At 40.0% G+C, this 144179-nt stretch overlaps 2 protein-coding genes across 8 annotated transcripts in view; one reads left to right on the top strand and one right to left on the bottom strand.

The window, feature by feature from the left end:
* Nucleotides 1-40979: 40979 nt before the first annotated feature.
* Nucleotides 40980-139791, bottom strand: Pikfyve (phosphoinositide kinase, FYVE-type zinc finger containing). 7 transcript variants are annotated; one of them, XM_029476064.2, is made up of 43 exons: nt 139636-139791; nt 136592-136772; nt 134814-134963; nt 134542-134577; nt 131339-131457; nt 130056-130227; nt 124013-124220; nt 120838-120927; nt 103436-103574; nt 99020-99177; nt 96400-96511; nt 94972-95119; nt 94294-94461; nt 88549-88608; nt 85537-85666; nt 84963-85143; nt 84313-84387; nt 80624-80731; nt 74727-74867; nt 73438-73564; nt 72066-73222; nt 68928-69028; nt 67529-67600; nt 66590-66761; nt 65640-65818; nt 63995-64108; nt 63519-63627; nt 63059-63213; nt 62507-62597; nt 61164-61224; nt 60210-60347; nt 59056-59176; nt 56226-56321; nt 54773-54856; nt 53859-53956; nt 53293-53457; nt 51436-51495; nt 50418-50594; nt 49323-49426; nt 47913-48041; nt 46619-46880; nt 46221-46295; nt 40981-45701 (listed from the first exon to the last, which is right to left on the bottom strand). In XM_029476064.2, the coding sequence occupies exons 2-43, from the start codon at nt 136761-136763 to the stop codon at nt 45586-45588; spliced, it is 6330 nt and encodes a 2109-aa protein (XP_029331924.1). In that variant the 5' UTR covers nt 136764-136772; nt 139636-139791; the 3' UTR covers nt 40981-45585. The 7 variants fall into 7 exon arrangements, with proteins under 7 accessions (XP_029331946.1, XP_029331924.1, XP_029331933.1 ...); XM_029476073.2 differs by having other exon boundaries at nt 134542-134574; XM_029476067.2 differs by having other exon boundaries at nt 139691-139762.
* A 3942-nt stretch (nt 139792-143733) lies between these two features.
* Nucleotides 143734-144179, top strand: part of Idh1 (isocitrate dehydrogenase (NADP(+)) 1) — a 21660-nt gene continuing 21214 nt past the window's right edge. Inside the window, exon 1 of the mRNA XM_085837970.1 lies at nt 143734-143786. The gene's annotated coding sequence lies outside the window, so the exon portion shown is untranslated. The remainder of the gene's footprint in view (nt 143787-144179) is intronic.

Below are 144179 nucleotides of genomic sequence, written 5' to 3'. Positions count from 1 at the left end.
TTAGAAAGGCGTGCTCAAAATGAAAGCTTATAGCAAATACTCCAAACCACTAGCTTCTTGCTAAACCCTCTTCCTGTCCTCTCACGTGCTTTGATAGTAATTTTGTTCCGCAGAGTTGATGGTCAGAACATGGTCTGCCTGCCCCTTCTTCTCACTGTACCCTCCCATGGCAGAAACTGTGAAGGCATCTCTCTGGGATCCCTCATCAAGGTATTGCTACTATTTATTGGACCCTTAGACTGCAAGCATATGAATTCTGGGAGAACATAAGCGCTGTGTCCAGTTGTACACTCAAAACTTTTTGGGAAAGTTGAGTAAGATGCAGCGCCCTCTAAGGGAGATGCTCAGTAAGTGTATATATTATAGTTACTATTGATGATGGTGATGATGGTGGTGGTGGTGATAGTGGTGATGATAATGATTGTGGTTGTGACAACTCAATCTATGAATGGGCAAAGGACTGTGTTGAATAGAAGAATATCGTCTGTACTGGCAATATTCTGTATAACCGCTGCTATGGCTGTACACCTTTATTCTCACCTTAACTTCTAATACTTTAATCAATGTCAAGGGCTTTTTTTTTTTCCTTTTTAATGTATCTAAATCTACCAGTGTTTTGTTTTGCAATGCTATGGATCAAATCAGGGCCTCCTGATACAAGGTAAGGTCTACCACTGAGCTAGCTCATTTTTTTATTTTATGCCAAAAATTGAATACTTGCTTTTTTTTTTATAAACTGGAAAATGTAGAATCTTTTCATCAAAATTGTTTCTCATTCTTTTGTACCATTCATAATTTTTTAATTAGTTTGTTTAACGTATTCAATTTAATAGGAATTTAACAGGTTCTCTAAGTACCAAGTATCCATGTAAGACTCCTACTGTCCTACATTGGACGCCAAAAATTTTTCTACATAAAAAAAGTAACATTTTTAAAATAACAAAATAGCTTCTCATTGACCAAAATACAAGTGATCCCCCTTCCCCCAGATTAAACTCAAGGATGTGGAAACATGTTTCTTCAAAGGATTCCTTCCTCTTCGAGATTTTTTTTCTTAAGTCATAAAATAAAGTAGGTCTCCAAGTAGTCAGACTACAAAGGGGCAGGAAGGCTTCCAGAAGATTCTGATATTGTCTTCAGTAAAGTGGGGAGATTTTCTGTAAGATTAAGGTGCCAACATCTTTCAGGCTCTAAGGGCACTGGGAGCCAGTAGTCCATGAAGCCTATTTTCATCTTGTCACAACAAATGCTAGTGCAGACACGTGGGCTAATGCACACAGCTCTGGCTTCTTGATCTACAGTTCCTCTCTTTACAAGTCAGGATTTTCCAAGCAGCAAAATGCAAATAATCTGGAGGCTTTTAAGAATAAAAATGGCTGAGATAGATAGATAGATATCAGACTAATGAATAAATATACCATTATTTATTAAAGAGTCTATTTATATATATATGTGTGTGTGTGTGTGCATATTCATTTATGTGGGGATGCCTCCTTCCATCATGTGTGTGTGTGTGTGTCTGTGTGTGTGTGTGTGTGTCTGTGTGTGTGTCTGTGTGATTTTTTTTCATGTTTTATTTTGTTTGAAACAAAGTCTCTTATTTGCCTGGAACTCACCAAGAAGGCCAAGCTGGCTGGGCAACCCATCCTAAGGACATACCTGTCTTTCATCTCCCAAGCACTGGGGTTTCAAGCATGTACCATCCCTTCCAGACCTTTCCACGTGAGCTCTGGAGACCAAACCCCAATCATTATGCTTACTTTTGCCGGCTGAGCTGTCTTCTCAGCCGAAGAATCTATCTTTTTAATGGGGAAGATCTTTTGAAGACTAAAAGTTTGATAGCATTCTCTAAAATCCCAACTGCAGCTCCCGAGAAGGGTTAAGGAATAAGTGGGGAGTTGCAGCTGAGTGAGCAGAGCCTCTTGCCATTTACCCAGAGAGGAATCCCATTCATCAACCCCAGATGTCAAGGACCTCTGGCAAATAACTTTCCAGTTCCCTCAGCTGTAATATCTGAGCCTCTATCCTGGAGGTCCTCTGCCTGGAGCTCTGGAAAAAGACAGCAGCAACAAAGAACAGGGAGAATCCTGGGCACTTACAGGGAGGAATGGTCCAGGTACATCTATCTGTAAGGAAAGAGGGCCCCACAAGGGCAGTGCTTCTGTCTAGAGACCATGCTGATGTGCATAGCTCACCATGCTTATGTGAGAACTGAGATAACACGACCAGGCCAACAAAACTCCTATCATCCACTCTACAGAGTTACATAAATGACAGCAGGCTTGGTATCTGTCAATACCTTCATAAAGCCTATCAAATTCAATTTATAATTAACAATGTACAAAGCCTATTATGAGATACTCAGAAATTAATTTGTAGCTTTAGAAAACATAATGAAAAGTAAGCCATAGCAAAATTTAAAGTTGCTCTATTGGGGATTATAGGACATAACTAATGAACACAGGGCCCACCTCAGCCAAGATAAAGCCTGAAGAAAATTAAAAAGTTAGACAATTGTGCATTTGGCAGTCCTCCCTTCAATCCATATTTGCCCTAACTTGTGAAATAACAAAAGCCTTGTGTTTGTTTCTTGAATAATTATATAAGAAATCTCTTGTTACCTTACTGGCTAACAAGCCACCTGACACCTCCAGCTTGCTCCCCACAGACAGCCTTCTTCTACCTGCTGTTTCCTCTTCATTCTCTATCTGTAGTTTTCAAATATGTCCTCCAAATCTTCTGACAGACCACCAGCTCTCAGGGGAAAGTGTATGAGTCTCCTCCCTACCTGAGCTCTTAGATGCTCAGGCTTGAAACTACAGTAGAATTTGGCCCAGCCATACAAAATCATCAGCTTCCAACTTTAACCGCCAGGATTCATTTTCATGATGGAACTTTCAAGACCACGTTACAAGTAAGTTTGGAGGCTCTATGTTAGACAGCAGTGATGACTAGATGCTACCAACCACCAAACTCCTGTCCTCAAGGTGTGAAGAGCTTATCTGTCTCCTAACGTAGACCATAAGAATAATGTTTCTCCTAATCGTTATGCCAGCTGCAACCAGGTGAGTCCTGTCCAGTGTTGGCTGGACAGAAAGCTCACTCTGGGCACCCTTTCAACTCCATGTTTTCTTTCTAAAATCATATGGCTTTCTCAGAGGTGACTCATTCTTTCTTCAGAATTTCTGAGCATCATAGATCCATCCCCCAACACACACACATACACACACACACACTGGATCTTGGAATATTGGTGCTTGAAAAAGTCCCTCAACTTCCAAGATTTCAATCATTCCTACACATTTCCCACCATACTTCTTGCCATAAAAATACCTTTAATGATAAGAATCATCCCCCAAGAAATGAAGTTTACATGAAAAAATATGTTTGAATGAGCCATCATCAGAGGTTAAATGGCTAACCAAAATAATACCTCATACTTTCTAGTTTTATTCTTTTAGAAATTTCTTTTATGAGCATAAAGTTTGGAAAACATCAAGATAACTTTATCCTCATTCCCCTCTGCCCCCCCCCCAAAAAACCTAAAATATATGTAAACCAAGGTTCCGCTTTAGTGGTGATAGCCATTTACACAGGAAAGCCCATTGACATGGAGGCAGAACACAGCAGGTGTGGAGACCTCAGCCCTGACAACCACTTTGACTTCCTACCCCCTGCTGCCCTTAACATTTGTCTGGAATTTCACAGAGGTGGGGAATGCCCCCCCCCCTGTTCAAATTTTCATTCCCCCACAGAGATAACCTGCCACTCAAATCCCCCCTTAGAAAGAGATTCTTATTCAACTGAAGTATTTGTCACATTTCAGCACAAGTAAGCATATGCTCCCAATATTGTACCCAGTAACACTGAGACGATAAATTAACCTAAATTACAAAAGTAACAGCCCTTGAATGTGAAAACGGATGAAGAAAGAACACTAGACAACCTACTTGTTTATCATACATTAAAAGAATGTTCAGGAAGCCTTGAAAAGGATAATTTGATTATGATCTTTAAAACTTAAGGAGCCAAGCAATTTATACTAGGTACTTTGTAGACACAAAAGCTCACTATAAGAAACAAACAGGTATAAACAACAAAATGTAATGGTTCTTCTATAAAGAATGGATTATCAACATGAAGAAAGTAACGTACCTTAGAAACACAGCCGTGTGGCACAGAAGGAAGACGGGTTAGTTTGCAGTTTCCGTGCTGGTTTGAGTAAGAATGGCCCCATGAGCTCATAGATTTGATTGTCACTTGGGAGTGGCAAGGCTTGAAAGGACTAAGAGGTATGTCCTTCAATCAATGATTGGTTTAACTTGAGACCCATGCCAAGAGAGGGAGCCCACCCTTGTCATTGCCTGGAGGGCCAAGACCCAGAGACTGGATAGGCCACAAACCTAGGATAAAGCCAAACATTACTGACAAAAAGAAAAAAAGGAAAAAAGAAAAAAGTTAATGAAATGATTCCTAATGATATTCTGCTATATTCATAGATTGGTGCCTAGCCCAATTATCATCAGAGAGACTTCATCCAGCAACTGATGGAAACAGATGCAGAGACCCACAGCCAAACATTAGGTGGAGCTTAGGGGAAATCCTGCAGAAAGGGGGGTGGGGAGAAGAACTATAGGAGCCAGAGGGGTCAAGAACACTCGCAGAATCAACTAACTTGGGCCCATATGGGCTCAAAGAGACTGAACCTCCAACCAGGGAGCCTGCACAGGACTGACCTAGGCCCTCTACACATATGTAACAGTTATGTAGCTGAGCTTCTGGTGGGACTCCTAACAGTAGGAACAGGGGCTGTCTCTGACTCAGTAGACTGCTTTTGGGATCCTTTCCAAACCCAGCCTCAAGAGGAGAAGAGATGACTAGTCTTACTACAACTTGATATGCAATGGCTGGTTGATACCCATGGAAGAGAGGCCTGCCCTCTTCTGAAGAGAAATGGAAGAGTGGGGGAAGGAGAGGGAGGGGAAGTTGATAGGGAGGGACTGGGAGGAGAGGAAGGAAGGGAAATTGTGGCCAGGAGAAGGAAGGAAGGAAGGAAGGAAGGAAGGAAGGAAGGAAGGAAGGAAGGAAGGAAGGAAAGAAGGAAGGAAGGAAGGAAGGAAAAGGGGAAAGGGCAAAGGGGAAAGGAAAAAGGAAAAAAAGGACAAAGGACAAAGGACAAAAAGGACAAAGGGAAGGGAAGGGAAGGGAAGGGAAAGGGAAGGGAAAGGGAAGGGAAAGGGAAGGGAAAGGGAAGGGAAAGGGAAGGGAAAGGGAAGGGAAAGGGAAGGGAAAGGGAAGGGAAAGGGAAGGGAAAGGGAAGGGAAAGGGAAGGGAAAGGGAAGGGAAAGGGAAGGGAAAGGGAAAGGGAAGGGAAAGGGAAGGGAAAGGGAAGGGAAAGGGAAGGGAAAGGGAAGGGAAAGGGAAGGGAAAGGGAAGGGAAAGGGAAGGGAAAGGGAAGGGAAAGGGAAGGGAAAGGGAAGGGAAAGGGAAGGGAAAGGGAAGGGAAAGGGAAGGGAAAGGGAAGGGAAGGGAAGGGAAAGGGAAAGGGAAGGGGAAGGGGAAGGGGAAGGGAAGGGAAGGGAAGGGAAGGGAAGGGAAGGGAAGGGAAGGGAAGGGAAGGGAAGGGAAGGGAAGGAAAGGAAAGGAAAGGAAAGGAAAGGAAAGGAAAGGAAAGGAAAGGAAAGGAAAGGAAAGGAAAGGAAAGGAAAGGAAAGGAAAGGAAAGGAAAGGAAAGGAAAGGAAAGGAAAGGAAAGGAAAGGAAAGGAAAGGAGGGAGGAAAGAGGGGTGTGGTCTTGTTGGAGGAAATGTGTCACTGCTGGTGGACTTTGAAGTTTCAAAAGCCCATGCCATGTATCTCTATCTCTGCCTGAGGTTCAGGGTACTACTGCTCAGCTCTCAGTCTGGTACCATGAATGCACTAATAGACAAGCCAGCCCCAATTAAATATTTTCTTTATTAGAGTTGCCTTGGTAGTGGTGTTTCTTCACAGCAGTAGAACAGCGACTAAGACATTTTCCAAGAGGAAATGGAGATGATTTTAAAAGTGTCTCAGATGGTATGCTAAAGGAGAGCATTTCCCAAAGAGCATGAGTTCAGCACTGAGCCTAGTGTGATGTACACAGTGTAAAAACAGGAAGACAAGTTCCATGTCAGGAAGAACAAGAGGAAAAGTAGAAAGTGCTGGAGGTCCCTCATTGTCTAAGAAGGAATTCCCCTTTGTAAGAAAGCCTGTTCTCTTTGCTCTTGCATACCAGATCCCAGTGGAGCAGAAGCAGGTATCCAAAAGAAGAAATTGTAATCATACACATAACACACCAGGATCTATGCTGAATGCCAACAAGGAGAAGGTGTCTGTTCTATCCCAGTATGCCTGCAAGAAAGGTCCTTGGAAATGGTAGATGTCCTATTGCCCTGTGTAAGAGAGAGAAATTTCAGGAGAAATATCAGAACTGAGTGTAGACAGTGGCTGTGGGGGGTGAGTCAGTGTATCCTTAAGAGACCTTCAAGATGAAGGGAAGAGCATTTGCAAATGGAGAACTTGGGGGAGGGAATGTGGTGGATTCTGTCATATCATTTGGTTCAGAGGAGGAAAGGCAGGCGTAAACCCTGAGGATGAAAGTAAGTGGGGAAAGACAGGAAAGGATGTGGAAGAAAATGCTAAAAGGACTGGTCTGGCAGGCCTTGGAGGTCAGATGATGACAGAATCTTTAGAAAACAAGACGATACTTTAAGCTCCTTGTCAGTCTTGATAGTCTGAGTTAGTTTTCTGATGCTTGACCATGACCAAAAGAAACTTGGTGGAAAAAAAAAAAAAAAAAGGATGATTTTGCTTATGCTTCCATATCCCAGTCACTAAATGAAATCAGAGCAAGAACTGAATGATCCCAGTGAGCTGGGCACTCCCACATCAACTATCAATCAAGATGCCCTACGGGCTCTCCCAAAGGCCAGTCTGTGAGGTTGGGTGAGGGCATTTTCTCAGTGAAGGTTCTCTTTTCCCAAATGACTCTAGCTCATGCCAGATGGACATAAAGCTATCCAGCACAGACATGCTAGTGATAATCATATACTAGTGATGTCAGCTATATTAAGGTAGGTACCACTGCAGGAAAAACCACTGTGTGGTTTTTATAGGGCACAAGCTCTACTTCACTCCCCTCCATCAAACACACCGGTGCCAAGCTGAAGAGGACTTGAAGACTAAAGAGACTGCAAAATTGAAGACTGGGGCTCAATAAAGATTTTGGAATTGATCACGAGACCTTAAATAAGCCCAGTAAATGAAAGAATACGGGTGATTTCCCCCCATAGAATATATATACACATACATCTAAAAATCTCATACTATAGCATGTTCTAGAGTGTATAGCCCCTAAGTGCTTGTTTGGAGTTCAATGAACTAGATTATAATGTTTATGAATCAGGTCTCCTGACTATATTGAATCCAATTGATTTCTACTCTCAAACTATGAGGTTAACTCCTGTCAAATATCTGTTGAGATCTGCTATGAAATTTGTTTTTATTTTCTTCACAAATAAAGCTTTTCCATTTGTAGAGAAACATTTAAAATGTATAAGTTCCATAATACCAAATCTCCCGACAAAATAATATCTTGACTAGCTGATAAGAATGTACATAAATTGTATCTCCAGAAAAAATAGAAATATCGTTTAGAAGTAAAAGAAATGATGCCTAGCAATTATAGATTGGATTCTTACTGACATAACCGTGAAATATTTTGATTAAATGAGTGATTTTCAGCTATGGATAGGAGCAGTCTCCCTGGGAATCTGAAGAAGAGACAAAGTGAATTCCAGACCAACCGGAACTACACAGGACCCTCCAGGCCAATTTAAGCTGTATAGCAAGACCCTGTTTCCAAAAAAGAAAGCAAAATAAATAAATAAACTTATGGTTGGTTTTTTTTTTTTTTACATTTCTAAAATTTCTCTGAATGAAGCAATGAAAGCTGCTTTAAGGGTCATAGGCAATATTAAAAAAAAAAAAAAAAAAGCCAGACCAAAGTAACCAGAAATACAATCTATTTTAACACATCCCTTAGTGATCTGAGTAGCACAATTTTTACTAGATGACCTGGTTAAGATAGACATCTAAATAGGTATCCTAAAGAGCAATGCAAATAGTTCCTGCTATGCCCCAAGCATAAGCACACAGCACTGACGAGTAGGCAGACACACGCTTTCAGTGTACAGAGTCCCAAAGAGAGGCACAGATGACTAATTTAATAACTGTGCAATGTTTCAGTATTTCTCAGGACATTATGGCAACATATTGCAAAAGCGCAATGTCTGTAACAACCAACTCCAGGTGACATTTGAGGGATGGAAGCATCACTGTTTAGAATTCACATTTCCTTCTGTTCTCAAAGGCAGAAGTGAGTTGCTAGTCTCTGGATGTATTAACCATGATATATGCTTATATTATTGTTCCATATTTCAGCATGATCTGCAAAACCACAGATCACCCAATATGTTGAGTTTTAGGAAGAGTTTAACTTTTTTTTTTCAGGTGATAAACCTACTGAAATTTGTTATTTGCTTCAGGACAATTAAGGTAGGTTTAAGGCTCCCCTGAAGAGAGGCTTAAGCAAACATGAGGAGCTGGGGGCAGGGGGTATTAGCAGAGACATTTGTAGTTCCACTTTCTATCGAGGAAAAGGCTCTTATAAGGGAATGGGATAGGGAGTGAGCTCAAAGTCATCGCTCTATAAACATTGAATACTGGGAAGGCCCAGGATCATCACTTGCAGGCTGGAGGATGAGAACCCCCATGGAGTCCGACACAGCTCATTACAGTGAAAGGTGTAGATTAAACGCAACATGGGGATCTACTTGCCTCTGCCTCCTAAGTGCTGGGATTAACTCAGCCAAAACTCACATTTCTAATGGGACACCTAAGATAGTGAACATAGTCTTATGCATGATTTATGTGGCTTAAAGAACATTCAGAATCAAAGGCCCAATTAATTCCTGCAAGAGGATGTTTTCTAGGCTGGATGAGTAAACTGCTCTCTAGTAATGCGTGGAATGCATCACCCCTCTCGTTTTACATAAGTGTCCTCTGACATATGATATTTGGAGACCCAGAAAAGTATGGATTCTCTGCCGTAGGTAATACTAATAACAAACCATTCACCTTTCCAACAAACACCTGTTATGACAGATTCTTGGCTAGGATGTAACCAAACAGTAATTAACAAAATATGTAGAGCTGCTCAGTCAGTTAATTTGAGGCTACCACACAAGCATAAGGACCTGAATTCAGATCCCTACCAGCTATTTTTAAAGCTGATGACAGTATGCATCTTTACTAGCACTGGAGGGTGTGGGAAGTCAATGACAGACAGGTCCCTGCAGCTACTGCTGAACAGCTAGCAAAGACAAGACCATGAGTTCCAGGTTCAGTGAGGGACTCTGTTTCAAAAAATAAAGAATTATCAAGGAAGAGACTCAATGTCGCCTCTGGCCTACACACAAGACATATAGACACAGACATTCATTCTCTCTCTCTCTCTCTCTCTCTCTCTCTCTCTCTCTCTCTCTCTCTCTCTCTCTCTCTCTCCCTCTCTCTCAGTGGAAACATCTTCCTTCAAAGACCTTAAAATGTCTCTCATTAATGGCTTATGATAAAACATCTCACACTTGGTACCCGTGTAGAACCTTAGCCATGATTCACTGCTTTCCCTGGAGTGCCACAAATGGACACAGCAGGAGAAAGGCACTATTCCAGAGTGTGCGCATGGATGAAAACCTTCCAACGCAAGCTAAATTCAATTTATAGGCTAGAAATTAAAAGGTGCATTTAATTATCAGTCCTCCAGCACTTCTATTATCTTTTGGCATTTTTGAAGATTAATGAAGTGCTATGTTTCTGCAAATATAACTGGCAGTAATCCACAATTGATCGAGCTAATTAAGCGTAACAATTGTCAAGAGCTAAAAATAATGAGAAGGGAGATTTTTAGTGAAATGATGAGTAACACCAGAGAGCTGTATCAAGAAATAGGGAAAATCTGGAGACATTCCTCAAATAGACTGCGGGTACATGTGTGTGCTCTTGAATGTGTGTGTGCATTCATGTATGTGTGTGTGTGTGTGTGTGTACATGTGTGTATGTGTGTGCATGTGACTTTGCTTTTAATATATTTTAAGGTATGGAATACTTCTAATGCTCTTGAGCAACAGAAAACAAGCTGTGAGAAATGTATTCCACTAACTCAAAGAATACTCTAATACTTAAAACTCAGATATAATAAAGATGTTCTCACAATGGGAACACACAATTATTATTCATCAGAATCTCTCACTTCTGAGAGGGGAACAGAGATTTGAGTAACAAAGTCACTTATTCAAGTCAATATAGTCACGAAAAATTTAAATAATCTTCCATTGCTTTCTAATACACGTGATCCAAAGCCTGTGGGGCACTTGCTGCTTACATTGTTCTTAATGAGCATCAGACAGAGTGAGTATTCACTCCCCTGGTATTTTGCTAGTTAAAATTGCCTGTGAAGACTGAGGCACAGGGTCTGCACAGCTCTACACCAGATAGGGCCCTAGAGCTAAAGGAAGAAATGGACACATGCCCCACCTCTAGCCCAGAAACAATCTCCAATTGATAACCACTTGCACATGAGAAAATTAGCTTCTCCAAAGGAGTCTCACTGGGGAAACAAACTACTCTTAAGCGTAGGCTTCACGCCCAGAAAAAAAAAAATAATTCAATAGCATCTGGGCAGCTAACCTTGCAGGTCCTTTGCAAATATATACTATCTTCCAGTTTTATGTTTTTATGGGAAACATATGTGCAAACTTGTGTTTCTTGTACCTTTTTTTGTTTGTTTGTTTGTTTTTTCTTGTCCTCTTCTGATTGGTTTGTTTTTGTTTTATCATATTATGTTTTATTGTATTTTATCCCTTAGAAGTCTGTTTATTTTCTAATGAGAGACAGAAAGAGGTGGATCCAAAAGTGGAGGGAAGGAACTGGGAGGAGTGGGGGAGAGGGCGTAATTATGCAGGGCAAGTGGACCATGCTACCACACAGAAGAACTGGTAAGGTTGAGTGAACCCAAACCCAATGGAACTCAGAATTGAGTACAGAGTAGGCATGGGGCCAACTCCCTGCCAAACTATCTGCTCTGGAACACGTAACCATGACACCCCACTGAAAGGACCATGACTATCAGTCAAGTAGGGAAAACACCTGAAGTCCTCGCCATGCTAATAGAGCATCATTAGCATCTGGAACTGAACCAATGGGAAGCATCTGCTCCTGGATCCCACCCTACCCCTCAATGTTTATCAACTCCCTATCCACATGGACTAACGTGCACAAGTTATTTCACTGAGAATCATCTGAGAATGGCTGTTTTACTGGGCTATAAGTTTTGTCTCTCGAAGCATTCATCACTGGACCTCAGACTCAACTGGTGGGATGGGCTCTTGTCTTTGCCATCCCTGCCACTGCCGCCACCACTCACCATCTGCCTGCTACTACCTTCTACAACCACTGCCACTGCCACCCCTGCCACTAGCATTGGCACTGCCATGGTAGCAGGGGAGATCTGGGACCCCACCCAACACAGGCTTCCCTTCTGACAGCTGTAACACTTTGGCCTTTTCCAGCTGGACCAGAGACCCACAGAACCCCTGGTTCCTTGGAAGACAACATAATTAGAATATATTGCATGAAAAACAATTTTCAGGGCTGCAGAGATGGCTCAGCGGTTAAGAGCACTAACTGCTCTTCCAGAGGTCCTGAGTTCAAATCCCAGCAACCACATGGTGGCTCACAACCATCTGTAATGAGATCTGATGCCCTCTTCTGGTGTGTCTGAAGATAGCTACAGTGTACTTACATATAGTAAATAAATAAATCTTTTTTTAAAAAAAAAGAAAAAAACAATTTTCAGTTAAAAAAATAAAATAATAGAAATTATAAAATTACTCGTGAAGGTCCTGGGTGTAGCATTATAACCAAATATCAGGAGAAATGCAAAAACTGGGAATTAGGCAATGAGCCAGTGCATCTGGTGTCCTGATAGCCAAGTACTTTGACAGACTTCCTCCTTAAGTTGTACTCACTTGTTCACTTCTATTTGCCTTATATTGGTTCTTATCTCAGCATCTTTTCCATAGTAATTTCTAAGAATATAAATCTACGAAGATGTATTTAATGCAAACAGAGGATTTCAGGAATTACACTAATTCTGTACCAAGACAAAGTTGGTCAAGAGGGAGGTGAATATGACCTAGCAAGTTATTGCCAAGTCTTTTTTTCTCATTAATTTATTTATTAATTAATTTACATCCTATTCACAGCTCCTTCTCTTGACTCCCTCTCACACAGCCCCTCTCCTACTCCTACCCCTCCTCCTCTTATTAGGTGTAGGTCCTCTCTGGGTATCACCCCATCAAATTACTGCAGGAATAGGTGTATCCTCTCCCACTGAGGCCAGACAAGGTGGCCCAGATGAGGAAACAAGATCCATGGGCAAGCATTTAATGACAGCATCCACCCCCCCCACCCTATTCCAATTGTTGGAAGACCCACATGAAGACCAAGCTGCATATCTGCTACATATTAGGGGACAGTGAGGGTTAGTTCCAGCCTATGTATGTTCTTGAGTTGGTGATTCAGTCTCTGGGAGCCCCCAAGGGTCCAGGTCAGTTGACTCTATTGGTCTTTCTGTGGAGTTCCTATCCCCTCTGGGTACCTAAATCTTTCCCCCAATTCTTCCCCAAGACTCCCCGCACTCCATCCAAAGTTTGGCTGTGGGTCTCTGGATCTGTTTCAGTCAGCTGCTGAAGGGAGCCTCTCAGAGGACTCCTATCTAGGTTCTTGTCTGCAAGCTTAGCAGAGCATCATTAATAGTGTCAGAGATTGACTCTTGACCATGGGATGGGTCTCAAGTTGGACCAGTCATTGATTAGCAAGTCCATCTGTCTCTCTCTGATCCATCCACAACAAATTTTGGGTTGAAAAGATACCCTTCAACCAAAGAATGGATAAAGAAAATATGGTTCGTTTATAAAATGGAATACTATTCAGTTATTAAAAGCAAGGACATCATGAAATTTGCAGGCAAAGGGATGGAACTAAAAAATATCCTGAGTGAGGTAACCCAGACCCAAAAGGACATGCATGGCATGGACCCACAAGTAGATATTAACCACAAAGTACAGGACATCCATGCTACAAGCCACAGGCCCAGTGAGGAAGCGCCAATCAAGGATGCTTGAATCTTATTCAGAAGGGGAAATAAACTATCTGCAAGTCTTGAACACTAGCAGTAAATATACTAGAAGAGATCGCATTGTAACGTCTGGGGGGTGGTGTGGTATACCATTTGAGATGAAACCTCTGGAATATGAGACTAATGTAAATGGACAGTGGAGTCCAAAACCACTGTTAATTCACTCCCAGCTCTAACCACATCTCCGAGAAGCATGGTGTACCCTCTCTACGGAAGCATGGTGCAGTATTTGTGGACTTCAATAGCTTTGCATGGCAGGGTGCTATATCCAAACTAATCTCTCGCTGCCAGGACCTTCTGTGGTTCTGAAATAAGATACTTAACTCAAGAACACCAATTTCCTGCTCCTTTTAAAGAAGAAAGGGGAGGGCAAAAGAAGGGGGCTAGAGAGACTGCTCAGCAGTGACGAGTACCAGCTGCTCTTCCAAAGGACCCTGGTTCAATTCCTAGCACCCACATGGCAGCTCACAGCTATCTGTAATCCCAGTTCCAGGGCCTATGGCACCCTCACATAGATATACATGCGATCAAAATGCCAATGTACATACAAATAAATCTCTTTTAAAAAATAAAAAAAACTGAGGGTGTGCCTGTATTGGAGTTACCTATGATGATGTAATCTAGCTTCAGGCAGATGTGATCTTTACCCTTTAGGGATTAAAGGGTCAGCACCTTGATTTAAAGATTGCAGCATCTGTAACACTGTAACACTGTAGTAGGGAAATACTGTAACACTATAATACAGAAACACCGTAACACTGTAATAACACAAGGTGATTCTGCTTCAATCACTTTCTCAATGGGCAGTGATCATCTGATTGTAAAAACAGGGCCACTGTTAAGAGAAGGGTTAAATTTCCGTGAAGTTAAGAGGTTTTCCTTTCAGGATTTTTCTCTCAAGAAATCACAGTTAACAGATCAGGCAAGTACACAGCACGAAGAAAACGGAATGGCAGAAATTGGGCCAAGCACATCATTGGTTGAGTATGGTATTGTGAGTGAGCTGCCTGCTGGATCGTTGTGATGCCCTTGGGTGAGGATGCCTGAATGTGCAGTGCAGTCTGATCACTTAGCACTTAGTACTTAGCACTACTGTCTTCTAGACATAAATTATCAGTCCCTGGAGCTTATCTATAAAATAAATTATTCATAAAAGGTGTTTTGAAAATTCAAATCCAGTATTGCATATAAAACTGTTTTTAAAATGTGAAATCTTATCTCAGAAACAAGCTACTAGGATACCCATGATGCAATAGGGCAATGGAGGGGAAAAAATACTAAAATAGATTTTTTTTTAAGATTTAAAACAGAAAATATAAAATACAGTTAAATTTAAATTTTTGCTATTAATAAGCTCTCCTACACAAAGCAAATCCCTGAGAGTTCAGACTTGCACTTGTGTAAATGACTGCATGTGTGTCCCCACGAAATTCACTTTGAAGCCTTCATCCTCGGTGCGATGGACTTTTGACATTGTACTTTCTAGAGATAAGTCATAAAATCCTCTCATGGTGGGATTGGTGTCTATGAGAAACATATTTTGCTTACACACAACATGTCCTGCCCTTCGCTTTGCACTCATTGGCGGCAGGATTTGCAAACTGAAGACCGAGAACATAATCTGCTACATTTGACCTTGGATTTCCATAAGTGTCTTTGTTCAAGTCATCCAGGCTATGGTATTTTCCAACACACCCCAAAGAGCTCTTTTCCCACTCCCTGCTGATTCTCAACAGTGTGCCAGGAGTGCTGAAAGTTTCATGTGCTTTTACTTATTTGTGCCCACAATGCAAATATTGATATAAGTACAGTCCAGGTATATATATATATATATATATATATATATATATATATATATATATATATATATATATCAAACGTGATTATAGCAGAACACTGTAACTACATCAGTGTTCTATATGCAGCCATCTGCATCATGTGTGTGTATGAATGTGTGCTTCAATGTACCTATCACAACTCAAACATGATATGACACATATGTGCACAGAGCAATGTGAGATATGCAACTATATCGTAGGTCTTAACATGACAACATGTTAACATCAGCAACATAGGTACAATGAGAAGCTAAAGTGGAAGTCTGACTTTCTTCAACATAAGGATGTTGGCAATACTTTCTTAAGCAGATAAATGGAGCTAATTAAAATTTGATGATTCAAATATCTTCTGGAGTTTTTAGTGTCTATAGAAGAATAGTAAAATCAAGAGCAGAGAATAGTAAGACAAGGGTTAAATTTCCGTGCAGTTAAGAGGTTTTTCTTTCAGGATTTTTCTCTAAAGAAATCACAGTTAACAGGCAAGTATATAGCACAAAGAAAACGGAATGGCAGAAATTGGGTAAAGCTCGCTTTACAATATTTCCCATTGAGGTAGCAATGGCTCAGGGAGTAAAAGTACTTGCTGCCAGGCCTGAGGACCTGGACTCAGTGCCCAGAACCACAGAATGAAGGGAGAGAACTCATTCCCATAAGTTCTCCTCTCACTGGCAGACTTGCAAATGCAACATGCAGTGGGTACATGGACACACAAACACACATTAAATATGTAGTACATAGATTAGATAGATACAGAGATATTGAGATGATAGATAGATATTCAGATGATTAATAGATAGATATCCAGATGATAGATAGATGATTGATAGATAGATATTCAGATGATTAATAGATAATACATAGATAGACAGATATCCAGATAATTGATTGATTGATTGATAGATAGATAGATAGATAGATAGATAGATAGATGACAGAAGACAGCACAGTTTCTTCCTATGTGTCTCAGTTGCCATTACCCATTCATTTAATATAAAATATTTAAAAGTTTTTCCTCAGTTGCCCTATCAGTGATTTGGGCAGTAAACTCTGTTGGGGCATCTGAATCTTCTGTGTTTTATTCTGTGTCTCCAACTTTAGACATATACTTATTATCAACAAGTTGGAAGAAGTCCCACCAAGTCTGAAAGCCTGACTGCGCTGCCAACCTTAAGCTCTGCTAATACATCTTACTCAGGAAGTTGACTGACTGTATTTGGTTAGAATCTGGAGAATGGAGACTACAGAACTGTGTGACAGTGCTCTCCTGGAATCCTAGCCCTCGGTGGAGACAGGAGGATCAGGAGTCTAAAGCTAGTCTTTGGGCTACATGAGACCCAGTCCCAGAAAACAGAAACCAAACTAAATAAAAAGATTGCAGCTAAAAACAGGCTTGCGGCACCTCCCTTACTGTGCCTTGCTCCAATACCTCAGCCTCAGTGTAGATCAAGTTTTCAGTGTAGATCAAGAGTGACAATAGGTCTTCATGCAGCGAGGGCTCAGAAAGGCCCATTGTGCACTGTAGACACATCAGAATACTTCAGAGCTTCTGTTATGAACATCGGAAGCCCAGAATGGTGAGCTGGTTTGCAGTCCTACCCACAGCTCTTCCATTTTAAAGTCTTCGTTTGGAAGGCAAAAGTTAATCTCATTATTTGAACTTACATTTCTTTGAAGTGAAGGAAGCTTAAATGTACTTATTAACCACTTTCACTGACTGCTTTTTAAGTGACCTGCTCATACCTGTTAATCAAATGTTCATTTTAAAAGTAATCACAACATGGGTACTTAATTGAATTTAAGGACACAGTTTCTGGGAAGGGCCCTTTCCTAGTATATTGGAAGGAAAGTACCAGGTAAAAGTAATAAAACTATCCAGTAGTGAATGTAGCGTGGAAACCCACAAGTATAAATCAAATTCTGCCGCTGTTTAAAGCACAGACTTTTGTCTGTCCTAAGCAAGGAATAGTGGAAGGAAGATAATTCTTAAGTGTTTGTACTATGTTTGCCTATGAATTTTTATTCCATTTCTAAGCATTGGAGACAGATTTAGTGTGTGATCCATGCATGACAACCATCTCTCTTTGAGGAGTAACTACATTATGTTTCAGTTTTATGGGGCTATATTATTTCTAAACTATTTAACAGTTCACCTAAGAAAATCTTCCAGGGCGGAGGGGAAATGTGGAAAGGGGATAAAATTTGAAATTTAAATAAAGAAAATATCTAATAAAGTATGAAAAAAAATCTTCCAGGGATGGGGAACAGGCTCAGGGGGTCAGGACTTGTTATGTATGCAAGAAGACAACAAGCCTAGTAGGCTTCGGGTTCAATGTGCTCTGTTTCAAAAAAAATAAGTTGGAGGACAATAGGAAAGCACCTTTTGTGACCTCCACATTCAAATTCATACATCACACACACAAAGATAAAATTATTTCAAAAAGAAAAATTCCCAATATAAAATATGTGTATTTAGAGAAAGCAGTATATAATAGTAGCAATGAATTAATATTTTTGTACTAAATTGATATTGAGGGACTTATTCTGAGGGAGTAGAGACTGAAGTCTAGAATGCTTTGTACAAAAGCTGCGAAATTAACATATGAAAGAAAACAGTTGGCAAAAAGAGAGGATGAGCCCCTCCCCCAGCCACAGGCAGAGCACAGGTGCAGAGACATTGCAGAGTCTGAAGGTGACCTAGGACTCATCATAATGCCAAAATACACACCTGAGTGGAGGTTCAAGATTCTAATGAAGCATTCGATGCCTGAAGATGTGTATATTACACACACACACACACACACAGCTTGGTATAAAAATTGAGACATTAGCACGCATGGATAAACACACAAAGGAACCTTAATGAAGATATGGAATAGGCCTAGATATTCACCAACAGATAAACAGATGATGAAAACGTCATATAATATACACAATGGGGTTTTATCTGGCCGTAAAGAAGAAATGAAATTACATGTTTTTCAGAAAGATGAATAAAACTGGCTATCATTTAGCAAATTAAGTCAGACTCAAAAAAACAAATATTGCACAGTCTCTCGAATGTTTAATTTTTTTAAAAAAATCTATCTCAATATTGGTGAGATGGCTCAGTGGATGACGGTACTTACTGAATAAGCCTGATAACCTGAGCTTCATGCCCAGAACCTGTGTAAAGATGGAAAGAGAAAACTGACTCCATAAAGTGTCTTCTAACTTCCAGACTCTTGCCAGGGAAGGCATATACTTTCTCTCTCTCTCTCTCTCTCTCTCTCTCTCTCTCTCTCTCTCTCTCTCTCACACACACACACACACACACACACACACACACAAACACACACATGAGTGTGAGACTTCTGGGGGAGGAAGACAGGGAAGGCAGGAAGAAGAGGAGGATGCACAGGAACCGAGTTTATGGCATTCATATCATAAGGAACCCATTATTTTATGTTAATTTTTTGTTAAAAAAAAAAACTAAAAGGAGATTGAGGGGATGGGTCCGGAGAACTGCCCACCCAGGTAATAAAGGAAGAGGGAATGTGCCAATGCACAGGTGTCATTATTAGGAGAGATTGTGAAAACAATAACTTAGTCAGCATGAGAGACCAAGCCTGGGCTTCAGAGTCGTGCCAGTGCAGAGGGCCTGGCTTTATGAAGCAGGGCACAGTAACAGCATGAAGTGAACCCTGGAAAACAGTGCAGAGTGCGGGTCAGTGCTCGGCTGACAAACCCCCAAATTGAGTGGGCAACTGGGGTGACACACACTGCTGCCCATGGGCATAGGGTCACACCAATAAATCCTGGAATAATTTGAATCCTTCTAGTCTCTATAGACCCATCACTAAGTAAGAAGAGGGACCAGCAGAAGCATTGGCTGCTAATCTAGCTCTGAGTAAAACAGAAGACCAAGCCCTGAAGTAAGGTAGGATGAGAAAGGGAAGCAGAAGTTTCCAGCGTGGCTGCCTCATCCACACCTTCCCTGCTTTCACCTACCAACCCCACACTGACATTCTGAGGAGCTAGGATACATCTCTGAGAGTATCAATACACAGCACCAAAAGAGTTAACAGCCCCTTTTTGTTAAAAGGAAAAAAAAAAGCCTGAATGAACCATTTTGGAAAACAAATTGACAATTTCATCATGCTGCAGCTAGACTTACCTTTGCGCTGTAGCAGTTCCCCTCCTATGTGTTTCCCCAGGAGAAATGAAAACCTGAGGCTTCACAGAGATGTATGGGAATGTTTTACAGAAAGATTATTCAAAACAGCTAAAACAGGAATAACTACATATCTGTGAGTACATAGGAATAAGTCCACTGGGTAGACTCTGGCAATAGAACACAACAAAAAGCAAAACAGATGCACACAGCAGCGCAGATGTCATACAAGAGCATTGTGCTGATTAGACATCAAATCTGCTGGGATTGGTGGTTCACTCCTGTAATCACAGCATTTGGAAAACTGAAGCAGGAGGACTGTAAATTCTAGGCCAGCCTGGGCTACATAGTGAGACTCTATCTCCTTGCTGTGTGTACCTCTTCTCTGAATCTGCTTTAGTGATGGGACAGAGACACTGAATACACCTTTGTTTCATGTCTGTGCTCTAGCAAATTCCTATCCATGATCCAAGAGTCAACCTACATATGCTCCTGAGTGAGGTGACCCAGTCCCCCAAAACATGCATGGTATATACTCACTTATAAGTAGACATCTACCACAAAACACAGCATGCTATACGCCACAGACTCAAAGAAGCTAAACCAGGACTGGAAATGAGGAAGCTTGAATCTCACTTAGAATAGGGAGTAAAATAGTCATAAGAGGTAGATGGAGGAAGGGGCTGGGGAGGGGAATGGGGGATTCAGGATCAGGTATAGGGAAGGACAGGAGAGGTGGCTGGCTGGCCAGAAAAATGAATAGAAATCTGCAACTGACAGGGATGAGGTGGTGGGAGGCAGCTCCAGGACAAGACAGAAACCTAAGATAAGGGAGACACCCAAGAATCAATGGGGGTGACATTAGCTGTGACTCACAATATTGGAGTTATGAAACCTAAAGAGGCCATCTCCTATAGCCAGGCTCCACCCAGTAGAGGGATAGAGACACCACCTCACCCAAAACACTTTCAGCCCATAATTTATCCTGTCTACAAGAAATGCAGGCATGGAGGATAGAGATGAGATGTTCTCAGAGACCGAGGGAATGGCCAACCAATAACCATCCCAACTTGAGGCCCATTTCATGGTCAAGCACCGATCCCAGACACTACTAATGATACTCGGTTATGCTTGCAGACAGGAGTATGAGCCTCTGAGAGGCCCCACCCAGCAGCTGACTCAGACAGATACACATGCCCACAGCCAAAAGAGTGGATAGAGCTTGGGAACTCTTATGGAAGAATAGGATTATAGGCCCTCTCACACGCGCTATTGTCTCGCCAGCAAGAACACATGCGTGAGAAGCCAGATCCTTCTGCAGCAACTTTATTACACCAGTTTCAACATGAAGAGGAAGACCCCAAGCACCAAAAAGGTGCTGCTTATATACACCTTAGTGTGACGTGTCCACACCTGATTGGCTGCTCTCCCAGAACCTCATCACCACGCCCCAGGATGGGCCGTGACTTGGCACGAAAACACTCTTGCACATGCGCACATTGCTTGTTTACCAATTAGGCCACGCAGGCACAGCAGAAACCACTTCCCACATCTCCCCCTTTTTGTTTTATTAAAATGAGGCTGGTCTAGGCCTCTGCAGTTACACCCATCTGCTGTGGCCCCTGTTTTAGGTCGTTCCTCTAATGTCACAGTCTTACCTATACACCTGCACAGCTCTTATGTTCGTTGTGGCTTATTTTTTGGCAGAGAGAATGTCTGTCTTAGATTGCCCCCTGCAGCAATGCCCCTTACCCGTCCTTGGGAGACAAACAGCATTGGTTTGATCCCTGTCTTAGGTTGGTGACATGCCCAGGGAGTCTTATCTGTCACTGACTACTTCTCTATCATGCCAAGCCACACTTGGAGAGACTGTCCTGTCTGCATGCGGCAGGTGCATCAAAAGGCAAGGATGTTGATTAATCTATGGCCAGATTTTGATTGCTGCAAACAAGCCTCATGGGTGAAGGTAGAGGTCTGATCCCCAGTGTGCAAGCATAGGGGACCTACACAAAACCATCCCTTGGGCTGGTCTTGGCCAGCTCCCGTGTCGTTTTTCCTGGGGGAAGGAAACTAGGACACTGAACCTTCATGCAATCAGACGTGCCTTCCACAGGATGCCAACAGCAAGCTATCCTCTGTGCAGTGCTTAGCCTCGCAACCCATGACATAACACAGCATTATAGGTTGGTCTGTGCACGAGAAAAGTTGCCCGTCTCTGGATACCACAGTGCTGTGTGACAATAACTGCTAGGTGGCCTAGGGTAAATGCTACGAGCAAGGCCAGCCAGGTTTTAAAGAAAAATTTTAGTGGAGAAATCATGATCACCCTGTCACATACAATGAGGAAACCTCAGCGATGTGCAAGGGCTGATCAATGATCATTGAGTCTCTCTCATCCCAGTGCAATGGATCTGCCAAACCAAACTTTAGGGGAGGCCCCTTATTCAATGGCCACAAGTGCTTGAGTGATAATGACCTTGTCACATTTCTGTTGAGATCTGAGTTTGCAAACCAACCATAGCATAAACACTATCCCACAACATAAGGCTGCGCCAAACAATATAGCCCCCACCCACTCCTTAAAATAATAAATTACAGAGACAAGCCAAGAGGTAAAATCTTCAAGAGTCACTGGTTCCACTCTGGTCCCACTGAGGTTCAGGATCTGTATCTGCAGCCGCATCTGCAACCTTTCCAGCTCCTGCGACCAGTTCCCCTTCAGGTGATTCAATAGGTCTGTACTCCCTAGTCTCAATCATCAGGAGCAAGAGGATCATCTTGGGGTTCATCTTGCTCTTCCACGGTCCTTGTCAGTCGCGTCGGGACCTGCAGCTGTTGTCGATAATCCTGAGGAAACACAAACAGACCCTCTCTCCCAAACCAATTGAGAGCGCTCCTCTCTTACCTGATTCAGTGCCTCATTGTCTCTCTGGAGTTCTGCAACACTGTCAACACCGGTGGACAATGATTTCCATGCCCTTATGGCAGCAGCTGAAACCTGAGCGTATGCTCCCCAATTATAATTTGTCTGATTGGCTGCATATGGTCCCTGATCTGTCAGCAGATCAAACGTCCAATTTCTCTGATCACCTTCAGCTGCGGCATTAGCCCTTGCTTGCGTTTGAGAGGTGTCATATCATAAGGCTTTCCATTCTAAATACTGCCCCATATTAGTGAGTACAGCCTTTGCCACCATTTGCCAGTCTCCTGGAGTCATGGCCAAAGTAGCAAGTCTTTCGACTTGAGATAAAGTAAAATTGCCACTAACTCCATAATTACGGACCGACTCAGCAAGTTCTTTGATCTGTATGTGCTCCACAGACATGTGAAGGCGTCCTCCATCTGCTGCCTCAAAGATAGGAAACATCTGTTGTAATTTTTGCCGCTCGTCTCGAGGGATAAAAGAATCTGAGCAAAAATTTTCTGCATAAGGTGGAGGGGCACTAGGGCTCGGAGACCGAACCATGCCCTGACTTAAACCACCATTTCCTTTTAACTTCCTCCTTGGCTCACTATTTATACCCTCATCAGGGTGGTATCTTTCTTCCCCATAGTGGGCTGCTTCTTCCTCTAAGTCTTCTTCCTCCGAGGGACTAAGTTCTTCACTTGAGCTTGAGCTATCAAGTCCTAAACCCTCAAGTTCTTTTAATGAATAAAGGTTCTTCCTCTTGGGGGACTCCTTCCCCTTCTCTTTTCTCTTCTCCTTTTTATCTTTCCTCCTCTTTCTCTCTCCCTTCTTCTTTTTCTCTCCCAGGGCGTCCTTTTCCTTTTCTCTCTCTTCCTCGGATCCAGAATCCTTGGAAGGGCCTTGTTTCTTAGGTATACGTTTTTTTCTTTGAGCTCTCAATCTTTTACCCCGCTCTGTTTCTGACATGCTGTCTTAAACCTCCTCCAGCACTCCCTGTCCTGCTTTCACTATAAGGAAAAGGATAAGTGCTGCAAAAACAATTACAAAGGCTTCCATTGCCCCTTCTAATTGTAGAGAAAGACCAGAACCAAACATGCCTCTCAGAACCTTAAAAAACCAACCTGGCCGGGCGTGGTGGCGCACGCCTTTAATCCCAGCACTCGGGAGGCAGAGGCAGGCAGATTTCTGAGTTCGAGGCCAGCCTGGTCTACAAAGTGAGTGCCAGGACTGTTGCCCGCGCTTTTGTGTGTCCCCCTGGTAAGAACACGCTCAGGGCAACAAAAATCTTCTGCAGTACAAACTTTATTGCTTACCCCATCAGGAGCCAGTGGAGAAAGGAGCCAGAGAGAGAGCCCGAGATGGTGGAGCCCCCTCCCTTTTATGGAGGACTGTCCTCCGCCTCGGAGTGTCACTCCCTGATTGGCTGCAGCCCCTCAGCCAGAGTTGTCATCACGGGAAAGGCAGAGCACATGGGGTGGGAAACTACCCCAGCGCATGTGCAGATGGTTTGTTTACTACTTAGAACACAGGTGTCAGTGCCATCTTATAATGGCGAATGTGAGGACGGCTCCTTACATCTCCCCCTTTTCTTTTATTTAAGAGCAATAGGCCACCCATAATAATGAGAGTGGAGATAGAGGTCAAATCCCCAGTGTGCAGGTAAAGGAGCCGTACACAAAACCTCCTCCCAGGCTCATCACCCGGAGGGGTCCTGGTCTGGTCCCGTGTCGTTTTTCCTGGGGGAAGGACACTTGGACACTCAACCTTCTTGAAAGATGACATGTCTCCCTAGAATAGGCTCATAAATGCCACAGAGCCCTTCTACTGCAGTGCTTAGCCGTGCAACTCTCTCGGGCTGCTGAAGCACACTCACTCTATCCCGTGCAATGAGACTAGCCTCGTGGGGTGCAAGAGCTGAGTGGCCAGCGACCTATTGATTAAGCATAGATAACCATATATCAGGGGAAGCACCATGTTCTAGTGCTGCAAGCGCCTGGGAAATAACCACCATGTCTCTCCTAATTTGGGCCTTAAGCTTACAGACCAATCAAAGAAGCAACACTAATCCACAGCAAAGAACAGCTCCAAATAATTCCACCCCCACCCATTCTTTAAAGAAGGAAAATGTTGAAAAGATAGTCCTTAGGTCAGGGACAGGTCCAAGTGCATGGGGCAAGTCTCAATTTTCAAAGGGTCTGTTCAAATTTAGCCGTCCAATTCTGTATCTCCCAACGCTGCTTTCCCTTTGTTGTCGTTGCACTGGACATCACCAAGACGAGGGACATCAGTATTCCCTTGGTCAGTCTGGATTTTTCGGGTGAGTCTTTCTGGTATCCAGAATGGGTTGTCTTCATTCTGTGGAAAAACACAAACAGCTCCCCTGGATCTTATCAAAATAGGATCCGGGCCTTTCCATTTGTTATTTAAAACATCTTTCCATTTAACCATCTCTTTGGGCCTATCTGGCTCTGAACAATGTCGTTCAGCCGCGGTATGGCCATGAGAATCAAGATTTAAAAAATTGAGTGTAAAGAGTGCTGTGGACACAGACACTCTTGGTACTCGGGGTAGAGCCTCCTCGACTCCCCCTTTCTGTTTTATTAGATAGGATTTGAGGGTGCGGTGCGCCCGCTCAATAATACCCTGTCCTTGGGGGTTGTATGGAAGTCCAGTCAGGTGGGTTACGTCCATCTGACGGCAGAACTGTTGGAATTTTTGAGATGTATAAGCTGGTCCATTATCAGTCTTAAGGAGTTTGGGTTTTCCCCAAGCACTCCATGCCTCAAGACAATGTTGAATCACATGTGAGGCCTTTTCTCCGGTTAAAGGAGAGGCAAACATGATGCCAGAGCATGTGTCAATGGACACATGGAGATATTGAAGTTTTCCAAAGGAAGAAACATGTGTAACATCCATTTGCCAGACCTGTAGAGGTCGAATACCGCGTGGGTTAATTCCCACATGAGGAACTGGCAAGAACTCACAGCAGCTTTGACATTGAGTAACAATGTCACGGGCTTCTTTTCTCGTCAAGGAGAAACGGCGGCGTAATGTTTCAGCCGTCACATGAAAATTGTTATGAAAATTTCTTGCAGCCTCTATCGGGGATGTTAGGGCAGCAGCCACCACTTTAGTGGCTTTATCTGCCAGATCATTCCCCAGAGCCATGGGGCCAGGTAGGCCTGAATGGGCTCTAACATGAGTAATATAAACAGGAAATCTTCTAGATAACAAAACTAATTGTATCTGCTGAAAAATATTGGCAACTTTACTGGAAGGCTTAATCACTCCAGCCACTTCTAAAAGATTTACAGCATTAACCATATAACAGGAATCTGACACAATATTAAGGGGTTCTAAAAAGGTTTTTAAAACTTCTAAAACCACTAAACACTCTACCACTTGAGGTGAATTTTCATTATATTGTTTGGATACTACTTTACCATTAGCCACATAGGCACCTATGCCAGTTTTTGATCCATCAGTATATACCACAACCCCATTTTTAAGTGGGTTTCTTACTGTTATTTGTGGAAACACAACAGATTGATTTTGGGCGAACTGTAAAATTGGATGTTTTGGATAATGGTTATCTATTTGTCCTGAAAAGGAGGTAACTAAAACTGCCCAATCATTAGATGTGGCTGCCAAGGTCTGAACCTGTGCAGCGGTATAAGGTACAATTAAAAGATAAGGATTTCGTCCAAAATGGGTAATCGCTGCTTTTAGGCCTTTAAGGGCGAGCTGTGCAATTGCATCAGGATACCAATTTATTATTTTAGCTGGAGATACATTTGGATGGATCCACAACAATGGCCCATTCTGCCACAAAACTGCGGTTGGCAATTGTGCTGTCTTAAAGACACATAAACTAAAAGGCTGCGAATCCTCAATACGTTGTAATTGTGCATTCTGTAATGCATCTTCCACCTTTTGTAAGGCCTGGCTAGCAGCTAGAGTAAGAGCCCTAGGGGAGGAGATATGAGAATCTCCTTCTAAAATATCAAACAAAGGCCTTAACTCAGCGGAAGGAATCTTCAAAAAAGGTCTGAGCCAGTTAATATCCCCTAACAGCTTCTGAAAGTCATTTAAGGTATGGAGGTGATCTCTTCTTATCTCTACCTTTTGGGGCACAATTTTATTTGGGGACACCACAGAGCCCAAAAATTGTCCTGTATCAGAAATTTGGACCTTTTCTGTGGCTATCTGTAAACCCCACTGACTTAAAGTCTTAAGTAGAAAAGGATATGCCTTTTGTAGTATGGTAAGGTTTTTATGGCATAGAAGGATGTCATCCATGTAAAGAAGCAAAATTAAAGAGGGGAATTGTTCCCTCACTGGCAAAAGAGCTTCCTGCACATAAAGTTGGCACATTGTAGGACTATTGGACATTCCCTGTGGTAAGACCTTCCATTGATACCTCTTATCAGGTTCCATGTGATTAATAGAGGGGATGGTAAAGGCAAATCTGGGCCTATCCCTTGGACACAAAGGTATAGAAAAGAAACAATCTTTAATATCTATAATAATTAAATTCCAGCCACGTGGTAAGGCGGAAAGTACAGGGAGACCTCTCTGTACGGGGCCAAATAAGTTCATTTGCTCATTAATGGCTCTGAGGTCATGGAGCAGTCTCCACTTTCCTGACTTTTTCTTAATTACAAAAATTGGAGTATTCCAAGGTGAGGTAGATGGTTCAATATGGCCCAGTTCTAATTGTTCATTTACCAGTTGAGTCACAGCTTCCAGTTTTTCAGAGGATAGGGGCCACTGAGGAACCCATATTGGATCCCCTGCTTTCCATGGTATGGGTCGTGCTGCCCCAATGGCTCCTAGAAAAAACCCAGACCCTGTCTATCTTGGTTTCCAGTGGGTGAGATGGGCTCTGTCCTTCCTTGCTCTTGACGTCCTAACCCTTTTCCCTCTTTATAACCCATCTTTGCCATGATATTTCTTACTTTAACCGAACACCCTCCCGACGGGGCATTCTCATTGGACAAAACAAGGCCCAAATGCTGCATAATATCCCTCCCCCAGAGGTTAACCGGGAGTGGGAGCACATAAGGTATGAATTTCCCTCGCTGCCCCTCGGAGGATTCCCATGTCAAGGCAACAGAGCTTATAGTGGGACATGATTGATATCCTAGGCCCTGTAATGAATGAAATGACTCTGTGGTGGGCCATGCTTTGGGCCACCAATGTGTAGAGATTATACTTTTATCTGCTCCGGTATCAAGGATGCCTTCAAACTCTTTTCCGCTGATCTTAAGGCGGAGCTTAGGTCTATCATTCAAAGATACAACCAAATAGGCAGAATCATTTCCAGGGGAGCCCATTTTCTTTGTCTCAGGTCCTGCAGATTTCTCCCTGGTATTATCAGGGAGGAGCAGCAGCTGAGCTATCCTATCTCCTTTACTAATAGAAAAAACGCCCTTAGGGCTTGAACACAGGACCTGTATTTCAGGGGAATGTTGACAATCCATAACTCCAGGGTGGACTACTAAGCCCTGCAAGGTGAGTGAACCCCGGCCGAGAATAAGGCCCATGGTTCCAGGGGGCAAAGATGGTATAGGCTCCACCGGCACCGGCTGAATACTCATTTGAGGCATCAGTAGGAAATCGGAGGTGGCGCGCAGGTCCACCCTTGTGGGTCTTCCTGGGTCGCCTCTCTGACTGCTTCCTGGGTCCTGACAAACCGGTTCCCATATCTTTGAGGGCCCTGGGACCGAGGGCCCGATAGCCCGTTTTTTGACACATCAGCTGATTGGCTATCAGGTGGGGGAAGGAGTCTGCCCTTTATATCCCTCACAGAGCAACACTGGTCGGCTCTATGATAGCCCTTGCCACACTTAGAGCAAAGAGTGAGGGTCCCCCCCTTTTTATCTGGAGCTCTACAATCTTTCTTAAAATGCCCAGGCCTCCCACAGTTAAAACATGTCCTCCAATCATTTCTGCCTATGAAGCGTTTTTGGGATTGGAGGATGGCAGCCGCTAAGCCTGCATTGGTGAGAGGTCCCCCGAGCTCTCGACAAACCCTGAGCCAATCCTGTAAGCCTTTATTCTTTCTTGGGGCTATGGCCGTTCGACACTCCTGTGTGGCTTGCTCATAAATGAGCTGTTCTATCAGAGGTGCGGCTTGCTCTGAATCTCCAAAAATACGCTCTGCTGCCTCTGTCATTCTGGCCACAAAGTCTGAGAAGGACTCCTGGGGTCCCTGGATGATCTTGGTTAATTGTCCAGTGGCTTCACCTGTTCGGGAGAGCGCCTTCCAGGCCTTAATAGCCGCGGAGGAAATTTGGGCATAAGCTCCCCAGTGATAATTTGTTTGATCAGCGGTATAAGCTCCCTGACCCGTTAACAGGTCAAAGGTCCAATCTCTCTGCTCTGGAGTCAAAGCGGCAGCATTTGCTCGGGCCTGAGTTTGTGCAGCCTCTTGCCATAGTGCTCTCCATTCCATATATTTGCCCATACTGGGGAGAGCGGCTTTTGCAATCATTTGCCAGTCGGCAGGAGTTAGTGCCATGCCAGCAAGCCTGTCTAACTGCACCAAGGTAAAATTAGCATTGGTTCCATATTTGCGGACCGATTCAGCAAGCTCTTTAATCTGTGTATAATCTACCGGAGCGTGAACACGCCCACCCTCGGCTCCTTCAAAGACCGGAAATGCCTGTTGCATCTTCCTTTGTTCCTCTCTTGGAATGAACGAGTCTGCGCACTGCCTCTCTGCGCAGGGCTGACGCACTACGCAGGGCGGGGGCTCCGCATAGGGCGGAGGTGCACTATGACCCTGAAGCTGACTGCCCTGGGGCCAAGCAGCAAGCTGGCCTTTGCCAGTCGCTTTTAGCTTTTTTCTTGACCTATAAGCTCGCATTTCTCTCTCATAACAAGCTGCTTCCTCCTCCAAGTCTGTTTCCTCAGAAGGGCTAATTTCTTCATCTGATTCACAGCTATTAAGAACTGGCTCCTTAAACTCATCTCTTTTCTCCTCTTTCCTTCCAATCTCTCCCCAGGTATTCTTCCCTGACATTAACTTTTCCTCGGGTTCAAGACCCGTGGAAAGGCCTGTATACTTATTTGGCGCACCATGTTTCCTCTTTTTTTCTGCTCTCTCTCCCCGCTTTACTTCTGATAGACTGTCTTGAATTTCGTTCAGAATTCTCCACCCCATCTTAACTACTTGTTGACATATGAAAAGAAACAAAAAGGCTTTTAACACTAGAGAAAGTTCAAGACCAGACATACCTTGTAAAGCTGTAACACGCCGTCCCACAGCTGAAGAGTTCTGAACCTACACCGGGTCCTTCTCAACAGTCTGTTTCCGGGAACACTTCATTAACCGCTCCTTCTCCGTGATGCAGTAGCTCGCGGGTTCCGGCACCATTTGTTGCCCGCGCTTTTGTGTGTCCCCCTGGTAAGAACACGCTCAGGGCAACAAGAATCTTCTGCAGTACAAACTTTATTGCTTACCCCATCAGGAGCCAGTGGAGAAAGGAGCCAGAGAGAGAGCCCGAGATGGTGGAGCCCCCTCCCTTTTATGGAGGACTGTCCTCCGCCTCGGAGTGTCACTCCCTGATTGGCTGCAGCCCCTCAGCCAGAGTTGTCATCACGGGAAAGGCAGAGCACATGGGGTGGGAAACTACCCCAGCGCATGTGCAGATGGTTTGTTTACTACTTAGAACACAGGTGTCAGTGCCATCTTATAATGGCGAATGTGAGGACGGCTCCTTACACAGGACAGCCAGGGCTACACAGAGAAACCCTGTCTCGAAAAACCAAAAAAAAAAAAAAAAAAAAAAAAAACCCAACCTGACTGCAGTTCTGAATCCGCCCCATGAACGGAGGGTCTCCTCAGCGCTGGTGATGGTAAGGCAATTCACACGCCCTATTGTCTTGCCAGCAAGAACACATGCGTGAGAAGCCAGATCCTTCTGCAGCAACTTTATTACACCAGTTTCAACATGAAGAGGAAGACCCCAAGCACCAAAAAGGTGCTGCTTATATACACTTTAGTGTGACGTGTCCACACCTGATTGGCTGCTCTCCCAGAGCCTCATCACCACGCCCCGGGATGGGCCGTGACTTGGCACAAAAACACTCTTGCACATGCACACATTGCTTGTTTACCAATTAGGCCACGCAGGCACAGCAGAAACCGCTTCCCACAAGGCCCCAAATGGCATAGGAACTCCACAGGAAAACAAACAGAGTCAACTAACCTGAACCCTTGGACGCTCTCAGAGTCTGAACCACCAACCAAAGAACATGCACAGGCTGGGCCTAAGTGTTTCTGCAGATCTGTAGCAAATACAGCTTGGTGTTCATGTGCATCCCAAATAGCTGGAATGGAGGCTATCCCAAAAGCTGCTGCCTGTATCCCTTCTAGCTGGGCTGCCTTATGTAGCCTCAGTGGGAGAAGAAGTGCCTAGCCTGGAAGAGACTTGAAGTGCCAGGGTAGGATACCCAGAGGAGAAGGGGAGGTGGGTGGAGGAAGGATTGTGGGTGGAGGTGACCAGCAATGGGAGAGTGAGCAGGTTGTAAAGTAACTACATTTAAAAAGTTAAATTAAATTAGAAAAAAAAAAAAAAAAAAAAAGAATCCCTATTACAGCCACTTGGCATTTTTGTCAACTAGAATTAAAAGCTAACTAACTGAAACTAATTAAATTATTTATAACAACAACAACAACAAAAAAGACTACATTACCACCACATTTTGTTTGAACAACTTGAGTCCCAGTTTTCTTGTTAATATTCAATGAATTGGGTTGAGGGATTGCTTGGTTGCTTGCTTTTGGGGCGCTGCATTTTTTCCAAGACAAGGTTTTTATGTGTACCCCTGGCTCTTTTAGAACTCACACTGTAGACCAAACCAGCCTCAAACTCAGAGATTCACCAGTCTCCACCTCCTAAGTACTAGTATTAAAGCCTTGAGCTATTATACCCAGCTAAAATCCATTAGTTCTAATCAGGATGATTCCCCTTTGATTGCCAACTGATAAGGACAGATCACCCAAGAGGAGGGCATTGGCAGAAATGGGGTATGAGCCTTTAGGAGTCATCTTAGAATTTCACCTTCACAAACTATTCTTTAAAAGGCTTCCATCCCTTTGCTGTGTTTACAGACATGATAGTATATTGATTCTCAAGTGTGATTTAAAATTTAAGGGAAGACCATGTTTATTATAAAAATTTTAAAAATCAATAAAAGTATATACTTGGTTGTTAACCATTATTAAAAGAGATGTCAGTTTCTAGTAAATACAAAAAATGGAAAATGATGAGCATGTAGCGTGGTGGTTTGAATACACTTGGTCCATGGGAAGGAAGCACTATTAGAAGGTATGGCCTTGTCAAAAGAAGTGTTTCACTGTATAGGTGAGCTTTGAGATCTTCTAGTGTTCACGATGCACTCAGTGTGAAAGAGAGCCTCCTCCTGGCTGCACGCCAAAGACAGCCTCCTCCTAACTGCCCTCGGATTGAGAGGTCGAACTCTTGGCTCCTCAAGCACTGTCTCCCTGCGTGATGCCATGCTTCCCACCATGATGATAATGAACTGAACCTCTGAATCTATAAGCCAAGCCCAATTAAATGTTGTCCTTATAAGAGTTGCCTTCATCAGGATGTCTCTTCACAGCAACGAAACCCTAAACTAAGACATGTAACAACAACTGCAAGGTTCAAATAGACTTTATTCATGATTGCAGTTATCCTGGCTGTCATATGGTATTAACTATACAGTACAGATGAGGAGACCTGGGGACATATATCTGGTATGCAGTAATAAAAGCTTTCAAATAGCATGTGTGAATGAAAAGCAAGGTAAATAGATTATGTTATATACTTCAGAAAACACAAGGCTGTGTCTGAAGATTTGAGTTTCCTAAGTACAGATGTTTCTCACCATGTGTACAGCTCAAGAACACAAGGAACATCCTTGTTTTCTCTCTCCAAAATGCAGATCCAATAAAGACATGTTCATCAGACAAAAGTCAGGACCTGTACTAGTGATGAAGCCAATACTGGCATGGGGGCTGAGGTACACACCAGCCAACTGTGCCTAGTGGATGGATGAGTTTAGGCACTGGGTGAGGCTACACATGGGAAAGCTCATTCTACAGATGATCCAAGCACCAGGTAAAAAGAAGAGAAGACAAATTTGTGTGCGTTCATCACAGAGTCCTACCAATTAAAAAACTTGATTTATGAATATAGAAACCAATTCAGCCACTCGATTCAGTTCTAAAGACAACAAAGGGGTCAAGAAAAGAGAAGCAAGAGGCTAGGGGTGTATAGAGGAAGTGTATTTGTTTAAGTAGAAGAAGTAATGATAATTCAGATAGGACAATATGTGTATGATGCTTGCAGAATGTATTGAGCTTATTTACAATAGCATGTGAAGTATTACCCTTGCAAGCATGAGAAAAAAGCTCATTACCCAACTTACTGATAGAGATTTTATAAAGTCCAAACCAAGAAAACAGCATGCCTAAACATTAAAGAGCACGGCCACCGTTGGCACGTAAGCATCTTATGAACAGTGGAAAGCTTACACCATCATGGACCACATCTTCTGCTATGTATCTTACTGAGGTCTCCTTCAAACCATACATTCTCATGCTGAGTGAGAACTTGTTAAAGGAAGTGCCATTTACTAGGAAATCATCCTATGCTAGAGATGAACTCATTTAGCCCACATGACTGTCCTGTAAAGAAAGAATAAAAGATTCTCTGGTCACATAATTTACACGTGCTCACAGAGCAGTACACAGCTGGAAAATTCTAATGGTGCCAGGAAATTGGATTGGTTGAATTTTTCCAGTGTTAGAAACTGAGGGTCTAGTAGGCTTTGTATAGAACTTTGTATAGAATTCCTTGAATCTCTTTGTGTGAAATTTAAGGGTTATTTTGATTACTAAAACCACAAATGTGTTCAATTCACCAACTTATCCCTTTGACAATATTCTTTCTAATGAGCAGAAATAAACTGTGTTTTAATAACTGCATTTATTACCTACAAAAGAACAAAGGATGAATTATCCACTGAGTCCAGAAGCCTTTAATAAGCTGTAAAGCTTTGCCCTGCCTCACCCAGACTGAGAAGATAACTTAGTTGAGAAAGCACTTTCTGTGCAAGCAAGAGAACCTGAGTTCCATGTCCAGAAGCCATGTAGAAGTAAGCCAAGCATGGTCATAAGACATGACTTTATAGCACAGTGGGTATAACCAGGTAAGATGAAGTCTTGAATTTGGATCCTTAGAACACACATAAAGCCTGGTGCGGTGGTATGCATCTCAAATCCCAGTATTCCTTCAGCAAGGTGGAAAATGGAGACAAAAGAATGCCCTGTAGCTCACAGGCCAGCTAGTGTAGCACATGCATAAAGAGCAATAAGGCCTTGTTTCAAACAAGGTGGAAGGGGAAAACCAATTCTAAGCTGGTCTCTGACCTCCTTTGACACACATGCATCCGCACTCACATGTACTAATGTATACGTACTTGCATATGTATCACACACAGAAACACAGACAGACAGACACAAAGAGACAGAGGGAGATACACAGAGAAGGAGGGGGAGGGGGAGGGGGGAGGGGGAGGGGGGAGGGAGAGGGAGAGAACTTGAAGAATAACTGTTTCTCCCAATTCTGGAGGCCTAAGAAGTCCAAAATCAAGTTGTGGGCTGACCTGGGTGTCTGGTGAGGTCTACTTCTGGGCTCATCTATGCCTTCTCACATAGCAGAAAGGGTAGTGCACTCTCTGGGATCCTTTTCATAGGGACGTTAATGCCATGTATGGGTACTCCCTTACGACTCATCTTCTGAAGCACTCTCTTCCTAATGCCACCATCATGCTGAAGGTGAAGACTTCAATATAAGGCTTTGGTACTGGGTGGAGGCTTCTGCTGAAGCCAGTAACTGTGAGGATTTCTGTAGATGCAGAAGAGGATCTACCTTGATAGTGGGATAAGAGTAAGAGCACGTGATAAGAGAAGCTGGAAGAGGGACAGACTGATGTGGCAGAAGTAGCACTTATGGTTCATGGAACAGGCTTCCCAAGATGCATCACATCTAAATGATATTCCCGAGGAAGGTGACAACTGTCAGATTCTGGGGAGCTGGAACTGCCAGGTGGTTTCTCTGAGATGAAGTGGCATGTTCACAACAGAGAAACTGATCAAGTTCTAATTGAAAAAAACATCTAAATATACCTACCAACCTTTGCTAAAGGCCATCTGATTATGTGTGAACATTCTTGGAAATGGAAGTTCAATAGTACATTTTCTCTAATTATGTTATGGTTGATTCTGATTTGTTGCTGAAAATGGCACTTCAATTAGAAGAAACTAGATTCTTTAAAGCTTGACTTTAAAATGGTCACAAATAAAGAACTATTGCTTCACCAGAGAAAACATCAAATATTCAAAAGTACATTTAAATATAAGCTTTTATAAAATCTCATTCCCAAATGGGCATTTGTGTCTGGTTAAGACATTAACAGAGTAATGGGAACCAGAGTGATCGTGGGTATCACCCAGGAAAGGATGGGAACCAGAGTGATTGTGGGTATCACTCAGGAAAGGATGGGAACCTTGAAGCATAAGAAGTGTAACTGTCCCCAACCATATTTCACAGAGGAGAGGAATTAGAGGAATTCTTTGTACTTCCTGGGCACAGAGACTGAGCCAAGAGATTGGGCAGTGCAAGTTCATGAGACAGGCCTCTCCAGTGACAGCCAGAGATCTGTTAGGAACTGACCCTGTAAGAAGTGTCTAGCTTTTATATCACTGTGACAATTATCTAAGGAAACAGTTTCAAAAAAGGAGAGGTCTTATATTTTGTGTATTTGAGATTTGTAAATATTCCCTTGTATGGCCCCCGTACGTCCCCACCCCACTTTCAGTGCTGGGGACCAAACCCACAAACGCAGGCTTTGCACATGGTAGGGAAGCACTCTATCACCAAATCACAGCCCCAAAGGTTTATTTGGGCTCTGTTTCACAGGATCAGCTGGCTATGTTGCTTCAGGCCCCAGACAAGACAGAAACATCATGAGAGCAAGAGAATCTGGCAAAAGCTTCCCACATCGTGACTGCTGGGAGGCAAAATGCAGTGGAGGAAAGGACAAGGGACCCTTTAAAGGCATACCCCAGTCAATTCCTTCTTCCAGCCAAGACCCCCATCTCCAAAAGTTTCCACCACATCAAAAAACAGTGCCACCAGCAAGGGACCAACCCTTCAACATGTGAACCTGCAGGATCAATCTATATACAAATCACAAGAGTGAAGAAACTAGTCAAAGATAGATTAAACAACAACAACAAAATAACCGATGCCAGGTACCAGTTGGTGGTGGCCCATGCCTTTAATCCCAGCTCTTGGGAGGCAGAGGCAGGCAAATCTGTGAGTTCAAGGACAGCCTGGTCTACAGAACAAATTCCAGGACAGCCAGGGCTACACAGAGAAACCCTGTCAAAAAGAAAGAAGGAAAGGAAAGGAAAGGAAAGGAAAGGAAAGGAAAGGAAAGGAAAGGAAAGGAAAGGAAAGGAAAGGAAAGGAAAGGAAAGGAAAGGAGAATCTGCAATGGCAGTGGGTGCTTGTGTACAGATTCCACATCTGAGGATTCAGACTCCACAACCAAGGATTCAACCCACCACAGATCACACACATTAAAAAGGATCTGTGTTTGCACTAAATACATTCTGATTCTTTTTCTCTGCTATTTATTACAAGGAAATAACCTATTTCGACAGCAGTCACTTTGCTTCAGATATGAGTACCCTGTGAGCACTCTGCCATGAAGAATTAGGGCCCTGAAGAAACTGCTACCTTTTGGGGTAGCGGGTCTTGGAAACAACCTCCAAGATCACCAAGAGACAACTGTAGATGATCCTTAATTCACATGTCTTACTGTAGCTTCATAACAGCCAGTCCTTTAAACTGGGAAGGGGAGAGCATTTTAGTATGATAGCAAGTGTAATGGCTAATACATGGTCCTGCTAATGAACATCAACACTTGAAGGCTTTAGCTATTGCTGTCACAATACAGTCCACTCATTCTCACACACAGCATCGGATCTACTATTTCAATGCTACAGTGACAGCAAATATAAAAATTACATTATACTTTAGAGTTTAAAAAAAATAAAACCTTCAGGGCAACTTTCTAGGACATGGCTACACTTTTTTTTTTTAATACAACAGTTAAACTAGCACCTGGGTTTACACCTCAATATAAAAACGGAAATTTGTGAGAACAAATTTTTAAAGAATAAGGACTGGGCTCAAGTGGATTTGGGGGGACAGGCTCGTGCCCCCATGGTCTATTGGGTTTCCTTTGCTCTGAGGCGCAAATGAGCAAATACTAGAATAAAGTGCTTTAGTGCCCTCTAATGGCCACTGTCCAGCCCTACAACCTCGTTTTGTTGCTGTCTCTCCCATACTCCTACCCTCTGAGCAGGGACAATTTTTACAGCAATCCACACTTATGACATGTAAGAGTAGATAATGCTCTAAAGGTAAAAGCTATCAAGTTGATATTTTCCTGGCAAAACTAGAGTTTTTCCAATGTAATAAGCAGCAGATAGCAGCTAGGAAAATAAGAGACTACAGTAAAATTACTATCACATTTTTATTTCTAGATTTTAACGAATTAAGAATATTGATTTACATGGGGGAAAGGTGGGGTGTCTTTCAATAGATGAAGGCTTTGAAAACAGGGAAGTGACTGTTGACATGCTTCTGTCTGTGGCTTGTCAGTTCCCTTCCCTTGGGTCTCCATCTCACCCTACAGCTGCCATTTTAGCCTAAGGTACCAAGATTTATCTATGGCAAAGAACCTGTTCTACTGCCTATAAGCCTTGAGTCTGAGCCTTTCTTTTATGAATGTATAATGGTCACACAAAGCCCAGTAACTGTTAACTAAAATGTCAGTTTGCCCTGAATTTCACACTGTGTTTTTGGGTGATAGCAATATAACTATCCTTCCATTTGTGCTTGTTTTGCTTTTCAAGTAATACACTATTAGTTAAAGTCATAGACCGTCTTCTGTTGCTATAACTGGAATAATGCACACTGAACAATTTAAAGGTTCACTGAAAAATAATGCATACTGAAAAAACAAAGGTTTACTCACTTCACAGTTCCAAAGGTAGGAGATTCAAGGACAAGGGGCTGCCTCTGGTAAAGAGCTTCATGCTGCTTAGACTCCTCAGAGTACACGCAAACTGGCATAGTCAGTTATTCCAGGACACTCATTTAATCTATTAATGGGTCAACCCATTCATGAGACCTGTGCCTTTGTGACCTAATTATCTCCTAAATCCTCTCCCGTGCCATCTCTTAATACCTCACAATGGGATTAAATCCAAAATGAGTTTTGATGAATCATCCAAACCACAATACTTAACATTTTTTTACTGCATTCATTTATTGTGTGTGGATAAGCATATGTTCGTGTGTCTATGTATGTGTGCCACACTGCACATGTGGAAGTGAGAGAACACGGATGGCACTTTCTTCCTTCCTTCCATCATGAGTCGCAGGATCAAGCTCAGGTTGTAGGCTTAGCGATAAACACTTCTACCTTCTGAACAGTCTCAGCAGTCCAAGAAATTAACATTTCTAAAAATCTGGACATTTTAATTGTTTACTCCAAACCTGATCATACTTAAAGAATATTACTACAAAGTATTCTGAAGACAAATATTTATATGCGCAGTAGGCACTTACAACCACCCTCCGTCTTTTACGGTGGTTGGAACTTAACACATGATCTCCCTTCTTGTGATTCTGCAGCGTAAGTGGAAACACACAGGGAGAAATGGAAACACACAGGGAGAATACCGAAGCAAAGCTGTTGTCTCAGCCTCTTCCCACTCCCAGGACGTCAACTGAACAGAGTGAGGGGAAGAAACATAAAGCTTTGCAAGCAGAGATAAGCCAGGAAGTCTCTCTATCCCATTCAAGTCTCCCAATAAGTGACACTTCTGATAGTTCCTGCAAGTGAGTACAGGCCTAGTAATTAAACACAACGTTGTAGTCCCAACTTCTGCAGAAAATACTAACAGTTTTACCAGACAATCAGCCTGGTCATGTTCGAAAAATAACTTTTCCTCTTCCAACTTGGGTTTGAGCGCTCTCGGGGCTGCAAATTGGCATAAGAGAGCAGCTCACGACCAGGGAGGGAGTGAGTGGGAGCAGTGAGTGGCTCCTTGAAGGGCTTGCAGGTTTTATATACCAGCTAAGGCCTTAGAGGGCAAATAGGGACATTTCTGATCTGGCTCATTTTCAAACCCTTTAGAATCTAAGTGTTAATCAGCCAGTCGTTTCCCTGTGTGGAGATCTCTGAGGGGTTTGTGAGAACAGAACTTATACAGCTCTGCTTTGAGTCAGACAAGGCTTTCGACTATGGTTGCTTCACGGATTTGCAGTTTAAGGTAATTTCATGACATTCTGGTGTGTGGTTGATCCCTTTGTTTCCTCTATTTAAAATACCACACAAAGCTCTTCACAGAGCTGGGTTGCTTACTATGAAGAAAAAACTTGAGCTAGAAGTCCGGAGAGAAGAAACCAGCACAAATCAAAAGGAAAGGCTTAAACGTACTGCAAGCCAATCCAAATTATTTTTTTCCTTTAAAAGAGTTGCCATGGTGATAGTGCCTCTTCATAGCAATAAAACCTAAGACAGAAGTCTAGCAGATATTTGTACTGGGAGAATGTCGCTAGATCAGGTTCGACTCGAAATTAGTTAAGACAGCCAGGGTTTGGAATGTTGAAACAACAGATATTTGGGTTGTGCTAGAATTGTGGGGTTTGGTGTAGCTGAGGCAAACCTCCTTTGTGAAGGTGAGACCACCACATAAGAACAGAGGAAGAATAAAATAGGATAAGACAGTAATATTCAGCCCTTCTTTCTACAAATGAAAAGGGAAGATTTTTGTTAAAATTTCTAGGTTAAAGAATTTTTCGGGCGGGGGGGTAGGTGAAGAAGTTATAAAGAAAGAAAGATGGAGAAAAGGCTGTATAGACTTGTGATCTGGACAAAGTTGCCTAGTTCTTGATGGCCAAGGTGAATCCAAAGGGCCCATATTTTAGTAACAGTGCGTATCTTCTTCTAAAAGCTCTGATGTATCCTAGTCTGCTGGTCAAAAGGCACGAGAGACTTTTGTCAGATGGTGAAAGCCTTGTCCTTTACACCTGCACATGAATGACACTTGTCAGTTTCCATATATACCTGAATGCATTAAATAATTTACTCAAATCTCCATAATATTCACTATCTAATACAGAAACAAAGAGCTTAGAAATGCCAGCAGGCATAAGGCAGTCAAAATTATTTCAAAGGGGTCTGTGTTAGTAAAGAGTTCTCTGACCTGTGGGACGCCCGACTCGCCAGCAAGAACGACGCAGCAACAGGATCCTTCTGCACACGTTTATTGGGCTGCGCACTGACTGTGTAGGCGAAAGACCCCGAGCCCTGGGCCTCTCACTCTTATATACTATCAGTTCCCATCCACTCACAGCAGGCCACATCACCTTACCAGGTACGCAGCTTCAGCTAATCAGGGCAGCAGGGGAATATCTCCACCAAAATGGCTTTGCCAGTTACCTGGTACACCTGCGCAGCTCTCACGATGTTTGTGGTTTATATGAGGAAGTCAGGTGCAAGTCATACGACTTAGCTGCAGTCCCTGGCGTCTTTGGGACTGCCGCCACACCCACTGCCCACACTGACCAAACCAAAAAAGATATTGCTCTAGATGTTATGAATATATAATTTGAGAGGCTTACTGGTAGTGGTCATGCTAACCAACAATGGCAGTCTACCAATGGAAACCCTAAGAATCTAGTAGGCAGAGTTCAGTCCACAGGGCTGATGTCTCTGCTGGTCTTCACAATGCATCAGAATCCCCAAGAAGCAGGCTCTACTGACAGTGGAGTAATGGACTTGCCAGCCAGAGTGAGAGCAAGCAGGCAAAGAGAGCTTCCTTCTTCCATGTCATTAATATAGGCTGTCACCAGGTGTAGCCCAGATTAAAGCTGGATCTTCCCACCTCAAAAGATCCAAATTAAAAGTGGACCATTCCATTTCAAATGATTTAATTAAGAAAATAAAATCTCTCACAGGTGCCCCAGCTGCTTGTATTTAATTCCAGATACAGCCTAGTTGAGAATCAGGAATCACGGGGTCAACCCATGTCTCCTATTTGGGGTATTTAGATATTTACAAGAGGCTACATAATTCCTGCAATTTAAGTTCAGAGTTCTTTTCTATGCATGCAATGAGATCAGAGAAAATCCTGCAGGAGTGGGGTTCTCGTCTTCCACTATGGTGTGTGTGTGTGTGTGTGTGTGTGTGTGTGTGTGTGTGATGTGAAATTCAAGTCTTTCAGGTTTGGCAGCAAGCACTATTACCCCTGAGCTATCTACTGGCACACACTTGCATTTCATGTCAAAGGAGGCCTTAACTGGCCTAAGGAGAATTTCTTCTTCACTCTTTGCTAGCCGGGAAAGGTTCCCTGGCCAAACTAACCCTCCTTATACTACTGAGGTATTCTTGAGTCAAAGGTCTAAATATTCTGTCAAAAACAAGTTCAAAACAGACTTAGGAGCCCACTGGAAGAGGGAGAATCCGTTTCCTCTGTGAGCTAGCTGGTCCATGAGAGGCTGCTTGTACTCCAGGTGATGATCCCATACCCATGCAGGCAGCACTGAGTAGACACAGTAGGTTTAAATACAGAACACATGAACCTGGGAATAAAGATGTAGGGAGGGGAATGAGGAAAGATTGAAGGGAAGGAGAAAGGGAGATAGATTTGATCAAAGCATGTTATATGCATGTATGAAATTCCCAATAAAAAACAGACACATTAGAAATAAAGAGAACAAGACTGTAGCACTGATTTATTATACCTTGTCTTCAAATGCTGGAAATCTAAACTTTCAGTACTTAAAAATTACATCACTTTGGAAACAGACTCCCAACATCAAAAACAAAATCCCCCAAAGCATTAGCTACGAAGTCAACTCCACGTCCCCCAGGTGGGGTCTGACAGTTGTATAACATCCAACCAGTGTGTGGAGTGCACAGAACAAGCTCCTATCCCATCTCCCAGCTCCAAAATTCCTTTTAATATAGTATTTTGAATAGAGGATGTATCAAATATTAAGCAGGTAACACTTGTCATAACATAAAATATGTAAGTGAAACAGGAGAGTCACAAAATCATTTATATGAGGTAACTTGGATAATCACATTCTTACAAATCAGATGGTAGTTACCTGGGATTTGGAAGATAAGAGTGTGCTTCACACCACTGAATTTTAACTTAAAAATTTTAGATGGTAAATTTTGCTCTATGTATCTGACTACAGCATATAACTGCTAAAATAAAATTTTAAATTCCTTAATTTCCTTAAGCATTGACTTAGGAATTTTCTAACTTCTAGAACACTGGGTTACTGAAGAGTGGAAAACCTACTGTGTTTCTCTTCCTACCATTCACTTCTTCCATCCTACAAGAGCAAAGGTGCCCATCTTTAAGTCTGTGACCTCCCTACTTCCCCATACAACCTAGCCATAGCCATCTCTGGGGCACACTCAGTGTGTGGCTGTGGGTATGGGGGCAGGGGGGAGAGAGCCCGCCTCCAGCCAGAGTTCCTGTGCTCTGGGCAGGCGAATGCGGGAAGACAGGAACTCTGCCAGACGCTTTCCACTTGGCCCCAGGTGGGCATCTGTCTGTATGGAGCTACTGACCCCACATTGCGGAGGGTGGACAAGGGGCAGCCCCCGGTCCAGGGTCCCCGGGTGACACTCTTGGCCAGGAGATACAAGAAGAGAGGGCAGAGGGAGAGAGGTTCCCATGCAGGCGAGAGTCCTTAGTCCGGTCTGTGCTGGAGCACAGGAAGGCCTTCTGACAGGAGATGGGAGATTAGGCACAGTCTGTTAGAAGAAAGCCTATCTATCATCCAAGCACAGTGGGCCTTGATGAACAGAGAGAGTCTATGGTTTTAGAGCTTTATTGTAGAAAGGCGGGAGAAAGGAGAGAAGGTGGAAAGAGAGAGAGGGAGAGACTGGCCATGACCAAGAGGAGAGAAGGGGAAAAGGAGAGCGAGAGGAAAGGCTAGAGAGTAAGAGGTTAGAGTAAGAGGTAAGAGAGTAAGGGGAGTAAGAGAGCAAGGAGGGGCCAAGCAGCCCCTCATAGTGGGCTAACAAGTTTTATCTTGTTGTTGCTAGGTAACTGGGAGGAGTCTAGCCTGAAAGTCAGAAGCTTGGGACAATGTCTACAAACCTTTCCACCTAGCTTCTCTTTCTCCTCTCTCCCCTCTTCCCTCTCCCCTCTCTTCTTTCCCCTCTCTCTCTTCTCTCCCCTCTCTCTCTCTCTCTCAGCTTTGCCCTCATGAATCTAAGGGAAAGTGGGCCTCGTGGCCTAGAGACCACAACCATGAGTACCACCAAGATGGTTTCAGTTTCAGCCAGTACAGTATTTGTCTTCAAGTTGATAGGAGAAAATAATGAATGATGGTGTACCATCCACCCACACAATCTGATTATTTTGTACAGAAAAGGGATTCACTTCCCTGAATGCTTTATCAAGAAAACTAAACATTGGAAGGCCCATACAGCGATGGGCATTACTAGTCATTCAAGGCTAAGGGCCGGGCGGTGGTGACACATGCCTTTAATCCCAGTACTCATAGGGGAAGGTGCTTTTCTGTGAGTTTGAAGCCAGCCTGGTCAACAGAGTTGAGTTCAACTTTCTCTCACTTTGTTAATTTCCTCAAACAGATCTGAAATCTAGTAGAGTAAGTAAATTCCAGTTTATTGAAGGTCCTCTTTATTTACAGTACAAGTCTCTAAGAAGCTATGGTAGTTATCTTTAAATAACATGTCAATCATATAAAACAGCTGGAAACAAAGTTAGAGAAATATACACATTATAATACATTAAGTACTTTTACTATTAAATCAGGCTACTGTGATTTACAATGTTATTTCCTCTAGTCTAAAACCTGTTGAAAGACATTATGTACATTTTCTTTTACAAAACTGACAAAGCAGCATTAAACAAAACTGCTTGTGATTGTAGTTTCCTTTTTTTTTCCTATAATACACTGAACCTGTTACAAAAACAACCCAAAAAAGGCATTGCACAGAAGGTTTGAATACTGCATAAGTCACTTTAGAAACTGGGTGTCCTAGGAAGACTCGGTCCCAGGCTCACAATAGTTTTCACACTTGAAACTTAGATGACTTGCCACAGGCAGATAACCTCCTTGGCACTTCTACAGAAGCCCAGTGCCAATGGCTAACATGCCAAGAAGCCATCCACCACAAAGTCACCTCAAGCCAATGCTCACGAGTGACCCCATTACATACATAGATGTCAAAGCTAGAAAACCCCTGCTCTGTCCTTCCGTAGGAAATCTTGAGACTCTGTAAGTACTCAATAGACTACAAAAGGGCTCTCCAGCTTATTTCAGCTTTCTTTTCTCAGGCAGACAGGAAAAATTCAAACTCTATTCTTTAAACAAAATTTTACGTCATCAAAATTTTTCATATTTATAAACAAGATTTTTATACACAGCAACACATAGGCATAATTTTCTCATGTTACTATCAGCTACTTTGGAATTCATATTTTGAGCATGAGATTTCTTCCTTATTCACAGCTTTTCAGCATTAATATTCTCTAGGCCATGAAAGGGAGTCAAGGAGGACAACAGCCATTCGATTCAAAGCACTGAGAACACTATATATACACACACATATACACAGCAGTTGCTAAACACAAGCAGCCAGGAGTCACACATTTGTACCACGCAAAACAGTTCAATTATGTGTTTCCCCTTCATTAACACCAGCCAGACATTAATTTAAAAAAAACAAAAAACAAATCAAGCTATCAAAGCAGAAACTCTTGCTTCAGAAAGTCACCAAAATACCTCAATATTTACTTACTTTAAACAATACTTTAAAAAGCAAAGTTGCTCTTCAATCAGGGACAAGAGAAGATGGACACGCCATGTTACTGTCAGGAGTTACTCCCCTGGAGCTCAGCTCAGATACACACTGGACTGAAACTAAAGAGAAAACCAGAAACAACACAACCCCAGCAATCTTCAAATCTATACATTCCTTTACTGATCTTTAACATCACAGCTGGACTCTTCAGTGTTCGGTGCATCTTTCCAAGGCACTGAAGAGGCCGAGGCCTAACATCAGGCAGACATAAGCCTTGTTTAGCCACACACTCAACAAGTAACCAATAGCCAGCTACTGCTTCACTGTCTACAGCAAACCTGCCACACTGTGCTGACTCGGGTGCAGACTGTCCTCTGTAGCAGCGTCCATCCAGCCCTTTGCGAATATTAACATGCTATTAGATAAAAAGTCTGAATAAAATGGAATTCTTACAACTTTATAAATGTCCAAATATCCTTGTTACAGAAAAGGCAAGAGAAACACTCGCATATTATGGGGTGAAAGCATCTCCTCACAGTTCAGGGTTTCTGGTCATGTTTTAGGTGAGACTGCTGACTAGTAAACTACTCCTTAAGTAGGAGTAACTTTACCTCTCAGCATTTCTCAGAAGCACTGGTCAGTGTGATGGAAACTTAAAATTTTACAAATCCCACCTAACTGCTAGTAGTGTTAAAAGATACTTTACAAATACATATACCCACATTTTTGATTCTCACTTAGTTTCTCTTTGCCGTTAAAAAAAAAGCTTTCCTTATTAATTCTTCACTCAGGGCTTCAGTGACTACAATTTCATTTCCTGCTTATTTTGCTTGCCCCAAATGAGAGGTAAATCTAGACTATGAACACACGTGCAGATTAAGTGCTGTTTGGCACATTACACAAATGTTTTAAACAAGCTCCTTAAAATGTTCTAAGAAAGGCTCTCAAGCTAAGGACTAAAGGCTGTTGTCACCTGCATAGAAGGTAGAATGTGAAAGCATCAAAACAGTTGGAGAATATAGATTATGGCAGGATTCCTAATTTAAGTCAAATTCCTAATAAAGCAAGCACCAATCTGTTTAACTGGCCATTAATGGAATAAATCAGATTTTTCCTAAATGTTTCAGATATTATAAGAACAAACATAAAGTCACTACACAGGAAACATATACCAAACCAAGAAGGTCTGCAAGTGCCTTCTCATGGAAAAAAATAACAAATGTGATGCCAGACAGTCATAGTCTACTAGACAGTCACAGTCTACTAGACAGTCTACCTGTCTAGTACCCTGCAGTCATGGACAGTCTAAAGCCAATCTATAGACACTCACAGAACTGAAAGGTCTTTGTGTTCAGTGGTATATATGACAGAGAAACAAAACATCATAGAGTTTGGGTTTCTTCTTCAGATCCACTTTCGTTCACAGTCTTTTTCAAATCATCTGTGTGATTTCAGCAATTCAGATCCAACCCTGTCCAGTGGTCTGGCACCATCAAGAAATACTTGTCCATTGCTTCACAAAATCTAGTCCTATACAACTCTGGAGAGACCACAGTTGGCATTTTACCTAAGACAGTGAAAGACAAAGGGAGGAATAAAGCTGTTTTAATTCAGTTGGGCAACTGACTTCACCAAACATGCACTGCCACAAGCACTCTGAAGCAGGCAGAGTGCTTCTGAAGATGAGTTCTCTTGAGGGGTGGGACATCTAAACTCAGAAATGAACTACAGAATCAAGTGTTCATCAAAGACAATCTTTTATTCAAAATCTCTGGCTTTTTAAAAACTTATTTTGAAAACCTCTGGCATGTAAATTCAGTATTTCCCCATTTATAAACTTCTTTATATTAAAGTCATTTTAGAAATGGCAAAATCAGAGACAGCCACATTGAGTTTGTTTTGTGTATAGAGAGAAGAGTCTTATGTACGCAAAGCTAGCCTTGAATTCAAGATACTCCTACCTTAGACTCCTAAGCATTGAGATTGCAATACACCACTATGCCTGGCTACCATGCTTTAAAGTCTTAAATATTCAAGGAATATATGAGAACAGTGTTAAAAATAAACAAACCAGCATTTTTCTCACCTTGTCCTCCTAAAATTCCTGTTGACTTCACAACCATCTCAAGTTTTTTGTCCCATGTAAATGTTCGAATGTAATCTACAGATAGAAAGAAGGCAGCATAAACAGAAACATTGTTGTAAGACATAAACTGCATCTTTACAGTGCTCCAAGGACTGTTCCCACATTACTCTGTTTAATTCTCACAACTGTGACACAATGTCTCTTTTTAAAGTAATTATTATTACCTTTTAATTGATATATTTTTAGAAATGAAGAAACTGAACAGAAAAGACTAGAATGAAAACTTGTTAACTTGAAATTACAAATGAAAGCCTCCAAAGTACTCAGTGATTGTAATATTGAACCAATTCAACAGAACCTCTGAGATTCTACTCCAGTGTTAACCCTGGCTGACTTACCTATGATGCCAACCACAAGCTCATTGCTAGTGTCATCTCGCCCAACCAGCAGAGAATAGTCTATAATGAGGTGGCTGGAAAGGAAATGGGCGTCGCTGTGGATGGAGGTTCTCAGCACAGATTTGGAATGGGAACGAATATAGAGAGGGTTGTCTCGAACCATCTTTAGGAGGTTTTCATCCAACAGAACCACATCACAGCTCTCTTTCCCAGTGTCAGTTTTTACATTTCGATTCCTAAGTGAACCCTTCAAATCAAAAACCTAGCAAAACAAAAATACTGTATTATTTGTACAAATTTGCCACAATGGTTAACTGGTGCAATTAAAAGGCAAAAAGATCCCTTGTAGTTACTGCCACAATATATATTTTTAAATTTTATTTCAAATTTTAACTTTTCTAATTTAAATCATAAATATACAACAATATAACTATATAACACATAAAATACATAGTATATGATACATTAAATTCATGATGATACAATGGTATCATTCGAAATAATACATAGGTACTCAGTTATTAAAACAGTTCAGAAATAATCTGTCAATTTAATCAATTTTAAAGTATAGTAACAAGTTTATCACTGGATCATCCGACAGTATGAAGGAAAACACAAACACTCTTAGGAAACTGAGAATACTAATACAACTCTATACAACCACTCAAGGCAATATAAAGGGAGAACACAAACTTCAGACTATCTGGAGGGTAAGAAATGTCAAAAAAGCTTGATGACCAGGACCAGCCCATCCTCAAACCAATGCTAGCCAGCTAGTCCTGGCTCATGAAAATGTTATAGCTACTGGCACAACGTAAAGGCAATAACCACACAGTGTAGCTCAGCCAGTGCTCGCATACAAAGGCATTCTCAGTGACAAACTACTATGCCTTATTAGATGTAAGCACAGGCTTATGTTGGAGAGGCGCTTTGAAAGCACTGTTTAAAGTTTGGGTGGAGTGCCTTGTTATCTGCAGTAGCTAGCAATGCCATTCTCACAACTTCTAGACCAACATGGACTCTAAAAGCAAACAAATGACTGACAGGTCACTGAGACTACAGGTCTCAGCTAATTCAATTTTAAAAACCATCACTCTTCTTAGCCCACCAACAACCTGATTCTAGAACACTGGATATGTTCAATTTTAAGACGAGTTACAGACTACTTTTTCTTTCTTCCAAAATAAGGGAAATGTGCACTCCTGACTAACACATTCCTCAAATTTACTACATTCAAGAACCAAAGGACAAAAGTCCTCACAGCCGAATGCCTCACAAAGTCCAGGGTCCTCACCTGTGCCATCTTTCTCCCATAGAAAAGATTTTCCATAACAAGGAGATCTAACTTCTTCTCAGTGTTGTTCTGAGAGTTCTTATAGCCAATTCTGTAAACTCCAAGAATTTTAGCCAAGGCGGTGGGCCTCTAATCGAGAAAAGATCAAAATAAACTATTACCAAAATAAAATTATCTGTAGGTGATATAATACCTGATTTCTCCACATAATATCCAGGGATAATTTTCTGTTGATATACCAGGAAAAGGCCTTTGAACCTCTTCAGTGTCAGAAATTGCAGTTGAATAAAATGCATGCAAGTAACAATAGTAGATCCTTAAGTTGTACAGTACAATATCCCTGCACAGCTGTTCAAATTCAAAAACTGTATCATCATATGGACATTCCCCTCAAATAATGTGCAACGATTACTTGACAACAGTTAGCCTCCATTCATGGCTCAGTGACAAGTGGACAAACATGAGCTACTCACTGGTTTCTTTTCTAGCTTAGCAAGCTCCCACTTATCAACATATGTTTCATATTTCTGTCTCAAAAAAATGTTAGTAAATGGGTACCTAATTTCATCTGGTCTTAATATTTTATAGTAACTTATATATGTATATAGGAATGTATATACCAATCAAAAGTTAATTGTTCAAGGTTACATGGTTTCTCAATGGCTGAGGTAGGAAAAATATCTAAAAACTATGCACTTCATCCCAACCCAATAGAGTAAGAGAGAGCCCGGTCCATGTGACCTGCTCTTACCAGAGACAACTTCTTCTTTTTTTTTTTTTTTTTAATTTTTTTATTAGATATTTTCTTCATTTACATTTCAAATGCTATCCCAAAAGTCCCCTATACCCTCCCCCTGCCCTGCTCCCCTACCAACTCACTCCCACTTCTTGGCTCTGGAGTTCCCCTGTACTGGGACACAGAAAGTTTGCTAGACCAAGGGGCCTCTCTTCCCAATGATGGCCGACTAGGCCATCTTCTGTTACATATGCAGCTAGAGACACGAGCTCTGGGGGTACTGGTTAGTTCATATTAGTGTTCCACCTATAGGGTTGCAGACCCCTTCAGCTCCTTGGGTACTTTCTCTAGCTCCTCTATTGGGGGCACTGTGTTCCATCTAATAGATGACTGTAGCCTCCACTTCTGTGTTTGCCAGGCACTGGTATAGCCTCACAGAGACAGCTATATCAGGGTCCTTTCAGCAAAATCTTGCTGGCATATGCAATAATGTCTGGGTTTGGAGGCTGATTACGGGATGGCCCCCCCGGGTGGGGCAGTCTCTGGATGGTCCATCCTTTTGTTTTAGCTCCAAACTTTGTCTCTGCAACTCCTTCCATGGATAAATCAGGACAAACTGAGAATATAGAAAACCCAATGCACTGTAACCACAAACCACAATTTAGGATTTCTACCTTTTGTTGAACAGCATTTGTGATATAATTGAAGTAGTGTGGTGCAAAGTCAAGGAAAGACTGGACTTCCAAACGAGGCATTTGCTTCAGAATGAATCTATCATCTACAAGGAAGAAATCCCGCATTATTTATCACAGTATATATTGTCCATGAAAGTGAAATCATTCCAGACTCCAAATCGTCTGTTTATTTCCTGTTTCAAGGTGTTCTTTTAAACCACACAGTGAAAATTTTGATCAAAAAGCAATTCTCAAGTGACTAAAATGCTAGGAGCCCTGAAGATACATGAACAAAAATGCCTATAACTCCATTTATATTCAATGACTCTTGAAGTTATTAAAGTTTTTATCATGCAATTAATGTATATTTTCTTGCATTCATTATACATTTGCAAAGTATACAAATTTAGCATTCAATAGGTATGCAAAGCAGAATATTAAACATATAAAGTGTCACACTGTTTACTATTGGGTAAGCCTGTGTAGGAAAGAAGTCGGTCTTTCTATATTCTGGCCAAGCACTGTTCCCTTTCTCTCATCAGTTCTGTGGCACCCAACTGAGTTTCCTATAAGATGTCTGCTACGGTTTAAATTTGAAATGTCCCCCACAGGCCATGCTAGCAAGCTTGTTCAGCCTGGTGATACTATTGTGGAAAGGTATGGAAGTGGGTGCCAGTTGCTGAACAGAGAATATTATACTCACCCCATTCCAGCCTCACTCTCTGCTTCCTATCTGTCATGACGTGAATGGCTACCTACCAAAACATGCTCCCACTGCCAACCAGTCGGGTTGAGACATGAGCCAAAACCCGCTTAGGCTGTCTCTGACAGGCATTTTGGTCACAGAGACATAAAAGTAACTAATATAGTTTCTGCATGCATTTGGAAAACTCAGAACCAGAAAGAGTGCAGGCAGTATCTGACCAACGTCTGAGCTTGTGTAGTCCTTTAAGATTTTATTCTTCCTCTCAGGAACAGAAAGAAACTAGAGCACTTTGTTTGCCAATAGCTAATATGTAATGCCACTTCAAGTGCTTTGTGAACTGTCTCAAGGCAAAGGACAAGTGCTCTGCACCACTGAGTAAGAAGAATTACCTTCGGTGGCATAGAAAGCAGCTCCTGACTTGCCTCCCCGGGCCTGCCAGGGAGATGAGTGAGAAAGGGAGCGAATGAAATCCTCCTCGCTGCTGCCCAGAATCACTTCACGCATCTTATGGAACTCTCCCGCGTAGTACAGCCGACAGTAAAACTTGGCATTAGCATCAGAAAATTCTACAAAGAGATAAAGAGGAGGACGAGGACAAGGAGGGTGAGGAGGAGGAGGAGGTACATAAAGCAGAAAATCTCTCCTTTCCTCTCCAAGCAGCAAACATAACCCTTTAGGATTCTCAGTGATGACATCTTTCCTAATGAAGTAAAAGTCCTGGTCTATGTCAACTGTGTTATGGCGAGCTTCACAGTATCAGGGAATCTCACCTAACCATTCTTACTTATCTTCTAAGACCTCAATATAAAACTCTGTTCTAAGCCAGGCAGTGGTGGCGAGCGCCTTTAATCCCAGCTCTTGGGAGGCAGAGGCAGGCAGATTTCTGAGTTCAAGGCCACCCTGGTCTACAGATCGAGTTCCAGGACAGCCAGGACTACAGAGAAACCCTGTCTCAAAAAAACAAAAACAAACAAACAAACAAAACAGACAAAAAAACCCCTGTGTTCTACTACACTGGACAGTGTATTTTCTTCATTCTACTTTAAAGCAGTTGTTCTCACATTGCCTTTTGTAAGTATGTGGTAGAAGGACTGAGCCCAGGGTCAAAGCTGCTTGGCAGGTGAGCGAGCGCTTCATCCTCAGCCCTAAGCCAGCATCGTAATGCTTGCCGAGCTCTGCACCTCTCAATTACATACAAGAAAATATGACATTTAAAACTAAAGTATATTTTAATAAATTATCATTTAAATGATGAAAATAAAGAATACAAATTTTATGTATTGAATTATAAATTAAGTAAAACTCAAACAATACCTAATACTCAGTTAAAAAAAAACAACATTTATCTAGAATGAAGTTATTTATCTTTTAGTCCCTATCCTTAGACAAATGTCATTGCATACTTACGAAGTTCCACATGAGGATTTGTGAGTTGTTTCTTCTGTGTATCTCCTCCGTCTACTTCATCTAAAGGTTTAATATCATTAGTAAAAGCAAAGCATTAGTTATAAGTTCATTTTGTCTTTTTTCCTAATATAGCAACAGAAGTTAGCAAGTCAGTAATAAAAATATCCTAATCAAATTTTTATAAAGCACACATTAGGCAGACAAATTGTGCAAATGACTTCAGTAAAAAATGTATGTTTGTTCCTGGGATTTCAACATTTCAGGCTGGATCATTTTCTTATATGCAAGTGACTTCTGTGACAGCAATAGAGTAAACTCAGCTTTTACACCAAGAATTCCCATGGTTTCCCTATCCATATTTATGATACTTTTTTCTAGGTACAAAAAAAAATGCTTTTTCGATATATTACAGTCTTAGTAGGCATCCTAAGATGTAGAAGAACAAACTATTCCTAATTTCTACATTTCAAAATCACTTGCTAAGCATCATAGCCCTTCATATCCCTCCAAGGGACACATTAAAGATACCTATAGTCCAATGGGAGCATACAGATATTAAACAAATATTTTAATTAATAGTAAAAAGTTTTTCAGCTGCTATTTGTTTTGTTTTGCTTTGTTTTGAAGCAAGGTGTTACCATATGACCTAAATTAGCCAGGAACTCACAATCCTCCTGCCTCAACCCCTTTGAGTGCTAGGATATAGCAGTGTACCACCAAGCCAATCGGAGGGTTTTGGTGTTTATATACATACATATTATATACACACACACACACACAATGTATGTTCATCATATTCTTTCCCCTCCCTCAATTCCTACAAGCTCCTCCCCAACTCCCTATCCACCCAACTTCATGCTTTTGTGTCCTCTCCTTCTTTCTCAAAAAAACAAAAAACAAAAAAAAAAATAAACAAAACATGAAAATCGAGAACAAAACAAAATCTAAAAACATGCACACATACCAAAAAAAAAAAAAAAAAAAGAAAGAAAGAAAGGCATAGAGTCTGTTTTATGCTGGCAAATTATTCCTGGGCATGGGCCTGCCCTGGAGTGTGGTTGATAGGCCCAGTGACTCCACTGGAGAGAACTGATGCTCCTTGCCCAGCAAGACTCAATTTCTTGCTAACAGATTCTTAGTTAGGAGTAGGGCTTTTCAAGCCAGACAAAATTCCTACATGAAAAAGGAAGTGCAATTGCTATTTTTAAAACTTCCCTCCCATGATTTAACTTATAAGTCACCAAACAATTCCTCTAAAGAATTGAACAGTAAACAGTTCACTAAGCTACAACTTCTCAACTGGCCAATTTGATGCGAAGCAATCAGACAACAGGGAATAAATGCACATGGCCCTATTCTGATAAAATTTTATTTTTAATCAGGTAGTAGAGTTGGTCAAATTTGCCAAATCTAAACATAATTAGGTAAACATAGTTTTTAAGGATCAAAATAAAGGTGCATATATATAACCACAATTTTACAGGGACTTGAAAAGGAGGAAAACATCTGCAGGGGTAATAGGGGACTGAAAACTGAGTACATATCATGAGTTATATTTACATATATACAAATGCCATTTAGCCCTTAAAAGACATTGCTTTTGTCTTATAGATATGGACAGAGAGGCTTTCTGACTCTAACACATGCAGGCATGTGTTAACATTCTAACAGTGCAGACATCTGAAGCCAGGCAGACTCCAAGTATCATGCTGTTTCTGGTCTATTACACTAAAGAGTTAAAACAGAGTGGATGCTCTGGCTTCAGCAAAGAATTATTTACTTAAACTTATTAAAAAATACACAAAGCTAAAGAAATAAATTAAAGCGCAAAATAAGCACCTATAGTTGAGAACGCACCTTGAGGCTCCAGGCCTTGACTCTCCAACCCCTCCTTGCCAGCCTGCCCAACCTGGTAGTAAGCACTGTCTGCCCCACGTAAGGTCTCCCTCTTCTGAGAAGACAGGTCAGGACTCTTCCCTGCTGTTCCTCTGAAGAAGGACAACATGCCTGAAGCTTTTTTGGCTTAAAAACAAAAGGTGCCACATTAATGTAAGTACAGGTCACTAAAACTAAAAACTCCAAGTTTTCAACCTTTATTGGCAATAACCAGTGTGTGATGTTACTGAATCTGCCTTATACAGATATTCTCATTTACAAATTGCAATTCCCCATGTTGCTGCTGTTTCTAAGTCCTTTCCCCATTTGCCCTCATCAGAGCCAGTGGTGGCTCAGTGGTAATGGGCACCTGCCTCTGAGCTCAAGAACCTGAGAAGGCTCACCGAGACCCACACTGTGGGACCAAAAACCTTCCACAAGTTGTCTTCTGCTTTCCACATTCACGCTAACACACACACACACACACACAAATAATAATGAATGAATGAATGAATGAATGAACATAACAGAAGCCTTGAGAATCTTACTTGGCTGAGGTTCTGCTTCTCCTGTGCGGTTTGTCTGTCCTCCACTGATTTCAGGTACTCTAATAGGGCTGCTACTCTTAGGTCTGTTATCTAAAGCACTACCATGAAAAAGAAAGAAAAGAAAGAATTTGAAGATAGTCAGATAAAAAAACAAAAAACAAGAATTCTAGTTCCTAAAATACTGTATTCCTTACCTACATCACCTGCAATATCAGAAATTTGATTCATAATTTTGAAAAACAGAAGTTACAAAAAATTCTGAAACACCTACTAGGTTTTAAAAAATGAAGTAAAAAGTATAGAAAACTAGAAAAGTATATAAAAATGTAAAAAAAAAAAACCTTTAATAAAATTTTCCCATACTCAGAACTATAAGTCAATTACCAAAATATACCAATATAATTTTTCTTACTTTAGTTACAAAGATAATTGAGACTAAATCTTATCAGGTCAGTAAAACAGGAGAATTTATTTCAGTAAGGATAAGCCTATGCCAATTTCTTTCTATAACACAGAACATGCTAAGTAGACTGATTTGAGTATTTATTTTCTAAATATTAGGATTTTTAGTACTATAGAAAGTTTACAAACACTTAAAATTATAAAGCCAAGCAATAGCACAAACTTTCCCGGTTTTTAAATAAAACAGCCACTTCTCTTTATCATTAAAAAATATGCAAGTTTTAACCTGCAGTGCACAGTGAAACATCACAGCAAGGTAAGAAACTATACGCTAAGGTCTGTGTAAGGTCTTTTACAAGACTTGATTTTGCTGCTCCAACAGTTAGCTGAGGGAATTATGTGAATCCTAGGAGATTCTGTACTAGTAAATGCTATCATAGAACTAAAGTACGAGGATATATAAAACAATGACGTAGCTCAATTTTAAAAGAGTTTACTCAATCATGAATCACCTATTGGCTGGAAGCCCTTCTTCAGCACTGTTCCACAGAGTCGCTTTGGACAATTCCTCTAAGGCATTTCGGTATTCTTTACAACTTAGGGCAGAAATAGGTTAGAAATGTTAAACATTAAGTTCTTCTTTAACAATAAGAAGTTTAAAATAACTTTTACACTATAAAAGCAAAATCACTATATGTGCCCGTAGTTAAACAAACACATCATTAGGAATTAACAAAAGTAATCAAGCTTTATGAATAAGATTAATGTCTTCACAAGGAACTAACAATCACCAAATGAACCATATCTCATAATCTTAAGAATGATCCAAAAACAGTGTAAAGGGGTAGGATACAGCTCAGTGGGAGAGCTCTTGCTTAGCATCTAAAGGCCCTGGGTTTAAGAGCCATCAGCAACCCCTACACAACCCTCAAGAAAAGATAGGAATTTGAAAGTGACTTTCTATTGAAGGAACTAAACCTATTTTTTGTTTTTTAAATAACATTCCAAAAGTTTAAAACTGATTCTTCAACTATCAGCCTAAAATACTAAGATCCATTTCTTTTCTAAAATACTGAAAGATATACTCTGGTAGAACATTTGCTTCCTATTACTATAAAGAATGATTATATTTTTGTGACTTTAATATCTATGGACTGTGATTAATCAATAAAGGAAGACGTACATATCATCTTCATAATGCTAAAGCACAAAGGAAAAAAATCACTATATAGGCTCTTGTAAGAAAAGAATTCTTATCTAATATAAACTCTAAAGTTCATAAAGGTAGAATCAGATACAACCATACTATTTACTCTGGTATATGCAATATCTACATGCCACATTTTGCTTAAAATCAAATATTTTACAATAAATGGGATACTTTATAATCAATACATAAACATTTTTTTTATTTTTATACTTTAGTTAAGCACCTCAGATGCTGTTTAAACTAAATTCACCATTATCATGATAGCTGTATGAAGGAGATGCTGAGGATTTTAGACATTAGATATAAATATTTTAAAGGTGCAATGCTTCTTTAAGATCATGGTAATTACTAAGCTAAACATACAAATGTATCTTTGGAACAAGATATAGAAACAGCATTCTCCAGGTAGAAAATTTCAGCCAGTATGTGTGCAAAGTAGGAAGAAAGTGATATCAGATATTGTGAAATGGGTTCACTGCTGCATTAACAACTAAACCACACAGTAAGAGTTACCAGGGATAAATTAGACAGTGGTCAGCATATTCAAGGTTTAGCAAATGCTATGCCAGGTCACATTAGTAACTACTTGCTTAAAAGCCATGCATCATCCCATTGTTATAGCTTTTCAAATACAAAAAAGACTCTCATGCTTAACAAACATACATTTTGGCTTCTATCTAAAGAGCCCCAAACAAGATAACTAACAGACAGACTTAAAAAGACACAGATGTAACCACAGGAAAGGCTCATAATACCTGAGTGCAAAAGCAATGATGGAGCTGGGCTCTTTCTCACAGACAGCAATGGGCACCCGTTCATGTTCATACATTAAGTAGTGTTTATCTGGATCACTGCCCAATAAATAAGAACACACTTTGAAGTAAATCTAATACAAAATTGATTAACCCAGTACAATCAAATCTCTGGACAATTTAAGATAACTAAATATTGAGCAATGTGACCATAATTAAGAAAGCCAAAAATAAGCAAATGCTGAGAAACTAAATGAAATAAACAAGAAAAGTTTATAAAGCAACTGGAAAATTGTCAGAAATAGGATTGAGGTTTGGAGAGATGGCTGGCTCAGCAGTAAAGAGCACAAGGACAAAGTTGGGATTCCTAGCAGCCACGAGGCAGCTTGTAACTGACTGTTACTTTTATTCAGGAGGAATCCAATGCTCTCTTCTGGTCTTCCAGGCTCCAGGCACAAACCTGGTACACAGACATACATGCAAGCAAAACACCCATATACATAAAATAAACATTAAAAAAATAGTTTTCAAATCTGAAGGTTTCAAAATAGTTATTCCAAAACTTTATATACTGTCAAGACCTTGGCCAAAAAGGAGTATGCAATAGTCTAGAATGTTCTTTTCTAACCCTCAGAGAGTGCCTCCCAGTAATTATGCAGAAACTGTTTGATATTTCCAGAGCTATTAGTAACACAACAAAACTACTCTACTGTCATCACATGGAACCTGAGTGCTTACGTAGTCTACCTGAACCCAAATTTTGCTCCCTGAGTTCTGCTTCAACTCCTCTGGAAACCATTAGGTAGGGTCACTGACTTTACCTTAGATGCCGTTTACTGACTATCCAATGTGGGAGAAAAACAGTATTGAGAAAAACTCCTATTTCAGTACTTTCCATATTTGTACATGGTTAACAATACACTGGTGAGAACAAAACAGGTTGTTTGTAGTACACAACGGTAAAGAAACAATTCTGCAAATAAATACAACCACTCTCTGTGATAAATGCAGTAGAGAATTGTTGCAGGTGAGTGTTTGACTCCCATTCCCCAAATCCTAAGTTGGAACCCTAGCCCCAGTGTAATGATGTTAGGAGACACTGCCTTACGGATAAAGACATCCTAAATGGAAGGAGTGTCCCAGACAAGAGGGACAAGTGAGCTCTCTTTCCACCATGTGAGGATGGCCTGGACAAGGACCCTCAGAATCTACCCTGCAGACATGAACTTGATCCTCCAGCCTCCAGAACTGTGAGAAATAGATTTTTATCATTTATAAGCAAACCAAGATATGGAAACTCATTATAGCAACCTAAACTAAGATAAAAATTCTAATAAAACATAGAGGCTTAATCTGGTTAGCACTGGAACATAGAAGAACCATCTAGTAAAGTTGTCTTCAGAAAAGAACTCACCTTCCTGATTAAGAAAGATGGTGAGAACACAAAGGCCATTAATAGGAAGGAACAAATGATATTGAAGAAACAGACACCCAGACCTGAAGTTGGGAGGACGAGCCTTTATATATGACTACCATGTAATGTATCCTAAAGTGTCTGTGAGACTCTTCTTATCTCCTTCTTCAAAACTACACGCTCATAAGAGCAATGCTCCCCACCTGAGGGGTGGTAAATAGTCACTATATAAAAACCTAATTACTACTGAATAAAAACAAAGATTCTTATTAACAAATGAATTCGATACACTGGTACCACCAAAACAAAGGCAGCATTTGATAGTCAGACAGACAGACAGATCAACCAATAGAAAAACAAGCTTTTACAACATTATGTATCTTTCCAGTCTGAGTGAATATAGCATAAAAAAATAAGAAAACATGCATGGGCCATTTGCTCCTATCAGTATCCTGTTACAATGAATGCACTCATACACCCAGCATATTGTCTTTTAAAGATAAATGAATGTGGACTGAGAGATGGCTCAAATCACTAGCACCCATATAAAAGGCCAGGTATGACCATACATGTCCCCAGTACTAAGGGAAACACAAACAAGAGAATCCCTAGAGTTTGCTGGGCATCAGCCTAGCTATGGGTTCAGTGACAATATGAACCAACCAGTACCCCCAGAGCTCCGAGGAACTAAACCCCAACCAAAGAGTACACATGCAGGGACCCATGGCTCCAGCCACATATGTAGCAGAGGATGGCCTTGTCAGACATCACTGGGAGGAGAGGCCCTTGGTCCTGTGAAGGCTCAGTGCCCCAGTACAGGGGAATGCCAGGGCAGGGAGGAGGGAGGGAGTAGGTTGGTAAGCAGGGGGAGGGGGGGATGGGATGGGGGGTTTGTAGGGGAAACAAGGAAGGGGCATAACCTTTAAAATGTAAATAAAGAAAATATCTAATAAAAAAGAAAGAGAGAGAGAAGAGAGTAATATGACTGAACACCTAGCGTCTTTCTGTGGGCTCTGTACATAGGTACTTACTTGCATATACATACACAAGTAACACCACACACACACACACACACACACACACACACACACAGCACTAAGACACACACAAGCAAAATTTAAAAACTTACACAAGTAAGTTTTTAAAAAGATCAATGAATATTAGCACTTACCTTTACATAGATACATATATGTTGTGTATCTGTTTTCATAACTAGTGCCTTTACACACTAAACAACATTAATGTTCTCTTCTTCCATTCTCTGATATAATGATAAAACATTCTAAAAATTATACACCAAAAGCTTTCTCTTGTACTAGGACGATGTAAATTTAGACAAAAAAACAAATTTGCAGATAAACTGATCTAAGTAAGTAGAGAATAAGTAGCAAGAATGCCACTTGGTTCTGAAATACTTACAAAGGAAATGGAATGGGATTGTAGCTGTTTCCTGGAAGCAAATTAGCAAAGATGGCTTTCATGGTTGACTTTTCCTTCACCTGGCTGTCTGTGGATCCCAGCAAATGACCATCAAATACATCTAGGATAAAACATATTCTACTTATACATTAACACTCAAGAAAAACAAAGAGTAGAAGTGACTGTTTTATTTCATTTTCTCTTCAGAATATAGACAGAAATAAACTATGACTTCCATTTTCTGGTCTAAGAAAGCGGCTCTGAGGACATGAAATGGCAAGAGTAAAATCTATTCGACACTGATTCAGAGAGACCTGAAACTGAGACCATCCTGGGTCAGTGCTCTTCCCATCACAGGATCCATGAGGGAACTACTGTCTGACCATGTCACATTACTGTCACATCACTGTTACTCCTACTGAGGAACTGCCCACTGCCCACTGCCCACTACACCGGTAGCAATGGTAAAGTGATCCGAAGTTTAAAGTAGTTATTGCTTAACAAAAACAAAAACAAAAAAAAACCAAGGGACGAGAGAAGGTATAGGATTTATAATGTAAATGTTCGTTAAAAAAAAAAAAAAAAACTGGCAGAAATTTCTTTTACCTTTCAAAACAATAATAAATTTTATATACCTTAAGAAAGACACCCCCCAAAAGGTAGATACCATTAAATAATGTTGTCTTACTAGAACATTTACATACACAAAGTGATGCCCATCAAGTAGTACTACTAATAGAAGGAGGAGCGAATGAAAGGCTTTGTTTAAGAAGGCCCTTTAAATACTTTATCATTCATATGCACGAGTGTTTTGCCTGCATGTGAACCACATGCTTCACTGGGATCCAAGGAGAGGCATCAGAAGAGCAAGGAAAGAATTCTCTGAGCAGGAATTACACACAGTTGTGAGCTAACGTGGATTCTGGGAACCAGTACCAATCCTCTGGAAGAGCAGCATGTGCTCAAAACCACTGCGACATCTCTTCAGCCCCTTAAAAATGTACTTTCAACAAAAATGAACTAATTCTAACAACTAAGAAAGCATTATGTCAAAGAATTAGCCATGTTCTTCTTTTTCAGAGACACACATAAAGCAAGGAATAATCTCAGTCTTAGATTCAATGAAGTTGAGTAAACCTTGGCCCACACCTTACCTTCAGAACCACTGGCTGAATCCAGATCAGTCGGCCCTCCCACTACCTGCTCGGCCAGGGCCTCGGGAGGAGTGGGCAGCTGGAGGTGGGTGGAGCTCGTAGAGCTCTGGCTGGACAGGGTTGTCAAGAAGCGATCCTCTAAAGAAACACACAATCTTAAATGAGTCATTGAAACAAAAAGTCCACTTCACCTAATTAATACTCATAATATTTCTTAACTGTAAAATCATTTATTTCTACTTGTTAAAACAGAAATTGTACCTTTTCAAAAATTATCTAGGTCATATAACTCATGGCATAAAAATTGACACAGAAATCTAGATTGTATGACTTAACCACAACCAAATCTTGGTGACAAAACTATGTCAACCAATTCTGACCTCTACCCAACAATGCTACAATGTCTACCTAAATATTTCTCGGCTTAACAGAGAATGGAATTAGAACACTATGGGGAAACTTACATGCTCATCCTAAGAGAGAAAAAACATTGTTATCATTATTATAGAAAAATATTTTTTAAAATGGTAATTTCTTTGTAGTAGTCAGCCTATATAAATTTCCCCAGTTCCAAGATGACACCAAGTTACTGAAGAAAGAAATCTTAAATCTAAAAAATAATTTAATGATGTAAAATATAAATTAAGCATGCTAAGAGAGATTCTTGCAAATAGAATAGGAAGGCTGACTAGCACAAGCAAAAGAGAAAGTTAATGTCAGGTTTTGTTCTTCTCCTTCTGGCAGCCCTCAATACACTGTGCACATTTCTTACATCCTAGTTTATGTTCTTATAGCATACTGTATGACAGTCTCAGACCAGTAAGCATTATAAATGGTCTCTAAAGAGGAAAAGGACAATGGACAAGGGTATTAGAGAATAATGCTCATGTTAGCAGTTAGAAGCAAAAACCTCCTTAAAGGCAAGAGCAAGAGGTCACCATACTGAGGACCAACCTTTTTCTCCATTGTGAAGTCCTGGAGAAATATTCCTTGGAGATGTGTCCATTGCATTTATCTATAGAGAAATAAATACACTATTCTTAAGGATACATTTTTTTTAATCCTATTTTAAAAGTAGTCTAATCCTATGTATCTTGAAATGGCATCTACTGGTTCACTTAAAGTAACCCTATTTATATAAACATATATATATATATATATATATATAAACTACCTGAAGAGTAAAGCAATTTTCCAAAATTAAAAAAACAAGCACTAATGAAGACTATCACTATTTTACATTTTCAGAAATATCTTCGATGTCTGGCTAACTATAATACAGTTAGATTCTGTATTTATTCTACTGAGACATATTATCGCAACACCAATCCTGGCTTTAAACAGATATGCAGTTTATAAAGAGAAAACCAGCAGGCATGGACCATACTTTGAAATATTGCTGTAAATAGTAGCTCACATCTTGGCACAGATATATCTAGGAACACTTGTGTTTGTCAAGTAAGCCTACTCATCTCTTATAATCCATCCACTGAACCTTCTTAGGTCCAATCACCCATGGACAACATATAACAGAAGTACTGCAAGACCCACAAAAAATTTAGTTAGGGGTCATTTAAAGATGACCATACCACAGAGATCTTTATTTGTATCTTACATAAAATAATCCACCACTATTACCCACTGTATCACCAAAATTCTATTTTCTTCTAGGGTTTTCTACAATTAGTTTCTTTTTAACCAGGCAAATGTTTCACGAGGTAGTAACTATAGCCTGTTCACAAATGCATGCCATGTAACCTAGAAAAATGCCTAAACCGAAAAAAGCTCTCAAAATAATTTATCAAAAGGCCATGCAACAAAATTTCAAGTCAATTTTCTACTTCCCCAAAGCAGACCACCTACTGGATGATAATGTATTTTCAAGTGTATGCCTACAGACTATACTCAAAAAGGTCTCACACTAGGCACATACAAGGTGCACGTACACATGTAGGCAAAAGCACTCGCACTCATGAAAGTAAACAACTACATTTTTTTAAAAAGAAAATTAAAGACTGCGAACTCTACTCTAACTCTGAGGACCCAGAGCACTTCCTCTGTTATATCTTCTACACTGTCTCAGGTACAGTCGCCTTTTTACAAATACTCAAATAAATATATTATAACATATTATTTTAATTGGCATTAAAATATAAAAGTAATCCAGATCATATATCCCTGAAAATTCACACATGACAGAAAACTTTATGCATTAAATTACTACTCCTAATTGTTAGAAGTGGAATTAACTATATTTCTATCGATGAAACAACAAAGACAACGCTACACATTATTACCTTGCTTTCTTCACCTTGTCTCAGTCTCCCAGGACTGGGAGGAACTGAAGGCCTCTTTCTACCTTTTTCCTGCTGGAAGAGGTCCTGCAACCTATAGCCACAGGCAAAAAGGACATGGTTTTGTTTTCAGTACTTTAAATTCTACTTATAAACTTTTTCTTGTTATAAACTTTAAAGTTGTACCTAGCCACTACTGAATTATTATGATAGTCAAAGATGATTCACAGTCTCACTCAGTAGCACACACACTTGAAACAGCAATGAGGGCTATTTCCTCTTATCTTAACAAACTATGTAAAGGCTGCAATATGTTTTAAAGAATGAACACAACAAAGGGAAAAAAAAAACCTTTATAACTAAGAAAATGGAGCATCTATAATCAATGAGGATATTTAATTTTAAAAACTGGGATTAGGGATTTAGCTAAGTAACAAAGTACTGCCTAACAAACACATTGCCTTGGTTTGGTCCCCAGAAACAGAAAATAACTTTTGGAATACTATGGTAGAACAAATTTGGCAATGCTATGGACAAAGCCCAACAAAGCCATACCTGCTGTTCCACGCCTGGAGCACCTCACAGAGGCTTTGCTTCTTGGCAATCAGTGACTCAAAAATGGACTGCAGTTGCTGAGGGGTATCCACAGAGGAAGACATGAGCCTTGCTTGCATCTTCTCTGTCCAGTTCTTAAACTCACCCTCTTCCATCTGGAAAGCAATAGAAACAAGTTTGGTCAGCTTAGACACCAGAGAGACAGAGGAATTTCTAGGAAACAACAGCTTCTAGATTTTCTTTCTTTTTTTTTAAGATTTATTTATTATTATATATAAGTACTCCATAGCTATCTTCAGACACACCAGAAGAGGGCTTCAGATCTCATTACGGATGGTTATGAGTCACCATGTAGTTGCTGGGATTTGAACTCAGGACCTTCAGAAGAGCAGTCAGTGCTCTTAACCACTGAGCCATCTCTCCAGCCTGCTTCTAGATTTTTTATAGAAGAAACAATTACCTCCTTTTGTGCAAAGATATCTTCCATCTTTTCCTCTCTGGTTTTGCTAAATGTATCCGTTTTCAAGGATGCAAGTCTCTCATCAACAGCTAGGTACACCTGTGAAACCCTAAAAGTGATGAAAGAGCACCACATGTCAGAGGACTTGAAATCAAACTATTCCACAGAAACTAGGGGAAAGGCAGTTTATATAAAACCATAGCTAAAGTGAATTCTCATCAAAAATCATGTGGAATTTTACAAAGCAAAACAAGGTATCAAAGGATTTACTTCAAAGTTATAAGTTGTCAGTTATTACAACATTATTTGAACTTTTCTTTTTCCCACTGAGCACACACTATCTATTATATTATATAGATATAATCAGAAGATGAAAGTTACTCATATTTCAAAAGAAGAGTTAAACTGACAATAAATCACCATGGACTACAAACATGACCAAGCAAAAATGGATGACCAAAGTAACTAAAACCTACTTCTGAAAAAAGTCCTTGAGGTCCTGAAGAAGAGATACCTTCAGTGGGGCTTGACGCTTAATGAATATTTTTGGTAGTGGAACACATACTTCAAGAAGCCGAATAGGAGAGTAACTGAGGAAAGAAACAGTAACAGGAGAAAATGAATACTACTTTAATGATTTATACACAGCATATACATATGTATGCAAATGTTTAATTAAATTCTATTGAACATAAGAGAAAATAATGTTTTCTATAAAAACTAAGTTTCATAAAGACAAAAAATAACTTTCAACCCCCAGAAGTATCTTTGCTAGTATTGAGAGGATTCTGTTTATCCTTGCACTGTGGTGCTGTTATTTACCCCTCTGAAGGGCCATCTGCTATAAAAATAGCAATGACTTTAGTGCAAACTTTTGCTATGGCTCTCAAGGACCTTTATAAAGTTAAAAAAAAAAGTACTTATTAACTCCCAGCTCTTGAGGGTTCTTCATGCATCTTTACTTCCTTTCCACCAGAGGTACAGACTAGTAAATGCATACATCCTACATCCTATATTTATGGTTAAAAGCCTTTGCTTTAAAAAGAAAATTCTATTTAATAAATATTTCATGAGTATACTATGTCAGATATGGTTTTAAATACCTAGAATACAGCATCAAAATTCATGCCCTCATGACTTAGGAATAATGAAATGTGGCTAATAAACAAAATGTAAATATTTAAGTATCTTTATCAGAGCTCTATGGAAAAATAATAATGAGCAAAGAATGAAGCATGAAGATCTAAAGAGAGAGCGCTGGTAAGGAAGGAAACAGGTAGGTATCTGAGGGACAAGCAGCTGAGAGAAGGAAGGATAAGTACAAGGCTCCCAGGTAGGCACCTACCTGGCACAGCAGAAGGCAGGCCAGAGCCAGAGAGACCTCAGCAGAGTGACTGTGAGCAGTAGGAGGTGAGAACACAGGCCCTGAGCAACCAGAGTATGTAAGAGTATGTAAGGGTTTGGAAGCCAGAAACTGGATTCTGGCCTCTACTTGCAATACTTTTGGAATTTCTACAGCAGCATAAGGAACAGCTGATTTTCCTGGAACAGGCTCACATTTTTGACTGCTGAACAGAGCTAAGAGCTGGCTACAGGAATAAGACTAAGGGAGTCTGTCCAGAGTTACTATGGTAACATCCTGCTAAAACAAAAGAACGGCATGCCTAGAGCAGTGAAGTAGTAGTATTAGTAGTTTCTGAGGACAGCGCTTAAGGTGTTCTCACATTTGATACTGCAACGGTGAGTATTTATTCCTTGAACTTGGAATTTTAGCTTTGTTAGAAGTATCTTAGGATCTTCATGGTAATTTCTCAACAAAAATCTCAGATTTGCAGATGCCAAAACAATGGTCAAGAGTGAGTCAGGAAGCAGAAAAATCAATCACCTGACTGCTCCATGGGTGAAATATACAAGATTATTATCCTTGCTTATAATAGAACAATAATACTACCTAGTTCTTGGGATAAAGGGTAACTAACACTAAAAGCTCTTAAAGTATAGCCCTCTGCATTTGTAGGTTTAGAGACAGGGGAGGACATCTATGCCCAAATTCAATCCAATAGTGGAAGTGTTCTATCTATAAGGAATGTGATAATACACACGATCCTTTTGCCTTCTTACCTGAAAGATGCCACCATCTGGTTATAAGAGAAATACTGGTGATAATCATGGTGGATAGAGTGACCGCAGGGCTCAGCGTTGGCTCTGCGTGTGTACTGGTGGCCATAAAATCGAAGTTCAAGGTACTTTGCAAATGACATAGACCAGGATTCATTTGAAAGAGCAACAACTGGTGTTACCTGAAGTTCAGGGGGGAAAAGTAATAACTTACAGACTAAGAATCTCACTTTTGAAAGATGTATTCTATGTTTCAAGACGAACAACATACTCTGACACATAAGATTACATAAATATATAAATAAATAAAATTATATAAATAAATAAATCATAACCTAAACTTATGCTATTTCTCCTAAGATGGATTGAACCCATTTAATAAAAAATAAGCAATTAAAAAAAATCACAATACTGACATCAAATATTTTTTCAGAGTTAGAAGAGATAGTTCAAAGAAATTAAATACATGTCCATGTCATTTTTTTAAGATTAATATAAAAACCAATACAGAGCATTTTCAACAAAGCCCCATCTACATTTTTTCAGAATACTTGTTGATACAGACTCAGATTTGTTAGGTAAATATTTTAATACACTGTAGTTACTGCTTTATAAGTCTATTTCCTCCTCTACAAGCCATTCCTTATTCTCTTTCTATTCTATTCCTAAGGTGCAAAATCGTACCTAAAACACAGAAAGGATTGTCTGCTAAATTAACATATATAAGTTATCAAAATATAATTTCAATATATTTCTTGAACAAGGTATACATATTTTATGTAATGACATATATTCTTTCAATGAAGTGTAAAAGCATATTAGGTTAAGCATATAGCACAAGAAAGTTATGTGAAGATCACAACAACAAATAACAAAGTTCAAAATCTACATCCCCCCAAAACTATACAAACAGAAGGAAATGTTATAGGAAATATGTCAGTAGCAGCACATACTTGTTTGCAGATTCTGCACCAGGAGTATGTGAGAATTGTATGTTGATATCCAGGCACTGGAGAATCCAACTCCTTCAGAATTATCTGTACACAGCCTTGGCCATGAACAAAGCGTCGAATGTGATGAACCATGGGGGTGTCACAGAACATGCTCGGACACTGGTAAGAAGACCTGGGACAAACAAGAGAATCTTTCTCACATTAAATTTGAAACAGTCCACATAGCAAGTACCGAGTGATCACAGCCACAACCAAGAAAGTACGGCAGCAGCTCTAGAATAATGACAGACAGTGCACAATCTAAACAGGTTGCACACTGCTCTGAGCTGTCTTAAACTGAAGCATGGTAGAAGTTCTCATTTGCCATAACACTTTCTAATGTCCAATTTCAAACAACAGTAAAACCCAGACATTTCTAAGGACTTTTCCCAGTAAAAGAAGGTGGTAACATTAACTCGCTCATGCCATGCTGTGACGCTTAACTGGAAACACCAATGAAACGTAAAATGATGTCGAGCTGCCCCAAGCCTGCTTCTCACTTCAATCACTATAAACATAGACATACTAAAAAAGTCTTGGAATGTAAGAATGTAAGAATGTAAGAAGAAAGACTGGAAAGTATATCATAAAGATATACTCTGACATGTGATGTAAAAATAAGAACCATCAACAATACTTGATATTCAACTCAAAATGTTTAGCTTGAAATTCTGGACTTCAAAACTGCTTAATAATTAATCCAGCACTTGGGAGGCAGATCTATGTGAGTTCCAGACCAGCCTAGTCTACAGAGTCAGTTCCAGGCCAGCCAAGGCTATATAGAGAGACATTTTCTCAAAAATAAATAAATAGATAAATAAATAAATAAATAAATAAATAAATAAATAAATAAATAAATAGCAAAGCATAATAAATCATAAGGAAGATATCGACTTTTACCTGAAACAGTATCTTTCTAAAAATATTCCCAGTGTAAGGTCATTCTTTCCATAAAACTCCATTGTTACAATCCTAAAAGAGATGATTTCTTAGAAATATGGCAACATTACCACAAAAACCATATTCTAATTATTAACTATGCTTATGATGAAGTACTAAAGAAAAACATATCTAATGATGCTGTGGAACAGGTTTACCTCATCCTGTCAAACAAGTGTAGACTAGCCACACTATAGCATCGTTTCCACTCCTACTTCGTTAGTATCTTTAAAAAATTATTAAATGAGAATGCACAAACTGTAAAATAAATGGAATAAAACTGACTTGCATTAGGAAGAGGTAAAACTGTCTTTCAGTTTCAATCCCAATCAATATTGGGGAGAAAAAAAAAGACAGTGCCCTTCTGCCCTCTAGTCACTGAATATGGAAAACAGCTCCTAACTTTACCTAACACAACTAACCAAAATTAGAGACTTTGCATGTATGCTTGTTAAAATCTGTATCCTTAGTATTACCTAAGGAGTCCATTAATTTCTAAGGGAAAAAAACCCTACACACTTTCAGAAAATCATGCTTAAAGTTGTCCTGGAACTACACAAGCTTCAAGAAAAAAAAATTTTGTTGGAAATAAATGTTTTATTATGGAAGCAGCACTACCAAAAACAAACAAACAACGAATAACAATGAGAAAGGGAGTGAGGCTGAGCACAGCATCCGTGCATGCATTCGATGCTCTCCCCTGAACGCTGGCTTCCTATCATCAGTTACTTCAAGCACTAGCTTCTGTGACTTTCCCTGTCATGAAGGACTGTATCCTTCAACTATGAACCAAATAACCCTTTCTCCTTTAGGATGCTTTTGACAGATAATTTTTTAACCTAACAACAAAAACCTAACAGGCATGTAAGGTCTTTATGGCTATGACTAGAAATATAACAACATTATAAAATGTGTTTGTCTCTATAAATTTATTTAAGACATTTGCAAGAAGAACACACTAATGAGATAAAAGGTTGGTCTGGTAGTATAACTCAGTGATAGAACTACAAACAGTAAGATAAAGGGCTGACTCTTTTATAAAACTATGCAAAGGGAAACCTACCTAAATTGTACATGCTTATAATCAAAATGTAAACTTCTGGTTTCAAAAACCAGCTTTTGTGGATCAACTTTGTAAGTTCTATAATACAAACATTTCTCTTTCCTCTCTCTGAATTTTTTCATTCTTACTTAAGGTACAATTATTTATTCATGAACAAAAACCCTTCACAGTTACTTCATAAGTTTAAATATTCTATCAGTTCACATGTGACCATCAATGTATCATAACTAAAAGCAGGCATTATTTATGTTATTGGAATTCCACTACTAGGTGCACTAGTGCACACAAGCATCCTACCAAGGACTGACACAAGCACTGGGAGCATTGCTGGACTGGGCAGAAGAGCTGCTGAAGAGCACACAGAGCCTCTGGTGGTTAGCAGGATTCAGACAGTCCACCTGAAGAACAAGGAACAGATGAGCACCTAAGTCAGAACACAGCTCCTAACCAATTCACTGACGCAGAACCTGTTGCACTCAGTTAATAGTCTTCTGTTATCACTACTGGATGCTTGTGAAGACTTACAAAAGGCTAACTATAAGAGCAGCCTAGTTTTGAACACAGACTATTTCAGAACTCTAAGGTAAACTTAAGTGTAAAGTAACTGGGGTTGGAGTGTAACATAAATGAGGTCCTGGTTATACCCAAAGCTAACCTGAAAGGGGAAGAGAACTAACAAGTTTGATTCTTAACATAAACATTCCATTTTCTCAAAATTGCATTATATTCTGGAAGAACTAATTAGTTAAAATATATTCCTATGAAACAATATGACCTGACAGATAGACATGGTATCAATCCATGGTGCCTAGAGATCTAAATGCTGAGATATTTTTTCACCTGTGCTTTTTCCTGTTCCCTGTTAAAATTCAATAGTAAAGTCCTTCCTCCTTAGATGTCATCCCACCTATCACACTATGTAGTCTGCACAACTAAAGAGCAACTCACACCAACATGGTGGCACATGCATAAAATGCCAGCACTTGGGAGGTACAGTCTAGAGGATCACGAGTTTAATGTCTTCCTCAACTAGATTTTGATGCCAGCCTACAAGAAACAAACCAACAAGCACTAAAAGAAAAACTATTCTTTTTTGTTTATTCACACTATTCAAATAAACATACATGCACAATCATACATGTTCATATACACATACATATACAAAGGTGATTTTGTTTTCACTGAAGTGAGATATGCTACAAAAATGAATTAATATAACTTGTTTTGAGGACATGCTAAACTATATCCATCCATAATGTTTTATTCCAATATAGCATAACTTTAAAGTTGTATTTTTAAAAAATCATACATGGAATTAATTCCATGACAAGCTTTTTAGTAGTTCAGAAGTTATCATGGGTTTTATACAGATCATATAGGGACCAACCTACCCTTTGATATGGGTTGAATATGAATGATGCCCATGCCCAAGAATCCTGTATTTAAAGTTTTCCTCAACTGGGATGCTATGTTAGACATACTAGAAACTATAATGTGGGGCCTACATGGAAGTAGATCACTGAGGGAGTCTCCCTGAAGCCTGTATCTTATCCCAGGCCCTTCGACTTCTCTCTGCTTATCTGCTGTGAAGTGAATAACCTCTGCCAGACTCTAACTACTGTGAATAATGGAGTCAAGGAGTATGGACTGAAGCCTATGACTCATGAGCTAAAATAAACTCCCTTAAATTGTTTAATGTCACGTATTTGTTATATCTGCAAAACATAATGCAATCCTTTTAACTACAAAAAAATGGATATAATAAAGTGCTTCAACAAACATTCTTGTACATATATTCTTACAAGCAAGCATCCTCACATAGATATATTTAAATCATTCAAGAATAGAGAAGTTGGAATCCTGAGTCAAAGGTGTATAAAACTACATGTAAAATAAGACAGTACATGTAAATATCCTCAGCACCTTCTATAAATTTATACAAAAGCATTCAAAATTTCTTGACTCTCACTATAGTTCTGTGTGAGTCTCACAAACAATTGTTTAGCACCACCATTTAATATTTCCTTGACTAACAGTGAAGCTAGATTATTTTTTGTTTTAACGAACTGCATTTAATCTAATGAAAGATTTCTTCATAAGTTTCAATTTAAGTCATGTACACATCGACAAGTAGATCTTCCTTAAACATCTTTAATTTCTATATCTAAACAGATGTAGTTAAATAACGATATATAATTTTTACTCTTAGATAGATGTGTGTGTGTGTGTGTGTGTGTGTGTGTGTGTGTATACTCCTAGCATTAAGGAGGTACAGGCAAGATTATAAACTCAAGATCAGCCAGGATCACATAATGAGACCTATGAAGATTAGCATTGTTACCTTAACATAACTTAGAATCAACTAGGAAGAGAGTCTCAATAAAGGATTCTCTACACTGGTTTGGAAGATGGGCTTATCTGAGTGATTGTCTTAAGTTAAAATGTGAGAAGACCCACTATAGGTGGCACCATTCCCTAGCAAAAGGTCCTGAACTGTTTAAGTACTGAGAAATAGAACTGAGCACAAGCAAGCAGACAGCATATACATATTTCTTTCGCTTTGTTCCTAAATCTGGTGGTATCTTAAATTACTTCAAGTTCCTTAAAGTAACCTTTATTTGCCCTTATTGATGGGCTGTAAACCCAGAATTATAAGCTAAATAAACTCTTCCATAAGCTGTCTTTTTGTCAGAGTATGTGACCACAGAAAGAAAGAAAGAGATAGAGGGAGGAAGAAGAGGGAGGGAGGAAGAAGAGGGAGAGGGAGAGGGAGAGGGAGAGGGAGAGGGAGAGGGAGAGGGAGAGGGAGAGGGAGAGGGAGAGGGAGAGGGAGAGGGAGAGGGAGAGGGAGAGGGAGAGGGAGAGGGAGAGGGAGAGGGAGAGGGAGAGGGAGAGGGAGAGGGAGAGGGAGGAGAGGGAGGAGAGGGAGAGGGAGAGGGAGAGGGAGAGGGAGAGGGAGAGGGAGAGGGAGAGGGAGAGGGAGAGGGAGAGGGAGAGGGAGAGGGAGAGGGAGAGGGAGAGGGAGAGGGAGAGGGAGAGGGAGAGGGAGAGGGAGAGGGAGAGGGAGGAGAGAGGAAAAGAAACTAAAACAAAAACAAGACCTATCTTAAAGCACTGAAAAAGTCAAGAGCTACATCATCACACTTAAGCAATACAGACAGAAACTTAAAACAACTACACACTTTCCCTTAGTTCAAGCCCTTCCTACTACAAGTGCATATTAAAATCCAAAATCCCAGTTTTGTTGCCTTATGAATCTACTTTTCTACTTCATATATAAGCCACCAGACTCAAGAAGAAGAAAGGAAATAAACAAGAGTAAATATTTTAAAAGTCTGCATGTAATTTGTCATATTGTTTTTTTTAAATCTTGCCTCAGTAATTTTTCAACAGACAAAACATTCTAATCTTACCCAGTCAAGAGTGACGTCCTACCTTTGCTGGCCATATTACATCACTTGGGATCAATCCCCTCTCTTCATCACTCTCAGTTTTGTTTCCTGGTTTTCCACCTGAAGTACATGATGCATCTTTTGAATGGACAAAAGGGTCCAAATGTTTTGACTGAATTCTTCCTCCTCTAGCTCGATAATCAGCTAGCATTCTACCCAAGGTCTGGCTGTCACCCAGATGTTCAGCAATCCTGGTGCTCACTAGTTCATGTGAGGGTAAGACTTGAATAGACTTGGCCTGAACACTGCCATTCATGCCCTGAAGTCCAGAGAGATCCCTGAGCAGCTGTTTCTTCCTCCTGCTCTCCATTTCCATCACCTCTTTGTTGAGAAGAGGAGACCAGTAAATCTGCTCTGGAAAATAATCTCGAGTTGAGCATCTCATCCCCTTTTCAGTTAAAAGGAAAGGTTCACGGAATGTAATAACTGGAGAGATACAGAGGATTACGTCTTTTAATTCCTGTTTAAATGTCAAGGCATAAGTCTTTCGTTGATCTTCAGAGGAGGTGACTTCCTCAGTAACATACATTCCGGTGTCATCCTGTAGAGGGTCTCTAAAAGCTTTCATCTGGCTTTTGGGATCCTGTTGCTCATCTGTTTGTTGTGATGTCTCTGGTTGTTCATTTCCTACAGCATCCTGTTGATCCATATGGAGAGGCAACAATGACTCTGGTACCAATGCAAAGAGAGCACAGGGGATACCTGCTGGGCAAGTGGGGGTGGTATAATCTTGATGCTTCAAAGAGGCAACAGCTTGTGGAATACTTTTATTGTCTAGTTCACCCTTCTCTAGCACAGTCCTTGATTCCAACAAAGTGCTATCGTCAGAAGACAGGGCCTCACGAGGGCACTCAGGATCCTGAGGAAGGGAGCTGCCACTGACCTGCTCCTGAGAGGCTCCCTCTTCACCCCGTCCCTCCGTCAGAAGATGGAACGAAGGGCTTTGCATTAACGTTGGAGGCATAGCGAACTCATCCATGAGAAAAGAGATTTCTAGCTGAGAATGATAAGCTACACAGATCATAAATATTAGGATCTCCTTAACTCGAGCCAGCTCATAATCAGAGCCTCCTCTGAGCTTGATTGTGCAGCCTAGGTGCTGTGGACAGCCTTCAAAAAACATCAGTGTTTTGGTTTGTTCTACAAATAAATAAATAAATAAATAAAATGAAGAGACTTAGATGACCAAACAATTTACTACCCACAAAAAAGAAAAACCATATATGAATAAAGCCACCTTAAACATCTCCCTCTTAACCAGTGCTAACAGATATTAACACTTTCTGAACAAACAATGACATAGTTAACTCGGAGATGATTCACTTCTCCTTGAATATATGCTTAAGATGACTCACCATTAGGCAGCTGAAATATCTGCATATAAAATTTGTGGCAAGTGCCCAAGTGGGGTTTGGTGAGCAGCTGGTCCATGGACACCACTAAATCACCTTGGGTCATTCGACTGATTCTTTCTAAAACTTGCTACAAAACAGAAAAACACTGTGTTACAAAATTAAATCAGCTATGAATAAAAATCTCAATAACCTGGAAAAGTACATTAAGTATTAAACAAAATAATGTTCACAATCAACTTCTTTAATTTTAATAAATCACTTGACAACTTGTTTATTCTACACTTGGCCAAATTTACTTGCTAAATAATCAATGTGTAGCCCCAAAAAGAAACCATGGTCATGGTACTCTTATTAAAACATGGGTGTGGCATGGTGGTTCACTTGTATAACTCTAGCACTTAGGAAGCAGAGGCAGGAGGATCAGTGCAAGTTTGAGGTCAGCCTGGTTTGACAACTGAGTTCCAGACCTGCCAGAAATACAATGTGAAACTACATTATTTTTATTCTTACTTTATTTTGTTATTGTCTTTTGTTAAAAGAGCATTTGGATAGCATGTCTTAGCTATGACATGATGTTACGATGGGAAAACAAACAAAAATCAGTTTCCTTAAAAGTGGCCTCTGTTTTACAGAATGAAGCACAAATGCTGATGGGTCATGTCCATTCCACCTTTGGTCTCATAAACACCCAAAAGAATAGCTACCTGCTCCTAGATATATGCCACTACCCTTGCATGACAGCCCCCACTGAATACATCCTTTTAGAATTTTACATTTTGATGATTTATAATGATGTTACCTGTTCTATTTGTGATTCACTAAATATATAGTTTCAGAGTTGTAATGCCTGGATGATTTTTGTGCTTTACTGTGCCAAATGATTTTTGTTGGTATCTGTGATAGACTCACTGGATATAGTTTCTAAGAGATGTAATGTTTGGTTTTTTAATGTGTAAAATCCCCTGCTTGAGAGCTGTAAAATACACTCAGATTCAAACTGCCTCTGCGTTTGTTTCTGTTTGTCACCACCAAATCCTTACCCACGTAGCTTCAAGGATCCCCCATTCCAGGGACCCACATACCCGACTGGGGTGGTCTATGGCAGTTAAGTTACACTGTCTTCTGTCTTCCAGTGTGAGTCCACAGTTGTAATAATGTAGCTACTACACCTGGGTCCCACTTCAACGTAAGTGCTACATCAAATAAAAATATTGCTGCATACCTACCATACATGCATATTAATTTAAAAGCCATGATTTTATAAATGAGTAAAAACAACGAACACTCACTGACTTTACATTAATGACCAGAGTAATGCCATGTTCCAGTAACATGTCCTGAGCAATCCGAGACACGGTTTTCTCAACAAGAACCAATGTGGGTCGAACATCAACTATTCGTTGAACATAATTCTTCAAGAATTCCCTTTCCTAAGTAAGATAAACCAGAAATACAAAACCTGGTATAATTCAAGTTCTGACATATTAAAGTATCATGACAGCCTGACTATTAATATCAATATTCAGTCTATAGTTCTTCATTCACAAATAAGTCTGTAACAAATTCAAATGCAACACAAAATTTTAATTATAGTTCTCAAGTATACATTTTACTTAAAAGTTTTAGGAAAAGTTTCACCCTCTAATAAATTTTATTTTGAAAGATTTTCAGGCCCTAACAATCTACAGCCTGCTGTAGACACTTGGTGAGGGAGAAATAGCAACTATACATTCTCAATTTCTCCCTTTATTTTTCTTGAAGTACATTAATTTCCTAATCTGCTTACTAAAATTTAATTTAAGGACATCTGTAATTATTTTCTTTGTGCAGCTCCAATAAAACAGAATTATTCTGAAACCAAACGTGGTTAAGTCATACCTATACAAGTCCAGGGCAGCCCAGGCTATATAAGGTTTTATGTCTGTCTGTCTGTCTGTCTGTCTGTCTCTCTCTCTCTCTCTCTCTCTCTCTCACACACACACACACACACACACACACACACACACACACACAGTCTGCTTCTGGTACAATTTTGACAAATAAACTTCCTCCCAGTCTGGTTCTTGCTCATCCAAGAAAGACCATCAAGTTCCACTTAGAGAACTACAGACCAATAATATGGAGTATAAATGACATCACAACCTAATTATATCCTGTCCCTTGCTTCTCATCCTTTTTCTGACTACATTTGTTTCTTCCCTGATTATTTTATACTTGGTCATGGTAGGAAAGACAGAAGAAGCAGATGGGAAAGGGGAAAGAGAAAAAGAAATAACAAATTAGCTGATATTTTTCTTTCAAGCTAAGAAATTTAACAGAACTGGCATTAATGGTTTTAAAAAAAAAGTTTGAAAACACAGATGAACAAAATGTCTCATATTATCAGTATTAAATCATGTTGTTAACTACAGATGTGCCCAAACCATGACTCATATAAAAACAAGTTTGATAACCAGATTCAGAAAATTGTGAATAATTGTGATATTGGAATATGTATAGATTTCAAATACCATGGTTCATGAAATCCAACAAGGCACAATTTTATACAATTTAACAACTCTACAACCAAGTAACATCTTATACTCAATATGATCTAATTCTATGAAAGTATGCTAATATCATCTATAAAACCACAAGATCAGGGATGATATACACAGAACAGTGTAAGCCTGAGGAGCAATAGTAACTATGTTTCCCCTTGTTCCTCTTAGGTTCTTCACTGAAAACCATACTCCATCATATCCAGAAATGCTGACCTAAATCTAAACAAGATCTTCCATTTTTAATGATAATAGCAGAAAGCATAAGAGAACAAGAACTCCAGGAAATAAATTCATTAACTAATGCAGAAAATTTGAAAAAGCATTTTGTCTTAGACTACAACTGTGTTTTGTTAGCTCCTATCTATGGAATGAAATACAAAGTGATTGCTTCTATCCTGCTGGAAAAAATATGACTACGAATATAAAAAGTATGTTTTCCTAAGTATTTCTGGTAGCGTGTTTCCATGTATATGCTACTTATATTCCTAAATACCATATATTTTGAATGATCACAAACTATAATACCATTCATAGGAGGAAAAAAGCCATTGCAAATTAAGACAAACAAAAACACTAACACCTGAAAGTGATGCAAATTCAGATCTAAGGCCATTCTTCCCACGGCAACAAGTAGGCTGAGGGCAGACTCACACCTCTCCAACTACTCCTGAGACCCTATCCCCCTAGTCTTATCCCCAACTCTGTAGCTGGAAAGCTGCTGTGGTCTCCCTTTCCTCTTTGACCCAGTCTCTGAAGGATCACAAAAACCCTTTCCCTCAACCTTATTTCCCCCAACTCAACCCAGTAACCCAGCCTCCACTACCAGCAACCACTCTCTGTGAACACACCAACTGAACAGACCAGTAAAACAGGCAAAACATGGCTATCAATCACTCTCCAAAAAATCCTCCAAAGAAACAGAAACCAAGGAACAAAACATCTACCCAACAAAGACAAACGCAGAAATCAGAACCTAGACCTATATAATCATCCCAAGCCCAGATGCCTAGATGACAGTATAAAAACACAGTAACAGCTAGGGCAATATGTCTCCACTAGAACCTTCCAGAGCAGGCTCTGAATATTCCTACATAACAGAAGCACAAGAAAGCCATCAAAACCAACTACATGAAGATGGTAAGAGATCTTTAAAGAGGAAATGAATAAATTCCTTAAAGAAATCCAAGAAAATGCAAACAGTTGAAGGTCAGAATAGAAGCAATAAAGGAAACACAAACTGAGGGAACTTTGGAAACTAAAAATTTAGGAATATTAACATTAACTACAGAGGCAAGCTTCCTCAACAGAATACAAGAAATGGAAGAGAGAATCTCTCTCAGGCACCAAAGATACACTGGAGAAAGAAAATGTTAAATCTAAAATAACCCTGATACAAATTATCCAGGAAATCTGGGAACTATGAAAAGACCAAACCAAAGAATAATAGGAATAAAGGACGGAAAGAAATACCAGTTCAAAGACCCAGAAAATATTTTCAACAAGATCAGAGAAGAATATGAAAATAAAATTATAGAAGAAATATATGCCAACAAACACATTGCAACATTATGAGTAGACATTTCAGGACTGGAGAGATGACTCAGCGGTTAAGAGCACTGACTGCTTTTTCGAAGGCCCTGAGTTCAAATTCCAGCAACCACATGGCTCACAACCATCCGTAATGAGATCTGATGCCCTCTTCTGGGATGTCTGAAGACAGTTAAGTGTACCTACATATAACAATAAATAAACTTTAAAAAAAAAAAAAAAGGAGTAGACATTTCCTCAGGTAAAGGGATGGTACAAAAGATATTCCAACATCGATGATTGTGGAAGATCTTTCCGTCTTCTGAAATCGTCTTCTATTTCTTTCTTCAAAGATTTGAAGTTTTCATCATGCAGGTCTTACTTGCTTGTTTAGTTACCACGTGATATTTTATATTATTTGTGGCTATTGTAAGTGTTGTCTCTCTGATTTCTTTTAAATTTTTTTAATTACTTTTATTTTTTTACAGTCCAGTCTTTGCCCCACTTCCGGTCTGCCCTCCCACAGTTCCTTATCTTATTCCTCCTCGTCACCCTCCCCACATCTCCAAGAGGATGTTCTCCCCCTACCCTGATCCCCACAAAGCCTCCCCACTCCCTGAGGCCTCAAGTCTCTAAAGGGTTAGGCACATCTTCTCTCTCTGAGGCCAGACCAGGCTATGTGTCGGGAGCCTTGGGCCAGCAAGTGTATGCTGCCTGGTTGGTGGCTCAGTGTCTGAGAGATCTCAGAGGTCTGGGTTAGTTGAGACTGCTGGTCTTCCTGTGGGGTTGCTCTCCTCCTCAGCTTCTCCCAACCTTTTCCTAATTCAACCACAAAGTTCCTTTATCATTAATCAGGCCTTAGAGCCTTCCCTTGAGATGGATCCCAAGTTGGGCTGGTCACTGGACCTCCTTTCCCTCAGTCTCTTCTCCCTGCAATTTTCGTCCCTGCAATTCTTTTAGAATTCTGGATCAGAGTTTTTGACTGTGGGATGGCAACCCCATCCCTCCACATGATGCCCTGTCTTTCTACTGGAGTTCCCTCTTCTCACTGTTGGGCATTTCATCGAAGATCCCTCGCTTTGAGTCCTGAAAGTCTCTCACCTCCCAGCTTATATAAGGCAAAGGACATAGTCAATAGGACAAATCGGCAATGTACAGATTGGGAAAAAAAAAAAATCTTCACAAACCCCACATCCAATAGAGAGCTAATATCCAAAATATATAAAGAATTCAAGAACCTAACTGCCAAAAAAACCCAAACAGCCCAGTCAAAAATGGGATATAGAGCTAAACAGAGACTTCACAGCAGAGGAATCTCTAATGGCCAAGAAGCACTTAAAGAAATGTTCAGCATCCTTAGTGATCAGGGAAATACAAATCAAAATGACCCTGAGATCCCACCTTACACCAATCAGAATGGCTAAGATCCAAACCTCAGGTGACAGCACATGTTGGTTGAGGATGTGGAGAAAGAGGAACACTTCTCCACTGCTGCTGGGAGTGCAAACTTTTACAACCACTATGGAAATCAATACGGCAGTTCCTCAGAAAACTGGTAATCAATTTACCTCAAGACCCAGCTACAGTATTCTTGGGCATACACACAAAGGATGCTCCGTCCTATCACAAGGAGACACTTTCTCAACTATGTTCACAGACGCTATATTTATAATAGCCAGAAACTGGAAACAACCCACATGTCCCTCAACCGAAGAGTGAATAAAGAAAATTTGGTACATTTATATAATGGAGTATTAGTAGTTTAAAAAATGACACCATGAAATTTGCAGGCCAACAGATAGAACTAGAAAAAAATCATCCTGAGTGAGGTAACCCAGATCCAGAGAGATAAATATGGTATATATTCTTTTATAAATGGATATTAGCCATTAAATGATAACCAAGCTACAATCTGTAGACCCAGAGGGGCTAGAGGTTAGGGTCTAGTGGGGACGGGACACATGGATTACCCTGGGAAGATGAAACAGAATAAATTTACATGCAGACTTGGGGCAATATCACTGGCATGTTAACATAGGGTGGAAATTTTCATGAGGTCCCACCCGTAGACAAAGAACTACAAGCAACTAATGACGGTTAGAAGAAGGAGAATTAGCATTTTCCAGGTTTTCCATGGATGAGCCCCACTACTGGTTGTCCAATGCAGTGATCAGCCTTGGAATCATATATATACCAATAACAAAAACACTAAGCAGTTTGCATATGTGTGTTTGTGTATACATCATATATATTATATAATTGTGCATACATATACATTCATATATGCATTCATATATATCCATATAGATCATATATAACTATACATACATATACATTCATACACACATAAGTAACAAGGCTATCAATAGGACAATGGGTGGGACATGGGATAGGTTCAAGAGTAGGTAGCTGAGAGGAGCCAGAGGGAGGAAAGGGAAAAGGGAAAGTGATGTATTTAATTCTATTTCAATTAAAAAAAATTACTGTAACTGCAAGAATAGAGATGGCACTCTGGCAGTAAAGCTCCCAGGAGCCAGCCTTGGCTAAGAGTACATCTTTCTGTGGAGAGAGCTTTGTAACCATTTCTTTAAACAGAGCAGAGCTAAGAGAACTCATGCCCGTGCAGCAAAAACTCTGAAGTTATAACTTACAGCCATTATTCTAGTGCCATTTGCTTAGGAAAAACACAAAGAAACCAATATATAACCACTATCTTACATTTTTCCTCTATTTGCCAACTACATATAAATTATGTCTATTCTAGAAACAGGTATTAATGAGAGTCTATATCACAAAATGGGAGATCCCAGTAAGCTAAGAAGTTAGAGAAACTCTCCCAGTAAAGCAATGGCCAAAGTACAGACGAGAAACCCAAAGTAAACCGAAAGTTGAATTTTCACATCTCTTCCACACATTCTCAGTCATATGTTCCCTTCATCACTCTGAAACCTTAAAAATGGATGAAAGAGATTTGGGTAAGCTACTTTCTAAAGTGTAACATAAACATGGCTCGCATAATTTAATTTCTGAAACATAACAAAGTTTTTGAAATTAAGAGGTGGCAAGCAGCACAGAAGGTAAGCATTCATCAAATGATTTCCTCCAGAAATTCTTACCTGAAGCACAATAGGATCAATGCAGGTAAACTTAGTTTCTTCTCTATAGAGATACTCAATAGAACACTTCAACAGAAGGATTTTGGGGTTTTTAATACAGGAATTCATCTAAAAAAAATGTTTTGTTAAAGATTTGCACTTTATAGACTTTTAACCACAATTTAAAATCATATTGTTCATAATTTCTATTACTAAACTTTACTTTTGGGTAATTCTCAATTTTTTTTTCAAAGCAAGCTCTTTAAAAACAACTTTTTCTTATCTTTTCCTCTATACTATTTATTATGTTTTTGCTTTATAATTTCTCATACTGTAAGAACAAATAATATGCATAGGTGGCAGTGGGTATTATATCCAGAGTATTCACACATTCTAGATCAACAACTTTGAGACTATATTTTGGTCTTTCTAAACTTCAAAAGTAAAAAAGGAAGAAAAATTAATGGTACTTGAACATTATTCTAATGGAATACATTCTCCAACAATCCTAAGTTAGCAAGCCCAATGGATAATGTGAAGTTAAAAGAGAAAACCTAAAATTACTGTTAAAGAAATTCTTGGGGGCTGGTGAGACGGCTCAGTGGGTAAGAGCACCCGACTGCTCTTCCAAAGGTCCAGAGTTCAAATCCCAGCAACCACATGGTGGCTAACAACCATCCCTAATGAGATCTGGCGCCCTCTTCTGGAGTGTCTGAAGACAGCTTCAGTGTACTTACATATAATAAATAAATAAATCTTTAAAAAAAAAAAAAAAAAGAAATCCTTGCCAACATTCCAACTATGACTAAAGCCACAGGCAGAGCGGCTTATGTCCTTCCATTAAGGTTTCAGTTTAACCAAACTTAACACAGCCCAGACTGGCCAACAGTTCTGAGGACAGCAAGTAAGTGGGCTAATGTATTTGAGGCTCTAAAATTAAAGACTATGTCCAAATATGATCGGTGAGGCAAACCAATAACTCATGGGTACATATCTACCTCTTCTACACATGATTTTCATCAACCCCTGAAAAGTCATAACATGTTTAGTCCTTCTGTTTTATTTTGTTTTCTTTTTTGAGATAGGGAGGAGCTCAGTTTATAGACCAGGGCGGCCTCAAACTCAGAGAATCCACTTGCCTCTAGCTCCTGAGTACTAGGATTAAAAATATGAGCAATCACCATCTGACTAATTCTTCGTCTTAATTAGGTAAAATTCACTTATTTTGACTTGACACTGTACCTTAAAAGTATAATATCCTGATTTACAGGATTCTATATATAAACACAGTGATTTTTGGACCATGTCTGAGAAATAACATTTAATATCACCTGTGGCAGAACTTTCTCCTAATGAATAAAGATTACAAGGGACCAATCACTGGGCAAGTAAGTGGGACTTCCAGGTCAAGCAGAGAAAGAGAGAAGACCCAAACAGCTCTTTTGGACAGCGGGAACAAGGGAGACAGACAGAATGTAGGAAACCAGAGGCTGTAGGTGACCCACCAGGATCTGCCACTCAAGGATTTAACATAGATTAGTTTTCATATTAGGATTCTAGGTTCTTTGCCCAACAATTGTGTTCCCTGTTGATTCTAAACTAAGATTGTGTGGGGTTTTCCTTCCTGCAGCGACTCAACTGGGTTCAGGAAAAGGGACTGCCTCAGAGCTTGGTGTGCAAGAGTACACCCCAGCCAGCCTCAGGAACTTGAAAGCATGGGGCAGGCCAACTTAGAGAGCCAGGAGAGAGCGATTCTGGAGCTCTGAGTCTGACAGTCTGTTGGGCAAGAACAGGCCAGCCTGTCTGCTGATGCCTAGCCTGTGACAGCGTGATATGCCTTTTTATATTTCACGCAACGTCCAGCATATAATTTAAAAGTGATCATTAACAATTTTCTAAAGGCTGAATATCTTATAGTCAGCCCTCCATACCCATAATTTCCACATCCTGGATTTGACCTACTACATATAGAAAAATATTTGCAAAATGGAGAGTCTGTGTGTCCTAGTCATGTACAAATTATTTTTTCTATCATTAAAACTCATTAGAGCCATAAACTATATAGCAAAACAACTATTTATACACTTACATCCTACCCATTGTAAGTCATCTAGAGATAATTTAAAGTCTACAAGAAAGTATTCAATAGATTATAATTAAACACTAAGCCATCTTATATACGCGCTTCAGCATCCCATATCTTAGCATTCCCTTGAGACCCTGGAACCAATAACCTGCAACAACTGAGCGACAATTGTATTAGTCTATACTTAGAAAATAGTTAAAACAGAACATTTCAACAATCTGTTTCTCAGACTAAAGCGGTTGTCTTCACTTTCCAGCAGCAAGACCCCCATGTACTCCTTAGTGTTATGTAGTGTCCTTGAAAATTGTGAAGTAGAGCAAGGTCTAAGAATGGTGTTACAGTTTCTCAAACTGTGAAGATCAGGATGCTAAGAAAGACAACTCAGCAGGTAAGTGCACTTGGCATCCAATTCCCAGCACCACGGCCGCACACAACCATCTGGATGCAACTCCAGGACCAAGGCGTCTGCTGCCCTTTTCTGACCTCCATGACATCAGGCACACATAGTATACAGACATTCATCTGAGCAAAAGGCTCATAGAAAATGAATCAATAAAAATGTATTTGAATATAACAACCAGCAGATGACACTGAAATATCCACCATACCCACTTTAAATGCAACACTATGATCCTTCACCCACTCATCTACCCTTTCCTACTCCCTTAACCCACTGAACCAGACAGTCTAAAAAGGTTAGGGAGCCATGTGTTTAACAAGGTGTCCAGGAAATTAAAAGCCCTTAGAAGTTCCTATCTCAAGATTCCCTAACATTCAATATTTAACCTAACTTCGTCTCTTTGTGCTAGTGCTCAAAAGAGCCCTTGGGGCAGAGAGTAGGGGTAAAATTTGTGTCTTAGTCAGGGTTTCTATTTCTGCACAAAACATCATGACTAAGAAGCAAGTGGGGAGGAAAGGGTTGATTCAGCTTACACTTCCACACTGCTGTTCATCACCAGAGGAACTCACACAGGGCAGTAACCTGAAGGTAGGATTGAATGCAGAAGCCATGGAGGAATGCTGCTTACTGGCTTGCTTCCCCTGGTTTGCTCAGCTTGCTTTTTATAGATCCCAAGACTACTCTAGCCCAGGGATGATACCACCCACAATGGGCCCTCCCACTCTTGAACACTAATTGAGAAAATGGCTTACAGCTGGATCTCATAAAGGCATTTCCTCAAGGGAGGCTCCTTTCTCTGTGATAACTTTCTCAGTTTGACACACAAAACCAGTCAGTACAATTGGTGAGAAAACAATAATGCCAATTCGGTAGGAAGACCAATTGTAGAAAACTAAACTATTTGAAGAAATGCTGACTTTTAGAAAAACCCTGCCTGGAGGCAAGGCCTATAGAGATAGGATACCAGTATCCTTGCCCTCTATTAGACTGGAAACCTAACTCTCCCTCTTCCTTCTTCTGACTTATGAATTCCCATTATTCAAATTCCGACCCGTCACCAGCTCTGGCAGATTTTTCCTGGAACCTCTGAACTTTCACCTCTATGAACCATATGACTAGGTACCCTTCAGCATCTCCTTTTCCTTCATAATAGAAATCCCAACTTGTGAGTTTAGCACACAGCCACGGTCTACTGAATTCCACTGCAGAACTCAAACTTATTACCTTTTTATGTGCAATGTTCTTGGTACAAACAAAGCCATTGACAACCACAGAATCAAATTTCTTTCCACCTGGGATCTAATAAAACAAGAAAACAATTAAAACCAGTGATGTACCCAGACTTCATCAGATGGTTATTATTATGTCTAAACCTCTTTAATATAGTTAAAAGCAGAAAGTTCCAGAATATAATTCATTCCACCTCATGATTATCCATCTCATCATGATTGTGTTCCTACCCTCTACTCTCTAAGTCATATATGCTATTCTATATACTCACTGACTAAATAAGCTGGTGTCTATAGCACTATTTTTAACATTAAATATTACAGGTAAAGCAGCCGTTCCCAAGTTAATATTATCTAAACAAAGCAATTACTCACTGCTTTTCCTCAAGACAGTGATAGTAATGTATGAGAACAGACTTTCTCATAAATGAAATGCTAAGAAGCAGCATTAAAAAAGGAAGAAATTGTTTATTTTGGCTCGCACCACACACCCAACTCATTCTTTCCATGCCCCTCTCACTTCCTATGAGGACTACCAAGAGCTCTATTTGTATTGTTGACAGAGCAGACAACTTTATGGTAATACTCCTTTCAGATTACCTGCCCCAGCAGTTCCTAACAGCAGCAAACAGTAGCAGAACTCACCTTCTTGATATGGACAAACTGACGGATATCCATGTCATCATCCTGGTGCTTGACGTCAGGTCGGACTGTCTGAACAACCTGGCAGACTAGTGACACAATGATGTCCCTCCAAGACGATGACAATGACTCGTTTTGAAGCAATTGCTGGAGTAGGGCCATCATGTGGTTATGATTAGCTGAACTATAAAATATTACAAAAACAAGTTTGTACAGTTAATAATAATAACACAGAAGCACTTTTAAAGAAATAAACATTCCAATTATTCAAAATCTTCTATGTCCATTTTATTCTTTCAATGTATCTTTATTTACCATAATAATTCTGTGCATAAATAAAATCTGTGAGTAGCTTTAAACTAACAAATGACCTTCAAAGTGCTGAAATAAAATTTTACCACATAAATTAAAATGGAGACAATCAGTTTGGAACTCTGCTTTATAAGATATTTCATCAGAACTCAGACTAGACTTTAAATTAGTATTTTCCACTTTATAAGCAAGAGAAATTATGCATATAGTCAAGTCACTGAAAATTACAAAAACTCTAAGAGAAAAATAAAACTCTAGTGCTTACAGCAGCCTTTCCATGGCTTGCTTCTCCTCATTCTCCTCTCGCAAGAGTTCCAGGTTGTTATGATGCCAGCCCAAAGGGGTAAAAGGCAGCTCTTTGGATTTTTCCTCTACTCGTCGATTAAATAAGGACTCTAAACATAAAATAAGTTATCACTTCATTGTCATATTTTATACCATCTACTCATATACTTTAAAAAAAAATCTCAGAAGGTGACCAATGTATATTATTGCTATAAAACAGTGAAGACCTTTAATGAACACACAACTAAAATACATAATAAATATGCAATCACCCGGAAGAATAAATAAATAAATAAATATGCAATCATACATGTATACATACATCAACACACTAAAACATAGAAGCAGGGCATGAGGTAGAGCACTTCTCTAGCATGTGTGAGACCCAGCATGATGGAGGAGTCAAGAAACAACTAGCATCAGGCAAAATCTGAGAACAATTATGAAAAGTAACTTAACCTAAGTAACAAAGATTCTCCAGCCAAAAGTGACTCCTGAAACACAAACAGAATGGTGTTTTTGAATCCTGCTTGTTTTAAAGCAGTGGGTCTCAGCCTTCCTAATGCTGCGGCCCATTTTTTTTTCTTTTTCTGAGACCCTTTAATACAGTTCCTCATGTTATTTTCATTACTAGCTCATAACTAATTTTGGCACTACTATGAATCATAATGTAAATATCTAAGTTTTCCAATGGTCTTAGCTGACCCCTGTAAAAGGGCTATTTGACCCCCAAAGAGGTTGAGACCCACAGGGTAAGGGCCACTGTTTTAGAAAGTTACAAAGAATGCAAATTTACCACATAGAAGTATAAATTGAAAACCACATTCATCTGAAATCTGAATGGTAATAGTAGCATAGTCACGTGGGCCCTGAACTCTCAAGAGAGAAACTCTCATGGACAACCCCAGTCCTAAATGACAGTATAAAGTCACTTTACACAATCCTCTTCCTTGTATTTTACAATATAGGCTTTAAAACAAAATTTTAAGAAACTAAAAAAAATAAACTACAAAGAAATTATACTAAATAAAACATAATAAACAATCTACATATGATTTTGAAGTCTTTAATTTTTTTAAATGGGTGAAATAATTGAGTGTGGTGGTGCACACCTTTAATCCCTGAAGTCAGGGGGTAAAGGCTGCAGTAGATCTCTATGAATTTGAGGCCAGCCTGATCTAAGTTGCCTTGGGGGTTGGAGAAATGGTTCATAAGTTAAGCTCATTTGCTGTTCTCCAGAAGACTGGAGTTCAGTTCCCAGCTCCCAGATCAAACAGCTTACGACTATCTATAACTGTAGTTCCAGGGAATCCAAACCTTTGGTCTCTGCAGGTGCCTCCACTCACATACACATAAACACACACACACACACACACACCTATAAGTGACTTTAAAAAAATAAATAAAAATTATTAGAGATAGAAATGGATGAAAAAAGTTAAATAACAATGCTTTACAAAACATGTGCTCATTAAATAATCATAGAACATGATTGAACACATGGAAAGAGATAGGAAACATAATTGTTTTTCTTTTAAAGCAAATCAACTTCTATTAAGCACATGTAATAGTACAAGAGGCAAAAGACTGGCGCTTTTCAATTACAATTCAATTATAAACTTCTAGTCAAAGCAGATGTTAGGAGGTGAATCCCTGCCCAGCCAGAGCAGCTGCCTCCCTTGTTCCAACTTGCCCCTCCTCCTCTTTTTCTAAAGCCCTAGGAACTAAGAAGACCAGAGAAAGACCATTCTCTCCCTTTGCCTTTTCTCCTCCACAACTTAAGTTAAGAAAGGTTTGTAGACAAATGGATGGATCTGGAGGATATCATCCTGAGTGAGGTAACCCAATCACAAAAGAATTCACATGATATGCACTCACTGATAAGTGGATATTAGCCCAGAAGCTCGGAATATCCAAGATACAATTTGCAAAACACATAAAACTCAAGAAGGAAGACCAAAGTGTGGATACTTCAATCCTTCTTAGAAGGGGGAACAAAATACCCATGGAAGGAGTTACAGAGACAAAATGTAGAGCAGAGACTGAAGGAATGACCATTCAGAGACTGCCCGACCTGGGGATCCATCCCATATACAATCACCAAACCCAGACACTATTGTGGATGCCAACAAGAGCTTGCTGATAGAGCTGTCTCCAGAGAGGCTCTGGCAGACAAATACAGAAGTGGATGCTCACAGCCATCCATTGGACTGAGCACAGTGTTCCCAATGAAGGAGCTAGAGAAAGGCCCTAAAGAACTAAAGGTATTTGCAGCCCCATAGGAGGAACAACAATATGAACTAACCAGTACCCCCAGAGCCCTTGGTCCTGTGAAGGTTCTATGCCCCAGTATAGGGGAATGCCAGGACCAGGAAGCAGGAGTGGATGAGTTGGTGAGCAGGGGGAGGGGGGAAGGGATAGGGGGTTTTCAGAGGGGAAACCAAGAAAGGGGATAACATTTGAAATGTAAATAAAGAAAATATATAATTTTTTTAAAAACTCAAAAAAATTTTAACAAAATAAAAAGAGAGGTTTGTATTCATCTACTCTTCTTTAGACCCAATGAAATTGACAATGGATCTCCTCTTTTGCTTTACCCTCTTTTGCCTACTTTTCTTCCCAAGTCTACAGAGTAAACAGCAAGTCCCAGTGACGAGCTCACCTATGAGCTCTCTAACAGTGAGGCAATCCTTGACCATATGTACATCAATGTTTACTATTATATAATGCCTTCAAAAGAATAAGACACAAAGTTGATTAAAAAATATTTAATCACTTTTATTTTAAAGGTCTCATCTCAAACTAAGACCAACTATATATTCTTGAATTCCAACATACTCCAAAGTCATTCTATACATTTAAAATCATGTTCCTACGATACCAAAATAATCAAATACATTAGCACTGTCTGTCAATCAATGTGCTAAGACCTCGAGCACACCATATCAAGAAGCAGACATCACTTCCAGTAGTACAGTTGTTTTAAGATTACCTTTGATGAAGGCATCACTTATTGAGAGCTGCTGTCCTCCAGTGTCAGAAACCAAATACTCTGCAAACCAGGAAGAGAACAGAGAAGAGGAAGGAGAGACATATGACTTCAATATGTCAGCATAATTATGCAGCAGAACACCCCCACAAGGGTGTGGTACTCCTACAAAATATATTACCGTCCAGCAAACTTTTACATATATTTTATAAATTTCATACTAAACTATATTCAAGAGATTTAAATTGACAATAGAACCATAAATGATTTGCCTTGGTTCAAATGTCAGACATTTTAACAGATATGTTTTCAAATGACCTTAAGTTGCCAAAACAGAACTAAATTATTAAACTGCTTCCATGTTGAAATACGTAAACTGGAGAAACCTAAACCAATGTTCCTGGACCATGGTCACTCAAAATGGTTTCAAAATTAGCTCTCTCTTGGTCCTTTAAAAAAAGAAAAAAAAAGGAAAAAAAAAGCAAAGGTCTTTAGTAATTAGCATGATAAACTTTAAAACATTATATAACTTACCACTTTCCTCATGTATTACTACATTATTTCACAAATAATGACTATCTATAGGCAAGATACTTTATAGAAGCACATTAGAAAACTGCACAAGATACATGCAATAAAATAAATTCATATGGCAAAAGATAAAGAAATAATTCAAGGAATTTTTGTTAAGTTTTAAAATCACAGTTTTTGGGTTTTTTTAAGCTCCTAGCTTATTAAAATCACATCTTTGCAATAAGACAACTGATGAACACACTCCAAATGCTTTCAAAACATTTAAAAATCTAAATACTTTTCTACAAGTGAAACTGTACAAATGAACTTTCCTCTTAACACAGTTCAGATCGGTTCTTTCTGCTATGCAAATTAAACCACAGTGCATTAACAACTTCTTTGCTTTCTTTTTTCTGGGTTTTTTGTTGTTGGTTTTTTTTGTTTTTGTTTTTTTGGTTTTTTGGTTTTTCCAGACAGGGTTTCTCTGTGTAGTCCTGGCTGTCCTAGAACTCACTCTGTAGACCAGGCTGGCCTTGAACTCAGAAATCCGCCTGCCTGTGCCTCCCAAGTGCTGGGATTAAAGGCGTGCACCACCACTACCCAGCTGCATTAACAACTTCTATGTGAATATTCCACAAAATTTTTTCCAAGTTCATTTCCAAGCCAATAAATTCACCCTTCCAGCCAGGAAGCAGAGAATATATTTTATTTAGAAAACTAAACTACACCATAGGCAAGATATATATAATTTGTTTCTATATTTGTGTCAGAAAAAAGCAATGTCAAATTCTGTTAATTCAATTAATGTATTGTTATTTAAAAGCCCTACTTCTCATACTAAAACTTAAATCTCAAATTCCAGAAATTAGTTTTCCCCTCTCATTATAGAAAAATTTAAATCCACAAAAAGTCCTGTATACTGTCCATTTAGATATAGCAACTGTTGAAAACTTATAATATCTTACTTCTCTATATATCTGCACATGCTTTTAAATTTACCCTGGGACTAAAAAGTGGCTCAGGGCTTAGTAGCATCTGCTGCTCTTCCAGAGGACCTGAATTTGATTCCCAGCACTCACGAGATGGCTCACAACTGCCTATAATTCCAGTTCCACAGCTCCTGACACCCACACTCACAAACATACACACATACAAGTAAATAAATAAATTTTGAAAGTAAATGACTTCAAGTTACTCACAAAACGTTGCAAGTAGCACATCAGTATGCATCGGTTTAAAACAAGGGCACTGCTCTATGGCCACCTGATTCTTTACATAACAGTGAAAGCAGTCAATACTGTAACAATCACAGAACCGATCCATATTCAAATTTATCTATTTGCGCAGTATCTTTCAAAAACATGTTCCTGAACATTGGACCCCACCACATGGAATCTGCTTACCATGCCCCTTATTCTCTTTCCACCTACAGCAGATCTCCAAGTGTCTTTTCACGGTAAGGAATTTTCAAAAAGACAGGCAAATGGCCGATGCAATGCCCCACATGCTAGGTCTGATCCAGTGTTTCTTTCCACAGGATATTTAACTGGCTCCTTAATCACGTTTTCTATGCATGGAAAATCCACTCAAAGGACTCACAGAGCCATGGCTTTCATCTAGGTCTCAAAGTCTTGCTACTAACGTTATAAGAGCACTGCAGAATCTTGCTTGCAACATAAAATACATTTTAATACCTGGGCTCGATACTCAGCACCCATATGGTGCCTTTCAACCATCTATAACTCTAGTTCATGGGGATTCACTGCCTTCTTCTGGCATCCACAGGCACCAAGCATACATACACATGGTATACATAAATACATGCAGGTAAAACACTAATATACATTTTTTTAAAGTAAATAAAAAATGTTTATAAATATTTAAAGTGTCACAAAGTGCTTGCCACCCAGGCATGAGAACCTAAGTCCAGATCCCAAGTATTCATCTATAACAGGTGAATTTAGCAGCACAAGCCTGTAATCCCAGCACTAAGGAAGTACAAACAGGAGGGTCCCTGGGGCTTGCTGGCCAGCTAGTCTAACCAAACCAGTGAGTTCTGGGTTCACCTTTTCTTAAAAAGTAAGGTGAAGAGCAAAAATGAGGAAAATACCCAGTGTTGACCTTTTTTCTCCTCCATACATGCATGTAATACACGCATACACACACACACACACACACAGAAAGAGAGAACCTCTTATAAGCATATGCCCCACAACACACACACAAAGTGATGAACAAATTGACTATAGCCATACAAAGTTCTATAGCATAACCTAAGAGCATCCTCTTCCAGCTGGTCTCAAACGGATATTGCTCATTTTAGTATTTCACACAATCAATCAAGCAAGCTACACAACTCTGTGACAACATTCATAACAGTACTGCTAAACTCCTACAGTTACAAACATACTATGCTTTGCATATTTCCATTCAAAAAAAACCAAAAGCTCACAGTGGGCAGAATCCTGGGTGTCAGAGGCCAGCAGGAGTGGAGAGAATAGGGAAGTGTTGGTCAAGGGTAGGAGGGCTCGGTTAGGTAGAGAAACTGAGATGCACTTTACAGTCTGATGACTGCAATTAAAAATGCGTAGTAGATATTTTAAAATTACAGGAAAGTAAATCTTGAATGTTTTTGTCACACACACACACACAAGGTTGGTTCCTAAGGTGCCAGATGTTACCTGGTTTTACTGACTCATTCCTTTTATGTCATTGCATCACTTTGTTCCATATAACTAATACAAATATAATTTATGACTATGTGAAGAACCACAATGAAACCCATTATCCCATACTATCAATGTGCTCCAGTAAGTATTGAACAAACTTGACTATAGCAGAGCCCTATAGGTAGTAGTGGTGCATGCCTTTAATCCCTGCATTTGATTTGAGAGGCAGATGCAGGCAGATTTCTCTGAGTTCAAGGCCAACCTGGTTGACAGAGTGAGTTCCAAGACAGCCAAGGCTACACAGAGAAACCCTGTCCCAAAATACCAAAAAATAAGGGACTAGAGAGATGACTCCGGGGTTTAAGACCATTGGCTGTGCTTCCAAGGAACCCAAAACCCACATGGTAGCTCATAACTGTCTATGTAACCCCAGTTCCAGGGGTTCTGACATTCTCACTCACACAAACAGACATCCAAGCAAAACATCAATGTGTATAATAAATAAAAGGAAAAAGTGTCATGCCATCTAGCAATACAGTAGTCTACACTCCTACTCCACAGGATTCTTTAAAGACTAAATTCTAGCTTCTTGATCACAGATACAACTTCTTTTAACCAGCTAGCATACAACCTACCTCCACCTAGGCAGTTACTTGTACTAACAATGCACTCTGTTTCCTTATTCTCTTGAACTTCATTTCTCCTTATCCATATATCTCTCCGGATAAGATCAATTTTGACAGAGAAATACATCTACTTCTCTAATAACTTGAATTTTTTTCTTTCTATGACAACTGGACTCTGATATCCTTGATCCTTACTCCAACCTTCAGTACAATGTCGATTTTTGCAATTCTGTCATTTTCTTAACAAGTATGTGCCCTTCTTTCAGATTTATCTGCGCATGGCAGTTGCTGCTCATGACTCTTACCATTTTTTAATGATTTAAAACCAGAGTTTCCAAGAAGAATGATGGGTTTTTCAACTGCAGGAACTTCTCCTTTTATTTTCCAGAGAGTTATACTGAGGTTGGCTATAAAAATGTCACTTTTGAATCCTCCAGTTCTACTCCTCACCTAACATTTTCAGTTAGGTTTCCTAAAGTAAATGTGTGCCAGCTCAGCAGTATAAATTCTATGATGAAGGGTTACTTTTTTCAAAAATTTCCAAACATGCTTAACATTCCAAGAGGTAAAATCATCAGCAAACAAGTATACTTCACACTCTGCATTCAGCAAAACAGACCTGCTACCATGCATGCTCAGAGGACAATGTCCTGTCACGACATAGTCTACTGCTGACATACACCTCTATTAAAAGCCTAATCCCCTCATGTAACTGCAGTATACTGGATCCTCACAGGGTCAGGTCTGCGTCACTGTCCTTTACACTCATCCAGATCTTCCCCATCGTTTCTCAAACTTCTATACTAAAAGGATCCCCATCACCATATGGATTTTATACTCAGTGGCAATCAAATCTGTTTTCTCTCCCTCTTTCTCAATACATTATTTCTTAAATAAGCAGCACTTTTTACTATCGTGATTGCCTTAACTGACATTTTATCACATCTTGATAATAGCTTACATTAATGATTATGAGAAATTTGTTGAGGAATATTTCAAGTTATAAAATAAACCCAAAGGCCTTTTATGTTATTTTTAAGTTTAAAGTAAAGAATAGCAAAGAGTTAGACAAGCATTTCAGAAGCAATTCAGTTTTAGAGAGTTAAAAGTTTAAAATTCAAACTCTAGGTAAAATTCAGTACTTGATAACAGAGGTTTTGGTTATTATTATAATGAACTGTCATAATTAATTACTTATTTTATTTTCTTTTAAAAATGGTATATTTGGGTTTATAATTTAAATTAGTTTCTAATTGCATCTAGTAATATACAGCTCATTTTTTAAAAGGAGCAATCCATCTATGCTGCTATGTTAAATGCTAGAAATGGTTTGCTCTATCTTTCCTTTTACATTGTGATTTTAGTTTTGGGTTTTTTTTTTAATGTGGTCATTAGTACTTTTGAGTTCACAAACTAAGGCATCAAATAAGACAACTAAAATTACAAAGGAATTCATTGTTTACTAGAGAAGAAATTTTAAAATAAATGTAATGAACATGAATGGAAAATTTCCCTCAATCTAAGTTCAAAAGTCTACACTGTCTTAAAGAAACTGTTGTTACAGAATAGAACAGGCAAAGAGGCTTTGTGATGTTAAATGAAGAAAAGACAAAAGACTAGAGCAGAACATCCATGTTGTAAGTGCAAAGAACTGCCACCTTGGAAGTTGCACATTATGGGAACAGCACTCAGAAGAGTTCCTTTTAAAAGACTATACTTTAAACTGGGCATGGCAGTGCAAAGGGTTAAAATAAGAAATAAAAAGAATCAACCAAAAAGGTGTGGGGAGGAGTACTGGGGGTTGGCAAGAAAGGGTGGAACAAAACCCACTCCAAATCCCTCAGCCTTATGGGACAGAGGAAGCCAGAGGACAGGCTGTAATGAGATTCTAGGGCCCAGCTTTTCAGCCTGTTTTGAGTCCAGTTGTGACTACCTCCTACCTTTTTGGTCAGCAGGGTGAGGGGGCACATGTGGGTACTTGGAGGGCTTCTTGATATGGAAGTTCACGTTGTCCAGCTCCACGTTCAGGCTGATAGAAGCGGCTGAGTCACTGTCCACTGTGGACTGGAAACTGCTGACTGAGGTGCGCTTGCTAGGACTGGCAGAATCTTTTAGTGTTGGGAAAGGGAAAGAAATACAGGGAGAGGGGAGTAAAAAATGGGTTTTATCAGGGCATTGGAGGAAAGGAAAAAAATTTTTTTAATATACAAGCCCAATGTGCAATACCAAAATGGATACAGTATTTTCATGTACTTCTAGGTAGACTTAATAAATTTAAGCAGATTAAATTTAAAAGGAATTTTTAAATGAGGAAATAAATTGGAGGTTCTGCAGAGAGAAAGTCTGATACCACAGTGAAGATATAAGAAAGCTGCCTGCTGAGATATTAGCTGGAGTTATTTTTAAGCTGCTGCAAACTACAGACTAATACAACACCCAGAAATGAATGTCAGCTGACTAACAAACTGGTTTCTTAAGAAAATACTGTATCTAAGACAAGAATCACTATCAGATGTTTCCATCAAGTGAGAATCTTAAATCATAAACAAGACAAGCATTTTACCATACCAACACAGCAATAAGCCATAAAAACTAAAGCATTAGAAAATCAAACTTACTAGCCAAATTATCGTCACCTTCTTCAGCAATCTGTTCTGTGTCACTGTCATCAAATTTTATGTCTTTAAACCAGGATGGCTCGGAGTGTCCTTCCACAGAGTTCACGGAGTCACTGTCTGGAGAAGGTGTCTCAGAAAATTCTGTACTCTGAAAAGACCAAAGCACAGCAAGCAACTGGCTCTCAGTGACACTAGTACATGATAAAGAAGGCATGGCCTATAGTTCTACTCAATAAATTGGCAAAGAAACAACCAAATAACAAAAACAAAAAAAGGTGCAGAGCAGTTATCATATTGATAACCACTCTTTTTTTTTTTTTCCTGGTTTCTCAAGACAGGATTTCTCTGTGTAGCCCTGGCTGTCCTGGAACTCACTCTGTAAACCAGGCTGTCCTTGAACTCAGAAATCTGCCTGGCTCTGCCTCCCAAGTGCTGGGATTAAAGGTGTGCGCCACCACTGCACAGCTTGATAACTACTCTTAAAATTAGAATTTTCGGGCTGGTGAGATGGCTCAGTGGGTAAGAGCACCCGACTGTTCTTCCAGAGGTCCAGAGTTCAAATCCCAGCAACCACATGGTGGCTCACAACCATCCGTAACGAGATCTGGCGCCCTCTTCTGGAGTGTCTGAGGACAGCTACAGTGTACTTACATATAATAAAATTAGAATTTTCACTAACTACAGAACTTAAATAGCATTTTACAAATGAACATTTCTCTTATACATGTTTGGCATGGCTTCACTTCATCCTTTAGTTCTGAGTAAAGATAGCATTAAATGTGGTCTAACCCTGGCAACTCTGGAACCCCCTAAAAAAAAAAAAAAAAAAATTTTATAAATTATATCATACCTCTATGATGTAATTTGTCATTTCTAACTATGGAGCTCCTAGTTGTCCACAAGGTTCCCAGTCTCATGTGGGGAGGGAGGGGTACGATCATATGTGTATATGTATTTATTATTTTACACAAACCAGAAATTAAAGAATTGTATCTTTTTTTAACTTATCTATAAATAATTTTCATTCTCATAAAGAAAAAAAGAAATTTAAGCATTTGGTCATTAGTGTACAACTTGTATACCAAGAGTCAAAACCTAACTCAACAACTAATGTTAAATTTTCTAATCACTTTATTATAAATACTTCACTCCCTTTTAGTTCTAAAAATACAGAGAGTAAAACTGAACAGCATTAAAATTAAATGACAAGTAACTAAGTACCAGAAAGCCAAGTTTAAGCAAAGCCACACCACTGTTAGATCCTAAAACTGGGTAAGTCAATAGTGGAATGGTTCCCTAACATTGAATCTCATAAGTATTAAAAACAGAATCTTTGGGTGATTGGACTACTTTTTATTCCCACTGATGAAAACACAACTTCAAAATAAGCTACTACCGTTCTCATTGGCAGTATCACTACAAGCTTACCTGAAGTGGTCTATACAACGCATATTCGTCCCTGAAAAGCTGGTCATGATGACTAACACAATCCAACCAACGTCCATCAACCATTGCTTGTCCAATTGCTATAGCTTGTGCCCTAAATCAAGACCAAGAAAATTGAAATTTTAAAAGGTTATGCGGAATAACTGTATAGGTACATAAAAAAACACATCTTCATTTTTTAATCATTTCTAATTAAAGAGAAACTGTCAAATGGTCTTTAGATAAGTAAGGGATAAAAAGAAAACTTGAAACAAATTAAACTCTTCTAGGTACCAAAGCAGAGAACCTATTAGTAAGGTAGCCCTTTACGTAGCCCTTGTTTTTTTTTTTTTTTTTTTTTTTTTTTGGTTTTTCGAGACATGGTTTCTCTGTGTAGCCCTGGCTGTCCTGGCACTCACTTTGTAGACCAGGCTGGCCTCGAACTCAGAAATCCGCCTGCCTCTGCCTCCCGAGTGCTGGGATTAAAGGCGTGCGCCACCACGCTCGGCAGCCCTTGTTTTTAAACAAGCTAATTTTAACCTCAGTAAGCATTCACTGAGTACACAATGCATTCACACCCATCCTTAGCAAAGTAAGCAAAACTGAGAATGGCATGGTCCCTACATTCAAACAGCCTACAGTATCAATAAAAAAAAATAACATATTATAAATACAAAATATATGAAATAGATACATTAGTTTGTGATATTTCAGGAATTAATAAAATTCCTAGCCAACATTCAATACCCACGGCTTAGTTCAACACCAAACCATCCCCCTATTTGAAGCTAAGAGGTCCAAGTTTCAAAGAGACTCAATAATTTATCTAAAGATACAAACTAATAAGATACAGACAAATTAGAACCCCTCGGTCCCCTGTTGACAGCTTGTTTCTTCACCTATTTAGATATGTGGTCCTTCTCATGAGTGTGCGCTCATCCCAGCAAATATCAAAACCCAAGAGACAGCTTAACTTGAAAGGTGTAGTAGTCTGAGTGAGGATGTCCCTGTATGTCAAACACTCAGACACGCGAGTGCATGGCTCCCAGTTAGTGCTGTGTTCGGGGAGATTTAAGAAATGAAGCTTTGCTGAAGGAAGAATGTTAATGGAGGCCAACTTTCAAACGAAAATCTCTTGCCCTTCAACATGTATGCTCTGAGCATCCAGTTCTGTCACCATACCTGCTGCCTGTTGGCATGCTATTATTGTTGTCCCATTTAAAGGTTTTTTTGTTTGGTTGGTTGGTTTGGTTTGTCAGCTTGACACAAGCTAGAGCCATTTTAGAAAAGAGAACCTAAATTGGGAAAATTCCCTCACTCCTGTGGTCTGTGGGCAAGCCTCTGGAGCATTTTCTTGTCTAGTAATTGATGTGGGAAGGCCCAGAACACTACAGGTGGTCCTACCCCTCGGCAGGTGATAATAGGTGTATAATAAAGCAGGGTGAGAAAGGCTTGGGCAGCAAGTCAGTAAAGAGCATTCCTCTAAGGCTTCTGCTTCTGTTCCTGCCTCCAGTCTTGCTTGGGTTCCTACACAGACTTCCTCAGTGATGGGAGTGTGACCTGAGAGTTCTAAGCTGAAAAAAACCTTTTCCTCCACTAGCTGCTTTTGGTCATGGTGTTGTGTTTTGTTTAATTTTGATTTATTTCCATTTTTTGAGATTATAATTACATCATTTCCCCCTTCCCTTTCCTCCCTTCAAGTCCTCCCATATAACCCTCCTCATTCTCTTTCAAATTCATGGCCTCTTTCTTTCTAATTAATTATTGTTATACGTATGTATGGTGTTTTATAGCAATAGAAACCCTAAATAAGATACCTTTCATTATGTAATCTAACTCTTCTGTAACCTTATGCCAAAATAAATTCATTCTTCTATAAGTTTCCCTGGGCATTGTACACAGAAAGCAAACAGATCCTGCCTGTGATTTGTTTTATACATGTGTAATCTGTGTATGGACAGACATGGATTATGAACACAATCTCAATACAGGTTTGATGTTTACATTAGAGAATAGTGACAAGAAAATCCTTTGACTTTAGATTCTAGCTTTTCTAAGGGTCCATTTGAAAAATTACTGCATGTTATGTGTGTCTGTGTGCACATAGGTGCTCATATGTGGAAGCAGATGGAAGATAGAGAACACCATGGAGGGTCTTCCTCAATTGATTTCCACTTTACCTTTGAGACAGGGCCTCTTACTGAAATTGGAGTTCATCAACTACACTTAGACTAGCTCACCAGCAAGCTGAACCCCTGGCCTCTACCTCTCCAGGAATGTGCTGCTACACCCAGTTTTTCCATGGATGCTTTACCTCTTCTTATAGCATATGGTTCTAGAAATCCAACTGAGGTCATCAGACTTGGGAACAAGTGCTTTTACTCACTGATTCATCTCACTAGCCACCAGTCCTTGTTTTTAATATGGAAAACTGTGACACCAATCTGGTTCCTTACAGTCTCACCAAATGAAGTTAAAGAGCTAGTTCCCCCAAACCATCAAATCCCTAAAACAGCACCCTAACTCACAAAAAGATGTTACCTTTACATCTTCAAATATACATCCTAATCATTAATAAATATTAACTAATGAATAATTTCAAAACATTTTGAAATTAAAATACCTTGTAGCGATGTGTCCATTTCTGATTAGCCAGTTGACTAATTCCTTTCCTACAATGCAGTTGGGATGTGTTCTCAACCAGTAACGGTGATCTTGAAATTCCATCCCACTGGTGTGATGGCAGATTTTCTTCCACAGATCCTTTAACTGAGCACTGTCCTGCAATTACATCAAAAGCTACTAGTTACCCCTGAGAGGGATGCTGTGTTCTGTTCAGACACTGTCCTAGGTTCTAAGATCTTAAAAGGATCTCAGTTTGGATTTCTTCATAGGGCTCACTGTTATTAAGTTAAATGTAAATGGCACATACAAGGAAACAATTGAATTTGACTCATTAATTCCAAACATAACTTTTTTCTCTTCAAAACAAAAAGTGTTCTTTTTCAGTTGATGGCACATATTATTGGTCTCTTAGTTATGTGCAATATAAAATTCTTCTTTGGAGACAAGTCAGGGAAGACAAAGATAATAATCATTATGCGAACCTAAGATAATTATAGATTATGCACAGATTCTAGGCATCCTCCCCTATTTCAACTACTCAGTAAAGATTTCTTAAGAAAGTCATTGTTGAATAATTTCCTACCCCAGAAAACTTTCAATGATGTTCCTCAGTTATGAGTTCAAACCTAAACTTGTAAGAATGGGTGTTGGAACACAGTCCAAAACTGGAGCTGTATGAGAATTCTGAGTGTTTGTGAGAAAATTCCAAGAAAACAAGACACAAGTCTTGTGACAGCAGTTTCTTCAAAACATGGGATTGTTCTTAGAATGTGCTTTCGTGCTCCTCCCAGGGGCAGCAGATAGAAATGAGTTTATTTATTACAATGCCTATGGTTATTTATATGCCTGTACTAGCTAGTTTTGTGTCAACTTGACCCAGCTGGAGTTATCACAGAGAAAGGAGCTTCAGTTGAGGAAATGCCTCCATGAGATCCAACTGTAAGGCATTTTCTCAATTAGTGATCAAGGGGGAAAGGCCCCTTGTGGGTGGGACCATCCCTGGGCTGGTAGTCTTGGTTCTATAAGAGAGCAGGCTGAGCAAGCCAGGGGAGGCAAGCCAGTAAAGAACATCCCTCCGTGGCCTCTGTATCAGCTCCTGCTTCCTGACCTGTCTGAGTTCCAGTCCTGACTTCCTTTGGTGATGAACAGCAGCATGGAAGTGTAAGCTGAATAAACCCTTTCCTCCCCAACTTGCTTCTTGGTCATGATGTTTGTGCAGGAATAGAAACCCTGACTAAGACATATGCCTTTATGAAAAACTAAGATTTTGCTATATGTGGTTTGTTCTTGTGTGACTGTACACTTTACTCAGGTGACTCCTCTTAATCCTCAAAGTATAAATTGTCTGATGCTTTGAATAAAATTGGCTATTGCATGACACTTTAATCTGCCTCATTTATCAGCTCCATTTTCCCAGGTCCCACTGCCAGCTAGAGTGATAAAGAAATAGCACCTAGTACAGGGACCTGAAGTCACCCATGAGATAGAAGAGCAAGGCCCTTCACAGAAGGAGCTGAGAATGGGGCAGAACCCAGGAAAAGTTGTCTTATGTCAAGCTTGTACATCTTTTTTTTTTTTTTTTTTTGGTTTTTTGAGACAGGGTTTCTCTGTATAGCCCTGGCTGTCCTGGAACTCACTTTGTAGACCCGGCTGTACGTCATTTTTAAAGGAGGGACACAAATATTAAAATCATAACTATTTGACTGTTTGCAAGTTGTGACTATAATCTCTGGTTTCCAGAAGGAATTTTAAATGAAGAAATATGGGACAGAGACCAAAAGAACACTAATGGCATATAAACATGGGGGACCCTATACAATTTTGGGTCACTTGGACATTACTTCAAACTATTATAAAAATTATTAAGATAAGGAGGATATTAATCATGTGGAAGAAATGACTAATTCCTTCAATGAATATAAACTGGAGGACCAAACCTTAAAATTGGTAAAAGAGACAAAAACCTTTGGAACATTTATTTACACATCAAGGGCCATAAAATACTAACTGCTTATCTTATAAATCAGGGGTGAACCCAATGTCAACAATTATATGGATTTGATCTTTGATGTGTTATATTACCCTTAGGTAATAATAATTTTTTTTTTTTTTTTGGTTTTTCGAGACAGGGTTTCTCTGTATAGCCCTGGCTGTCCTGGCACTCACTTTGTAGACCAGGCTGGCCTCGAACTCAGAAATCCGCCTGCCTCTGCCTCCGGAGTGCTGGGATTAAAGGCGTGCGCCACCACGCCCGGCTAGGTAATAATAAATTTTTAAGAGCATTCCAGAACTCTATGGATTTGTCAAATTCCATTTGCAGATTATTAGGAAAAGATAGGAAGTTACTGTCCAGCAGGTAAGCAGTAAGTTTTCTCATACAGACTGAACTTGTGGTTACAAAACCTGTTACTCTTCTCCCATTCCACTGACAGACACTTATTTTATTGATGACTCATCTAAGGGTATAGAAAGCTTCATGGTCCAGATATTCATCATTTAATACTTCTTTTTCTTCAGCCCAGCAGGTAGTATTGACTGATCTGATGTTGTAGGATTATTTCCAGCAGTAGAAACTGCTTTAATTTTGCCTTCACATTTTGTTATGGTTTCATTACTACGGGAACTACAGCATCCACTTCAAACCCATATACATTTTTGTGTATTGCTCATACTCAGGCACATCTAACCTCGCTGGTCTAACTACAGAAGAAATAGACTATCTAATTGGGAAGGGGTATACATCTGTCACTGCAGATGGATCCACTCAAATATCATGGATTCCTCTTCAGCTCCTTTGGCCCCAGGCCATCAAGGACAACAGCTGAAGGCCAAAAAGCAGTGGGAGTCAGAAGTCAAGTCTGCCCACCTGGACCCAGGTTAGGCCCTAGCCCAAGGGAGAAGTTATTTTACACAGAACCCTATGTCACCTGAGAATCTCTTTCTGGCAATACTAACTGCTTTGACCTGTGTGTCTGCAGTGAGTGCCTCTGAAAATAGGTTATGTTGCTCAACCTCATTGTTTCAACTAATAGATCAGATGGATCCAGTTTGGGCTAACTTTACTAAGGACTCTGTTCATGCTTAACATGCATAACAGACTCCTTCATGCATCTGAAGACCAGAATGCATTTAATTTTCCTTTGGTATTTAAATCACTTCCTATTTGCACAGTACATCATAACATCCGTGCTCCTATTAAAGGGCAAATAATATGGGCTTACATTCTACAAGAGATCGGAACTACTCATATGGGTCTCTTTTCAAGCTATTCTGTAATTTTTCTGATCAATATACTAACATAACCAATAGTAATGAACACAGTTTTTTACCCCTGTTCTTTGTAGCTAAGTATTATACAATGCTCAATGACAACTAGATTTACCTATTAACATCTCAAGTCAAAACCATTCTGGATATACTGCTATTGAAAAAAATTTAAAAAGCAGAGATATCATAACACAGATTCCAACTTTAACTCTGTCTCAACTAATAAGTTCTACTTCTGACCATGGAAAATGCTTTGATCCCAAATCTGAACCTTTTGTCGTGCCTTTAAGAAAGATTCTCATTCTGCCTAATGAAACCAATTTCAGCCTCTGGAATTTCCTGACTCCATCATTGTTATCAACCTTTTTATTTTATTTCTTTAGGACATATAGCTGTGGCATACATTTTACACATTTTTATTATTAAAATATTATTTCAAAGCCGGGCATAGTAGTAGTACATGCCTTTTAATTGCAGTACTTAGGAGGCGGAGGCAGGTGGTTCTCTGTGAGTTCAAGGCCAGTATGGTCTACATATAAAGAACCAGGGCTACACAGAGAGGCTATGTCTCAAAAACAACAAAATAAATGAAATTATAAAACAAAATATTAATTCTTTCACTAGTAAGAATCTTCCCATTGATCTTACCTCTGCCTTTTGAATTATAACCTTTAGAACAAAAGACTAATTTTTCCTTTCTTTGAGTTGGTCTTAGAATTAGGTAAACGTTTTTCATATACATAAACTGAACAAAGAACCAATTATTATATAATATAAACATTAAGTTTCAAAGTTTAAGAAAACAACAATCTAACTTCAAGCTCAATTCGTGCATTAGATAAATTCTGATTTTAACAAATGAAAGAAAGAAATAGTAATTGAGTATGGAAAAAATATGCTAGCAAATAAAAGATTAAGCTAATGATTTCCCTGTTTAATGATAAACTATTTTTTTTTAGGACAATATCCCACTTAGCTCAAGTTGGTCTCAAACACAAGATTCTCCTGCCTCAGCCTTCCCAGATTATTTTACAGACATGCACACCAAACCCAGCTGACTCTCTTACATATGCGTGTCTTTAAGGGAATAAAAAGTCAGCATTCTTTACGTTCAAAACTAGCAACAAGTTAGATGCTGGACTGGTACCAGAAGAATTTTGCGTTCATCCTCAGTCGTCTCGGTCCTAATGTAGTTTCGGTTAGCCTGGGGACTGACAGATGTCTCATATGAAGGAACCATAGGAGAACCAGACCGATCCAGTGACAGATTAGTAATGCTGGCTGATCTAGAAATAAAAACAAAAATAAGATCACAATTTTAAGTTCATCTGAGAAATTTTAAGTTCATCAAGTGAAATTTTAAGTTCATCAAGTGAAAATTCATATTCCCATGTTTAGATGCCAGTGCTAAAGGAACTATAAATGTAGTTATGATCGCTATGTAGACGATCACTGAAGAAAAGGAGGGAAGAACACCAGAAACTACTAATTGACTTAAAAAATTTGAAGTTTTGGGCTGGTGAGATGGCTCAGTGGGTAAGAGCACCCGACTGCTCTTCCGAAGGTCCGAGGTTCAAATCCCAGCAACCACATGGTGGCTCACAACCATCCGTAACGAGATCTGGCGCCCACTTCTGGAGTGTCTGAAGACAGCTGCAGTGTACTTACATAAAATAAAAATAAATAAATCTTTAAAAAAAAAATTTGAAGTTTTAAATATTATGGAAAAAAATTATACAGTATGCATATTAGTAGTATTTCAAAGGAAACACAAACAAACTCTGCTTGTAAAAAATACTGGAAAGTCATTTTTCTGAGAAAAATAAAAAATAACAACTATATTAAAAAAATAACCTCGCATATCTGGATTAGAAGAAATATAGTCTGAATGCCAAATCTAGCCTGCCCCTGTTTTGAAATACCAAGGAACTAAGAATAATCAGTTTTATAGAGAACATCCTGCAGTTAATCTGATGGGAACACTAATCATGAACCCTGACTAAGGAGAATGTTATGACTCAAGAAAGAACTCTTTTTCTTCTCATTAGTAGGCCTATACCATGCTCAAATATTATTATAAATTTATTTCATCAGTAAAAAGTCATAGGAAATCTGTTTCCTCTCATTATGCAAGTATTCACATGTATCTTTAATTCTGCCTCTATGCAATGCTATCATGACTTATATATCATATATCAATTATCACCAAGCTTTATTCATTTTTAATATAACTGAAGATTTTCAGTAAAAACTACAAAATGAACAAAAAAATGAAATCAAACTTCAGCTTCAATAGAAAGGATAGAAAGAAACTTCACTACACACCACGTGGTGATGGTTTGAATATGCTTGACCCAAGAAGTGGTACTATTAGCAAGTGTGGCCATATTGGAGGCAGTGTGTTAGTATGGGGGTGGACATTGAGAGAGCTTCCTCTTAGCTGCCTGAGGATGCCAGTCTTTTTCTGTTTGCCTACAGAACAAGGTGTAGGACTCTCAGCTCCTTCTCCAGAGCCATGCCTACCTGGATGCTGCCATGCTTCTCCTCACCTTGATAATGGACAGAACCCACCTATAAGTTAGCCCCAAATAAATGTTGTCCTTTATAAGAATCAGCCTGATGACCAAACCTGATGACCAGCATTCAAATGTTGGAACCCACATGGTAGAATAAGAGTTATCCTCTCATCTTCATGTATGCTGTAGCATGTGTAGCATGTGCATATACACATACAAATAATAATAATAAATATATAAATCTAAAACTTTTTGGTTGTTCTGTATTAATTTTTTAAGACAGGGTTTCTCCATTTGTCCTGGCTATCCTAGAACTTGCTGTGTAGACCAGGCTGGCCACAAACTCAGAGGATCTGCCTGCCTCTGCCTTCTAAGGGCTGGGGTTAAAAGTATGTGCCACCACCACCTGGGTAAATGTAAAATAATTTTTAAATCAAAAATCAGTGATAAAGCTGAGCGTGGTGGCACATACCTTTAATTCTAGCCCTCGGGAGGCAGAGGCAAGTAGATCTCTGTGAATCTGAGGCCAGCAGAGCAAGGTGTAGTTAGCCAAGGCTAAACAAAGAAACCCTGTCTTGGAAAAAAAAATAATAATAATCAGGGATAAAGAAATTTAACTAACTTTATTCCTTTAATAGTAAGAGGTTCCATTCAAAATCCTAGGTCTCAGATGAAAGTTCATTCTCTGTGCATTATAAAGACGAAATCACTTTAAAATAAGAAATCATTCACAGGTCATTAACACAGAGTTAATAACAAGCAATTACTCACTTCTTGACATTTTCTTTCAGTGAAAATCTGTCACTGTATCTTATTCAACTAATTTAAGTCTATTCCACAGGAAGTACATTCATTCATGCTGCCTGATTCTGTAACATTGCAGTAATTCCTGAATGCACTCTAATATAGTGGCATCAAGAATAAAAGAAAATTAGTTAACTTTGCTGTCAAAAAGCTCTAGTAAATACGCTATGGCAAGGATGCTAATTTAACTTTAGTATTAACTGACTCAATTCTATAGCCTGAAGATCTCCACCAATCTTCACATCAACCCAAGCACAGGGAGACACAACTGTGTACCAGCAAGCTTAACTGTGTACGTGCTGGTGAGAATACTGTGCTGTATCTGACCTTTTAAAACCTGCCTCAGCTCTACATTCCTCCGGTGCATGTCCCTCCTCTATACAGCAAAACTTCCATCCCCAGTTCTTCCTTTTTCTCTGTTTGATGAACAACCACTGAGATTGTCTATTATGGTCATCAGTGTTGGTTTAAATCCAATGCTCAGCTTTAACTCATCTTATTCACTATCTCAGCATGAACTCTTGCCTCACTGAACACCTTTCTTCCTTTGGCAGCTAACACAAAAGCCCTCCTGGCTATGTCTCACCTCACTAGCCTCCCCAGCTCAGTCTCCTCTTCCTGTTCCTCTTTACTTCCCCATCTCAAGGCTTGGTTCCATCCCCCCACCCCCAACCCCATCACATTCTCTTTCCTGATGAGCTGTACCATAGCTTTACACCATTCACTGCTCTAAACTTGTCTTATCTGACATCTTTCTTGGATGGTATCTCAAATTCAACACATCTAAAATCCAACTGTCACATGCCTCCAGCTTCCATCCTCATTTCAGTAAACAGCAGTGTCATACTTAAGCTGCTGGGGTCAAAAATCCTTACACATCTTTGGTGTCCTTTCTTGTTTAGCCTACACTCCATACAACCAATATCCATCTAGAATCTGTCCTCTTCTCATGGGTTCATGTTCCCTCCCCTCACTTCAATGATGATCTAAGTATATTCCCCAGCCTGGACTGCTGATTGCGGTACCAGCTTCTACTCTTTATGTCCTTTAATGCACTCACTGGAGAGGCCAGACACCCTTTTAAAGTGATGAGACACCACTGCACACCTATTACAAAACACAGGCAGCAGCAATGCTGGCAATAGTTTGGAACTCTCATGAACTGCCGGTGGAAATGCAAAACGGCATTACCAGTTTGATAGACAGTTTGGTAAACCTTTACAAATTAAACATGGATCCCGCAATCATGCTTCTTGGTATTTATGCAAATGAACTTAAAACTACATCCACACACAACAAAATTACACAGAGCTGAGTAAGGTAACATTCACCTTTAATCTCAACATTCAGGAGACTGAAACACTTCGATCTCTATAAATTCTCAAATGGACAGAGTAACACACACACCCAAAATTACACACAGATGTTCACAGGCTTCTATGTAATTGCCAAACATAGAAATCAACCAGTCTAGATGACACATCTAGAAAATGGAATATTGCCTAGCAATAAAGAAAAACATGTAGTAAGTTATGAAAACAGAGGTAACTGAAACAAATCATTGTTTTTACATACATGTTGTATGATTTTGAGTAAAATTGTTACTATCAAGCCAAAATTGCTATTTAAACAAAAAGGTATTCTCAGCTGGATGTAGTAGTCCGTGCCTACAAACCCAACACTTGGGAAGCTGAGATAGGATAATCATGAAGTAGAAGCCAGCCTGATCAGCTACACAGTGAGTTTCAGAGAAGCAAGATCCTGCTTCAAAAATGCATTTTTTTTTAAATCTATTAACTAAAGAAAAAACTATGACTCTATTCTTGGATGATTTTTTCCTTAGTTTATTAAATTATTCACTTTGTATCCCAATCACAACCCCTCCCTCCTCTCCCCCCAGTCCCATCCTCACAAATCCCTCATCCAAATACCCCCTCTCCTTCTCCACAGAAGATGATGCCCCCATGAGTACTAATCCTCCCTGGATACATCAAGTTAGAGCAGCAGTAAGCACTTTCTCTGAGGATGTGAGCACTGAGGCCCAACAAGGCAGTTCAGCTAGGGAAAAGGAATCTAAAGGCAGGCAACAGAGTCAGATACAGCCTCCACTCCAATTGTTAGGAGCCCCACATGGAGACTAAGCTGCACATCTGCGAAATATGTGTAAGAAACCTAACTAGAGCCAGTCCATGCATATTCTTTAATTGGTGGTTCAGTCTCTATGAGTCCCCATGGGCCCATGTTAGTTGACTATAGATCCTGTGGTGTCCTTGACCACGCCCTCCCGCCCCAGCTTCCTCAATTCATTCCCTATTCTTCCACAAGACTCCCCAAGCTCAAGCTCTGCCTACTGTTTGGCTGTAGGAGTCTGCATCTGTTTCCATCTGTTACCAGAGGAAGCCTTGATGAGACCTGTTTAGCTATATAGAAGGGATGGTGTAATATGGCTTCTTGCCCCTAGAACAGAGCCAGCAGGGCATGTGCCTCCATGAGTGTTGATGGTTGCTGATCATGACATTTATTTGTATAAAAATATTTATATATTACTTCATGGAAAACCCTGCCAAGGTTAATGGGAAATATTGTCCCAGCAAAGGTTATCGAAGAATATCCTCTCTACCAAGGTTTATGACTCTATGATAATCAAAGACAGTGTGAGTCAGGGATTGAGGATGTGGCTAATGTTTCAGCAAAATGGTAAACACTGAGATCTTCAGGACAGCCCTAAGGCTGTAGGAAAGAACTCTGAAAACATGAGTTCAAAAATATGTAATCTCTCAACTATGCAAAATATAAGGATACAATATGAATTATACAAGGAGCTTCACAGACCTAAAGAGCAGAGAGCAGCTACACTGTGAGCCAGCTTGTCAGAAAGATACAAAGGCAGGCAGATACAAGGCAGGCAGATTCCTGAGTTCAAGGCCAGCCTGGGACAGAGTGAGGTTAGGCCTGGCTGTGATAGCAGGGCTGCCTATCTCAGAGTGAGATCCCACCCAGCTAGCTTATCTGTGCTTACAAAGGCAGGCAGATCTCTGGATTTATTTGCAATGTAAAAAAAAAAAAAAAAAAAAAGAAAGAAAGAAAGAAAGAAAGAGCTGAGACTGCATTAGTTAGGGAAGCAGAAACCAGCCTGAGTAGGGCCACAGGCCTCATCCGGCCGGATCAGCGCCTGGGTAGCGGGAGCGCAGGGTTGCCTGACACCCGCCAGCTACCCACGACCCCCGCCGCAGGATTTTGGGACTGCTGGTGAGTGGAACACAGCTTCTGCTCCAGTCCAATCACGCGGGACCTGAGACTGCTCTGGTTGGGGAGAGAGAAATCCGGCCCACACAGGGCCACAAGCCTCTTCCGGTCAGAAAAGCACCTGAGCAGCTGGGGCGCAGGGTCTGCTGACACTCGCCAACTGCCCACAACACCCGACACAGGATCTTAAGACTTCTGGTGAGGGGAGCACAGCTTCTGCTCCAATCCAATTGCGCGGGACCTGAGACTGCATTAGTTAGGGAAGCAGAAACCGGCCTGAGTAGGACCACAGGCCTCATCCGGCTGGATCAGCGCCGGGGTAGCGGGAGCGCAGGGTTGCCTGACACCCGCCAGCTACCCACGACCCCCGCCGCAGGATTTTGGGACTGCTGGTGAGTGGAACACAGCTTCTGCTCCAATCCAATTGCGCGGGACCTGAGACTGCATTAGTTAGGGAAGCAGAAACCGGCCTGAGTAGGGCCACAGGCCTCACCCGGCCGGATCAGCACCAGGGTAGCGGGAGCGCAGGGTTGCCTGACACCCGCCAGCTACCCACGACCCCCGCCGCAGGATTTTGGGACTGCTGGTGAGTGGAACACAGCTTCTGCTCCAGTCCAATCACGCGGGACCTGAGACTGCTCTGGTTGGGGAGAGAGAAATCCGGCCCACACAGGGCCACAAGCCTCTTCCGGTCAGAAAAGCACCTGAGCAGCTGGGGCGCAGGGTCTGCTGACACTCGCCAACTGCCCACAACACCCGCCACAGGATCTTAAGACTTCTGGTGAGGGGAGCACAGCTTCTGCTCCAATCCAATTGCGCGGGACCTGAGACTGCATTAGTTAGGGAAGCAGAAACCAGCCTGAGTAGGGCCACAGGCCTCACCCGGCCGGATCAGCGCCAGCGTAGCGGGAGCGCAGGGTTGCCTGACACCCGCCAGCTACCCACGACCCCCGCCGCAGGATTTTGGGACTGCTGGTGAGTGGAACACAGCTTCTGCTCCAATCTTTAAATAGTGACAACGATAACAACTAACCCCAGAGATTAACAGATGGCGAAAGGTAAACGTAATAATCTTACTAACAGAAACCAAGACCACTCACCATCATCAGAACCCAGCACCCCCACTTCACCCAGTCCAGGGCACCCCAACACACCGGAAAAGCTAGACACGGATTTAAAAGCATATCTCCTGATGATGATAGAGGACTTCAAGAAGGACGTTAATAACACACTTAAAGAAATGCAGGAGAACACTGCTAAAAAGGAAGAAGACAATAAAGAGGAAGCACAAAAATCCCTTAAAGAATTGCAGGAGAACACTGCTAAAGAGTTACAAATCCTTAAAGAAAAACATGATAACATAATCAAACAGGTAGAAGTCCTTACAGAAAAACAGGAAAACACATCCAAACAGATGATGGAAATGAACAAAACCATACTAGACCTAAAAAGGGAAGTAGACACAATAAAGAAAACCCAAAATGAGGCAACACTGGAGATAGAAACCCTAGGAAAGAAATCTGGAACCATAGATGCAAGCATCAGCAACAGAATACAAGAGATGGAAGAGAGAATCTCAGGTGCAGAAGATTCCATAGAGAACATCGGCACAACAATCAAGGAAAATGTAAAATGCAAAAAGATCCTAACTCAAAACATCCAAGAAATCCAGGACGCAATGAGAAGACCAAACCTACGGATAATAGGAGTGGATGAGAATGAAGATTTTCAACTCAAAGGACCAGCGAACATCTTCAACAAAATTATAGAAGAAAACTTCCCAAATCTAAAGAAAGAGATGCCCATGAACATACAAGAAGCCTACAGAACTCCAAATAGACTGGATCAGAAAAGAAATACCTCCCGACACATAATAATCAGAGCAACAAATGCTCTAAATAAAGATAGAATACTAAAAGCAGTAAGAGAAAAAGGCCAAGTAACATATAAAGGCAAGCCTATCAGAATTACACCAGATTTTTCACCAGAGACTATGAAAGCCAGAAGATCCTGGACAGATGTTATACAGACACTAAAAGAACACAAATTCCAGCCCAGGCTACTATACCCAGCCAAACTCTCAATTAACATAGATGGAGAAACCAAAGTATTCCACGACAAAACCAAATTCACACATTATCTCTCCACGAATCCAGCCCTTCAAAGGATAATAACAGAAAAAAACCAATACAAGGACAGGAACCACGCCCTAGAAACAACAAGAAGGTAATCCCTCAACAAACCTAAAAGAAGACAGCCACAAGAACAAAATGCCAACTTTAACATCAAAAATAACAGGAATCACCAATTTCTTTTCCTTAATATCTCTTAATATCAATGGACTCAACTCCCCGATAAAAAGACATAGACTAACAAACTGGCTACACAAACAAGACCCAACATTTTGCTGCTTACAGGAAACTCATCTCAGAGAAAAGGATAGACACTACCTCAGAATGAAAGGCTGGAAAACAATTCTCCAAGCAAATGGCATGAAGAAACAAGCTGGAGTAGCCATTCTAATATCTGATAAGATTGACTTCCAACCCAAAGTCATTAAAAAAGACAGGGAGGGACATTTCATACTCATCAAAGGTAAAATCCTCCAAGAGGAACTATCAATCCTGAATATCTATGCTCCAAATACAAAGGCAGCCACATTCATTAAAGAAACTTTAGTAAATCTCAAAGCACACATTGCACCTCATACAATAATAGTGGGAGACTTCAACACACCACTTTCACCAATGGACAGATCATGGAAACAGAAACTAAACAGGGACACAGTGAAACTAAGAGAAATTATGAATCAAATGGATCTGGCAGATATCTACAGAACATTCTATCCTAAAACAAAAGGATATACCTTCTTCTCAGCACCTCATGGTACCTTCTCCAAAATTGACCACATAATTGGTCACAAAACAGGCCTCAACAGATATAAAAATATTGAAATTGTCCCATGCATCCTATCAGATCACCATGGACTAAGGCTGATCTTCAATAACAAAATAAATAATAGAAAGCCCACCTTCACGTGGAAACTGAACAACACTCTTCTCAATGATACCTTGGTCAAGGAAGGAATAAAGAAAGAAATTAAGGACTTTTTAGAGTTCAATGAAAATGAAGCCACAACATACCCAAACTTATGGGACGCAATGAAAGCATTTTTAAGAGGAAAACTCATAGCTCTGAGTGCCTCCAAAAGGAAACTAGAGAGAGCACACATTAGCAGCTTGACAACACACCTAAAAGCACTAGAACAAAAGGAAGCAAATTCACCCAAGAGGAGTAGACGGCAGGAAATAATCAAACTCAGGGGTGAAATCAACCAAGTGGAAACAAGAAAAACTATTCAAAGAATCAACCAATCAAGGAGCTGGTTCTTTGAGAAAATCAACAAGATAGATAAACCCTTAGCCAGACTCACTAGAGGGCACAGGGAAAGCATCCTAATTAACAAAATCAGAAATGAAAAAGGAGACATAACAACAGATCCTGAAGACATCCAAAACACCATCAGATCCTTCTACCAAAGGCTATACTCAACAAAACTGGAGAACCTGGATGAAATGGACAAGTTCCTAGACAGATACCAGGTACCAAAGTTGAATCAAGATCAGGTTAATGATCTAAACAGCCCTATATCCCCCAAAGAAATAGAAGCAGTCATTAATAGTCTCCCAACTAAAAAAAGCCCAGGACCAGATGGGTTTAGTGCAGAGTTCTATCAGACCTTCAAAGAAGATCTAATCCCAGTTCTTCACAAACTATTCCACAAAATAGAAACAGAAGGTACTCTACCCAACTCATTCTATGAAGCCACAATTACTCTGATACCTAAACCACAAAAAGACCCAACAAAGATAGAAAACTTCAGACCAATATCCCTTATGAATATTGATGCAAAAATCCTCAATAAAGTTCTTGCTAACCGAATCCAAGAACACATCAAAACAATCATCCATCCTGACCAAGTAGGTTTCATCCCAGGGATGCAGGGATGGTTCAATATACGGAAATCCATCAACGTAATCCAGTATATAAACAAACTCAAAGATAAAAACCACATGGTCATCTCCTTAGATGCGGAAAAAGCATTTGACAAGATCCAACACCCATTCATGATAAAAGTCTTGGAAAGATCAGGAATTCAAGGCCCATACCTAAACATGATAAAAGCAATCTACAGCAAACCAGTAGCCAACATCAAAGTAAATGGTGAGAAGCTTGAAGCAATCCCTCTAAAATCAGGGACTAGACAAGGCTGTCCACTTTCTCCATACCTATTCAACATTGTACTTGAAGTCCTAGCCAGAGCAATTCGACAACAAAAGGAGATCAAAGGGATACAAATTGGAAAAGAGGAAGTCAAAATATCACTTTTTGCAGATGATATGATAGTATATATAAGTGACCCTAAAAATTCCACCAGAGAACTCCTAAGCCTGATAAACAGCTTCGGTGAAGTAGCTGGATATAAAATTAACTCAAACAAATCAATGGCCTTTCTCTACACAAAGAATAAACAGGCTGAGAAAGAAATTAGGGAAACAACACCCTTCTCAATAGTCACAAATAATATAAAATATCTTGGCGTGACTCTAACTAAGGAAGTGAAAGATCTGTATAATAAAAACTTCAAGTCTCTGAAGAAAGAAATTATAGAAGATCTCAGAAGATGGAAAGATCTCCCATGCTCATGGATTGGCAGGATCAACATTGTAAAAATGGCTATCTTGCCAAAAGCAATCTACAGATTCAATGCAATCCCCATCAAAATTCCAAATCAATTCTTCAACGAATTAGAAAGTGCAATCTGCAAATTCATCTGGAATAACAAAAAACCTAGGATAGCAAAAACTCTTCTCAAGGATAAAAGAACCTCTGGTGGAATCACCATGCCGGACCTAAAGCTCTACTACAGAGCAATTGTGATAAAAACTGCATGGTACTGGTATAGTGACAGACAAATAGACCAATGGAATAGAATTGAAGACCCAGAAATGAACCCACACACCTATGGTCACTTGATCTTCGACAAGGGAGCTAAAAACATCCAGTGGAAGAAAGACAGCATTTTCAACAAATGGTGCTGGCACAACTGGTTGTTAACATGTAGAAGAATGCGAATCGATCCATTCCTATCTCCTTGTACTAAGGTCAAGTCTAAGTGGATCAAGGAACTTCACATAAAACCAGAGACACTGAAACTTATAGAGGAGAAAGTGGGGAAAAGCCTTGAAGATATGGGCACAGGGGAAAAATTCCTGAATAGAACAGTAATGGCTTGTGCTGTAAGATCGAGAATTGACAAGTGGGACCTCATGAAGCTACAAAGCTTCTGCAAGGCTAAAGACACCATCAATAAGACAAAAAAACCACCAACAGATTGGGAAAGGATCTTCACCTATCCTAAATCAGATAAGGGACTAATATCCAATATATATAAAGAACTCAAGAAGGTGGACTCCAGAAAGTCAAATAACCCCATTAAAAAATGGGGCTCAGAACTGAACAAAGAATTCTCACCTGAGGAATACCGAATGGCAGAGAAGCACCTGAAAAAATGTTCAACATCCTTAATCATCAGGGAAATGCAAATCAAAACAACCCTGAGATTCCACCTCACACCAGTCAGAATGGCTAAGATCAAAAATTCAGGTGACAGCAGATGCTGGCGAGGATGTGGAGAAAGAGGAACACTCCTCCATTGTTGGTGGGATTGCAAGCTTGTACAACCACTCTGGAAATCAGTCTGGCGGTTCCTCAGAAAATTGGACATAGTACTACCGGAGGATCCAGCAATACCTCTCCTGGGCATATATCCAGAAGATGTCCCAACCGGTAAAAAGGACACATGCTCCACTATGTTCATAGCAGCCCTATTTATAATAGCCAGAAGCTGGAAAGAACCCAGATGTCCCTCAACAGAGGAATGGATACAGAAATTATGGTACATTTACACAATGGAGTACTACTCAGCTATTAAAAAGAATGAATTTATGAAATTCCTAGCCAAATGGATGGACCTGGAGGGCATCATCTTGAGTGAAGTAACACAATCACAAAAGAACTCACACAATATGTATTCATTGATAAGTGGATATTAGCCCAAAACTTAGGATACCCAAGATATAAGATACAATTTGCTAAACGCATGAAACTCAAGAAGAATGAAGACCAAAGTGTGGACACTGTGCACCTTCTTAGAATTGGGAACAAAACACCCAGGGAAGGAGCTACAGAGACAAAGTTCGTAGCTGTGATGAAAGGATGGACCATTTAGAGACTGCTGTATCCAGGGATCCGTCCCATAATCAGCTTCTAAACGCTGACACCATTGCATACACTAGCAAGATCTTGCTGAAAGGACCCAAATATAGCTGTCTCTTGTGAGACGATGCCGGGGCCTAGCAAACACAGGAGTGGATGTTCACAGTCAGCTATTGGATGTATCACAGGGCTCCCAATGGAGAAGCTAGAGAAAGTACCCAAGGAGCTAAAGGGATCTGCAACCCTATTGTTGGAACAACATGATGTACTAACCGGAACCCTGGAGCTCTTGTCTCTAGCTGCATATGTATCGAAAGATGGCCTAGTCGGCCATCAATGGAAAGAGAGGCCCATTGGACTTGCAAACTTTATATGCCCCAATATAGGGGAATGCCAGGGCCAAAAGAATGGGAATGGGTGGGTAGGGAAGTGGGGGGCGCTATGGGGGACTTTTGGGATAGTATTGGAAATGTAATTGAGGAAATTATGTAATAAAAATATTAAAAAAAAAAAAAAAAAAAAAAAAGAAAGAAAGAAAGAAAGAAAGAAAGAAAGAAAGAAAGAAAGAAAGAAAAAAAAATGTCTTGCTGTCTTATACTAAAAATCCGGGCCATCGGGTCATGGAATGTTAATTTGTGAGATAATCAAAAGGAACCCGGAGTAAATAACTGAATTGGTATGTAAATAAAAGACTGGACCTTGGTCTGGAGAGCTGAGCTCTATGGATGAGCTGTATCTCCAGAGAAAATGTCTCTAGCAAAACACGGGCCATCAGCCTGTACCTACAATTTGACTTTCAAGTCATTCTTTTGCCACTCTTAACATCCCTTCCTCAGAACCCCTCTCCAAGCCAAGCCTGGGCCTTAGCAAAGCCTCACAGGAGACAGTCATCCTAGACTCCTGTCTGCAAACATAGCATAGTACCATTAATAATGTCAGAGGTTGGCTCTCTCCCATGGGACCAGTCATTGGTTGCCCATTCCCTTAATCTCTGTTCCATCTTTATCCCTGCACATCATATAGGCAAACAAATTCTGGGTCAAAGGTTTTGTGGGTGGGTTGGAGTCCCTACCTCCCTCCGATAGAAGTCCCAACTAGCTAAAGAGGTGGCATTTCTGTCTCTGTATCCCAGCTGCTAGGGCTCTCAACTAGGGTCACCCCTATAGACTCCTGGGAGCCTCCCTGTCCCAGGTCTCCAGCTTGTCCCAGAGATACCCCACCATCTATTTCCATTTTCTTTCCCAGCCCATACCCACCCTCCTCCCCAGATTTGATCCCTACCCCCATTCCATACAGTTCCCTCCTTCCCTCCACCTTCAATGGCTATTTTATTTCCCCTTCTGAGTGAAGATTCAAGACTCTTCCCTTGAGCCCTCCTTGTTACTTAGCTTCTTTGAGTCTGTGGATTGTAGCACATTTATCCTGTACTTCATGGCTAATGTCCACTCATAAGTGAATACATACCAAGCGAGTCTTTCTGGGTCTGGGTTACCCCACTCAGGATAGTATCTTCTAGTTCTATACATTTGCCTGCAGACCTCATAATGTCTTTGTTTTTAATAGCTGAGTAGTACTCGATTGTATAAATGTACCACATTTTCTTTATCCATTCTTCAGTTAAAGGACATCTAGGCTCTTACAGTTTCTAGTCACTATGAATAAAGCTGCTATGAACATAGTTGAGCAAGTGTCCATGTGCTACAGTGGGGCATCTTTTAGTATATGCCCAGGAGTGGTACAGCTGAGTCTAGAGGTAGAACTATTCCCAATTTTCTGAGAAACTGCCAAATTGATTTCCAAAGTGGTTGTACAAGTTTGCACTACACCAGCAATGGAGGACTGTTCCTCCTGCTCCACATATGCTCACTAGCATGTGTTGTCACTTGAGTTTTTGATCTAGTCCATTCTGGCAGGTGTAAGATGGACTCTTAGAGTCATTTTGACTTGCATTTCCCTGATAACTAAGAACACTGAACATTTATCTTTTTACCATTTATTTATTTATTTATTTATTTATTTATTTACTTATTTATTTTAAACTCCAGATTTTTCCCCCTCCCGGTCCACCCTCCAGATGTTCTTTCTACATCCCATACCTCCTCCCTGCACCCTCCTTCCCCATCTCCACAAGGATGTCCCCACCCACCACCAGACCTCTAAACTCTCTGGGGCCTCCAGCCTCTTGAGGGTTAGGTGCATCTTTTCTGACTGAACCCAGATCCGGCAGTCCACTGCTGTGTATGTGTTGGGGGCCTCATATCAGTTGGTGTACACTGCCTGGTTGGTGGTCCAGTGTTAGTGCGATCTCAGGGGTCCAGATTAATTGAGATTGCTGATCCTCCTACAGGGTCACTTTCCTCCTCGGCTTCTTCCAGCTTTTCCCTAATTCAACCACAGGGGTCAGCAGCTTCTGTCCATTGGCTGGGTGCAAATATCTGCATCTGACTCTTTCAGCTGCTTAATGCAGTTTTTCGGAGGACAGCCATAATAGGTCCCTTTTTTGAGTGCTCCATAGCCTCAGTCATAGTGTCAGGCCTTGAGACCTCTTCTTAAGCTGGTTCCCACTTTTGGCCTGTCACTGGACCTTCTTTTCCTCAGGCTTCTCTCCATTTCCATTCCTGCAGTTCTTTCTTTCAGACAGGAAGTTATGAGTCAGAGTTTTGACTGTGGGATGGTAACCTATCCCTCATTTGATGCCCTGACTTTCTGCTGGAGGTAGGCTCTACAAGTTCCCTCTCCCCACTGTAGGGCATCTCATCTAAGGTCCTTCCTTTTGATTCCTGAGAGTCTCTCACCTCCCAGGTCTCTGGTACATCCTGGAGGGTCCCCCCCAACCTCCTACCTCCAGAGGTTGCTGTGATGATTTTTTATTCTTGGACCAGGGAGTGGCACCATCTGGAGGTGTGGCCTTGTTAGAATAGGTGTGACCTGGTTTGAATAGGTGTGTCACTATGGGTGTAGGCTTAAGACTCTCACCCTAGTTGCCTGGAAGTCAGTCTTCCTCTAGCAGCCTTTAGATGAAGACATAGAACTCTCAGCTCTGCCTGCGCCAAGCCTGCCTGAATGCTGCCATGCTCCCACCTTGATGATAATGGACTGAACCTTAGAACCTGTAAGCCAGTCCCAATTAAATGTTGTTTTTTATAAGACTTGCCTTGGTCATGGTGCCTGTTCACAGCAGTAAAACTCTAACTACTAAATGTTGCCTGTTTCCATTCTTTCTGTGATTCCTCTGTTAAGACTTCTCTGTTTAGATCTGTACTCCATTTTTCAATTGGATTATTTGGTTTGATAGTGTCTAATTTCTTGAGTTCGTTATATATTTTAGATATTAGTCCTCTGTTGGATGTAAGGTTAGTGAAGATCTTTTTCCAGTCTGTATACTGCTGTTTTGTGCTATTGATGGTGTCCTTTGCCTTATAGAAGCTTTTCAGTTTCGTGAGATCCTATTTATTGATTGTTGATCTTAATGCCTGAGCTACTGGTGTCCTGCTCAGGAAGTTGTCTCCTGTGCCAATGCATTCAAAGCAGTTCCTCACTTTCTGTTCTATTAGATTTGGTGTATCTGGTATTATGCTGAGGTCTTTGATCCACTTGGACTTGAGTGTTGTACAGAGTAATAGATACGGATCCATATGCATTCTTCTACACACAAAAATCCAGTTAGACCAGCACTATTTGTTGAAGGTGCTTCCTTTTGTCCATTGTATGGTTTGGGCTTCTTTGTCAAAAACCAAGTGTCCATAGGTGTGTGGGTTTATATCTGAGTCTTCTATTCGATTCCACTGATCAGCTTGTCAGTTTTTATGTTAATACCATATGGCTTTTATTACTACTGCTCTTTAGTGCAGCTTGACATGAGGGATGGTAATACCTCCAGAAGTCCTTTTATTGTACAGGATTGCAAGATATTCTAAGACAAAACCAAATTTAAACCATATTTATCCACAAATCCAGCCCTACAACAGATACTAGAAGGAAAACTCTAACCCAAGGAGGCTAACTACACCCAAGAAAACACAGGAAATTACCTCACACTAGCAAACCAAAGAAAGGGAAGTGTGTGCGCAAAAATGCACACACGCGCACGCACTCACTCACATGCACACACACACACACAAAACCACCACTAACATCAAAATAACAGGAATTAATAATCGCTGGTCATTAATATCTCAACATCAATGGACTATAATTCACCAATAAAAGACACAGGCTAACAGAATGGATGCAAAACCAGGATCCATCACTCTGCTGCATTCAAGAAACACATCTCAGCAACTGATAGATATTATCTCAGAGAAAAAGGCTACATTTTCCAAGCAAATGGACCCCAAGAAGCAAGCTGGAATAGTCATTCTAATATCTAATAAAATAAACTTTCAACCAAAATTATTCAAGAGAGCTAAGGAAGGACACTTTCTGCTCATTTAAGAAAAAAATCCACCAAGATGACATCTCAAATCTGAACAACTATGCCCCAAATGCAAGGGCACCCACATTCAAAAAAGAAACATTACTAAGGCTTAAATCACATTTGAACCACACACATTAATAGTGGGAGACTTTCAATACCCAATACTCACCAATGGACACAGGCCATCAAGACAGAAACTAAGCAGAAGTTAGTTACAGAGATTAGAAACAGAGGTTATGAATCAAATGGACCTAATGGATTATCTATAGAATATTTCACCCAAATACAAAGGAAAAAAATATACCTTCTTCTCAGCGCCTCACGGAACCTTCTCCAAAATTGACCATACAGTCCAGTTAGAAAGCCAGTGGCAACAGATGTAAGAAAACTGAAATAACCCCTTATATCTTATCAGACCACCATGGATTAAAGCTGGACTTCAGCAACAGAAATAACAGAAAACCTACACACTCATGGAAACTGAACAACTCTCTACTGAATGATCACTAGGCTCAGGGAGAAATAAGGGAAAAATGAAAAACTTTCTAGAATTCAATGAAAATGTAGGCAAAACATACCCAAAATATGAATAACAGAAGCAGTGCTAAGAGGAAAAGTCCATAGCATCATAGTCCATAGCACCATAGTCACAAAGAAATTGGAGAGGTCTCAAACTAGCAACTTTTTAAAAAGCAAATCTGAAAGCTCTAGAGCAAAAAGAAGCAAACATAGACACAAGATAAGTAGAAGGGAGAAAATAATCAAACTCAGGGCTGAAATCAATCAATCGAAGGATTTTTCTTTTTTAAGTGTACATTAAGATGTGTCAAAATAAATAGGTAAAATATAAGTTAAGTTTTACAAAGAAATTAAAAAAAATGTTTAATTCCAATAACTCATCTTAGACTAGATTAAAACATCTGAACCATTCATTCTTGTAAGACACTACTACAGCACATAGGACCTCTTATATTCCTGGCCAGGTGTGCTCCCTCTTACGACTCTGCTATTCTGTTTTCTTGGTGCACATTTTCACAGGAATGCCTACATGGCTCATTTTCTTACATCCTTCAGACCATCATACTAAACTACTAGACAGAAGATAGGTTCCAGTACCTGACATCATCAGAAAATATCTGAAAGAACTAAACACTGAATGAACTACCAAAAAAAGAAAACATAACCTAGCAGAGCTTTGAAACCAGCGTCTCACCCTTTTGCTTGTTTGTTCTCATTACAATGGACATACATAAGTCAGACAGAGTAGTCTCTCTATTGGCAGGTTACCTGTTCCGAGCAGGAGACTTCCCAGCATCCTCTTGAACAGATACGAGTCTTGTTGAAAGAGCACTATTTGAGGAATCCGGATGAATCAAACTATAAAGAAAATTAAAATATTGGGGTCATTTGGGGCTATAATAAGTGCTTTAATATTTAAAAGCAATATTTTCCCATCAACAATAAGATTATATGCAGTTCATTTTTCACCCTTACTTTATTTGAGGCAAAAAGTGCAGTTTCTCTGGGTAGTGGTGTAGCACACCCTTAATCCCAGCACTCAGGAAACAGAGGCAGGCAGATCTCTGTGAGTTCAAGGCCAGCCTGGTCTACTCCAGGGCAACTAGGGCTACACAGAAAAACCCTCTCTCAAAAAACAAACAAACAAACAAACAAAAAAGTGTAGTTTCATCTCTAGGATATTAAATATCAAAAAAAAATTTTTTAAGTGTGCTAAATGTCAATAGAACTGCAAATTTGGTTGGATAGGTCATCTGTAAAATTCATTTCCATTTTACATATACAATATGAAAGTGATTTAGGTAACAAACAACAACAACAACAAAACTGTATTCAAAACTTCTCTATCCCCACAACCCACAAGAAGAGCAGCAGAGAGTCAGACAGACCAAGGTCCAAGTACAGCTGTATGACCTCAGGGTCACTACTTAATCTTTCCAAGCTCTATCACCCACATCTGTCAACAAAGAAAATATTTCCTACCAAAAAAAATGTGATAACTTAATGGAATATGAAACTGTTAACACAGAGAGAGCCTAAGACTGAACTAAATCATATTTATCAATTCTAAATTCAGACAAGTGGACCACACACAAATAAAAAGCATTGCTAACTAAAATAATAAAAAGCTGAAAAATCTAATCTTCATGTTTTTTAAGTAAATACAGAATGACTTAAGTAATAAAATGTGAGGTATAATATATCTATGGCAGTACAAACATTAAAAGAGCCATCAAGCAACTTAAGGAAAAAAACTCCACGACCACCATTTTCAAGTGCCTGTGTTCCCCTACCCAGTACCATCCTTTTCCCTAATCCCAAGGAGACCATTACAAATGTTATGTTTATCACTGTTATGATTAATGCTGCCAAAGACCATTGAAATAACCTCCAGACATGTCAGTGAAGGACTAGCTAGATTAGGTTAACTGAGATGTGGAGAGCTTTGTGGGCTGGCTTATAGAAATTTGGCAAGCACTTGTCACTGGGCTTTAGAAAGTAGGCTCAGATAAGAATATGCACATTTGCCCAGCGTGGTGGCGCACGCCTTTAGTCCCAGGACTCGGGAGGCAGAGGCAGGCGGATTTCTGAGTTCGAGGCCAGCCTGGTCTATAAAGTGAGCTCCAGGACAGCCAGGGCTACACAGAGAAACCCTGTCTCGAAAAAAACAAACAAACAAAAAAAAAAAACAAAAAACAAAAAACAAAAAAACAAAAACAAAAACAAAAAAAAAAACCAAGAATATTCACATTTAGGCAAATACAAAACACAAGGTTTTATTTAGGTCATCCTGACAAGCTCCTAGAAACAGTGACCAGGGGGCTCTGTTTATTGCCTTGTTTGATCTCTTTGTTAATTACCTTGTTTGATTACGCTGTCTTTGACCTAAGAACTGACCCTATTCCCTGCAAGTACCTAGAATGGTATAAAAGCAGACTGGGAAAAAATAAACCAGCTTCAGCCTCAGCACTGGCTGGAGTCAGGTTACAGTGTTGCCTAACGTCTTTTTCTCTTCAATCCTCACTCCCTCCTTTGAGACCCTGTTGACTGACTGAGCGGGCTTGGTCACTCAGGTGAAAGACCCATGTAAATATGGGCAGTACTGCCTCATGCACTGGGGTGCCATACTGAATGAAGAATAGGGGAAATGGAACCGAGCACAGGTATTCAGAGCTCTCATTTCTTGCCTTGTGGACACAAGGTGACTAACATCCTGTTCTGCTGCCATCCCTCCTCTGCCAAGATGGGCTCTATCCCCTGGAACTTTAAGTCTTTAAGGTGTTTCTGTTGGGCATCCTGTTACAGCAACAACACAGGTAACTACTAACAATTACCACATCTGCATCCCTGGGCATTTACCTGCATTTATAGTTCTGAACATCATAGAACTAGAATCCAAGTGCACATATGATTTGTGACTTTCTTTTCTATGTCCCTGGAGTCACACATGCTGAGTGTAGTTATAATTTATTTCATTCCTTTTAAATATACGATATACTTATTATTCTCTTTGTTAAGAAGTAGCTAAGAGCCGGGCGGTGGTGGCGCACGCCTTTAATCCCAGCACTTGGGAGGCAGAGGCAGGCGGATTTCTGAGTTCGAGGCCAGCCTGGTCTACAAAGTGAGTTCCAGGACAGCCAGGGCTATACAGAGAAACCCTGTCTCGAAAAACCAAAAAAAAAAAAAAAAAAAAGAAGTAGCTAAGAAAACTACTCACTAAAAAACATTAGTTAAATTGTGTGTGGTGGCACAAGCCTTTATTCCAGCACTTGTGAGGCAGAGACAAGTGCATCTCTGTGAGTTAGAGGCCAGTCTGGTCTACAGAGTGAGTTCCAGGATACCTGGGACTATATAGAGACCCTGTCTCAGTCTCAAAAAAAAAGAATAGTGAATATTCTAAATTCATTAGAAATTATATGTAAGATGATTTCACTAAAGAAATTTTCAGAAACTGATGAACCTAATATTCTAGTATAAATAATTCTAGTTAACTTGTAAAGAGGTGTGTATATCTACAATCTGCCAGCAAAGCATCTTCAGATAGAAACATGTCAAAAACTTCTTTTGAAGAAAAAAACCTAACTGAAATTGCAAACAAATCCAAATTTTAGAGGACTGCTCTCCTTTCTCAAAGAAGACTACACTAGGAATATTAGTATCAATGACTTCTATTGCCTGTTCAACAAATATTGTAAGAATCATGCACATGCAAGCATTTGTTTTTGGTTTCAATAGGAGAATAGTAAATAATAAAGGTATAAAAACTCTCTTCTTACGCACTTCTATTTGAATGTTGTTAATATGATCATTATCCATTAACATCTATGATTCTTCTCTGGAAAAGACAGTAAATTTGCAGGTAACAAAAAGAAATTCTAATGAAAAAGGTCACAGGACTAAGCATTTTTCAAGTTGAAATCAAATTATATTCACGTTACAGTACCTTTGCCAGGCTAAATCATCCTCTAAGAATATGTTACGACTGGCTTTTCTACTCCCAACAGGTGTCCGAGGTTCGCTTGGATCAAGTATAGACACAGAGCAAGTTGAATCTGAAAGAGCATTCAAGTCTTCCCCAATGGAATTACTGTCTGTGGAATGAGCATAACTTAAGGCTATTTTCCTACAGTAGGTGCATGCTCGGAGGTCTCCTAGGAGGAAGAGTAATAAGGAAATACATTACTTAATGAAAGACTTTAAATCTGTGTTAATATGTACCTTAATAAAAGGAGTATCTTCAACTAAAGGCTATCAAAAAGACATTTTAAGAAAGTGAAAACCTTGGCTCTGCTGTACATGTTAGATTATTGCAATAAATTCATCCAAGCATCCCGATTACTTCAAATATCTGTACTAGGTTTAAAACAAATGACCCAGTAATAGTAACATAAAACATGGCTGTAAGAATATTTTTTTCAAAATTGTATTCAAGCAATAAGGGGTCTATCAGAGTTAATGGATCCTATTTCTCATTAGGGTGTGGCTCAACCCTTAGCATACACCTTTAATACCTCTGACTGGAATACAGACACAGCCTTAGTGTTATTCACTTTTAATCTCAAACAATGAAGGTAAATTTAGTTTGTAGAAGGAAGCACCCATGTTTGAAAGTGATGTCTAATTGAGTGGTAGAAAAAGGGACGAGTCAGAGAAAGATTTGACAGAATGGGATATGCCTAACTCTCATGAGAAGAGAGATGAAAGGGAAGCTACTTAAGGGAGAGGCAGACAGCAGAGGAGGAAGAGGGTACAGTACAGGAATACTGGAGAACAGTGCAGTAGAGTTGAGAGGGAGAGTAGGACAGAGAGAGAGGAGGAGAAGGAGGCTGTTTTACTAGAGGTTTAAAGAGACGGATTGAAGAGAGAACAGATTAGACAAAGGCAAAAACACATCAACCAAGAAAATGAGAAGGAGCCAGAAAATTAGAAAAGATTGCTATTTAGTTTGAGGCCAAGCAGATCAATTCAGAGGCAGAGAGAAAAGCCAGGTTGAGTAAGTCAGCTGGAAGAGGAGTTTGACCAGAACAGCTGAGCCGAACCAACCAGCTAGAGTGCAGAAAGAACCAGGAAAGGGTGAATTTAGTCAGAAGCAAGTGTCAGAGGCTAAAAACATTCTAGGGCTAGCTAAGACTGTAGAGTAGAAACACCCAGGTCTAGGCCTAGGTTAGCAGACAGAAGCAGTAAGCTCAGACAACAATTTCAACCAGAGAATAAAAGTTACTTTTACAAGAGCCCTCTTTCAATGAAAAGAGATTTCTTCCATATACTAAGTAACCAACACACCAGAAGCAACTTGTTCTCCCTGTAGGGAGGAAAGAATAGTAATGTCTCTATAATGAAGCCCTGAAGAATGGTCTCCAGAAGAGTGCATTTTTTTAATTAAAAAAAAACTTCTGGGGGCTGGAGAGATGGCTCAGTGGTTAAGAGCACCAACTGCTCTTTGGAAGGTCCTGAGTTCAAATCCCAGCAACCACATGGTGGCTCACAACCATCTGTAATGAGATCTGATGCCTTCTTCTGGTGCATCTGAAGATAGCTACAGTGTACTTAGATATAATAATAAATAAATCTTTTAAAAAATCTATTTAAAAAAAAAAAACTTCTGAGAATTACATAGATGAGTACTGTATTTACATCAGTTCCAATTCTCCCTCTCCCCACTTCATCCCATGCCCCCCAACTCCCTTCAATTTTATGAGCTATTCTTTAATTGTTTTCTCTCTCTCTCTCTCTCTCTCTCTCTCTCTCACACACACACACACACACACACACACACACACACACACACACGGAGCCCAATGTAGCGGGTATTGTTCATATGTATTTAGAGCTGAACGTCTGAGATTGGATAACCTATCTCAGGGCCTGTCTCTGGAGAAGACTGATTCCCCTCTCTCAGCAGCCATGTAGCTAGCTCTAGGCACAGGGTCTTGTAGGATTTCCTCTATCGACTAGCAGTATACAGTTTTTTAAAACTAATGGAAAAGGGTCTTACATACAATATGATATATAGGATTAAAACTAAAAGAAAGTTCATAGTGAACTAAAAACGCAATGTTCTAGCTAAGAGTGTGCTCAGTGATAGAGTGCTTGCCTAGAACACTGACTTCAATCCCTAACACCACAGAAATAGTTCCTAGGAAGACAAACAGAGTTTCTTAATATTTCTAAACCTATTTTTTATGATACAATCCTGTCCTAAAGTAAGTTTCATTTCTACCCTATTGTTACATAACATTGTTTGGTGTGACTCCATAACAATTTGGTGTGCTAAGAGGCAAAATACACCATGTACCACATGACTTTTCAGTTAACAACAGGCCACACATACACAGGCAGTTTTGTGAGATTATAATAGGGCTGAAATGGGGCCTGGTACAACAGTCATCATAATGTATAGGGTAGCATATTATTCACATTTTTGCTGAGGCTGATTTAAATAAGTTTACTGATCTGTAAGTCACTAAACCATAAGACATATAATCATAAAAACTGAATCATGAATAAAAATAACACTTGATGATAAGCAACCAAGTCACTAGTTTTTATCTTTACTATGTTATACTTTTGATCATTTCTTTTCTAATATTTAAAAAAAATACTGTTTTGAGGGGCCATAATGGTATTTGGCAGGCTACACAAGCACAGCCTGGGCAATATATTGACAATATCTTAAAAGAGAGCATGGTAGCACACACCTGCTATGTAGAGGCAGGAAAATAAGGTCTTCTGGTAGGTGCAGACAAAAGGATAAGGCCTTCAGGACTAGCCTGGGAGGTACGACACTGGGGTTAAACATTGAGAGGAAGGTGCATGTTCTTCAGTGAACAAAAGCTTTGTGGTCAGGTTTGGCTGTTCTTTACTTGATAATTTTAATTCTAATAATAAGGAGACCATTTCCTGCCATTACAGAATTTATAGTTCAATGGAGGTTACTCCTAAGTATTCTCTATGATACAATCTCACGCAAGGACAAAAGTTCCTAGGGATACATTTCTGGAACTTAGCCCACTACTTAATAACAAGGCTATATTTATTTTTAACTGTTAACTAAAAGGCATGTTATTAAATAATTCTACCTCAATTATACCTTATCATTAATATAAAAATGTAAAGTGATACACAAAATTTCTGAAAGCTCAATATACTATGTTTTACCATAAATTACTACCAAGTCTACTAAACTGCCTTTTATTGTCTCATTTTAAAGTAACTGTTATAGTCAGGGGTGGTGGTACATGCCTCTAATACCAGAACTCAGGAGGCAGAGGCAGGAGAATGTCTGTGAGTTTGAGACCAGCCTGGTCTACAAAGCATGTCCAAGACAGCCAGGGCTCTGTTACACAGAGAAACCCTGCCCCCTGGCCCCTCCCCCCCCCAACGAAACTATTATATAATTCTGTTTTATCAAAAATAAAATGTCACTAGTTTACTAATTTCTAAGATAGCAGTTTAGCAGATGAAATGTTTCTAAAACTCAGTAAAGAAAACTATATCATTTTGATCAGGACTCAATAAACAGTAACAAAACAAAGTAACCTTCAGTCTAGAATAAATAAAAGTGCTATGATAATCACTGCCACTTACCAAAACTGCACCACATTAAGGAAGTGAAATTACTATCTGAGGAAAGACCTTCAATTTTCACCACAGCAAAGGCTAGGTTAGACCATAAAGGATAAACTCCCTTAAGAAGTCAACCATTAAGAATAACATTATCAAACCAAGAAACAGAGCCAAACCTCACCACTCCTCTCATTCCATGAAGAATGCTGTGCTTAAAAGCATGTGCGACCACATTAGTCCAACCCACTGATTTTTCTATGTATTAAAATTCTAGGTATGCTATATTTATTTAGGATCTAAGTGTGCAATTGTATCCAAAATACATTTTCCATCTGCAAGAGCTAAACTTAAAGGTTCAATTTGCCTAAAGAAATTTTTGGTCAAACACCAGAGTTGAAGCTCATTTGGTTTTGTTGTTTTCCCAGTGTAATTAACAAACACTATAGCTATCTTTAAATACAGCAGATTACCATACATAGTATGACTCTCATCAAATCAGCTGAGGCCTCAAGTACAAAGATTAAAGTTTCCAAAAGCAAGAGAACTCTGTCTCAGCACTGCACCCTGCTGATTAACTCTGGTAACTTCGGACTGCACAAGCACTAGAGTTGATTCCTTGACTATAGATAAACCTACCCACTGGTTCCACTTCTGTAGAGACAACTAACAGATACAGATGCAGTGTAAGAGAGTCAGTGCAAGAACAGTTTTACAGACACAATAGCTTAGGGGTAAGTTTTCAGAATTGGCTCTGAGATTTCTGAAATTGGTTCTGTAATTACATTCAACTTAAACCATTAACGAAAGGGCTGGAGAGATGGCTCAGTGGTTAAGAGCATTTGTTGCTCTTAAAGAGGATCTAGATTCAATTCCCAGCACCATCTGTGACTCCAATTCCAGGGGATCCAATGCCCTCTTCTGACTTCTGTGAACACACTAGGTACACAACTGGTACACACACATAACTTGCAACACACACACACACAAAAATAATAAAACACAAAATAACTCTTAAAAGAAAATTTAAAAAAATAAAACCATTTGTATTTCTAATAGTACCAAGAAGACCGAGAGAAGTGATAAGGCAACAGAAAAATAGAAGGCAATAATTCCGGATATTCTTAATTGAATACTGACAGTGCTTAGGTTAATACCTGACAAACCTGTCAAACTAACAAGTATGAGATTAGCTCATTGCTCCTAAATGTAGAACACAAAGTACAAAAAAGGGTGAGCTTAACTTCCTGTTACCTTGGTGCTTGCTAAGATGCCAAGAGTCTCAAACTGCAAGGAGGTGAACAAGAACAGAGTAAAGGAAGAGAGCTGCCTATAAAGGCTGACAACAATCAGTGGGACACACCCTGTGTGATCAAACGAGCACACAAGCAAGAAAAGTAAATTCAAGATAGGGAAAAAGTAATAGTAAAAGACTATTGGTTAAAAAAAATAATTTTAGCCGGGCGTTGTGGCGCACGCCTTTAATCCCAGCACTCGGGAGGCAGAGGCAGGCAGATTTCTGAGTTTGAGGCCAGCCTGGTCTACAAAGTGAGTTCCAGGACAGCCAGGGCTACACAGAGAAACCCTGTCTCAAAAAAAAAAAAAAAACAAATAATAATAATAATAATTTTAAAAGATATGGTCATAATCTAACTGGAAAATTTTGAAATTATAAACTCTATAGCATCTTAGATTAAAAATAAAGAATAAGGAAGACCTTTATAATAACTAAAATAACATGAGAAACATGTTAAGCACATTCTTGAACTGAGGACATAACTCTGTGGACAGTGATTTCCTTAATGCAAAAGGCTCTGGATTTGATACCCACAACCATAAACAAACAAACAAATAAGAAAATAAACTTTAAACTCTAGGGTGCTGAAGTCCCTGTGCACCCAGCACTTGCATGACTATGATGGGAAGAGTGGACAGTCGAGACTAGTTACAAAGCAAAACCAGTCCTACCTTCCATTCCCCAGTCACTGCACAAATCCATCCCCCATGGTTCAGTGTCCTTAAACTCTCTCCATTACCAGAACTTCACTATATTCCCAATGAATGTAATACAAGTGGAATACAATTTGCCAAAGTATACTATCATGTAAGTCAAGTCAACCTTTACTTTGTGAATAAAAACTCTACAGAAACATAAATTAAAAAACTATATTATCTTATCTAATAATCGTGAATGCTACTTTAGATTTTTATATAATAGCTATATTTTTACTCTAGTTACTTATAAACATCACCTCCTTTATTACTCAAGCATAAAGTTCTTAAAATCAAAGCTATCTCTTTCTCACTATTATACCTTATAGATAGAAAACCCAAAATAAAAAATGTCTAAAATATTAGCCTTCTATTTAACTATTTCATAACTTGACTTTTAAATATAACAACTATCAAGGAAATGCATTTACCTGTATAGCCCATAAATTTTCCAGGGATTTCTTGATTACAACAACGACTGCAGAAAATCTGCCCACACAGTCTGCAATGGTGTCTGCGCCTAAATGTTGTAAACTTTTCACTGCAGTCATAGCACTCTTTACACTGGCTATCTGGCATCCAATATTGCTTCAGGTCACTGTCCTATAACAACAAAAATGTGTGGTGTGAGGGCTTCTTAAAAATAAAGAGTATTAAGATGCAATGACAAAAGAAATCTTAGAAGGTGTCTTTTGCAGATGACAAACTAGTTCTAAAATTCAGATGGAATGCAAAAGATTAAAATGACCACGACAGAGCTGGTGGTGGTGCACGCCTTTAATCCCAGCACTTCGGAGGCAGATCTCTGAGTTCTGGGCCAGCAGAGTGAGTGAGTTACAGGACAGCCAAGGCTACACAGAGAAACCCTGTCCCAGGAGAGAGAGAGAGAGAGAGAGAGAGAGAGAGAGAGAGAGAGAGAGAGAAGAGAGAGAGAGAGAAAAGAGGGAGAGAAAAGAGAGAGAGAAAAGAGAGAAAAGAGAAGAGAAGAGAAGAGAAGAGAAGAGAAGAGAAGAGAAGAGAAGAGAGAACAAGACAATGTTAAAGAAAATTTAGACTTAAATCACCCACTCTCAGAACTCAGGCTAAAGCTACAGTAACTTTAGACAGAGTATTAGTAAAAGGACAGACAAAATGGAACTATAATACAGGAAAGAGTGGCCTGGGCATGGTGGCGAACGCCTTTAATCCCAGCACTTGGGAGGCAGAGGCAGGCAAATTTCTGAGTTCGAGGCCAGCCTGGTCTACAAAGTGAGTTCCAGGACAGCCGGAGCTACACAGAGAAACCCTGTCTAGAAAAAAAAAAAAAAAAAAAAAAAAAAGGAAAGAGTGGCCTGCTTGCAAGTCTACTAACTTATAATGAGTTATTTAATGTAACCACTGAAAGAAGGGCTATGTAAAAGCAATGTGCTAGGTTCACTAGTCACTGAAAGGGACAAAAGGAAGCTAGAACCATATTTATGAACAAAAATAATAAAGCTTGCTGATGAATATGTACAAACCTTGGCTAATAGACTAACACCAAAACAAAATATAAAAAAGACAAGGAAGAAAAATTAGACTACACAAAAAATAAAACAAATTAAGAATTTATGTATAAAACTCTGGTATTCACAATCAGAGGAAGTAATAAACTTTGACTTAAGTGACAGTATGCCATGGCATGAGCTCCATAAGTGATTAATAAAAAAAATCTCCCAAGGCCTCTCTACAATACCTGGCTTTTTCCTTCCATGATTTCTTTGAGGCGTTTCAATACTGTGCTGAGGCTTCGAAGCTGAACAGCTGTACGTGGGTCATGACCTCCACAGGCTGGTTCTGCTTTCCTTCTGGAGTCTGAGTCAGATATTTTTAAAAAGAAAATAATTGTTTTCATAGTTTTAGTAACTATATCAAGCTGTGTGTGTGTAATATAATACAAATTATCCCCATTGTTAGCAGACATGTGTTCTCCCAGCCATTAATACTGAGAATTAAAACTAACTTTTATCAAAAATAAGTTGTTGTTGAAAGTATGCATTACATATAAACCACTATTTTACATGTATTAACTGCTATGTAAGAACTATATGGAAAAACGGATGGTTTTGATGTTTGAAGTGGAAGCATCACTTACATGTTCAGAATTCACTAACGATTTCTTGCACACTTAATTCCCAACCAAATAAATAATAAACACCTCATAGACATTGAGCAGAAGAAAAAGTAATTCCAGAGAGTTAATCTAACTTGGTCCCAAAAGTCAAATAGGTAAGCAATAGGACCAAACTGTCAGTTCTATAGCAGATCATCAGAAAGAAACTTGACAGACAACCCTCCATAGATCCCAGCAGGCTTTACAGGACATCCAGGGCTTTTTAACAAAATATGACCAATGAAGCCAAAGCATCAGCCTGACTATCCCACACCCACACCCATACCCACCACCTCCTCAATCCTGCAATTCCACACTGGAAGAGATCATTTGCACTTGAAAACCAACATGAAAGTAAATATATTAATAATAAAACAAGCCCATATTTTAGCTTTGTAACCAGAATGAAACATGAAACTACCATAGTTGTTACCTATTCTTATTTTAGATGAAAATCACAAGCGAAGTTTCTATTTATTACTGGCTACGGCAGTTTCAAAATCTCAGGTTAAAGTGGCTTGACCAAATCCTTATTAATTAAAGCACATTAACCTAATAACCTGTGGAGTCTCCCTAATTTACATAATTCCTCCACTTCTCAGTTTTACTTCCCAAGGTTTCAGTTATCCTCAGTCACATAGTCTGAAAATATTAACATTTGTTGAGAGAAACAGATCTCAATCACATGACCTGATTATACTGCTACACTAGTTTAGTGACATTACTAATGTCACTAGATTACTGACATCAATCTCTTGGCCAAATTTATGAATTAATTTATCATAGGTTTCAATGTATACTGACAAAAACATCATGTTCTATGGCTTTGAAACTGCCTCTGGCTCTAGTCATCTACTTGAGATCTAAAAGGTATCTTCTATAAGGTAATTTACTATCAAATGGAAATATCCCACCCTGAATCTATCTATTTACTAGTTTCCTACTAGGCATTTTTATTCGGTTGGGAGGGGAGAAAATAGGGATTTCAAAGAGAGAGCGATGTATAAATCCAAACGCTTCACAATTTCTTAAGGCAGTTAGTTAAATCACTAAAATAACACCTCATCCAAACCGCACCTATCTTAGCTGCAGCATGTATCTCAGATGTGCTGTGCTAACATGCATTACAGCTAAATTTTTCTTGAATCTCAAACAATGATTAAAAAACAGTCTCCATGATTATAAGTCCTAAAAGGAGACAGAAAGCTGTAAGAATCATAATGGCAGTGATGCCTGGCACCACCAAAATAAATTGTAAAGTTCTTTGCACTTAGCTGCATGGAAGAGAAAGGTATCAATATTCTCCTCCACTGGGAAAGAATGAACAGTTAGACCCTGATTGATCTCAGTGAAAGAAAAGAGATCAATGCTCTTAGACACAATAACGTGAGCTACTGTTTTGTAAAATGGATGCTAGAAAAATCAAGTAACTTCCCTAAGAACTTCCCAATCTATAGAATTACAGCTAAGGAAAAAAATGTATTTGACTAAGCAAGCATTCGAAAACTTCTTAAGTTCAAAGGCCTCCAAGGTAAAGGCCAAGAATTGGACTCGATTAGACAGTAGGGAATGTGGGAGCCACACTGAAGGAGAAAAGCTCTGCTTATGCTCGTTTATCATACAATAAAAGCAAATTTAGGCAAACTACAACTCTGCAATCCCTAGCAGGCTGGATTCTAGTCCAATTCCTCCATTTTAAGAAATTCAGACTGATATTTGGCCTATTTTTCCTCCCTCTGCAGCAAAGGATAGCTTGGCATTGTGTGAAAAACTAAACAGAGTTCAGCAAGGAAAAGAAAAGGAAAGCTTTCAGGCAACAGTGTTTTAATTCAGCATGGAACTTAGTCAGAACATACTTAAATATAGCACAGTGTTTCCTTGGGTCAGGTTCTGTTGCTATGATTCATTTTTTCTACTTAAGATAGGATCTCATTGTGTATCCTACACTGGCCTGGAACCTGCTAGTATTTTCTGGCTGGCTTGAATTTGCAATTCTCCTGCCTCATCCTCCTAAGCCATGTGTCAGGTTTAAAAGCTAAGAGAAGTTTAATAAGGTTGAGGTTAAACTTGAATAATCTGGGATGAAAGAAAATCTTCTGCTTCCATCTCCCAACTCTCCCTTTCAAAATGATATAACCTGGGCTGAGGGGGCTGCCCTAGGAAATATGTGGGGGTGACACAGCCAGCTCATTCAAGCCATTCAACAAAAACGCCTCTTCTACTAGCTTCTTCCTCCTTCTTTCGGAAAGAAAGACCTCAACAAGCAGTAAAATATCCTTCTGCTAACCACCATGATACAACTATCATTCATTCACCCAAGGATCTCCTGGAAGTGAACGGCCACAGAGGACGGATATGGGGTTTAGGGATAAGTGATTCCCAATGGACCACCTCTCCTCTCTATGGAATCACTGCCTCTCCACTTCTATCACCTAGAGGTGACCAAACCACTTCACCGAGTATAACAACCTAACAAATAAAACCTAAACCGCCTGTAGACCCTCAGCTAAACACAGATTCCCAGCCCACACCCATCAGAAAAGCATGGGAATGCATGAGGTGATGATGTAGCACCACAAGATGGAGAACAAGCAGGCAAGCGGGACAGTGTATCCACAGTGTATCCAGCCACACTGACAGTGTGAAGCCCAACAAAGACAAAGGCCAGCAGCAATCAGCAGCCCACCAATGGAGTTTGACAGTGTTCTGCAGCCAGCGGCATGCACATCACACTTCGTTAGCATCCAAAAATAAGTGCAGAATCCATCTATAAAGTTGGAACTAACCTGTGCTCTCCTGAGGATGTGGCAAAGTGTTCTCTGCTGAAACCCAAGCAAGTAATTAATCAAAATACAATCAAGACATCAGTGCTTGCATAATCAAAATTTAATGACATGATGAACTTTTCAACAACTGAAAAGTTTTATCACATAAGTAAATTTTATTTATTCTGAAGGGTACTTGACTGTTCCAAGTAACAGAAACATTAATTCAGCATATCACCTAGAAAGCACAAAGATGAAAATTCACACACAAAGCGAAATAATTGCTGTTTTACCTAACACTGAAGAGCGCCGGTGGAGCTCCTCATTAAGCTGTTTTTTATAAGGTACAGGCGACCTCACAGACTGTGTTCTTGAAGGGATCTGAGGGCTGGCCCAACTTGAACTCGGAGACTGCTGCTCTCCTTGGCCCCCTTCTCCCCGCTCTGTGACAAAGGGAATTTGGTATTACTTGAAAAACTAAGGCTCAGAGTTCAACAAGGTGACAGATAAGATCCTTCAGACAATATTCAAGTATTATATTCATGACTGAGCATGTAACACTCTTGCAAAGGACCCTAGTTCAGATCCCAACACCTATGTCAGGCAGCTCATAATCACCTGTAACCAAGCCTCTTCTCATCTCCGCAGGTACTCACACACATGTGCATAAGATACATGCATACACATAACTGAAAATAAAATTAATATTTTAATTTTTAAATATTTTAAAGAAAAAGTAAAAAACCAGAATGAAAAGCTGGGCGGTGGTGGCGCACGCCTTTAATCTCAACACTTGGGAGGCAGAGGCAGGTGGATTTCTGAGTTCGAGGCCAGCCTGGTCTACATAGTGAGTTCCAGGACAGCCAGGGCTATACAGAGAAACCCTGTCTCGAAAAACCAAAAAAAAAAAAAAAAATCCAGAATGAAATTCCATTTCAACAGTCACACATTTTGTGTACATGAACTGTGTGTTTTGCTTTTCGTTTGTAAGTTTGTGAACATACTAAAGGAAGCAACACAAGCCTCACATAAGACCTTGACCTTTTTGATCAGTGTATGGGAGAGTTCTCTTTATATTACTGAGACAGTGTCCAGCATACCAGGTGCTTTTTAACCCTTCCTAAATGCATAACTTACAACAACTAAGTGTAAAATGTTATCCTCAGTAACAAAACTGTTAGGAAAACTGAGCTAGTACTATTAAAATTTTTACTAAAGGCGGTGTAGTGGCACATCCCTTGAAACCCAGCACTAAGGAGATAGTGACAGGCCAGCCTGGCTTACAAGGTTATAGAGTAAGAGCCTATCTTTTTAAAAAAAAAAAAAAAATTCTACTGAGTGAAACTATCAAATTCCTAAAATCAGGTTCTATCTTCTAACACATTTCAAACAATAAAGACAAATAAATCAGGCATGGTAACTCAGCCTGCAACCGAAGCTCTCAAAAGACTAACACAGGAAAATGGCCTCATGGCCAAAGTTACAGTGTTTCAGGTTAGCCAAGGCCAAAAAAATGGACCCTGGTCTCAAAAAAAAAAAAAAAGTGCAAAATAAGAGCAAGATATGTCTATATTTTAAATTCTGCTTAAAAACAATGAACATTGCATCCAAGAACTCATCCTTTAAATTATCTGTTCATTTCATGTCATCTACAACTCAATCCAATGAGTATAAGTCCCAACATGCCTGCTGTCAGCTTGTAAGTTTCTAAACACACAAACCATATACTGCTGCTTAATATTATTGCTTTAAAATCTTATTACCAATGCCTCCCTCAAAACAAGTTTCATTCTGTAAGCTTAAGTCAAAGCACACTGATAGAAAATATGTAGAACAAATGCTTTCTCATTAAAAAGGACCTCCCTAACCACTTTAAATTCAATTTACACAAGTAATTAATCAGATTACAATGAAATGCTATCTTTTCCTTCTTAGACAGAAAGACTTGGTGACCTGAGATTGAAGCCACCACCTTGTTAATATTTCACATTCTTGCAACCACACAGCAAGACACTAAAGGGGATGCAGAGAATTCAAACTGCATTTTATGAGGTTTAAGATGTAATTTTACCTTTGTTAAAGCGAAAAAGGTTTACAAAAGAACTATATGCTGACTTGAAGGGGGGCTCATCCTGGTCAGGAGTCAAGGGTTTAAAGTGAGTGAGGTGAGAAGGACTGGCGGGAGAGCGAGGCAAATCATTAGCAGAGTCCAGTGTCGGGGAACTCTTGTCATCTGTGGCCATTTCATGAGTCTGGAAAAAAAGGCAGGGAGGGAAAGAGATTCCTTAGAAACCATCTCAAGAACAGGCAAATAACCAAACAGCCCCCCTGTGTGACAATTCTTATCAAAAACAAAAGAATAAGAAGACCTATGTCCAAATATTCAAAAAATTCAGGCTTAAAAAATACTACTGTCTAAATGGAAAGAGCCTCAACACTTAAAACTATGTATGTGGCTGAGCTCATTTTAAATATTAACATTCTTATTCACAACACTCCTAGAAGTCAGATAAGTAAGTATTATTACTATAATTAACAATTGAGGCAACTAAAACAGTTTTCTTTTGGGTGAATCAGAGATAGTAATAAAAAGACTCGTGACTATACAAATCTTGCATCAAAATTCTCTGACAGTCTTCTATCAAAAAAAAAAAAAATTTGTATTCTTCACAGACTTCCAATTCTAGCCAACTGTAGTCTCTTAATACTCAAGATTCTCTCAAATTAGTAAATTAAAACAGAAATGAAACCACTGACTTGGATGGAATTTTGGCAACAAGTGCTTATTGGAAAGGATGGGGAGGAAAAGAAAAGAGGAAGGCGATGGAGTAGGGGAAAGAGAGGAAAGGGAAGAAGAAAGACAGGGAAGGAGGACCTCTAGTATCAGGTAAAGTATTGTCTCTGTCAGGGTTACTACTGCTATGATGAAACACCATGACCAAAGTAACTTCTAGAGTAAAGGGTTTATTCAGTTTACACTTCTACGCCATTGTTTATCATCAAAGGTGGTCAGGAAAGGAACACAAGCAGGGTAAGACCTGGAGGCAGGAGCTGAGGCAAAGACCATAGAGGGGTGCTGCTTACTGCCTTGTTCCTCATGAACAAGTGTTTAGCCTGCTTTCTTATAGAACCCAGGACCACCAGCCAGCCCAGGGATGGACACCACCCACAGTGGGGACTGGGCCTTCCCCCATCAATCACTAGTTAAGATGATACCCTACAGGCTTGCTTACAGTCCATCTTATGAAGCCTCAATTGAGGCTCTCCCATCTGAAAACTCCAGCTCGTGTCAAGCTAACATAACAACTACGATGCTATAGAATAAAGGATTAAGATGGCGATTAATCAAGTAAAAAACTCAAAAGTTTTGTTTTGTTTTAAAGACCACCAGAGAAAAAAATATGTAATGGCAATGAAAACCCTCATGCTTCCAAACACAACCTATTCTACGTCCACAAAAGCACCAACGAAAGCACAGAAACCAATCCGCCTACAGAGTCTTGGAATTACTTCTAAAGGTCTTCTATATCCACAACTTTCTTTAACCTTTAGACATGTGAAAGTAAAAAATTATCATGAAAACACACATCACATCAAGTGCAGTCTCTAAAACATAAATATAACCACATAGACCTAATCTTAATAATTACATGCCACCAGCAACCAAAAAAATTACAACTCTGATTTTTAGCAGCATAATAACTGTTTATGCTGTAAAGGATGGCTCTTTCTGCATACATAATTAGAAATATTAACCTACTTATCCAACAACTTCTGCAGTGTTTCTCTGCACTAGTGTGGTATATAGAGATTTGAAATAAGTATCTTGGTGAAGCAAATCAGAAAATGAATTCGATATTAAACTGTTGGAAATAACTTGACCTATCAGCTCATACGAAAACTGTAGGTTAAATTCCGAACAGCAGTGTAATCATTTTCTAGAGTGTTTTTTTCTTAAGTGTAATTCTCAAACTTTTATCTATTAATGCAGGACAGCTGAATACAAGCAATGTTAGCTTCCATCAAGAAAGGCATATTGTTCGTTTTGTGACCCATGCACAACAGAAACATTAAAGGAAAACCAGTGTGATCCACGAAACTTTTCCAGAAAGAGGCAAAGGGAGGGGGAGGACTCAGGAAATTAGTGTTGCTTCTCAGAAAAGTCCTGACCTTAGTCACAAGCCTCAACCTAATGAATCGAAGAGAAAGACACTAAGACTATCTCCCCCCACAACCCCCACCGCCACCCCGCACGAGTGTCAGTCTCTGTCTATCTCTTTTTCACCCCACCCCACACACACAACCCCTCGCGGGGAGAGGGAATGGGACAGAGTGGGAGTCCTGGAGAGGCAGAAAGAGACTCAAATAAATGTAAAACAAGACGGTGCGGTTTGCTGGGCGTCTACCTCTACCGACACAAGATGCACCGACTGAAGAAAGCAACCCCTCATCATTTAACACATTACGCACCTAAGATACACAGCAATGACCTGCTTTATGCAGAATTGGCATCTTCCCTGAATGTCCTAAGAACCTGCATAGGACAGAAGACCCTAAATTCCTAAATGCATCCATCAAATTTCACTTTCAACCTTTCTTGGGAACCTCTTGGGAAAGGGGAAACGACTTACTCGGAAACAAAGTCTCCTCCTCAAAACAGGACTACGTTGAAGTGAAAAAGGAAAAATAAAAGCCTCAAATGGCAGAAACCAGCATTTAAGCTGATGGACACACTCAAGCATGGAATGGTTTCTGTGGGTCAGAACTTTCTCTCTTTTCCAGAGTAGGCTGCACCCTGAGACTTGAGCTCACCCGCTCAGAGAAAGGGATGACATGGTCCACCTCCAAAATAAGTTCGAGCATTAGGAAAACAGAGAGGCAAGAGAACTCCCATTGTGTCAAGGAAGCCTCCGCGTTAGATGGTCCAGGAGGCCTGCGGCCGGTCTCGCCCCACAGGGCCGCCGAGCGCTCAGAAGCCAGCCGGTTCCCGGCGGGTCTTCCCCGCTCCCCGGCGGAGTCTCGGCCGCAGAGCCCCGGGCCCTCGCCATCCCCGACCCACGCTGGCCTTCCTCCCACTGCGCGCCCTGCCTGCCCATGCCTCGCCGCCTCCCTTACCTTCGCCTCCCGCCCGGGCCCCGCGGGCCTCCCGCCTCCCCGGCCTCTGCCTCACCACTCTCGGCCGGGAAGCCGAGGCCAAGCGCAGCGCCGGCTTTCTCAGGCAGCCGGCGGTCGCGCCGAGAAGCCCAGAGGCTTACGCGGTAACTGCGGCTTCTCGCTTCCGCCTACCACCTCAAGGCTCCGCCCAGTACCCCTCCTAACCAATCATCAACCGGCTCCAAGGGCCGGCTCCGCCTACTTCTCTCCGCCCTCTAGACCTTCCGATCAGATGTTCAGGCTGAAAGAATCCAACCCAGAGAGTATCGTTCTAGGCCCCCAGAGGACTTAACGCTGCCTCAGCCTTCCTGAAGGAAGCGGGGAGGACGGTGCATGTGAGCATCACGCGCGCCAGGCATTAGACGCCAGCCAGTCGCTGTTACCGTATGTGTTCAACAACGTGAGCACTTATAATTTAGGACCGCTCTCAGAGCTCTCTTGGACCGACTTCTACCTGTGTAGCCCAGAGTGAAGAGGTAGTTAGTTAGCTTTCAGGATCCTTGCAGGACCCCGCTAACACCAACTATGTGTCTTTGAACAAATCGCTTGTTTCTCTAGGCCTCAGACCTCTGGTGGGTAAAGGAGGGTTAATTATAGCTGCGTTTACTCCCTGTTGTTTTACTGTTGTTGTTGTTGTTGTTGTTGATGTTTTTGGTGGTCTTGTTTGAAGATTAGGTAGAACTGTACATGAAAGGCAGTTGGCACAGAGCCTGACCCAAGTGAGGTTGACTATAGCTTTTTTTAATTCGGGTTTTGTGTTGCAGATAAGAGTTATCAAGTCCTGACTTGCTCAGCTTAGTATTAACATGGCCCGTTATTTTTGTCCTGCTAAAAGGGCTGTGCTGTTAAAAGTAGAAAACAAGCTAAAACCTGCTTACTGAAAATGTAGGGCTTTGCAGGGGAGCATTGAAAGGAATCTGAAGGTTGGTGATATTCTGAGAATTCTTTTCCTCTAGAACTTTGACATTTCCCACCCAGCTTTGGGGGGTTTTTTGTTGTTGTTTGTTTGGTTGGTTGGTTGGTTTTGTTTTGTTTCAACGTTGGAAAGTACCATCAAAACTTGAAGCTAGGAGACGTTGCAACTCCTGGTCACCGTCCTTAACTGACTCTTGGATCTTGTCTTCAGCGTCCTCTGGCCGCCTTTGGTCTTCATTACTGCTGTGCCTCTCTCCAGGCTCCACTCTCGGTACCCTAACTGTCATCTATGCAAATCAAAACACCGGGCTACCTTGGGCACTATCTATCCTTAACCTAACCATCTCCACCACCAACCACGTCCCTCACTCATATCCCTGAGGACTTGCAATGTCTCTTCAAACAAACCTTTCCCAATAACTCCTTCCTTGGCCCATAAACATACACAAGCATCTTCCCTAAGAAGAAGAAAAAAAAATCTTTTCTTAAATTAGCCCAACAGACCCTAATATTCCATAAACGTACAATAAATTATAAAATAGACCAAGAGAACACAATAGATAATCCAGCAGAGAGGATAGCAAGATAAACAGAAACACCCGATCAACTAACACTTTTTAAAAGATATAGTGGGCTGGGCGGGTGCCAGAGGAGCATAAGGGGAAGGCCAGGGGGTCAGATTCCTCTGAAATTGGAGATATAGGAGGTCGTGAGCCCCCAAATGTGCCAGGAATCAAACTTGGGTCCTCTGCAAAAGCAGTATATGCCCTTACCATTGAGCCATCTCTGCAGCTCCTCAGCTAACATTTTCTGAGTCACTAATTGGACAAGTCCTCGTTCTCTGAGCCAGTCATTGGCCACATAGGTACTGTGCTAAAGGTAAAGCCTCGGCCATAACACAGTCCATGTTCCCCAGAAGTTTGCACTTCCGTGCCTACATTAGCATGAAGTTTAATTTCTGTGGGAAAACTGACTTCTCTTTTAAGAAAAGAAATCAGTTTGGGTTCTTACCTCATCCTAGACATCAAAAATTGATCCCAGGTGTATTTAATCTGTAGAGACATTTTGTGTGTATCTGTAACTATTCTTTCCCAGAACTTCATCCAAGCACCTCTGTGATACTTGCTGGGCTTGGTTGCACTATGCTACTGTGCTCACCTCCCTTCGTTGTCTTTATTTGCATTTATGTTGTGTGTGTCTGCGCATGCACCTATATACTTATGCAAGCCACAGCACATGTGTGGAGGGCAGAGGACAACTTGCAGGAGTCAGTTCTCTCTTACCTTATGGGTATTGGGGATTGAATTCAGAATATCTGCTTTGGGGGAAAATACCTTGACCTACTGAACCACTTGATCTACTGAACCATCTTGCCAGCCCTCGTTTTCTTTTTTGTGTGTTTTTACTTTTTCAGATCATCAACCGAACTTAAAGTAGCATTGGAATCTCATGGGAATTCCATCATCTGGATGAGTGTCTCATAGGCAAACAGATGCTAAAAGACATTTCTGACCCAGGTTCCCATTGATGCTTACAGTAGTGTCCCGACCAGACCTTATTCAAATATTTAGATACTTTTATTGAGTAAATGAAAAGAAAAGATAGCAAATCATAAGCATGCAAATGCAGTGAGCTACATGAATATGAGCAGTGAATGTCATAGTCACATTTTTAAGAGAAATGTAATTTTCAACCAAACACCAGTTGTTAAGTCTCACTGTTACTAATAGTGGTGATGTACTGCTTTGTGAGGCTAGAGAGGTGGCTCAGTAGGATCAAAGCACTTGCCTTGTGACCTTCTGACCTGTTTGGTCTCCAAAACCTACAAATCTCAAGGCTGCCCTTGGGCTTCCACATCCTTGCCATGGCATGCACATTTCCACACTCACATATTAGACATAAATAATGATATTTTAATGTTTTGTAGTTTTTCCAGTCATGTAGTCTATAAGTTTATTATTTTATGATTCTACGAGACTTTCTGCATGAGAATATGAATGGTTTTACCCATATATTTATTTGAGTATAGGATATTGTTTGTTCTGGATTTTGAAATGGGGTTTGACCAGCCCGGAGCTCATTATGTAGACAAGGCTAGCCTGGATCTTGTGACAGTCCTCCTGCTTCTGCCTCCCAAGTGTAGGGAATACAAACAGGCACCACCACACCTGGCTTATTTTGTAATAATTTAATTTAATACCAAGCATCTACAAATATTCTCTTTCAGTGATCTATCAGCTCGTGCACTTGACATATCAGCCCTTGAAAACGTGATTTCAGATGGAGACATGCACATAAGTGCCATATGTTCTATCTCAGTGTCTCAGATAGTCAATCCATGCTTAGCACATTTTTAGAATTTGGTTGAAGATGTTTATATTTAAATTCACCTTGGCTCTGTATTCCTATGCATTCTTCTTACTTTTTCCATCACCTATAGTCAATACTTCTTATTGTGTTATGTTCTTCGTTTCTTGAATTTATTCTAAAATGCTTTCTGGAACAAGAATGGCTATGAATACTTACTTTTAGTAATATAAACAATATGTGCCAGATGATAGTAAGTAACGTTTTTTAAAGTGATTTAAAGTGGGCTGGTGAGATGGCTCAGCAGGTAAGAGCACCCGACTGCTCTTCTGAAGGTCCTGAGTTCAAGTCCCAGCAACCACATGGTGGCTCACAACCATCCTTAAGGAGATCTGACTGGTGTATCTGAAGACAGCTGCAGTGTACTTACATATAATAAATAAATAAATATTTTTTAAAAAGTGAGATTAGAGGTGAAAGTATAAACTCACACACTCTCTAATCATTTTATAGGAATAAACGGAGGTCACAGCTAATACCCAGTTAATCAACATTAACAGCTGACACCAGGTATGAGTCCTTTTCCACACAGCGCCCTCTAGTGTCCAAAATGAATCTTACTAACTGCCGTGAATTCATAACTTTTCAACACAATGCTGGTTGTTTTAAAAGTGTATGAAGCGTTGAACTTTGACCAATCAAGGATGATCTATTGTCCTACAAGCCATAATGTTCTCCTTTTCAAGACTAAGGAATACAGACAGAAAAATCTCTGGAAAGATTGGAATACTTTTAACCCACTCTTAGAATTCTAAGATTTATATCGTATATCTCTAGTGCAGCTTCATCGCAACCCAGAAAATCAACCTCACTGTCTTCCATGGCAAATGGTGAGTGAAGCTTATTTATAAACAGCAACAGTTGGGAATACGGATCATTGGTAGTGGAGGGAATTACTGGGGTGGAATGGTGAAGCTCTGTAAGAACCTCAGCGTGAGAATATGAATGGTTTTACTCATATATGTATTTGTGTGTAGGGTACTGTTTGCTCTTGATTTTGAAATGGAAAATGCGCTCTGTTTAGCCTTTGCATTAAGGTAGAATCTGTAGTCCTCACACGCCTTTAAAAAACCTCAAACGCACATTCTTCAAAGGGCACAGTCCAGCTCTAAGAGGCATCCGGAGACTCCAGGAAGGGATCCAGTCTAGGGAGGGCTCCCCCTTTTGTACCTTTTACAGAGAACCTGGATACTCAACGCTGGGATTCCAGCGTTGCGGAGCTC

The sequence above is a fragment of the Mus caroli genome, unplaced genomic scaffold, assembly GCF_978045245.1.
Source record: "Mus caroli unplaced genomic scaffold, Mus_caroli_1 scaffold_1, whole genome shotgun sequence".
Taxonomy (NCBI): Eukaryota; Metazoa; Chordata; class Mammalia; order Rodentia; family Muridae; genus Mus; species Mus caroli.
Note: the sequence above shows the minus strand (reverse complement) of the source record. Positions and strands in the feature narration are given on the sequence as shown.

Coding starts and splice junctions, on each gene's coding strand:
- Pikfyve (XM_029476064.2), bottom strand. CDS start 136,763: ATGGCCACAGATGACAAGAGTTCCCCGACACTGGACTCTGCTAATGAT. Junction 120,928..124,012: donor GATGATTTAGCCTGGCAAAG/GTACTGTAACGT, acceptor TTTTCTTTATAG/TTTGATTCATCCGGATTCCT. Junction 88,609..94,293: donor TCACCCTGCTGACCAAAAAG/GTAGGAGGTAGT, acceptor CCTGGTTTGCAG/AGTATTTGGTTTCTGACACT.